The sequence below is a fragment of the Salmo trutta genome, chromosome 33 (genome assembly GCF_901001165.1).
Source record: "Salmo trutta chromosome 33, fSalTru1.1, whole genome shotgun sequence".
NCBI classification, from domain to species: domain Eukaryota; kingdom Metazoa; phylum Chordata; class Actinopteri; order Salmoniformes; family Salmonidae; genus Salmo; species Salmo trutta.
In genome coordinates, this window is record NC_042989.1 from 527,292 (window position 1) to 629,058 (window position 101,767).

Genomic DNA, 101,767 nt, shown 5'->3' on the forward strand with positions numbered 1-101,767 from the left:
GCGGCCATTCAAGTTATGTCGATATAGGACTCGTTTTACTGTGAATATAGATACTTTTGTACCTGTTTCCTCCAGCATCTTCACAAGGTCCTTCGCTGTTGTTCTGGGATTGATTTGCACTTTTCGCAACAAAATGCGATCATCTCTAGGAGACAGAACGCGTCCCCTTCCTGAGCAGTATGACGGCTGCTTGGTCCCATGGTGTTTATACTTGCATTCTATTGTTTTTACAGATGAATGTGGTACCTTCAGGCATTTGGAAATTGCTCCCAAGGATGAGCCAGACTTGTGGAGGCCTACAATTTTTTTTCTGAGGTCTTGGCTGATTTCTTTTGATTTTCCCATGATGTCAAGCAGAGGCACTGAGTTTTAAGGTATGCCTTGAAATACATTCACAGGTACACCTCCAACTGAATCAAATGATGTCAATTAGCCTATCAGAAGCTTCTTCTGAATTATAAGTGAAATAATCTGTCTGTAAACAATTGTTGGAAAAATGATTTGTGTCATGCACAAAGTAGATGTCCTAACCGACTTGCCAAAACTATAGTTTGTTAACAAGAAATTTGTGGAGTGGTGGAAAAACGAGTTTTAATGACTCCAAGTGTATGTAAACTTCTGACTTCAACTGTAGTTAATGTACTCATGGTCTCTGGTCCGTGTTACTAGAATCAATCTAAACATTTGATAAAATTACTTTCAGGTCTCTATTCAATCCGCATCGCGGATGTTCAGCTTTACAGCGTGACTGAAATTTAAAGGTAATGTTCCCACTTTAGCAGATACTGCATTCACGGTAAACACTGAATATGTCGGCTCAATCGGAAATTACCTTTACATTTCTATTGCGGAATCTGTAACACTCCCTGTTGTCAGATTGAATCCTTAACTAAGTATTTTTCATGTTTTTATTCCCATTTTCATGAGACATGGCAGACCTTTTGAGACTGTCAAAAAATTGTGACACAGACAGCGTATTAAGAACATTCTCGAATTCCTTGATGGTGACATAAGGGCATTTTATCTCGTTCTATTATGTTCTTTGCTTCCTGTTTTATTCACAGGGTCATCCCGCTCTACCTCATACTCCCTTTGTGTTGTGTTCTCTCTCAACTTTCACCTTGACAGGGCTTGTGTGTCTGTGTATGCGTGTGTGTGTGTGTGCACGCGCATGCATGTGTGTGTGTGTGAGTGAGGATGAAGTGAAATGGTTCATTTCAAGTAGTGTGTGGTTCATACATCCCACACACACTATTGACCGGTTTCTATTGATGGAAGTCAATACAGGCGACTAAAAGCCTTTCCATCAGTGGGGGCAGGGCCGTAACCAGGGCTTGAGTTTTAGTGAGGTCCAGAAGCCCCCCCCCCCCTAATTATTTGGATAACAGCAAAAACAAGCAAACTGAGATTCATTCACCTCAGTTCGAGCTACAAACACCTATTAACTATACGCTGAGTGTACAACACATTAGGAACAACTGCTCTTTCCATGACATAGACTGACTGGGTAAATCCAGATGAAAGCTATGATCCCTTATTGATATCACTTGTTAAATCCAGTTAAATCAGTCTGGATGAAGGGGAGGAGATGGGTTAAAGAAGGATTTTCAGCCTTGAGACAATTGAGACATGGATTGTGTATGTGGTTTTTTTTAGGGGGGGGGTGCAACTCAATATTAGGAAGGTGTTCCTAATCTAATTGTAATATTATACAAATGATTCACATCAGCAAGAAAATGAACTGTATTGTTTGCATTTCGGTTGCATTTTAATGTAGGCCTATAAGGAAGATGGGGCATGTGGAGATGTTCATATTGAAACATATCTTATTTTTTTAAGTTCCTAACTTGTTTGATTAGATGAGAACAGATTTTCTTAGTGGACCCCACATAGGGCCCCAACCCCAAGTTTGGGAGCCACTGTCCTAACCTCTCTTTCGCTGTCTCCTCTTTTTCCTCCTGCATGCATTGCAGCCTGTCAGCATCGTCTCTTGTTGCCTACTTGAGCCAACTGCGAGCTGGGGTAGTTAATTTCACGTCTCAGGCCCTTGGCCTGTGCCGCGAGAGAGCGGAGTTAGCCCTTTGAGAGAGTTGAAAATGTGCTGCTAAAAAGGCAAATCCGGGAGACGCAGGCGAACATAATGAACAACACTGTTTATGATTCCACTCGTTCGCAAAGAGGGAGGTACGATTAGAACTGTCCGATCAAGAATATAGCCTAAGCGTTCTGAGCTTTGATCAACGCTGGGGGCAATATTTAGATTTAAAAAAAAAAAATTATAATGAAAACATTCTAACCTCATTTTCATTATCTTCATCATAATACCAATGTCTACATACTGTATGTGAAAACGGCGCATTTCTACGTTTTGTAGAAAACAATATAAAGTTAAAAGGTTATATCAGATGACATCAAAAGTTAAAACATTTTAAAAACAGTGATTTTCAAAAACTATTAGATTTGCAGTGACATGGGGAGCAACTAGAAACTCATTACAGGATTTGAAAATCACAGTTTTTCTTATTTTTAAATCTTACCCTGTGATGTCACAGAGAATACTTTTTTAGGACCTTATCTTTTTAACCACATACACACTGTTTTCACATACCTAAACACTGGTTTGGTGCTGGAGATAATGAATATGAGGTTGAAAAGTGGCGTCAATTCTCTGTATGAGTGTGGTAAAGGTTGTAAGAATGCGGTAATTTCTGTTTGAGTGCGGTAAAGAGTGTGCAAGTCTCTGGTGTCGCTGTGAATGCTATAGAATGCTAGAATGCCATGAAGGCCTACCTTTAACTTGGCAAAAGCCAGGCATCCTATTGATTGAACCAACTGCTGTGAAAAGACTATCGAGGAATAGCATCATATTCAATAGACTTCCTGAAATGGAACAAAAAGGATGAGTGTGTCCTGGCCATATAAGGGTGACACAAGAGGAAAGAAGAGGAGTCATCCTAGTAATTCATGAATCATCACACAAATAATTTGACTCAGGAACCAAGTGCTAACTGGTTCGATTACTCATTTTCTCTGTTGGTGGTCGATAAAGCCTATGCCCCAGTGCCTAATTAATTGATCATTTTGTACTACATGAAGAGATTTATTACTCTATTTGGACTTTATGGTGAATCTCATCAAATATTAAATTGCTGTTTCATAGGAGTAGTAGTGTCGCTAAATTACCTGAAGACTGATTTTCTTTATCTCTCTCACACACACGGACACACACACACGCTAAATCCAATTAGGTCTCATTGGAATATTGAGTATTTTGGATAAATGTAATGGTTTCACTTAAATGATGTCAAGATGTCATCGTCTGCTTAATAGGCAAGACCTGTTAAACATGGACATGACATCAGCTCATTAATGACAACAAAGGAGGGGCACTTAGGGTGCATTCGTAAATTCACTCAGGCGATCTATTCCAATTTCAGAGCACAGAATAACTGATGAATTTATGAACGCTCAACACCTGTTGAATATGGCAGGTGTCAGTAAACATTGGCAAAGAAGTGTAATTAAATTGTTGCCAGCAGCACAGTTACAGTCACCAGCGCTCTGGATAACATGAAAACAGCCTAACCAGCAAAATGGTCAAAGTGAGGTGTTCTATCATTTGTGTCTAGAAGTAACTAGCAAGCTAGCTTTTTTTATTTAATTAGGAACAAATTCTTGTTTCCAATGACAGCCTAGGAACAGTGGGTTAACTGCCTTGTTCAGAGGCAGAACAACAATTTTTCATCTTGTCAGCTCAGGGATTTGATATAGCAACCTTCTGGTTACTGGCCCAACACTCTAACCACCTGCCGATCAAATGCTTGACTGCAGTTGTGAGGTCAGAATGCTCAGAACGCTCGGATCAACCCAAGTCCTTGGCCACAGCGTCCAGTGTGCGCTCTGAACACTTCGAGAGCGAAACGCTCTGAATTTACAACGACAATCTCACAACGCTCTGAATTTATGAACGCCCAGAGCGCACGCTGAGCGCTCTCTGACACTCCAGAATGAATTTACAAACGCACCCTTAGTTATTGGGTGGCAGGTAGCCTAGTGGTTAGAGCGTTGGGCCAATAACCGAAATGTTGCTAGATCGAATCCCTGAGCTGACAAGGTAATCTGTTGTTCTGCCCCTGAATAAGGCAGTTAACCCACTGTTCTCCGGTAGGCTGTCATCGTAAATAAGAATTTGTTCTTAACTGATTTGCCTAAAAGGGATTAGTCCCTTTAAATCCAGCCTTCAAATGCTTCTTTTGATATCTGATACCACAGGTTTTCTAGAGACAATCAGTGGGGAAACTGGGAAGGGCATATGGAATACATAGGATATCATAAGGTGAATGCACCAATTTGTAAGTTGTTCTGGATAAGAGCGTCTGCTAAATGACGTAAATGTAAATGTAACATAGCCTTCCTGCAGTGCCAGATGGACAGTTTTGGGACTTTTCTATTGATTCCATTGCAAGAGGTAAATTCAATCAAATTATTTATAATGTTTTCAAATAGTATTTGAACCCATGTATGTGTAGAATCACAGTCAAAATAACCTGTGTTTTTACATGGAGCAACTTGAAGATACCCTGGAAGCAGACCAACCTGTCGGAAGACTCATATTGATTATCCAATCAATAAATCATGTGCTCGATGCGATCTAAAAGCCAGGCCGTTTCCTCTCTAACAAGGTTGAATGGATTAACAGACAGAGGCTATTATTGTCACCTAATTATATCGAGGAAGTTGTTAATGTGTGGGGAGGCCTACCATCAGGGATGACAGTCAATGTAAAGACAGTAATAGCTACATTGTTTTTACTTATGACCACACAAATAGGCCTATAAACAATGGAGTAGGTTAAGTAAGCCTTATATTTTGGGTTATAATAGGATAAGAGACAGTTGTGATAAGCTCATGAGGCATTTATAAGTTATATTCTTCAAGATTCAATGGGTGTCACAATGACCATTGAACAGATTCCCTCCCAGATCCCAGATTTGTCACGTCCTGACCCTTGTAAGATGTCATTTTCTATAGTAGAGTAGGTCAGGGCGTGACAGGGGGTGTTTTGGGTGGTTTTCTATGTTTTCTATTTCTATGTTTAAGTTCTAGTTTTTCTATTTCTATGTTGTTGTTTTTTGGTTGATCTCCAATTGGAGGCAGCTGGTCCTCGTTGCCTCTAATTGGAGATCATATTTAAGTAGGGTTTTTTTTCCACCTGTGTTTGTGGGCAGTTGATTTCTGTTTAGTTGTGTTCTGTGTTGACTTTATACCTGACAGAACTGTTAGCTGATCATTTTTCTCTTTGTTATTTTCTTTAGTGTTCTGAGTTTAATAAAAGTAATTATGAGCACTCAACACGCTGCGCCTTGGTCCCCTCTATACGACAGTCGTTACAGAACTGCCCACCACCAAGGGACCAAGCAGCATGATATGGACCTATGGACATTTGAGGAGATAAGGAGGAGTATATCTAGGGCTTTGGAGGATTTAGGGTCAGGAGAAGAGCGCCTCCCAGGGAAACAGGTGGAGGCAGCAAGAGCGCAACAACAAGGGAAGCACGAGAGGCAGCCCCACATGGGTAGTTTGGTGGGGTCAGGGGTGAGACCTGAGCCAACTCCCCGTGCTTATCGTGGTGAGCATGTGCCTGCTTCTCGCACTCTCCCTCCAGTGTGCCTCCATAGCCCAGTACGTCCTGTCCCTGCTCCTCGCACTCTCCCTCCAGTGCGCCTCCATAGCCCAGTACGCCCTGTGCCAGTTCTGCGCACACGGTCTCTAGTGTGTCTACCCAGTCCGGTGAGACCTATTCCAGCTCCACGAAAGAAGCCTCCAGTGATGATCTATGGTCTGAAGCCTGTAGAGATGATCCATGGCACGAAGCCTCCGGTGATGATCCATGGCCCGGAGCCTGTAGGGATAATCCATGGCAAGAAGCCTGTAGGGATGATCCATGGCCCGGACTTTTGGACCTTGTTGTGTGCGGCGGTCCTTTGTTGGCAAATTTTGTCATCAAAGAAAAGGATTTACAATTCCGAGTTGGATGACCATTCAAAACATATTTTCCCAGTCTTGTTGAATTTATGATTTGCAACTTGTTGTGTAATGTTTATGTCCAATGACCGATGAGCACCGATACATTTTATTTATATTTTCTCTTTATTATTTCTCTTCATATGACAAAGATTAAAAAGGATTTGCCAGTAAACTTTTTAATTTTTTTATTTTATTTCACCTTTATTTAACCAGGTAGACTAGTTGAGAACAAGTTCTCATTTACAACTGCGACCTGGCCAAGATAAAGCAAAGCAGTGTGGCACCGACAACAACACAGAGTTACACATGGAATAAACAATAAACAAGCCAATAACACAATAAACAAGTCAATGACACAGTAGAAAAAAAAGAAAGTCTCTATACAGTGTGTGCAAAAGGCATGAGGAGGTAGGCAATAAATAGGTCATAGTAGCGAAGTATTACAATTTAGCAGATTAACACTGGAGTGATAAATGAGCAGATGATGATGTGCAAGTAGAGATACTGATGTGCAAGTAGAGATACTGGTGTGCAAAAGAGAAGAAAAGTAAATAAAAACAGTATGGGGATGAGGTAGGTAGATTGGGTGGGCTATTTACAGATGGACGATGTACAGCTGCAGCGATCAGTTAGCTGCTCAGATAGCTGATGTTTAAAGTTAGTGAGGGAAATAAAAGTATTTTGCAATTCGTTCCAGTCACTGGCAGCAGAGAACTGGAAGGAAAGGCGGCCAAATGAGGTGTTGGCTTTGGGGATGATCAGTGAGATATACCTGCTGGAACGTGTGCTACGGGTGGGTGTTGTTATCGTGACCAGTGAACTGAGATAAGGCGGAGCTTTACCTAGCATAGACTTATAGATGACCTGGAGCCAGTGGGTCTGGCGACGAATATGTAGCGAGGGCCAGCCGACTAGAGCATACAGGTCGCAGTGGTGGATGGTATAAGGTGATTTGGTAACAAAATGGATGGCACTGTGATAGACTGCATCCAGTTTGCTGAGTAGAGTATTGGAAGCTATTTTGTAGATGACATTGCCGAAGTCGAGGATCGGCAGGATAGTCAGTTTTACTAGGGTAAGTTTGGCGGCGTGAGTGAAAGAGGCTTTGTTGCGAAATAGAAAGCCGATTCTAGATTTGATTTTGGAATGGAGATGTTTAATATGAGTCTGGAAGGAGAGTTTACAGTCTAGCCAGACACCTATGTATTTATAGTTGTCCACATATTCTAGGTCAGAACCGTCCAGGGTGGGGATGCTAGTTGGGCGGGTGCGGGCAGCGAACGGTTGAAAAGCATGCATTTGGTTTCACTAGCGTTTAAGAGCAGTTGGAGGCCACGGAAGGAGTGTTGTATGGCATTGAAGCTCGTTTGGAGGTTAGTTAGCACAGTGTCCAAGGAAGGGCCAGAAGTATACAGAATGGTGTCGTCTGCATAGAGGTGGATCAGGGAATCGCCCGCAGCAAGAGCGACATCATTGATATATACAGAGAAAACAGTCAGCCCGAGAATTGAACCCTGTGGTACCCCCACAGAGACTGCCAGAGGTCCAGTCTTGATTCACGATGATGATTGCTAGCTAAGATTGTGGAAGTAAGACGTTGCCATGATCAGTCCAATCAAAGCTACTGTACATATAAGGTGATTTAACTTCATTTCTGTGGCCAATGACCTTGCACCTTCTTGGATGTCTAGCCTTACAGTACTTAAGGACAGAAGCTAGGCAATTGCGCAATGTCCCCATGAGTGACAGAATACTGAGCCAATCACGGAGAAATGCTCGTTTTTTCTGCTGGCCCGCCCTACCACCACAGAAAGCACTGAGCTAGGCTGAAACACCTGCATTTTGGAGCTGTGTTACTCAAGAAAATAAAAAAGAGACCATGGTTGTATGCGATTTTATTAACTCAATTATATATAGTTTTTTTTACATTGTTTGAAAACTGACACATATTAATGCCAAAAAACATGCAAGCCCCCCCAATTGTATTTATATATATATATATATATATATTTTTTTTTTGTTGCTCTGCCCTACCTGCCCTGAATGACAGGTCGCCACTGTGCACACAGGCTCTGTTTGCTGAAATAAATAGGCTTGATGAATACAATTCTATGCAAAATTATATCCAAAAAATATATAATCCGAGGTGTTGGGTATGAAATATACTGTACGTCTATCATAATAGTTTTAATAAAACAATAGGCCTAGTCTTTTGGTTGTGAGACTTTATGATTTGCGCTGTAGCCATTACATGCCTGCGAGGCTACTGAGGAAAGGATGCAGCATTCTCACTCACACATCCATCTCCAACAAATGAGGAAACGATCAAATCCCAAGAGGATTTGTCTATAAAGAGCACGGAACTAGTCTACACACTGGAGATGGGGTCTGGACAGAGGACCGAACGCTCGTTCCTCATCTCAAATGGAGAGATTATAATATAATTTGGAAACATTTATGTTGACTCTCTAAAACGACTTTGAAAGGTAAGACAGTCTCTAGACAAACGTAATCAACAGTTAAACGATTTAGAAGATTAGGAAATAAAAAAAAGTGTAGGCTACTCGCTATTGAATGTTCTTTAAAAATATATTAAATTAGGTTTTAATTGGGCTTCTGTTTTGTGTCTATATCTCTTTTCAGAAAAAAATACTTTGGTATCTACGGATGCATATTTAAACATTGTAGAACTGTATAGTAAGTGTACTTTTATATAATTGGTTGGATATCATTCTGTGGGGCACTCTCAAACATCATGAATTGTCTTGCCTCTGAAATTACACTGCCTTTGTCCAGTCCTCCTACATGCCAGGACATGTTTTAGTGAAAAGGCAAGCAGTCTATAACAATACCAATAGTAGGTTTATTTGAGGGTCTGCTCTTCTTATAAACTGTTTATAAACCAGGATTTAAGATGGCTGTTGGTAAATCATGATACAATTTGTGCATATATTTCTAACATTAAACACATTTGTACATTATCAATAGGACCTGTACAACAGGCTTTATATAATTAAGTGGTTAATAAATTATGTCATAATGTGTATAAGTAGTTTATAAAGATGATTCATTGATTTCTGTTGTCATTTCTCATAAACCAGTGATATGGGCTTTTTACTGGAACTCTCCTTGTCAGAGGTTAGCCTACTATAAAGGAAGTCCACAATTGGTGATAAAATCGATTTAAAAAATAACACAGTACACTAACAGGTTTCTCCATTAGGCTACAGGACCAGTTTGTCATGACTCACCAGTGATTATGTTAATTTACGCTTTAGTGTTGTTTTTTGGGAACTGTATTTCCATATAGCTAGGGCTGACACTGAGGACTTGTGAAGAGCAGATTTAACCTCTACGGGATGGTTGAGCTAACGTGCGCTAATGTGATTAGCATGATGTTGTAAGTAACAAGAATGTTTCCCTGGACATAGACATGTCTTATATGGGCAGAAAGCTTAAATTCTTGTTACTCTAACTGCACTTTCCAATTTACAGTATTACAGTGAAAAAATACCATGCTATTGTTTGAGGAGAGTGCACAACAACAAAAAATGTATATTTTTATTTAACTAGGCAAGTCAGTTTACAATTACATTACATTTTAGTCATTTAGCAGACACTCTTATCCAGAGCGACTTACATTTCATTTCATGCATTTTTTATTTTTTTTGTACTGGCCCCCCGTGGGAATCAAACCCGCAATCCTGGCGTTGCAAACACCATGCTCTACCAACTGAGCCACAGTTAAGAACAAATTCTTCTTTACAATGACGGCCTAGGAACAGTGGGTTAACTGCCTTGTTCGGGGCAGAATGACAGATTTTTACCTTGTTGGCTTGGGGATTCAATCTAGCAACCTTTTGGTTACTAACCCAACACTCTAACCACATGGCTACCCACCACCCCAGTTATCGTGTCAACTGGTTTGATACATTCACCTCTGAAGGTAAATAATGTACTTACATTCAGTAATCTTGCTCTGATTTGTCATCCTGGGGGTCCCAGAGATAAAATGTAGCATAGTTTTGTTTGTTAAAAATCTATTTTTATATTCAAATGTTGTAACTGGGTTCTACAGTTTTAACCCCTGCTGTGTCTGCCCCCCCATCTAGATGTGTAAAGGTTAGTGTCTTTTCTGTAGGGAAGCACATTTTCCATCATTTATGACATTCCTGGGAGTGTGTAAACTTAAATGTTTTATTAGCATACATATTGTGTATGTTCTCTATAGTTATGTACTTGAAAATGTATCAACATTTTGAACAGTAATGCAATGGTTCATTGGATCCGTCTAAAACGTTGTACATACACTGCTGCCATCTAGTGGCCAAAATCTAAATTGCGCTTAGACTCCGAAGTGATATAGTGGCCTTGCTCTTGTATTTCAAAGATTATGATATTTTTTTATTTTTTTGAAAAAGCATGTTTTTTTCCTTTGTATTATCTTTCACCAGATCTAATGTGTTATATTCTCCTACATTAATTTCACATTTCCACAAACTTCAAAGTGATTCCTTTCAAATGGTATCTTGAATATGCATATCCTTGCTTCAGGTCCTGAGCTACAGGCAGTTCGATTTGGGTATGTCATTTTAGGCGAAAATTGAAAAAAGTGTCCGATCCAAGGTTTTAACAACCTCTGCATCATTAGGACAGTTCTTTGTGAGAAGGTGCTAACAATGGAGGTTGTTAACCCATGTTCACAGTTAGCCATTGCTATGTAAATGAAAGCTGAAAAGTACCAGTGGCCTGAGCTTGGTCCCAAGTTAGAGCAGGTCATCCGGAGCCATCACCCAGTGAGACACAGGTTCTGGACCTGTGTAGATGGAAACAGAGAAGTCTGAGCTTTTTGGGTAAAACACTGGGCTAAGTTCTCAATGGAAATACACCATAACATTATTAGCCCACTTAATCAATCAACTTTGTTTCCATGTCATTTAAACAAAAAAGTTATATTTGATGATGTTGAATCAACATGGAAAACTGATTTGCAAAAAGTCATCAACGTAAGGGAATTTAGTTTTCTTTTAACCCAACTTTTAACCTAAACCCAATGAAAAGGTGACATATTTAGTTGATTTTGTGTTGAATTCACATTAGTTGACAACTCAACCAAAATTAAATCAAAACTAGACGATTAAATTACATCTGTGCCCAGTGGGAGCCTAGTATTAGCCTATTAGTATTAGCCTACCTGTGTGGAATCTGAGCTTTGCCTATCTAAACTAACATGATATGCCATCAACTCGTACTATTTGAAATTTTATTTCAAAGCTTTTGTTGATAACAATCCCATTGATTTATCTGTGATTGTTACTTAATCCAAACATTTACTTGTTTATCTCTGTCCATTGATGTAGCACAGAGCTGTATGAAGAGGAGGGAGGACCATGTCTGAGAAGAAATCCCAGAGTTCAGACACCCGTTCCAAATGTAGCATCCGTAGCTGGAGTGCAGACAGCTACGTGTGGAGCAGCAAGAAACGCTCCCGGAGTTCCCGGAACAACCCTGGCCTTTGGGGTCTGGAGGGGGAGGGGCCGATGGATGAGCAGGGGGTGCGTTCCACCTCGTGTCCGTGGCGACAGCGAGAGAGGAAGTGTAGCTGCACCGTCTTGGGGGAAATCGACACGGACGTCCCCTGTCGAAAAGCCCTTTCTCGACGCTCCCTCCGGCAGAAGTTCCAGGATGCGGTGGGTCAGTGTTTCCCTCTCCGCAACGGCCACCACCACCATCACCACCACGGCCACCCAATAGGGGCCTCCAGGGGGGCTTTCTCTGTGCTCCTCTGGTCCAAGCGCAAGATCCATGTCTCGGAGCTCATGCAGGACAAGTGTCCCTTCTCACCCAAGTCGGAGCTGGCCCACTGCTGGCACCTCATCAAGAAGCACGCCACCCACCCCAGCACCATCGTGGGTCTAGAGACTGCCCAAGCTGCTCAGGCTTCCCAGGCTGCCAGCAAAGAACAATTCCCTTCCACGTCTCCGCCTTCGATGCCTCTTTCCTGGGAGGGCATCTGCTCAAGTAGGCCCCTGAGCCTTGAGGACTGGGACCCGTCCTGTCCACAAGGTGGAGCAGCCCATGGTGACAGCCATACCGACTACATCCTTGTCCCGGACCTCCTCCAGATCAACAACAGCCCGTGTTACTGGGGCGTGCTTGACCGCTTCGAAGCCGAGGAGCTCCTGGAGGGCCAGCCAGAGGGCACCTTCCTCCTGCGCGACTCGGCCCAGGACGAATTCCTCTTCTCAGTCAGCTTCCGCCGCTACAGCCGCTCCCTCCATGCACGCATTGAGCAGAACGGCAAGCGCTTTAGCTTCGACGGACGCGACCCGTGCATGTACCGGGACCCGAGTGTCACGGGCCTGCTCCGGCACTACAGCGACCCGGCCACATGCCTTTTCTTCGAGCCCCTCCTTGCTCTCCCCCTGCCCCGGACTTTCCCCTTCACCCTGCAGCACCTGTGCCGAGCCGTGATTTGTAGCTGCACTACATACCAGGGCATTGAGATCCTTCCACTGCCCTATCAGCTCAGGGACTATCTTAGCCAGTACCACTACAAGTGCAATGGGGCTTGTGCAGTATAGAACAATTATAATTACTGACTATCATTATTGTTCCATGGGTTACTACTCTTCCATATTGACCATGGTTTATCAGTTTTCAGAGACTTGTGAAGAGCCTGACTGCAAGATGGGTGCTTTGTAGACTTTTTTATTTCCTTGTGGGAAAGTTTGATCGGACACACAAGAGACTTGAATGATGTGCCCGTTATGAGCTGTCAAAGTTTTGGCTGAACAAACTGGAAACAGGGACCAATAAAGGATTCTGTATGATACTGTAGTTTAGGGGAAAAGAGAGAGAGGGAGAGTGAGAGAGAAAGATACCCACTGGGCACAGATGTCAATTTTATGGCAATTCCACATTGGTTCAACATAATTTAGTTGAAATGACGTGGAAACAACATTGATTCAACCAGTGTGTGCCCAGTGGGGGAGGGAGAGTGAGATGATTTGAATGAATGTCACAGTGAATGATTGCAGTATTACAGAAGCTATGAGGAAGTGCGCATCTTGTTTAAAAACGATCTCATCTGGACAAATGTAACGTCCCAATACAATAATCATTGCCTCCCCTATTGCCCTCTTACAGTAACTAAATGAGCGATAACACTCAGAAACACTTTTAGTATGTACATTTACACATTTAATGCAATATGTGAGGACAGTTTAAAAGTGGTTACATGGCCGTCCAACACATAGTCCTTGTTTTTATACAGAACTTTTTCGGATGTTCAGTCTCGTAACTAGAGGATGCAGAGGGCTGCAGTCTTATCTGAGGCCACAAGATGGCAATATAAATGCACTATTCACACTCATGGTATGTTTACAGATGCATCACAAGTGGGTTTGTCTTGGTAGCCACAACATTTCATGTTTTTTTTCAGTCCAAGCAAAGTACATACAGTGCCTTCAGAAAGTATTCATACCCCTTGACTTTTTCTGCATTTTGTTGTGTTACAAAGTGGAATTAAAATGGATTTAATTCAAATGTATTTGTCAACGATCTACCCAAAATAATCTGTAATGTCAAAGTGGAAGAGAAATTATATATATTACCGTTCAAAAGTTTGGAGTCACTTAGAAATGTTCTTGTTTTTGAAAGAAAAGCACATTTTTTGTCCATTTAAATAACATCAAATTGATCAGAAATACAGTGTAGACACTGTTATTGTTGTAAATGACTATTGTAGCTGAAAACAGCAGATTTTTAATGGAATATCTACATAGGCATAGAGAGGCCCATTATCAGCAACCATCACTCCTGTGTTCCAATGGCACGTTGTGTTTGCTAATCCAAGTTTATCATTTTAAAAGGCTAATTGATCCTTAGAAAACTCTTTTGCAATTATGTTAGCACAGCTGAAAACTGTAGTTCTGATTAAAGAAGCAATAAAACTGGCCTTTAGACTAGTTGAGTTTCTGGAGCATCAGCATTTGTGGGTTCGATTACAGGCTCAAACTGGCTAGAAACAAATAACTTTCTTCTGAAACTCATCAGTCTATTATTGTTCTGAGAAATGAAGACTATTCTTCAACTGGCAGCTTCATTAAGTAGTACCAGCAAAACACCAGTCTCGACGTCAACAGTGAAGAGGCGACTCCAGGATGTTGGCCTTCAAAGAAGAGTTGCAATGAAAAAGCCATATCTCAGACTGGCCAATAAAAATAAAAGATTAAGATTGGCAAAAGATTACAGACACTGGACAGAGGAAGACTGGGAAAAAAAGTGTTATGGACAGACAAATCTAAGTTTGAGGTGTTTGGATCACAAAGAAGAACATTTGTGAGAAGCAGAAAAAATGAAAAGATGCTGGAGGAGTGCTTGACGCCATCTGTCAAGCATGGTGGAGGCAATGTGATGGTCTGGGGGTGCTTTGGTGGTGGTAAAGTGGGAGATTTGTACTTGAAGAAGGAGAGCTATCACTCCATTTTGCAACTCCATGCCATACCCTGTGGACGGCTCTTAATTGGAGCCAATTTCCTCCTACAACAGGACAATAACCCAAAGCACAGCTCCAAACTATGCAAGAACTATTTAGGGGAAGAAGCAGTCAGCTGGTATTCTGTCTATAATGGAGTGGCCAGCACAGTCACCGGATCTCAACCCTATCGAGCTGTTGTGGGAGCAGCTTGACCGTATGGTACGTAAGAAGTGCCCATCAAGCCAATTCAATTTGTGGGAGATGCTTCACGAAGCATGGGGTGAAATCTCTTCAGATTACCTCAACAAATTGACAACTAGAATGCCAAAGGTCTGCAAGGCTGTAATTGCTGAAAAATGAGGATTCTTTGACGAAAGCAAAGTTTGAAGGACACAATTCATTTCATGTATGGTTTCAAGGAAAACAAGGACATCTCTAAGTGACCCCAAACCTTTGAACGGTAGTGTATATATATTTTTTATTAATGGAAAATAAAACACTATATCTTGATTAGATAAGTATTCACCCTCTGAGTCAATATATGTTAGAATCACCTTTAGCAGCGATTACAGCTGTGAGTCTTTCTGGGTAAGTCTCTAAGAGCTTTGGACACCTTGATTGTACAATATTTATCAATTAACCTTTAAAACCTTCATCAAGCTCTGTCAAGTAGGTTGTTGATCATTGCTAGACAGACATTTTCAAGTCTTGCCATAGATTTTCAGGCCACTCAGAAGCAACTCCAGTGTATAGCCTTGTGTTTTAGGTTATTGTCCTGCTGAAAGTTGAATTTGTCTCCCAGTGTCTGTTGGAAAGCAGACTGAACCAGGATTTCCTCTAGCCACTACACAACAAAACACTAAACATTAATACATTTTTTCATGACATTTTTTCTCCCCAATTTCGTGGTATCCAATTGTAGTGACTGTCTTGTCTCATCGCTTCAACTCCTGCACGGACTCAGGAGAGGCGAAGGCCGAGAGCCGTGCGTCCTCCGAAACACAACCCAACCAAGCCGCACTGCTTCTTGACACAATGCCCACTTAACCCGGAAAACAGCCGCACCAATGGGTCGGAGGAAACTCCGTACACCTGGCGACCTGTTCAGCGTGCACTGTGCCCGGGCCATCACAGGAGTCGCAAGTGCGTGATGGGACAATGACATCCCTGCAGGCCAAACCCTCCCCTAACCTGGACGACGCTGGGTCAATTGTGCGCTGCCCCATGGGTCTCCCGGTTGCGGCTGGCTGCGACAGAGCCTGGACTCTAACCCAGAATCTCTAGTGGCACAGCTAGCACTGCGATGCTGTGCCTTAGACCACTGCGCCACTCGGGAGGCCCTTAAATGTATTTTTATCCTAAAAAACTCCCCTAGTCCTTGCCGATGACAAGCATACCCTTAACATGATGCAGCCACCACCCTTCTTGAAATATGAAGAGTGGTACATAGTGATGTTTTGTGTTAGATTTGCTCCAAACGTAATGCTTTGTATTCAGGACAAAAAGTGTATTTCTTTGCAGAATGTTTTGTTGTTTTACTTTAGTGCCTTATTGCAAACAGGATACATGTTTTGGAATATTTTTTATTCTGTACAGGCTTCCTTCTTTTCAAGCTGTCATTTATGTTAGTATTGTGGAGTAACTTCAATGTTGTTGATCTATCCTCAGTTATCTCCTACCACAGCCATTCAACTCTGTAACTGTTTTAAAGTCACCATTGGCCTCATGGTGAAATCCCTGAGCGGTTTACTTTCTCTCCAGCAACTGAGTTAGAAAGGACGCCTATATCTTTGGATGGTGTATTGATACACCATCCAATGTGTAATTAATAACTTCACCATGCTCAAAGCGATATTCATTGTCTGCTTTTTAAACAGGATCGGTGTCCCCCCAACAGGACGGTTAAGCTAACGTAGGCTAATGTGATTACCATGAGGTTGTAAGTAACATGAAAAATTCCCAGGACATAGACATATCTGAAATGGGCAGAAAGCTTAAATTCTTGTTAATCTAACTGCACTGTCCAATTTACAGTAGCTATTACAGTGAAAGAATATCATGCTATTGTTTGAGGAGAGTGCCCAATTATGAATATGAAAATGTATTAATAAACCATTAAGGCACATTTGGGCAGTCTTGATACAATATTTTGAACAGATATGCAATGGTTCATTGGATCAGTCAAAACATTTGCACATACACTCCTGCTATCTAGTGGCAAAAATCTAAATTGTGCTCGGGCTAGAATACTACATTATGGCCTTTCTCTTGCATTTCAAAGATGACGCTACAAAAAAAGCATGTTTTCTTCTTTGTATTATCTTTTACTATATCTAATGTGTTATATTCTCCTACATTAATTTCACATTTCCACAAACTTCAAAGTGTTTCCTTTCAAATGGTATCAAGAATATGCATATCCTTGCTTCAGGTCCTGAGCTACAGGCAGTTAGATTTGGGTATGTCATTTTAGGTGAAATTTGAAAAAAAAGTGGCAGATCCATCTACCAATAAGTGCCCTTCTCGACTGAGGGACTGTACAGATAATTTCCTGTGTAGGGTACAGAGATAATGTCCAATAATGTTTGTACCATGTTTTTTGCTGCTGTCATGTTGTGTTGCTACCATGTTGTGTTGTCATGTGTTGCTGCCTTGCTATGTTGTTGTCTTAGGTCTCTCTTTATGTAGTGTTGTGTGTTCTCTCTTGTCGCGATGTGTGTTTTGTCCTATAGTTATATGTTATTTTTGTAATTTTATTTTGCCTTTTGTTAGGCCGTCAATGTAAATAAGAATTTGTCCTTAACTGACTTGCCTAGTTAAACAAAGGTTTAAAAATAAATAAAAATAATAATAATTAGGTAGTCATTAAAAAATCATGTTAAACACTATTATTGCACAAAGAATCCATGCAACTTATTATGTGACTTTTTACTCCCGAACTTATTTAAGCTTGCCATAACAAAAGGGTTGAATATACACTGCTCAAAAATATTAAGGGAACACTAAAATAACACATCCTAGATCTGAATGAATGAAGTAATCTTATTAAATACTTTTTTCTTTACATAGTTGAATGTGCTGACAACAAAATCACACAAAAATAATCAATGGAAATCCAATTTATCAACCCATGGAGGTCTGGATTTGGAGTCACACTCAAAATTAAAGTGGAAAACCATACTACAGGCTGATCCAACTTTGATGTAATGTCCTTAAAACAAGTCAAAATGAGGCTCAGTAGTGTGTGTGGCCTCCATGTGCCTGTATGACCTCCCTACAACGCCTGGGCATGCTCCTGATGAGGTGGCGGATGCTCTCCTGAGGGATCTCCTCCCAGACCTGGACTAAAGCATCCGCCAATCCTGGACAGTCTGTGGTGCAACGTGGCGTTGGTGGATGGAGCGAGACATGATGTCCCAGATGTGCTCAATTGGATTCAGGTCTGGGGAACGGGCGGGCCAGTCCATAGCATCAATGCCTTCCTCTTGCAGGAACTGCTGACACACTCCAGCCACATGAGGTCTAGCATTGTCTTGCATTAGGAGGAACCCAGGGCCAACCGCACCAGCATATGGTCTCACAAGGGGTCTGAGGATCTCATCTCGGTACCTAATGGCAGTCAGGCTACCTCTGGCGAGCACATGGAGGGCTGTGCGGACCCCCAAAGAAATGCCACCCCACACCATGACTGACCCACCGCCAAACCGGTCATGCTGGAGGATGTTGCAGGCAGCAGAATGTTCTCCATGGCGTCTCCAGACTGTCACGTCTTTCACGTGCTCAGTGTGAACCTGCTTTCATCTGTGAAGAGCACAGGGCGCCAGTGGCAAATTTGCCAATCTTGGTGTTCTCTGGCAAATGCCAAACATCCTGCACGGTGTTGGGCTGTAAGCACAACCCCCACCTGTGGATGTCGAGCCCTCATACCACCCTCATGGAGTCTGTTTCTGACCGTTTGAGCAGACACATGCACATTTGTGGCCTGCTGGAGGTCATTTTGCAGGGCTCTGGCAGTGCTCCTCCTGCTCCTCCTTGCACAAAGGTGGAGGTAGCGGTCCTGCTGCTGGGTTGTTGCCCTCCTACGGCCTCCTCCACGTCTCCTGATGTACTGGCCTGTCTCCTGGTAGCGCCTCCATGCTCTGGACACTACGCTGACAGACACAGCAAACCTTCTTGCCACAGCTCGCATTGATGTGCCATCCTGGATGAGCTGCACTACCTGAGCCACTTGTGTGGGTTGTAGACTTCGTCTTATGCTACCACTAGAGTGAAAGCACCGCCAGCATTCAAAAGTGACCAAAACATCAGCCAGGAAGCATAGGAACTGAGAAGTGGTCTGTGGTTACCACCTGCAGAACCACTCCTTTATTGGGGGTGTCTTGCTAATTGCCTATAATTTCCACCTGTTGTCTATTCCATTTGCACAACAGCATGTGAAATTTATTGTCAATCAGTGTTGCTTCCTAAGTGGACAGTTTGATTTCACAGAAGTGTGATTGACTTGGAGTTACATTGTGTTGTTTAAGTGTTCCCTTTATTTTTTGAGCAGTATATATCCAATATATATCAATATATATCAATATCCATTGACTCAAGACATTTGAGCTTTTCATTTTTTAAATACATAATTCCACTTCGACATTATGGGGTATTGTGTGTCGATCAGTGGCACAAAGCCTCAATATAACCCATTTCAAATTCAGGCTGTAACACAATAAAATGTGGAAAAAGTCAAGGGGTGTGAATACTTTCTGAAGGCACTGTAAAATGGATACTGTTTCATGTTAGCACTTTCTAGAGAGGCCAGATACCTCATTATTCTGATATATTGAATTATGGTCTTCTTAATATTGTTTCTTCAAAATGCTCAAATTCTCAACCACCCAAACAACCTTTAATAACATTCATTCCAATTTCCCTACATGGATACTATAGGCTACCTCCAAATACAACCAATAAATGCTCCATTGTCATACCTCTTTTCTGTGACATTATTTTCTATGCAGAACAGACGGTCAAGAAATATATATCTTATATTCGACTGACTATCTTTGTTTTCTAATAGAGAACCTGTTATCGCATCAACAAAGCAAATATCCTTGCTCTAGTAGAAAAGCACTGCTCACATTACACTTAACCATGCCCTTACCGCTGATCTGTAAAATAACTTAATAGTATGGTAATATTTGCCTTTCAAATGTGGGAAAACAATTCAAAATGCTCTCTGCAAAGAGCACCTTTGAATGTTATTGCTTTCCAAAGAGTGGGAGAAATAAGAAATAGAAGGCACTTTCTTCCTCTCTATGCAAGACTAATTCAGATTTTGAAGTCATTTGTTAATTTACAAGTAATTTATTTTACACACTCTTAATTTTTGCTATCTGGCGTTTAGATTGATCCTCACCACCTTCTCAAAGCGCATTGGAGAAGAAAGTGCGAGGGGAGGGACCCAATATGGTTGAAAAAGGGGTGAGGAGATAGGATGCGAGAAATCATGGAAAGACACATTGAAATTCAGTCAGGGGCAGCGTCCCTATTCTCCTCCCTTATCCATAAGCACAATTCCCATCATGGATTTAACAATGGTGGAAGCTCCCTCCCGGCAAGGATAACACCAATCCATGCTTTTAAACCTGAGCATTTTCCTTCCTCTTCAGCAACTGAGTTAGGAAGGACGCCTGTATATTTGTAGTGACTGGGTGTATTGGTACACCATCTAAAGTGTAATTAATAACTTCACCATGCTCAAAGGGATATTCAGTGTCTACTTTTTAAAATGTTTTAACCATCTACCAATAGAAAATCATGGAAAGACACATTTAAATTCAGTCATGGGCAGCATCCCTATTCTCCTCCCTTATCCATAAGCACAATTCCCATCATGGATTTAACAATGGCAAAAGCTCCCCCCCCCCGGCAATGATAACACCGATACATTGCTTTTAAACCTGAAGTGTGGAGAATCGTGACACAGACAATGTGTCTAGATAATGAGGAAAATAAATATGGTTTCTCAATGGACAGAGGCAGGAGCCATACTTTTATTGATCTGCCCATACCACAGAAATGAAATATGAATGTGTCTCAGATTATCCAGTTATCATTGCAGTCAGACCCCATCCAGAGCTTAACATTGTAACACTGTATGAGGTATCTTATTATATACAGAATTCATTAAATCACAGACGATTCTGTGATGGGATTGTATGTCTTTGGTTTAGGCTCATTTGCAGTAATCAGTCAACATGAGCACACACGTTGCACAGGTTACACACACACAGACACCCACACACATACTCACACACACACAGGCTTTATTGGAGACTATTGGATTTCATTGCAGTAATATTTAGAAACAGCTGTCTGCAGCAGCCTATTTCCTGTTGTGCTTATGAAATTACTCTAGCGAGACCTCTCAGCCAATAGAAAGTATACCAAGATCAGATCGTCTGGGCCACATGGGTTTGGAAAGAGAGGACAGGTACTCACCAGTGGAGGCTGCTGGGGGGAGGATGGCTCATAATAATGTCTGGAACTGCGCCAATTGAATGGCGTCAAACCATGGGGTTGATGTATTTAATACTGTTCCACCAATTCCGCTCCAGCCATTACCACGAGCCAGTCCTCCCCAATTAAGGTGCTGTGGTCCTGTGGTACTCACATATTGTTGTTTGATACAAATTTCGTTGCCCAGTCTTCTGTGTATACAATACTTTTTTGTATAATTTTAACTCTTGACAATGATGTGAATAAACATACAACTCTTTGAAAATGAATGCAAGGATCTTAGCCTATACAGGAAGTTAGATTGAGAGGTTGAATTAGTTTTGAGCAGAATGAAATTATGGATGATTTGATTGAAATTCATTTATAATTTATATTTGAAAACATACAAAGTCGCATATCTACTGCCTGACTACATGACAAAGTGAGGTAGATGGATTTTTGCTGGGGCTCGTCTTTTTTGGGCACATGGGAGGAGAAAAGGAGGAGTCGAGGGAGTGGTGATTCTTGACGTCGCTGGCGGGAACTCTGAAGCTCTTCTGGTTCCTTGTTTTCAACAGCGCGGGATTTTCTGCAGTCACATAAAGAGGATTCTATACAGTAAGTTTGGTTTTATGATCCCTGTTTCACTAATCTCCTGTAACGTGATATATTAAAAGAGAAGATTTCAAACGTTTTGAATGATTACGTGATTTTGTCATGTGTTTTTTTTTTAGCCAGTTAGCTATTTTGAGCTGTTATTCTACCCCAGTTAGCTAACGCTAGCTAGTTATGTGGTTCAAACGTCCTCGTACATATGACACAATAGAATACATTTTCAAAGGAAGTGAATTGCACGAATAGACTGGCTGCAAAAGTAGTTAACAAACTAGATCACTTGACTAAGTCATAGATAGTGAAATGCAATGTTCGTTATTAAATAAGATGAACGATACTGTAACTGTGTTATTGATCCACAATTGGAAATTTGATTGCAGTTGCGTATAGTAGGTAGGTAGCTAGCTAATAGTAGTGAATCAAACGGGTACCAAGGCAGCCAATAACCTTAGCTATACGACAGTGGACATAGGCCTAACAGTAGACAGCAATAAAATAAACAGCACATCAATACTGTTTAGTGAAGTGGAACTCGAGAAGAAGAATTCAAGTATGTTAGCTAGTTCATGTGTATGTACAACATAAATGGGAACATGTCATGCCACTTCCACATTTGCATCACCTCTCATTCTCTGACAATGCTATCATTTCAGTAGAGCAATGCCCTGTGAAAGAAAGCCAATGCGCTACGGCCACTCGGAGGGACACACAGATGTTTGCTTCGATGACACTGGAAAGTAAGTATAACTGAACCAGCCACGACAGCTGGAACATATTCACTACCAGCGTAACCTCCCGCCCATAAAGTAGCAGCTGAACATGTCTCATCTGATATTTTGGTTAAAAGACTTGTCACAAAACATGAAATTAAGCAATATGCCACATTACTTATTACTTATACATTTTTTGTTTTTAAAACATGGTCAAAACATGGTCATCAGGCAAAAAAAATATTTTGCTGGTAAAAAAATCTGAGTGGCTGGTAGATTTTTCCATCTACTTGTACCTGCCACAGTGGCTGGTTGACCAAAAAGTAAATGTTAGGCCCTGGTCATCAAATAGGCATAAAATAAATGTAAAATACACAACTGAAATATTTGTTTAAAGTAATGTGAATTGATTTTGATTTATAAGTGATACGCACTAATGGCAGTCACTACCATCATGGGACTTTTATTTATTGTTTTATGCTGTGATGGAGCGTTCAACCCATCATGCATTTAATGTTTAAAAAATAATAATTGAAACCATTACTTTTTTATAATCGAACTGACCTCAAAAAGCACTAATCTCTCAGCACTAATACATATTGTCCAGGTAGTAATATAAGTATAGAGGCAGTCGCTGAAATTATTCTTGCCTGACATTCTCTCAGGTATATAGTCACTTGTGGAAGTGATGGGGATGTGAGAATATGGGAGAGTCTGGATGACGACGATCCCAAGTCCATCAACGTGGGGGAGAAGGCCTATTCTTTAGCCTTGAAGGTGAGTCTCATACCAGTCTGCCATTGACAAAGTAACCAATGTGTTGCACAGCAAATATGCAATAAGCCTACTCAATGTGGTTGCCAATGAGGTACTCCAGAGACATGGCTGTAGACTCTTAGACCCCATAGGAGTCTACAGCCATATTACAGGTCTACCAATGTGGTTGATGTCAATTCTATAACACTTCTTATTTTTATTATCTTCCTGGGGTCTACAAGAAACACACAACATGACGAGTAAGAACACACTTATACACCATTTAGACAAGGACAGTCACAGAAATGTAAAATATAACAATATACAAACAATACAACAAAAATAATACAAACAATATATGTGTTTGTGTTTCCCCTCACTGTCCCTGCTGTTCCATGAGATTTTTTAATCTGTTTTTTTAAAGATAATTTTGCTGTTTGCTTGAGTAATTTGAGATGGGAGTTCCATGCAATCATGGCTAGGGCTGTTGCAGTCATGAAATTTTGTCAGCTAGTGATTGTCAAACAAATAACTGGCGGTCTCACGGTAATTGACGTTAATTAACATTAACATAAGCACGTTTAGCATCTCCTGGCTTCCACGCATAGCCTACAAGCCACTTATGCAGTCCTTTGGAACATCTACATTTTTAAAAGTCGAATAAATCCATTTAATATAGCCTACCCCATCACAATAAATCCATTACTTATTTTAGACAGGTCTAAAGAAACATGATATGAAGAAAAGTCTATTTCAGAGGAACAGAAAAGCATACTCTGCGTTGTCCTTATGTAGGCCCTGATATGGCTATGCCATATGGCTGTGGGCTACACTAGTTCATTTAGCAGAAAAGATTTGCTCAGAATTCTGTGGCATTATTATTTCTTTTAACCCTTTTTTCTCCCAATTTCAATTACGATCTTGTCTCATTGCTGCAACTCCCCAAGAGGCTCGGGAGAGGGGAAGGTCGAGTAATGCATCGTCCGAAACATGACCCGCCAAACCGCGCACTTTAATGCCCGCTTAACCTGGAAGCCAGCTGCACCAATGTGTCGGAGGAAACACCGTTCAACTGACGACCAAAGTCAGCCTGCAGGCGCCTGGCCCGCCACAAGGAGTCACTAGAGCACGATGAGCCAAATAAATCCTCCCCGGCCAAACCCTCCCCTAACCCGGACGACACGAGGCCAATTGTGCGCCGCCCTATGGGACTCCCGGTCACGGCCGGTTGTGACACAGCCTGGGATCAAACCCAGGTCTGTAGTGACGCCTCAAGCACTGCGATGCTTGAGGTGCTGCGCCACTCGGGAGGCCCTGAGGCATTGTTTTGAAAAATATTTTATAGTATGAAGAATACAATTGAACACAACTTCATAAATATTCTGTTTTGAACGTTTTAACAAAGAAACTGGTCCTCCTATATTCTTAATTTAGAGTTATTTATGCCATGTGATACAAACTTTGGGCTATATGTTTAGATTTTTTTATACATTCTAAGGCTACCTGATGGGACTCTAATGATTTTGAAAAAGCCTCAAGTTGCACACACTTCATCACTCTCTCATTCACAATTTGACAAGCACTTGATAATATTCTCACCAGGCCTCAAATTTCCATGTGGCATCCCCCTTGTGTGGGTGTAATGCCCCCTAAAAAATCCATGCCTTTTGCGGCCAAAGGGGCCATTGTGTCCTAGGGCTGAATATAATAATTATAATTATTATATGAATATTATAATTATAATTGCCGTGCTCCGAAGCACATCTCACTCACTCTTAGATGTAGCCGATGCCCGTCACGTGATCGGGTCCTTCTCAAAGGCATTTCAGTTAAGAAGTAGGCTACAAGTGAATGAAGAGAGACACATCGGGACGCAACTGTGTGCATCCCTCTAATCAAATTCCGAGGCGCATATTAAAGATGTCAGAACTGTCCACATTTAGCCTACTTTTCGTCAGCCAACAGGATGAGTAGGCCTAATGAACAGTAAAAGCACTAGCCTATGTCAATGTACTAGCCGCCATAGTACAAAAGTTGACCAATTCTGTTGATGATGCAACATATCAGAATGTTTAGCTTAATGTTGATAAACTAAACTCAGCAAAAAGAGAAACGTCCTCTCACTGTCAACTGCGTTTATTTTCAGCAAACTTAACATGTGTAAATATTTGTATGAACATAACAAGATTCAACAACTGAGACATAAACTCAACAAGTTCCACAGACATGTGACTAACAGAAATTGAATAATGTGTCCCTGAACAAAGGGGGGGTCAAAATCAAAGTAACTGTATCTGGTGTCAGTATCTGGTGTGGCCACCAGCTGCATTAAGTACTGCAGCGCATCTCCTCCTCATGGACTGCACCAGATTTTCCAGTTCTTGCTGTGAGATGTTACCCCACTCTTCCACCAAGGCACCTTCAAGTTCCCAGGCATTTCTGTGGGGAATGGCCCTAGCTCTCACCCTCCGATCCAACAGGTCCCAGACGTGCTCAATGGGATTGTGATCCGGGCTCTTTGCTGACCATGGCAGAACACTGACATTCCTGTCTTGCAGGAAATCACGCACAGAACGAGCAGTATGGCTGGTGGTATTGTCATGCTGTAGGGTCATGTCAGGATTAGCCTGCAGGAAGGGTACCACATGAGGGAGGAGGATGTCTTCCCTGTATCGCACAGTGTTGAGGAAATAGAGCTGCTGCACGGGAGCTTGGTCTTAATGAGTCGATGATAAGACGTTGGAAACAGCAGCGTGAGGAATTGACTCAGTGCAAAAAGACAACTAAAGCTTACTGCTAATTTTTTATTTTTTGTTACAAGCCGTGTTTCGTTAAAGCCTATTTATTTTTGTTACAAGCCGTGTTTCGTTAAAGCCTGTGTAAAGTTAATTTGTTTCAATGTACCGGTAGGCACCTGCGGCTTAAAGACATGTGCGGCTTATTTATGTTCAAAATAATATATATTTTTTAAATTCAGTGGGTGCGGCTTATATTCAGGTGCGCTTAATAGTCCGGAAATTACGGTAGTTGTTTATGGTTCATTGAACAAGCATGGGAAACAGTGTTTAAACCCTTTACAATGAAGATCTGTGAAGTTAATTCGTAAAAATCCAAATATCTTTGAAAGATTGTCCTGAGAAAGGGACGTTTCTCTTTTTGCTGAGTTTATTAGGCTATTTCTCCACATTATAAGCGCAGCAAAGCGCACACAGCATTAGGCTATACGTGCGCATTTTCCAAATGCTATCAAATAGCGGGAAAACACTTCTCAAAAGTGACTACAAATGCAGCTATGCATGTAATGGTTTATTACAAAGGTGCATTGTTATAGTGAAAATGGTCTTCCTCAAACTTGAAACTCACGTGTAGCCTATGTATGCCAGTTAGACTCTACACCAGTTATAACGCGGATTAATGTGCTCAGTTGTAAGATGTTATTTGGCCACCAGTTGGGATACAAACCTTATCAAAATAGGCTAGGCTACATGAGGTGTGCGACTATAATTTGAAGTTGCAAAGAAAAAAAGGCATTTACTGTTTCTTCCCTTACTGCACAAGCTGGGCATCATTCACAAGTGATAGGCTAATACTGTCACCTATAAGACTGTTATTAATTTAATGTTTAATTTACATATACTAAATAATATGTGGTGAAATTGGTTTTGATTTAGAATGGACCATTATCATGCACCTGTCTCAGAACAGTGGCATGGGAAGAAAATATGTCATCTATGCACTGAAATAGCGAATTGAGGACACTTTTCCCGTAGTTCATTTTCATGCCAGCCTGGTAGGCTATATGCCTGTTGTAGGCCTAGTCTATAGAAAGCTGATGGGATCCTCGCTCTCATATATTTCCCCTCTATCACTCCAGTGCTTTACACTGGGAGGTAAATACAGATTTATGCAAATACTGTAATGTTGATGACTTAGTTCTTTCTTGTCAATTGTTTCTATGAAGTTGCCATTCAATTGCTCTGCCATTATTATTGTATGAGGTATTGTTGGTGGGGTTACCCCTGTGCTGTGACGTGTGTCTTATCTTTTCTCTCCTCTGGCAAACAGGCTACACTCTAGGCAGTCTCTTTTGCAGATTTGTGTGTCTGGTAGTGGTACTCCATCTAGCCTACTCTTTTCAATTTCGGCAGGGTTAATACCTGCCTGGCGCCCCAATTAAAAAAAAAAAAAAAATATATATATATATATATATTTACCCCTCTCTAATAATACCGCTACAATCCTCTCTAAGCTTTACAGGGATATGACTCTGAACGTATACAGCAACACCTCCCCATAGGCATTCCTGTTTTTTCTGTAGATGTTATATCCTTCTATTGCTACTGCTTTATAATCAAAGGAACTATCTAAGTGAGTTTCAGAGATGGCCGGTATATGAATGTTATCCGATGTTAGCAAGTTATTGATTTTCATGAACCTTGTTTCTAAGGTTACATACTTAGTCAAGTTGTACATACAGTATGGTAATATTCAAACAGTGCTATTGCTCGATATATCCTCTCTCCGTTACAAATCTAGGTTTATTTGTCATATTCATGGCATTCAGTGAGTGTACAATGAAATTCTTATATGGTTGTTATCTAACTTTGTCTTTTCTTCCCATAATATATAGAATGGGAAGCTGGTCACAGCAGCCTCCAACAACACAGTACAAATCCACACGTTCCCTGAGGGTGACCCAGATGGCATCCTCACCCGCTTTACCACCAACGCCACCCACGTCACCTACAACAGCAGCGGCTCCAGAGTCGCTGCCGGATCCAGGTACTGTAGACGGACACCCATAGAAATAGAATGACTAGAATATAATGTAATTTCTGTGTTACCACCCCTATGTGCAGAGCTCAGAGCAAATTGCTAGAAGCTGAATAAATTATATTCTGCATGTCATTATCCTCCTTTACAATCAGTTCGGCAATGCAGATATCTACGTTTATTTCCTTGTCATAAAAATGTGTTTCTGGTTTGATGGTTATACTAATGGTTATACTAATGATCCCAATGATCCCAACTTTTGACCAAATAGACACGAAACAGCTTTCAATTCCTTTCTGATTAGTCTAAGACTGTAAGTCAATAGCTGCTTGCTGTACGCATTGATTCTCTAAACAGGTGTATCACAGAAATGAAGACTCTGCCCATATCTCTGGATTGATTAGGCCATTTTCACGTGGCTAATATCCGTTTGAATATTGACTTTATCAATACAGGCATCTGAGGCCTGTTGAGGGTTACAGATGTAGGATCTTAATTTGAGCCAGTTTGCTACAGCAGGAAAATGTGAATTATTATGTGGAATATCGTTAATGGCCATTTTTGTAGGGGATGATCAATCAAGTCTGAAATTTTAAAGTGAAAATGATATATTTTAGAAGTGTTTTTAAGTCTTGAGTACATTACAAGTTTGCATTTCCTGCTGTGCAATAGGGTGATCAAATTAAGATATGGCATCTGTATGATATCCACCACTGATTTGAGGAAATTAGTTTCTTGCGTCTATTTCTTTATGCATATCTAACTGATCTAGATATGTAATACTGTATGTGTTTGATACAAAGTAAAAGTTGGAAGCAGAGCACTTACTACTCAATTTATTGTTTGCATGATTTATTCATCCATTCCTTAATTCATTCCTTCAATCATTTTATTTCCTCACTCATTCACTCACTCCCCAGAGATGAGATTTTTCTTGACTAATCAAGAATTCTTGCTTTAATGAAATTATCCATTCATATATTATTAAATCTGACATACCCCTAGCCCAAACAATGATTTTCTTTATTACCTCTGTTCTGATCACATCCCTTGTGTGTTCGTGCTCCTCCCTCAGTGACTTCATGGTGAAGGTAGTGGAGATGTCCGACAGCAGTCAGCAGAAGACCCTGCGGGGACACAGTGCCCCCGTCCTCAGTGTCACCTTTGACCCCAAGGATGAGTTCCTGGTAGGAATCATCTACAACGTTACCCTTACCACCACTAATTTTACAGATTTTGACATGATATTTAATTAGCTAGATACTGTTATTGTGCATTGGGAATAGACTAGAATGCTTTATTCTTACAAGAAAAAAGTATTTGTCAAACCTTTCTCTTCTCAGGCCTCTGCTAGCTGTGATGGATCTGTAGCTGTGTGGAAGATTGAGGAACAGGTAACAAGTCATCACCCCACCTCGTATTCTGCTCTTCTGTTTAGCTCATTGTCATTGAAATCCTTGGGCGGGCCGCCTAAGGGTTTTTTCCGGATGCCTACATCCAAACTGTAAAAAATATATGTATACAGTACCAATCTATTTTATACATTGTTGAATAATAGTGAAGACATCAACACTATGAAATAACACATATGGAATCATGTAGTAACTAAAATAGTTAAACAAATTAAAATATTTTTACATTTGAGATTCTTCAAAGTAGCCACCCTTTACATTGATGACAGCTTTGCACAGTCTTGGCATTCTCTCAACCAGCTTCACCTAGAATGCTTTTCCAACAGTCTTGAATGAGTTCCTACATATGCTGATCCCTTGTTGGCTGCTTTTCCTTCACTCTGCAGTCCAACTCATCCCAAACAAACCATCTCAATTGGGGAGGTCGGGTCATCTAATGCAGCACTCCATCACTCTCCTTCTTGGTCAAATAGCCCTTACACAGCCTGGAGGTGTGTTGGGTCATTGTCCTGTTGAAAAACAAATGTTAGTCCTACTAAGTGCAAACCAGATGGGATGGTGTATCTCTGCAGAATGCTGTGGTAGCCATGCTGGTTAATAAGTCTGCCTTGAATTCTAAATAAATCACGGACAGTGTCACCAGCAAAGCACCATCACACCACCTCCTCCATGCTTCACATGCAGCGATCATCCGTTCATCTACTCTGCGTCTCACAAAGACACAGCGGTTAAAACCAAACATTTCAAATTTGGACTCATTAGACCAAATGACAGATTTCCACTGATCTAATCAGGCCCAAGCAAGTCTCATCTTCTTATTGGTGTCCTTTAGTAGTGGTTTCTTTGCAGCAAGTGGACCATGAAGGCCTGATTTCACGCAGTCTCCTCTGAACAGTTGATGTTGAGATGTGTCTTACTTGAACTCTGAAGCATTTATTTGGGCTGCAATTTCTGAGGCTGGTAACTCAAATTAACTTATCCTCTACAGCAGAGATAACTCTGGGTCTTCCTTTCCTGTGGCGGTCCTCATGAGAGCCAGTTTCATCATAGCGCTTGATGGTTTTTGCAACTGCTCTTGAATAAACTTTCAAAGTGTTAAAGTAATGATGGACTTTTGTTTATCTTAGCTTATTTGAGCTGTTCTTGCCATAATATGGACTTGGTCTTTTACCCAATAGTACTATCTTCTGAATACCACCCCTACCTTGTCACAACATAACTTATTGGCTCAAACGCATTAAGAATGAAAGAAATTCCACAAATGAACTTTTAACAAGGCAAACCTGTTAATTGAAATGCATTCCAGGTGACTACCTCATGAAGGTGGTTAAGAGAATGCTAAGAGTGGGTAAAGCTGTCAAGGCATAGGGTGGCTACTGTGAAGAATCTCAACTATAACATATATTGTTTCTGCTCTTGCTCTATCAACTGCCATTTGAAAGTATATTTAAAAATTATATCTGGGTCGTTTAACACTAAAGCATTTTGCAATGTTAAATGAAAATGTGTCTGTCTTATTGGACAAGTCCAGGTAGTCCCTCCCCAGTTTCAGGCAGTTTTCTTGCCTAATGTAGTCCCGTGGTAGAGCATGGTGTTTGCAACGCCAGGGTTGTGGGTTCGATTCCCACGGGGGACCAGTACGGAGAAAAAATGTATGAAATGTATGCATTCACTACTGTAATTCGCTCTGGATAAGAGCGTCTGCTAAATGACTCAAATGTAAATGTAATGAACATGGCAGTGTTGTTGCATTAGAGCAGGGTTTCCCAAACTCGGTCCTGGGGCTCCTTCTGGGTGCACGTTTTGGTTTTTGCCCTAGCACTACACACATTATACAAATATTCAACTTATCAAGCTTTGATTATTTGAATCAGCTGTGTAATGCTAGAGGAAAAACCAAAACCTTCAGGGACCGAGTTTGGGAAACCCTGCGTTGGAGTGATCTGAGAAACTCTGCTTTGGATTCATTCAGACTCAGGTGACCAGCTGGCCGCTGCTGCAGAAGTCCAATGATGTCATCAATGCCAAGTCCCTGTGCCGACTGGCCTGGCAGCCCAAGGCCGCTAAGGTACTAACTCACTTACCTCTACTTTTTAGGTTATAGACTGTTAAAAAGAAAAATGCTATTTCAACCTCTTTGCAATAAGGAATTGAGACCCAAAGCTCAAGAGAAGTTTCAAGTGTGTATCACCAAGGATACAGTCAGCTGAGTGCATACATTTAGAAAGTTCACAACACATTTTATACTCTTCCCTTGTAGGCGTCACCTCCCCAGCTATACATTTTATGACCCCAATGAGTTTCCCTCCTTTCCCATGTGCAATCTCCATGGTCCTCTTGTTTAGCTAGATGTCAGAATCACACCCCGACCATCCTTGGCCTGACCCTTCTCTCTGATCCTAGGCAATTTCCTCTTATCTGATTACGTCAACCTTTCTAAATACACACAGTTTCAAGTGCATCTGCGCTCTCTGTTCAGTGCGCTCTCTGCTTAGCAGCGGTCTCTGCTCAGTTTGGCAGATGCGTGAGGATGAGATGCCCGTGTGCTGATCTTTTTTCTGCAGTTTACTTGAAGATCACTCCGCGACACACATGATGCAGCGCTGTCGTTCAAGCCACTGACTTTTTATTCCCACTCGCCATCACTCACCGCTGTCATGAAATGGACTCATGCTAGCCACAAGTTCTGACTGAGCTCAATTGTCATGAAACGCGCATACAGCGATAAGTTTGTCTTTCATACAAACTTAGAACGAGGTGTGCCCACAATGTATTTTGTGCGGAGAAGTGCTTTGTAATGAGTCTCTCATAACGAACAAATTAATAAGTAATCAATAAAACGACAAACATCCACAGCATGATGGTAAACCCAGGGAGTTCTTTCAAAACAGGGCAGAATGCTTCAGGAAACAGTGCTCTGACAGTGGAAAAGTCAGCTAGCAAGGAATTGTCATTTTATAACGGATGATGATAAGCAGAAATGAGGGAGTACTAACTAACTCTCATTATAGTAGATGTGAGTTTCTCTTTCAAACAATCCTCTGGCCTTGTACACAGGTAATAGCTAACATTCACTAAGCAAGCTATCTACTGATAGTGCAACCCTAGTAACAGTACAGATGCAGATTAAAAATTATCAGGCCTACAGTACATTTTACTGTAGAAATTATTGTTGAAAACTAGTCTAGGTTGGAGCTGTTGCTGTTTTAAAATACAATAATAATTGTAATTCTTAACTGGAATAAACTGATTGAAGCAAGATGCTTTTTGAGGCGAACACACTCACACAGTTCTGGGTTGTTCATCTACAGCAGGAAGTGGTCTCCTGCCTGACTGAGAAAGCAGTAGATGTTCTGGTCCAGTTTGGAACCACATACCTATGTGAGTCAGGGCTCTCAACTCTGGCGTACTTAAAAAAACAAACTGTTTCTGTACAAGGCTGAGCATGACCTCAGTGTTGCACAGTCAAAAACAGAGCCCAGAATTGACATGCTCTCATTAGGAATGTGTGTGTGTTTTCTGGTCTACATCTGTGTGATGTGATAAATCACTTTATTCCTGTTCAGATTGTAAATTATTTATTGTATTGAAACAGCAACAGTTCCAACCTAGACAGATATGACAGAGTGTTTTTAACGGGGGAAAATAAACATTTATATGGATATTTAATTTCATTGTTATTTGTTTTTGTCTATACTGATATTTATGTATAGTTGCATATTTTCCTAAGCTTGGGTCTCAGGAAAACACAGAATTTCTAATTTGGGTCCCAGGCTGAAAAAGTTTAAGAACCCCTGTTTTAAGGTGACCTATAGTTTTCACCTGTTCAGTACCTCTTTCATGTATTCAGTACTTCTTCTATGCACCATTATTATTTACTCAGGTTAGACTCATGGAGAGAGGATCCTGATCCACTTAGTGACACTTAACCCATTAAGTCAGAGCACCCAGTGGTTTCCATAGTGTGTGTGTGTGTGTGTGTGTGTGTGTGTGTGTGTGTGTGTGTGTGTGTGTGTGTGTGTGTGTGTGTGTCTAGCTCCTGGCTGTTCCCGTGGAGACAACGGTGCAGCTGTACCAGAGAGACTCCTGGGCCCACGTGAGCACACTCTCCGATGACCTTGGCACACAGGTGAGGTCAATGGGTAAAGTGGACACCTGGGGGGCATGTTCAGTAAGGTTACAAAAGGGTTTGAAACGGAAAACAAAATGAAGCGTTCTTCATGGACGGCCTAGTCTGTTTCACAATGTTTTCTCCTCTACCTATTAAACACCACCATGCACGGCTCCACGGTAAGCCTGGGCGATATGGGCAAAAAAATCATATCCTGATTTGTATTTATTGGCGATTCACAATATATCTAGATTTTGAAAACATATTTTTTTCCTCTAAGCTTTGTTGTACAATTTTAAAGGTCAAATAAACTTCATTTCAAATGGACAGCAATAATCTAATGAATTCAGGGCTAGTGAAATGATATGCTTTTTTGCAATCTGTCGATGAGTACGGTTACATGCACACAATGCGGTTATTGTGGATAGAATAGATGAATATATTAGTTTGATCAAAACGTTTACATGCTTTGTAAGAATAACTATTTCCCCTATATTCCTAATTACATGGACACATCTGAAATCATGCTACCTGATGGCACTCTGATAAATGCAGAAAATCACCAATCAAAATAAATGTTCTACCGTGTTATTTTTGGGAAGCATATTTGAGTTTGGTCATATAAAGTTGATGTAAAACTTACTTTCTAGACTCATGCATTCAGTTGTTCCTAACTCACTTCACTCGGGCTATAGAGGGAGTTTCGCACGGCTGGTGCTAGCACATTTGGTCTGCACATACACAGCTGGAGTGACGCTTTGGGTGTTTACATGTGCTACTAATTTGAAAGATTACTCAGAAAACCAGGTGTTTTAATCGGTGTGTGCTTGATTTGAAAAAACCTGACCCAACTATTCTCCTGCTCCTGCTGGCTTTTGCAGATTCTGCCACTACTCTCCTGAAGTTGCCGGTAATAGGTCGGCAACCTTTCTCATGTGGAATGCCAATTTATCTTACCATTTCTACGTACCAATCTGCATGCCAGTTATGGTTTTCATATGCAAATGTTAGTGAAACAGTTTCATGTCTTCATGTCTCAAAATCATTATCATGTGGTTAATCAAAATTCTATCCAAATCTAAATGAAAATTATAAAAGCCTAAAAAGGAACTTCTATTGCCATTGCCAACTATGTAAAAATAGCCTACATAAAGCCAACAAATAAAAACATTGCAGCATGCAGGTAGAAAACATATTGATACAAATAAATATCCTATAAATCACATTGGCTACACATGGCCTGTCTGCAACGAACTTGAAACATTGTATAAACAATTTAACTTAGGTCTGGCCCAAAGGTTGTGCTAGCCAACTTCCAACATTGTATAAAATATTCTAGGCTCTCAGTTTCCTGAGCCAGTGAGCTCGGGACAGACACAGCTGTAGGCTATTTGCGCAAGGGATGAGAAGCAGTGGTTATCTTGGGCACGAGCTCACCGGAGCTGAGTTCCGGCACCTCAAATGTTCTGCTGCTTGAGCTCCTGTTCTTCTTATAGAATATTAGCTAACAAGTATTGTGGAGCTCCTGGACCTAAATATAAACAGTAGCAGCACCCAAAATGAGTACCGGAGCCTATTTCAGTCCAAGTCAAGAACTGATAAGAAGTAATCAGGTAGGCCTATTTCATGATGTTTCAATTGGATCAGAGCATGACATCTTTCCATTTCACGCAGACTGGTTATCGAAAGGGAGAGAGCTGGAAAGATTGATCAAATACATTGAGGAAGTATTGTAATTCTCAATGGATGTAAAAACAGACTTTGTTTTCTTTCTGTTTGAGGGGAAGAAAACATTACTTTGAGAAGCTCCACAGGTCATTAACCTTTCTGGCGCAGGCATTCCGCTAGCGACCAACCTTGACAACATCCGGTGAAATTGCAGAACGCCAAATTCAAAATACAGAAATAGTCATAATAAACATTCATAAAAATACAAGTGTTATACATCGGCTTAAAGATTATCTTCTTGTGAATCCAGCCGCTTCGTCAGATTTCAAAAAGGCTTTACAGCGAAAGCATGCCATGTGATTATCTGAGGGCAGCGCCCCGCTTACAAAAGCATATTTTCCAACCAAGTAGAGGAGTCACGAAAGTCAGAAATAGCGATAAAATTCATCACTTACCTTTGAAGATCTTCATCTGGCTGCAGTCACAAGAGTCCCAGGTACACAATAAATGTTTGTTTTGTACAATAAAGTCCCTCTTTATATCCCAAAAACTCAGTTTTGTTGGCGTGTTTTGTTCAGTAATCCACTGGCTCAAAGGCGGTCAAAACATGCAGACGAATACATCCTAATAGTACTGATAAAGTTCGTCGAAACATGTCAAACAATGTTTATAATTAATCCTCAGGTTGTCAATTGTCTAAATAATCGATAATATTTCAACCGGACAATAGCGTATTCAATAGAAAGGAAAAACAACGAAGGGCGTGCACTCGGTCACGCACGCAAACCAGCACTGCATGATTCTACAGTCCACTGACAGAAAGGTCTGATTCTTCTTAATTTTTCAGAAAGCAAGCCTGAAACAATGTCTAAAGACTGTTGACATCTAGTGGAAGCCATAGGAACGGCAATGTGGGTCCTAACCCATTAGATACTCTATAGGCATTAAATTGAAAATACCCACATCAAAAAAATCCCACTTCCTGGATGGATTTTCCTCAGGTTTTTGCCTGCCATATCAGTTCTGTTATACTCACAGACATTATTTTAACAGTTCTGGAAACTTTAGAGTTTTCTATCCAAATCAACCAATTATATGCATATCCTAGCTTCTGGGCCTGAGTAACAGGGAGTTTACTTTGGGCATGGTTCTCATTCAGACGTCGAAATACTGCCCCCAAGCCATAAGAAGTTATGGTGGTGCGTTAAGCCACTCAGAAATACTATCAGATCCCCAAATTGGCACATTTTATATGCCTACATTTGTGCGCAGGCCAGGTAGCCTATAGGCCTACTTCTATGCGTGTCCTTACTCAACGTTGCCAGGAGCGCTCCAAACAAAGGACGGATGACTAAATTGACAAAACTCGTAAATGGAATGGTTGTGCACTCTGCAAACAATGTGTCCTGTCTGACATTGAGGGGAGACTGGAATAATAATATTGAATGCATTCAAATAAATTACCGTAACAAACAGACTAGAAATTATAGGAATTAATGGTAAATGTATTACTGGTAATGAATGTAATGTATTGGTATGTAATGGGGAATTGATATACACTAACAATCAAACGCAAACAATTCACGCAATTGTTATGAAACAATGAATGTGCATTCTGGAGAGGGAAGTGCATTGTGCATCTGGACGCTTGGTCAATCCGACGTCTGCGTTGGCCATGCAGTATTTATGGTGATACAGCCTCCGCAGAAGTCAGGGCATTCATACTTATTGCGCTTCACAGAGCAGTGCAGAGCTGTTGTCAAGGAAGTGAGTTTCTGTTTAAACAGCATGTAGAACCCCCACCTATATTCAACAAATCATGTCAATACGGAGCTATACAGAGCCTTCTGCATTGTTACAAAATTTGGGAGGCGCATGGCGTTGCGGTACGGAGCTCGATTTGGCCTCTACGTGCCTCTGGAGGCTCTGCGATTGCTTCACACCCTCCATATGGAGCCTTGTGGTGGTTCATTTCTGTGTTATCAAATGAGGAGAGACAAACTTATCACACAAGTCAGAGTTATACCTAAACTAAATCTTTAATAATAAGAGCTTTGCAATAGCAATGAGTTTCAACGATTCACCATTTCTAATGATCTGTTGAGAGTGGCAACACAATGGCTACTGAGATCTTTTATAGCAAAGATCCACCCCCTAGTCGACATAACAAACCACAGATATTAGGAACAGTTCACAAAGTGAGACTTTATAAATGAGAAAGGAGTATCCCGTAGCCAGATAGCATTCGCTATAAATTATCGCTCAGTTTGGCCCCTAAGACGAGGTTGCTATCTTGTTCCTGTTACTCTTAGCACAAAAACACCAACTCATCCAATGGCATAAATCAATTGTCAACTCTAGACACTACCACACACCTCCCCCAAGGCCAAAGGAGGGAGTGACTGGCGCACAGACATTGTGGAAACCAGTAATTGGTTCCCCATTAATCACACCATCCCATCACATGGTTTAACAGATACATTCACATATGAAGACAATGTTCCCTCCTGTCCTCTTCCCTTTCTGATATTCTGCATAGCACCAGGGACATGTAAAAGACAAGCCTGACCTCTCCCCTTTCTGGGCCCCAGCTGAGGGAAGAAGTGCAACTGCCAACACCAGAGTCCGAAGGGATACATTCTAATAACAAGTATATCACATAAGCATATTATGCAGATAAGACATGATAAATCAGGGCACTTTCCTAATGAAAACCCAATTCTCTCAATTGGAAGCTAAAATTACATTTAATCTCCTAACAAACAATTTCAATATCAAACATTTCAATTGCATAACAATTCCATGTGACTATGGTAACTAGAGGGTGTATACTTTCCCAGGTACAGTTTATGTCGTCCTGTCATCAGTCATAATGTCTCAGATGACAACCGAACTGACATCCACACTCATCAAGTTCCAAAACATATCTCCAACTGGTTTTATCACCAAAACATGGTTCCCTTTCCCCATTTGTTTGATGTTCCCAGACTCTCTATATTTAACAAAGGCTATTCAACAGTCCTTCAGTAGGGTCAGAAAGAGAGGGGAAGGGAGAAAGGTATTTATGGGGGGGTCATAAACCTTACCCACAGGCCAACATCATGACAAGTGTTTTTCATTATTTTTACTATTTTATACATTGTAGAATAATAGTGAAGACATGAAAATGATGAAATAACACATATGAAAACATGCAGTAACCAAAAAAGTGTTAAAATAATTGAATTATATTTTAATATTTCAGATTCTTCAAAGTAGCCACCCTTTGCCTGATGGCAGCTTTACACAGTCTTGGCATTCTCTCAACCAGTTTCATGAGGTAGTCACTTGGAATGCTTTACCAACAGTCTTGAAGGAGTTCTCACATATGCTGAGCACTTGTTAGCTGCTTTTCCAAACCATCTCAATTGGGTTAAGGTCGGGTGATTGTGGAGGCCAGGTCACCTGATGCAGCACTCATCACTCTCCTTCTTGGTCAAATAGCCCTTACACAGCTTGGAGGTGTGTTTTACGTCATTGTCCTGTTGAAAACAAATGATTCTCCCACTAAGTGCAAACCAGATGGGATGGCGTATTGCTGTAGAATCACTGACAGTGTCACCAGCAAAGCACCATCACACCTCCATGCTTCACGGTGGGAAACATACATTCGGAGATCATCCGTTCACCTTCTCTGCATCTCACAAAGACACGGCGGTTGGAACCAATAATCTTCAATTTGGACTCATTAGACAAAAAGACCGATTTCCACCGGTCTAATGTCCATTGCTCATGTTTCTTGTCCCAAGCAAGTCTCTTCTTAGAAGAAGAAGTCTCTTCTTCTTTAGTAGTGGTTTCTTTGCAGCAATTGGACCATGAAGGCCTGATTTCACACAGTCTCCTCTGAACAGTTGATGTTGAGATGTGTCTGTTACTTGAACTGTGAAGCATTTATTTGGGCTGCAATTTCTGAGGCTGGTAACTCTAGTGAACTTATCCTCTGCAGCAGAGGTAACTCTGGGTCTTCCTTTCCTGTGGCGGTCCTCATGTCTTGAAGTAATGATTTACTTTCGTTTCTCTTTGCTTATTTGAGCTGTTCTTGCGATAATATGGACTTGGTCTTTTACCAAATAGGGCTATCTTCTGTATACCATCCCTACCTTGTCACAACATAACTGATTGTCTGAAACCTACGAAGGAGGAAATAAATTCCACAAATTAACTTTTAACAAGGCACACCTGCTGGTTAAGAGAATGCCAAGAGTGTGCAAAGCAAAGGGTAGCTACTTTGAAGAATCTCAAATATAAAATATATTTTGACTTGTTTATCACTTTTTTTTGGTTACTACATGATTCCAAATGTGTTATTTCAAAGTTTGGATGTCTTCACTATTGTTCAACAATGTAGAAAATAGTAAAAATAAAGAAAAACCCTTGAATGAGTAGGTGCGTCCAAACTTTTGTGTATGTGTCTGTTACTGCTCGACTAAAACAATCTCGGTCGACCAACAGCCTAACGCCAAACAATTGACCAGTCGACTAATTGGGGTTAGCCCTACACTCCACCAACCTACAGGAACACCATAACCTGAACCATTGATTTTTAACTTAATGCAAGTTTGGCATGAAACATATTGTAGGTTTGTTTATCCATAGCACTATTTGAACTGTAACTTTATTTCACAGCAGTTATTGGAAACTGAGGTGTTATTTCATTAGAAAAGCATTGCACGCTCTATAAACCACCTCACCCACACTTCACTTGGTATACATTGGTAACGATATGGAAAATGGTCTGTTGCTCCCATGTAAAAGGGTGGTTTTCCATCTTTAATGAGTAATTTTCTCACCTCCACCTCCTCTCTCCATCTTTCTCCATTCCTTGCTCCTTCCACCAGGCAATAAACGTTGTGGCATGGTCGCCCTGTGGGAAGTTCTTGGCTGCAGGGAGCATCGGGGGTTTGCTAACGGTCTGGGACGTGGAGAGCAAGCTGTGTGTGGAAAGGTATGAGACAGAATCACACTGAAACTCCTAGAAAGCAATATTCGATTCGCTCAATTGATTTAGTTTTATATTTCAACTCGACTGACTGTGTTCTCCTTGCTTTGGTGAAGCATTTGAGTGGAACTGTGCAGAGCTGGGTTCAATATAAGTTCAATAGTCATTTAAAAAAAACTTGATTGGGTTTGACTGATCTTGCCTGGCACAATGGAATAGTCCCAATTTAGAAATGCAAATTTGGGTTCATTTTGGTGCCGACTAACCGGTCAACAAACGGTTAACTTTTTCCAAACAGTAATATTACGTGCATGCATGCATACAAGGAAAATACATTTTTTATTAAGAGTTTAAAGTGGAACTGACAGTTACGCAACATGTAACGTGTTGGTCCCATGTCCCTGAAATGTTCCATTTTTGTGTACACATTTGTTTACAGTGCATTCGGAAAGTGTTCAGGCCCCTTGACTTTTTCCACGTTTTGCTACATTACAGCCTTATTCTAAAGTGGATAAAATAGTTTTTCCCCCTCATCAATCTACACACAATACCCCATAATGACAAAGCAAAAACAGGTTTTTAGACATTTTAATACATTTGCAAATATAAAAAAACATATCACATTTACATAAGTATTCAGACCCTTTACTCAGTACTTTGTTTAAGCACCTTTGGCAGCAATTACAGATTCAAGTGTTCTTGGGTATGACGCTGCAAGCTTGGCACACCTGTATTTAGGGAGTTTCTCACATTCTTCTCTGCAGATCCTCTCAAGCTCTGTCAGGTTGGATGGGGAGAATCGCTGCACAGCAATTTTCAGGTCTCTCCAGCGATGTTCGATCGAGTTCAAGTCCGGGCTCGAGCTGGCCCACTCAAGGACATTCAGAGACTTGTCCCGAAGCCACTCCTGTGTTGTCTTGGCTCTGTGCTTAGGGTTGTTGTCCTGTTGGAAAGTGAACCTTTGCCCCAGTCTGAGGTCCTGAGCGCTCTGGAGCAGGTTTTCATCAAGGATCTCTCTGTACTTTGCTCCATTTGTCTTTCCCTCGATCCTGACTAGTCTCCCAGTCCCTGCTGATGAAAAACATCCCCACAGCATGATGCTGCCACCACCATGCTTCACTGTAGGGGTGGTGGCAGGTTTCTTCCAGACGTGATGCTTGGCATTTAGGCCAAATAGTTTCATCTTGGTTTCATCAGACCAGAGAATCCTGTTTCTCGTGGTCTGAGAGTCTTTAGGTGCCTTTTGGCAAATTCCAAGCGGGCTGTTGTGCCTTTTACTGAGGAGTGGCTTCCATCTGGCCACTGTACCATAAATACCTGATTGGTGGAGTGCTGCAGAGATGGTTGTCCTTCTGGAAGGTTTTCCCTTCTCCACAGAGGAGCTCTGGAGCTCTGTCAGTGTGACCATCAGGTTTTTGGTCACATTCCTGACCAAGGCCCTTTAATATCGAGAAGCTGATTAAACAGTGTGATCTTTACACAGGTGCACCTTGTGCTGTGAACAATAAAAGGCCACTCTAATATGTGCAGTTTTGTCACACAACACAATGCCACAGATGTCTCAGGTTTTGAGGGAGCGTGCAATTGACATGCTGACTGCAGGAATGTCCACCAGAGATGTTGCCAGAGATTTGAATGTTCATTCCTCTACCAACGTAATTTTAGAGAATTTGGCAGTACATCCAACCAGCCTCACAACCGCAGACCACATGTAATCACGCCAGCCCAGGACCTCCACATCTGGCTTCTTCACCTGCGGGATCATCTGAGACCAGCTACCCAGACAGCTGATGAAACTGAGAATTTCTGTCTGTAATAAAGCTTTTTTGTGTGGAAAAACTCATTCTGATTGGTTGGGCCTGGCTCCCCAGTAGGTGGTATAAATGAGTCAAGAGTTGAGTCATCTACTTTATGAAATTACAGTCTGATGCGCTCCAATCTTTGAATTCAACTTCAATTGCGCTGCTTTCGTGTGTGCCGTTTACAGCGTGCAGCAGAGGAAAAGTGTACAGACAAATGCCACAGTTTAAGCTATGCTACTAAAATGTTGCTTTGGTTTTTTAAAGTGTGACAATGAACAACCAGAAAACAAAACCTGCAACAAAACACCATGCAAAGAAGAAACATGTAGGCCTATTACAGCAATGTTTGCAGTAGCCTAGGCTGGCTGCTCAACTGCAATACATTTTGAGCAGTGGAAGCTGCTGAGGGGAGAATTGCTCATAATAAAGCTGGAATGGAATGGTATCGAAAACATGGTTTTCATGTGTTTGATACCATTCCATAAACTCCATTCCGTCCTTATGAGCCGTTCTCCCCTCAGCAGCCTTCACTGATTTTGAGTGCACCGTACAGCAATGCTGCGTTCAACCGAACCGGTGATCCATGCAATGCAAAAAAAATGCTAAATATGTTTAAATGTTTCAACAACCTATAGCTACGTTTTTGTTATTTGGAGTTATAAAATTACTTTTTGATTATGGTAGAAGCATATTATACAAATCTGCAAATATTTTCTCCTTTTGTTTTAATATGTTAATTCTACATACAGCATCCTGTGGGCATTATAAAGGGCCATATTTTTTTGTAATTAAACAATGGCCAGTTTGCATGTTTTTTCCTAGGCTATGTCTGGTTCACGAATTCATTGCGCTTTTTCTATATGGCCCTTGCGCTGATTTTAAGTTTGACACACATAGGCTAGCATATCTATTTATGTAGCTATTTATTTAGCAAGCTAAAAAACATGGAAGTCTTGTCATTGGACGAGTGGGTGAGTGACCGACTTTTCCCCCTCATATCGTTTTTAGGTGGCTACAGCTAGAGATGCAGTTGTCATTTCATTTTTTTGCTAGCAAGAAATGTGACTCAATTTGCTAGCTAGCTATGCTGAACTTGAACAACTGTTATCTACAGTTAGCTTATCTCGTAGTTGTCAATCAAATGTATTTGGCATCGATCAAATGGGTGGGCCGTCAAGTTCCCATTACAGCTGTCCAAACGGGCAATCTGCAGAAGACGAGCAGGCTACTATTCCCCATCGTTTATCAGTGCAATTTTGACGGCCAACTAGCTGAGAAAGTTTTGAAAGGGTTTATCTAATGTTCCCTCCTGTTCACGGGTCTGCATAGACTCCAGTCCTGGACAAGATGTTTTATTTACTGCAATATCTATTAATTGTCCAAACGCACGGTCACTATCCCGATTTTTCATATTGCTATAGAATTTTCACAAATGCCTTTACTATATGTTATTCTCAAACAGTCTATGAATTTATGGGAACATGAAAATTACCATATATCTAAGTGCTCACTTGTCAGATAATGTGATTCTTCCAGGGGGTAAGTATGAACATATTTTAATAATATTTCATGTTGCTAAAACTCTGTTCCACTTTTAATAGGCTTGCTATTGTTGCATGTCTCTATTGTCTTACAGTCAAAAGGTTATAGCCAATTATTGAACATTCTCCTGTAATAAAGCAGCTATTGTTGCACAATGGGCAATGACTGGCCTGTTAAAAGCACGTTTCACTCCAGTACCAGCTTTTTGAAGAGGTGCTCTTGTGCTGTCTGACCGGTGATGGGCTATTCCACTCCTCAAACTAGGTTCTCTGTATGCTGTGCGCGTGTGATAAATAAGATACATGACAACTAACAAAAATACACAAGTGCCAATTGAATTATGCAAATTATCTATAGACCGATAAGCATTATCGGTCAAATGTATTTTCTTATTTTAAAGGTTTACCGTTAACATCCCTAGTACAAATCGCGCTCCCCCCACACCACACATCTGACACTCCAGGTAGAACTAAATCCGATGCTCAAGTATTAGAAAGTTGAATCCACTGACATGGATTTTTTTGTCCATTCGGTAGGCAGACTCATGAGAAGGGCTACACTGTGTGTGGACTAGCTTGGCATCCCTCGGGTGGTCAAATAGCCTACACCGACACAGAGGGCTGTCTTGGCGTGCTGGATGGGCTCTCTTCTTCATCCTCTTCTTCCTCCACTGCGGCTGCAAAGAGTACCAAGGTGAGTCTCTGGTCTTACATGGAGGCTTCTCTATCCCACACAAATGTGCCACTGCTAACTCACTTCTAACCAATATTGGGATCGGTACACTTTAATACTGTCTGTTTGTTTGCAGAATTGACCCCAAACATGGTCTTCTTGGACCAGTTCATGTTGTGCTCGATCTGCTTAGTCTACAGAGCTAGGGTCAACGTTGATGCTATTAGTATTTGCCATGTTTCTTTGCTTCGTTCACCTCTATTTTAATAGAGATCTTGAGGTCCATTCCACAGTTTTATGTTATTTTTAAACCGTGATTGAACCAGGTTAGTAAGTCATTGAGAACAGGTAGTCTTTCCCAATAACATGCTGACTTTGGGAATGAGCTTTATTCTACTCTAGCAGGCTCCAGCCAGCTACGACGACCTTTTCGACGACGATGACGACGACAGACCCATGGACGAGGGTATCGGCGAGGGCACCCGTTCACCTGCCAAGAACCCCGGGGACGAGGACGATGACGACGACCTCATGCCTGCGACAGGGCGAGCACGGAACAGGAGTGCCTTCCTCGACGACGAGAACTCACTAGGTGAGAAAGCGATGTGCATCGTACATAGCTGATCAAACGTACATAGCATAACAAACTGTACAAGGCTATAAACAAGCAGCAAACCCTACACCCGGAGGCTACCTTTCTGGTTGCCGGCGATTTTAATTTGATGCCCAACTTCCATCAACACATCTCCAATGCCGCTAGGGGTGATAGTCCTAGACCACTGCTAGTCTACCCACAAGCAAGCATACAAGGCCCTCCCTCGTTTGCCATTTGGCAAATCGGATCATGACTCCGTACTCTTGCTTCCTGTTTACAAGCAGAAGCTGAAACAGAAAGTACCCGCGATTCGCTCTGTTGAGAAATGGTCACCAGAATCAGAGGTTATGCTACAGGACTGCTTTGCTATGTTTCACCTCCATCACCGGCTTCATTCGAAAAAATGCATCGGCAAAGTTGTACCCACGGTGAGGGTTCCCGCCTTTCCCATTCAAAAGCCCTAGATTAACACTGAGGTTGGCGCTAAACTAAAGGGCAGGGCTACCGCACACAGAGCACACTGATGCTACGATCGTAGACAGGAATAAGTACAAGAAGGCCTGCTATGACCTCCACAGAGTCATCAAATGAGCAAAAGGACCAAAAGAACAATTATAGGAATAAGGTGGAATCATATTACACAGGCTCCGACACCCATCGCATGTGGCAGGGGCTACAGTCCATTACAGATTACAAAGGATTATTTATTAATTTAACATTTTCTTTAACCCGGAAGAGCTCATTGAGCGTCCTGGCCAAGATAGGCAGCACCAAGTCATTACACAATTAGACAGACATGGAAAAACTACAAGTAATCTAGTTAAAAACATAGAAATCGCAGAAGTGTAACAGCAACACAAAACAGCAAATGAAAACATTGACAGGTCAAGGAATCAGCCTCAAAATCCTTTGTCAATGATTTTAGTTCTTCAAGTTTAAAACTATTTTGTAAGACGTTTCAAGCCGATTGTGCAGAGTACATAAAAGCCCTTTTACCAAATTAATTTAGGACATTTGGAACAGTAAGCAGGATAAGGTCCTGCAATCAGAGTACCCACCACATTTCTGAAGAAAAAAAAATACCCAAATTAAAATGGTAGTAAACACAAAATGGCTTTGTAAATAAATGTATACCAGTGACTAGAGAAGGCCAGCCAACAAGGATCCATTTTCAGTTTGAATTATATCTTAGCCCAAACAATTCATCAAGGCTGACCTGACTCCGTTCCAGTGGTATATACAGTGCAGTAGAGCGTAAGGGTTTTACAGTTTTAAAATAAATCTCAATGCGCCATGGTAAAGGGTGTCAATTGATCTCAAACACTGAGCAACAAAATATCACCATAGTCTAGTATAGGCATAAATGTAGCTGATACTAGCCTCCTGACTTCAAAAGGAAAAACAGGCCTTATTCCTAAAATAAAATCCCTACTATAGCTTAAATTTGTTTGTAATTTGTTGAATATGCAATTTAAAAGAGGCCGTCATCAATTAAAATTCAAAGATATTTATGAGGTTACAGCCTCAGTCTCATTGCCCTGACAGGTAGTAATAGGTGAAAGGTCTTTTTCTTGCTTTAGAAAAAAACATTTAGTTTTTTGTGGATAAGCTTCAATTGACACAAGGTATGTTGAACAGTACAAAAAGCAGTTTGCAAGTTCTGATAAGCTTTTGTGAGAGACGAGGCACAACAATAAATAACAGTATCAGCATAAAAGTAGGCTTGCGCATTTTGTCAATTTGTCAAAATGATTTATATAAATAGTGAATAAGAGGGGACCAAGTACAAAGCCCTGGGGCACAGCATTAGACAATTTAACAGAAATAAGCCCATCAAATTGAGTGCACTATCAGATAGTTAGCAAACCATGCAACTGCATGCTTAGAAAGACCTACGCTTGACAATCTCTGCCTCAGTATAGCATGATCAACTGTATCAAAAGCCTTAGAGATCAATAAAAAGTGAGACACAGTGCCTCTCTGTGGTGGTTAATTTCTTTACTATCAAATGAGGAGAGACAAACATATCACACAAGTCAGAGTCATATTTCAACTCAGTCTTTATTCACTTATTAATAAGGGAGCAGGTCAATACAACATACACAAAATGAATCGATTGAGTGATGGCAGGTTGACGAGTCACCCTCAGGTGATTCGTTAAGAGCCCAGAGACAAAGGTACAAATGTATTTTATAGCAAAGATACACCCCCTTCAGTCTACATGACGAACAACAGATGTATGGAATGAGTCACAAGGTTAAGATTTGTTCTCATTGTGTAGAAACCAGAGTCTGGCCCTGGGGTCATCTCTCCCTGGTACCATATAGAACAGAAACATTAACTCATGCTCTGGAATGTGGTATCACCCAAAGACATCGTAAATCTGTCGGTGTTAAATCTGAGGCCCACTTTCAGTTCACACAGACACAATAGAGTTACAAGAACCCTCTATTGAAGCTGTTGAACAGCTTCTATCCCCAAGTAACCCGACTGAAAAATAGTTAACAAAATAGCAACACGTACAGAGTTTACTTCGTATCTTCATTGACCTTTTATTTCAATATTTGCACTCTATTTTCTTGTCTCTATTCACACTCACAGGTCCCTACACACTCACACACACTGTCAATCCAGCACACAAACACTCACTCCATCATTTGCTCACTCACACATAATATGCACATTTATACTGACTCTACACTTTTGCACACCCGCTCACATGCAAGCTGCTGCTACTCTGTTTCTCTTATATCCTGTTTCCTAGTCCCCTTAACCCTATACATATCTACCTCGTCATTAAATAAAGGTGAAATAAAATAAAATAAAAATCACTCCAGTATCACCGCACATGTAAATATGGTATTGGAACCTAATTTAAATATTTCCTCTATATAGTGCGCTTACTTTATGTATTTCATATTTCTTATGTTTTTTTTCTAGTAATACATTGTTATTGCATTGTTGGGTTTTGAGTTGGCAAGAAAGGCATATTCACTGTACTTGTGCATGTGACATTGAAACTATCCCATGAGGGCTTTGCCATAGAATTTAAAGATGGAATCCGCATTAGTGGAAATGGTACCACTGTTTGCCCCCAGCACTTTTGTTATTGTTTTGTTGACGAAACTGATTTGAGCAGCAGGGTAAAAATATTGCAGTACATATTCTGTTGTTCTAATGCAGTGCAATGATGTCTTAGGGGGAAGGAAAATGTGTTTGTTGTTTGCATTAACTTATTTTTGTTGTTGTAATATCCCAAACGGACGTGGCAGTTTCACCATTAAGGATTCCAGCTTTAATTGTGGGAAAGTCACTGAAACGATACATCGCATCAATTTTACCAAAGTAGTCTTGAATCTTATTAACAAGTACATACATTTCTCTTTCCTTGTCATCCTAATTCAAGACTGGGATCCCTTAAACATTTGAGCATCACTGAGCTGTATTGCATGTGATCCCATTTACCACAGACACAGGCTCGCTCAAACAGGGGCTGGATAAGTTTGTTGATGATGATGATGCGGGCAGCGCCATAGTGCCCCCCGCTGCCGTGGCTGCTCCCCTCCGGCCCGTCTATGACGGGCCAATGCCCACCCCACCACAGAAGGCCTTCCAGCCAGGCTCCACCCCGGCACACCTCATGCACCGCTTCATGGTGAGAGCCAGCCCACACAACTCAGGCTTTACTCTTGCCTGAAAAGTTTATATTAATGATGTTCCAGGTTGTATTATTTTAAAAGTTGATGGTTTTGTATAAATATAGGAAATAATACGTTTCATGAATTGTCTAGAGATGTACTTACATGCCCTATTAAAGGGACATTGCAATCCAAAGATCAACTTGTTTGTCGGATAGTTTCAGTCCTCAAAAGTAGTCGAAGTGAGTTATCCACAAAGCCGTCTAACCCAGAGATAATTTTTCTGTACTCCTTCTGTCAGATGTGGAACTCGGTGGGAATCGTGCGCGGCTACAATGACGACCAGGACAACGCCATTGATGTGGAGTTCCACGACACAGCTGTGCACCATGCCATGCATCTCACCAACTCCCTGGGCCACACCGTTGCAGACCTCTCCCAGGAGGCCGTGCTGCTTGCCTGCCCCGGCACCGACGAGCTCGCCAGGTAGACTACATATCTAAAGGCCGCTACACACTTCAAACAGACAGAGCATCTTTTTCACATGTATTTCTACGTACTTTTGTGTGGCTCACATTTTAGAACGGACTGTATACGACGTTCTGTTTGCGTGAAGTTTTTAATGGCCTTAACTGGGACATTTAGATATTAGCTATTCATGTTTCTGGGGATATTTTCCCACATGAGCCTTGCCTGAGTTTTATTAGCCAAACTGGTTCTCGACCAACTTTGCATCTTGAAGGATTAAAAAGGGAAATCAATTTTGATGTTCCCAATTCTATCGTGAAAGATCCCTTCCTATTGGCACCACAATCTAGCGAAGACACTGAAATTGATTACCTGTTTTTTTCAATCGGAACCTAAGCCGCTTCACTGTATCTCTCTCTCCCCTCCCTTCTTCCCCTCCACAGTAAGCTCCAGTGCCTTCACTTCTCATCGTGGGACACCAACAAGGAGTGGATGGTGGATCTGCCCAAGGGGGAGGACGTGCGGGCCCTATGCCTGGGCCAGGGCTGGGCGGCGGCTGCCACCAGTGCCCTCATGCTGCGGCTCTTCTCCATCGGAGGGGTGCAGAGGGAGCTGTTCAGCCTGCCCGGACCCGTGGTCTGCATGGCTGGGCACGGGGAGCAACTGCTCATCGTCTACCACCGAGGTAGGACACGTGTGCATGTGTGCTGTCACACACAGACGGACCTACACACAAACTAATGCACAGAGAAAACGAGCATCAGATGCTAAACAGAGTCCCACTCCTCTTAGAAGCATAATGACGGGTAATGATGTTCAATGTAGCTCTACTTCTGAGAAGGCGTATCTAACCGCTATTGTGTTTGTCTGTCCTCAGGCACAGGGTTTGACGGAGAACAGGCCCTAGGGGTCCAGCTGCTGCAGTTTGGACACAAAAGACGGCAGGTTATCCACGGGGAGCCCCTCCCCCTCTCCCGCAAATCTCACCTATCATGGTTAGGCTTCACAGCCGAGGGTGAGTCAGGCCATGCCTCCTCTCAAATGCTGGCTGCTGTTGGGGTGTGTTCAGTAGACACCAAACGGGAGACTCTTTGAAAAGTGATGTGCAAAAGATTGTAGAATGAAGTTGACTCTGTACATTGACCTAAGATCAGTTTGGCATTTTCCACACTGATGGTTAAGGTAAGGATTAGGGCTTAATATTTTCCCAGAAGTCTACATATTTTCCTTCCCGAGAAAATTGCAACAATTGGAGTAATATCCCAGTATTCCTGTTCAAACCAGAAATGCTTTTAAAAGCAAATAATACCAGCAAAGAAAATCGGACATAATTATACCACTGTAAATGGAGAAATATGGACAGGAATCTGGTTTATGGTTTCTTGTTGTATTTGTCACAATTTAATCAACTCAAAGTTCTGTCAAAGTCAACACACAATTTGTTGATGTAGCCTAGTTTAAATGTAGACCTAAAATATTATGAGGTTATTAGCCTACAGCCTAGTGAAAATTACATTTGTTTTAGCTTACCTTTGGCTGAAAGAAGTCAGCCAGCTTGTTGGCCCTTTTCTCTCCCCTTGCACCTGGCTATCAGGGGGATTTCGGAAGGTTGTGGCTGTTTTTACTTTACCGCTTATTGTGGTGACTTTGTCACGGGGCACATCCGATTCTCCGCTAAACAAACCGACAAGCAAATAGGCCTGGTAGCGGAGATATAGCACCATGGATAGCACCGCGGTTGATCAAGTCCCCGGGAATCTGGTGAGTCAAGCCTGTGCCCTACTTTTAATTATTGTCCCATGATGTTTCAAATGTCTATTTCCTCAAGCGTGTCTGTGGACACAATGTACAGCCATTTTGTTAACAGCGAGTAGCTGCAGTTTACATTTTGATCCTCTGCCAGTTCCACAAAGATAGTTTGGAGATTTGTGAATGTGACATGGAGGTTGCCTACAGTAAATGCGTTGAGAGGTCGCGTGTAGCCTATATGATGGTCAGCAATGCAGTTTATAGAAGTCATGCAAGTAAGTTTTCTATTAGGGACTTTACGTTGAGTAGGCAAAATATGGTAGGTGGCTGACGTTGTGATGACTGGTCTAATGTAGGCTATGAATGAAGCCAGAATTGATATGCCTGGTTCATGCATGCAGCTATTCACACATGCATATTTTGTATTTTTGCGTCAGTTTTTCAATGATGGGTAGGCTACTTCGTTTTATAGAGGATCATCAAATTAATATGAGCAGCTAAGAAATATAAGAACACTTATTTCACTCCACTCATCAACCACTTTTTGAGGAGCATGCTCTCGCTGTGCGACAGGTGACGTTTTGCCCAAACTCTCTATGCCACGGGCTCTCCAACCCTGAACCAATAGCATGGCCTAGGACTAAACGTTCTCTCCTAGACTCATGGATAGACATTTTGGAACGTAGCATAAGGCAAACAGTCCATCCAGTATGCTTAATAATACAGTCAACAATCAAAGGCTAGGCCAATTATTTATCAAAGACATCATAAATCTGTTTTGTTTTTCTACCATGCATAATATGCGGGAGTCTATGTACTGTATAACAGCTCAATCATCATTTTAATTCAGATAATTGTTTCGGCCTTGGGCTCATCCTAACCAACTTGCCCTCTAAATACATCTCTGCTGTTTTCAACCAAGATCTCAGCGATCACTGCCTCATTGCCTGCATCCGTAATGGGTCAACGGTCAAACGACCTCTACTCATCACTGTCAAACGCTCCCTGAAACACTTCAGCGAGCAGGCCTTTCTAATCGACCTGGCCCGGGTATCCTGGAAGGATATTGACCTCATCCCTTCAGTAGAGGATGCCTGGTTATTTTTTTTTTTAAATGACTTCCTCACCATCTTAAATAAGCATGCCCCATTCAAGAAATGTAGAACCAGGAACAGATATAGCCCTTGGTTCTCTCCAGACCTGACTGCCCTTAACCAACACAAAACATCCTGTGGTGTTCTGCATTAGCATCGAACAGCCCCCGTGATATGAACTTTTCAGGGAAGATAGAAACCAATAAACACAGGCAATTAGAAATGCCAAGGCTAGCTTTTTCAAGCCGAAATGTACTTCCTGCAAAGAAACTCAAAAAAGTTCTGGGACACTGTAAAGTCCTTGGAGAATAAGAGCACCACCTCCCAGCTGCCCACTGCACTGAGGATAGGAAACTCTGTCACCACCGATAAATCTACTATAATTGAGAATTTTAATAAGCATTTTTCTATGGCTGGCCATGCTTTCCACCTGGTTACCCCTACCCCGGTCAACAGCACTGCACCCCCCACAGCAACTCGCCCAAGCCTTCCCCATTTCTCCTTCTCCCAAATCCAGTCAGCTGATGTTCTGAAAGAGCTGCAAAATCTGGACCCCTACAAATCAGCCGGGCTAGACAATCTGGACCCTTTCTTTCTAAAATTATCTGCTGAAATTGTTGCAACCCCTATTACTAGCCTGTTCAACCTCTCTTTCGTGTCATCTGAGATTCCCAAAGATTGGAAAGCAGCTCCGGTCATCCCCCTCTTCAAAGGGGGGGACACTCTTGACCCAAACTGCTACAGACCTATATCTATCCTACCCTGCCTTTCTAAAGTCTTCGAAAGCCAAGTCAACAAACAGATTACCGACCATTTCGAATCCCACCGCACCTTCTCCGCTATGCAATCTGGGTTCAGAGCTGGTCATGGGTGCACCTCAGCCACACTCAAGGTCCTAAACGATATCTTAACCGCCATCGATGATAACAATACTGTGCAGCCGTATTCATTGACCTGGCCAAGGCTCTTAAATACAAGTAAAACTAAATGCATGCTCTTCAACCGATCGCTGCCTGCACCTGCCCGCCCGTCCAGCATCACTACTCTGGACGGTTCTGACTTAGAATATGTGGACAACTACAAATACCTAGGTGTCTGGTTAGACTGTAAACTCTCCTTCCAGACTCACATCAAACATCTCCAATCCAAAGTTAAATCTAGAATTGGCTTCCTATTTCGCAACACAGCATCCTTCACTCATGCTGCCAAACATACCCTCGTAAAACTGACCATCCTACCGATCCTCGACTTCTGCAATGTTATTTACAAAATAGCCTCCAATACCCTTCTCAATAAATTGGATGCAGTCTATCACAGTGCCATCTGTTTTGTCACCAAAGCCCCATACACTACCCACCACTGCGACCTGTACGCTCTCGTTGGCTGGCCCTCGCTTCATACTCGTCGCCAAACCCAGTGGCTCCAGGTCATCTACAAGACCCTGCTAGGTAAAGTTCCCCCTTATCACCAGCTCGCTGGTCACCATAGCAGCACCCACCTGTAGCACGCGCTACAGCAGGTATAACTCTCTGGTCAACCCCAAAGCCAATTCCTCCTTTGGCCGCCTCTGCTGCCAATGACTGGAACGAACTACAGAAATCTCTGAAACTGGAAACACTTATCTCCCTCACTAGCTTTAAGCACCAGCTGTCAGAGCAGCTCACAGATTACTGCACCTGTACATAGCCCATCTATAATTTAGCCCAAACAACTACCGTTATTTCCGGACTATTAAGCTCACCTGAATATAAGCTGCACCCACTGAATTAAAAAAACAAATATTATTTTGAACATAAATTAGCCGCACATGTCTATAAGCCGCAGGTGCCTACCGGTACATTGAAACAAATTAACTTTACACAGGCTTTAACGAAACACGGCTTGTAACAAAAATAAATAGGCTTTAACAAAACACGGCTTGTAACAAAAATAAATAGGCTTTAACGAAACACGGCTTGTAACAAAAAATCTAAAATTAGCAGTAAGCTTTAGTTGTCTTTTTGCACTGAGTCAATTCCTCACGCTGCTGTTTCCAACATCTTATCATTGACTCATTAACACCAAGCTCCCGTGCAGCAGCTCTATTTCCTTTTCCAACAGCCAGATCAATCGCCTTTAACTTGAAAGCTGCATCATATGCATTTCTCCGTGTCTTTGCCATGATGAGGGTGACAAAATGACTACCGTAATTAGAATGATGGGAAGTTTGAGAGCGCTCGATTTAATCTAAACAGTAAACTAAAAAGTTGTTTGACCGTAACCCGTTCGGCAATTTTATTGGTCTAATGAAAGCTTCATGCCGCTAAAAAACTGAGCACGTCACAGAATGTGTTTTTTTGGAGGAGAAAAAATTTGAAAGCGGGAAAAATCCATATATTAGCTGCGTCATTGTTTAAGCCGCGAGGTTCAAAGCCTGGGAAAAAAGTTGCGGCTTATATTCCGGAATTTACGCTTCCGGAATTTACGGTACCTCTTCCCCCACTGTATTTATTTATTTATTTTGCTCCTTTGCACCCCATTATTTCTATTTCTACTTTGCACTTTCTTCCACTGCAAATCTACTATTCCAGTGTTTTACTTGCTATATTGTATTTAAAAATCAAATCAAATGTAATTGTTACATTCACATGGTTAGCAGATGTTAATGCAAGTGTAGCGAAATGCTTGTGCTTCTAGTTCTGACCATGCAGTTATATCTAACAAGTAATCTACCAATTCCTCAACAACTACCTTGTACACAAGTGTAAAGGAATGAATACGAATAAGTACATAAAAATAAATGAGTGATGGCCGAACGGCATAGGCAAGATGCAGTAGATGGTATAGAGTACAGTATATACATATGAGATGAGTAATGTAGGTTCTGAAAACATTATATAAAGTGGCATTGTTTAAAGTGGCTAGTGATACATCTAATTACATCAAGATGGCTAGATGCAGTAGATGGTATGGCGTACAGTATATACATATGAGATGAATAATGTAGGTTATGTAAACATTATCTAATATAAATAATATAAAGTGGCAAGTGATAAATTGATTACATCGATTTTGCCATTATTAAAGTGGGTGGAGTTGAGTCAGTATGTTGGCAGCAGCCACTCAATGTTAGTGATGGCTGTTTAACAGTCTGATGGCCTTGAGATATAAGCTGTTTTTCAGTCTCTCGGTTCCAGCTTTGATGCACCTGTACTGACCTCGCCTTCTGGATGATAGCGGGGTGAACAGGCAGTGGCTCGGGTGGTTGCTGTCCTTGATGATCTTTTTGGCCTTCCTGTGACATCGGGTGGTGTAGGTGTCCTGGAGGGCAGGTAGTTTGCACCCGGTGATGCGTTGTGCAGACCTCACTACCCTCTGGAGAGCCTTCCGGTTATGGGCGGAGCAGCTGCCGTACCAGGCGGTGATACAGCCGACAGGATGCTCTCGATTGTGCATCTGTAAAGGTTTGTGAGTGTTTTTGGTGACAAGCCGAATTTCTTCAGCCTCCTGAGGTTGAAGAGGCGCTGCTGCGCCTTCTTCACCACGCTGTCTGTGTGGGTGGACCATTTCAATTTGTCCGTGATGTGTACGCCGAGGAACTTAAAACTCTGCACCCTCTCCACTACTGTCCCGTCAATGTAGATAGTGGGCTGCTCCCTCTGCTGTTTCCTGAAGTCCACAATCATCTCTTTTGTTTTGTTGACATTGAGTGCGAGGTTATTTTCCTGACACCACACTCCGAGGGCCCTCACTTCCTCCCTGTAGGCCGTCTCGTTGTTGTTGGTAATCAAGCCTACCACTGTAGTGTCGTCTGCAAACTTGATGATTGAGTTGGATGCGTGCATGGCCACGCAGTCGTGGGTGAACAGGGAGTACAGAAGAGGGCTGAGAATGCACCCTTGTGGGGACCCAGGGTCTCGAGCTTAATGACGAGTTTGGAGGGTACTATGGTGTTAAATGCTGAGCTGTAATCGATGAACAGCATTCTTACATAGGTATTCCTCTTGTCCAGATGGGTTAGGGCAGTGTGCAGTGTGATGGCGATTGCTTTGTCTGTGGACCTTTTGGGTCGGTAAGCAAATTGGAATGGGTCTAGGGTGTCAGGTAGGCTGGAGGTGATATGGTCCTTGACTAGTCTCTCAAAGCACTTCATGATGACGGAAGTGAGTGCTACAGGGCGGTAGTCATTTAGCTCAGTTACCTTAGCTTTCTTGGGAACAGGAACAATTGTGGCCCTCTTGAAGCATGACAGCAGACTGAGATAAGGATTGATTGAATATGTCTGTAAACACACCAGCCAGCTGGTCTGCGCATGCTCTGAGGAAGCGTCTGGGCCTGCAGCCTTGCGAGGGTTAACACGTTTAAATGTTTTGTTCACGTTGGCTGCAGTGAAGGAGAGCCCACAGGTTTTGGTAGCGGGCCGTGTTCGTGGCACTGTATTGTCCTCAAAGCGAGCAAAAAACTTGTTTAGTCTGTCTGGGAGCAAGGCATTGTGATCCGCGACGGGGCTGGTTTTTCTTTTGTAGTCTGTGATTGACTGTAGACCCTGCCGCATACCTCTCGTGTCTGAGCCGTTGAATTGCGACTCCACTTTGTCTCTGTACTGACGCTTAGCTTGTTTGATTGCCTTGCGAAGGGTGCTACACTGTTTATATTTACTTCGCCACCATGGCCTTTTTTTGCCTTTACCTCCCTTATCTCACCTCATTTGCTCGCTTTGTATATAGACTTATTTTTCTACTATGTTATTGACTGTATGTTTGTTTTACTCCATGTGTAACTCTGTGTTGTTGTATGTGTCAAACTGCTTTGCTTTATCTTGGCCAGGTCGGAATTGTAAATGAGAACTTGTTCTCAACTAGCCTACCTGGTTAAATAAAGGTGAAATAAATAAATAAAAATAAAAAATAAGCCTATGTGTATGCATACTGTAAGCTCTAATATGCATATGGGTGTTTTGAATTAATCAACACCTTAGAAAGCTGTCCATTTCATTGTGTTAGGCTTTGAAACATCTACAATGACCATGTTTTACACTCCATTTCAACCTGCTGTTGAACTGAGTCGTTTGCAAGTTGGGTATTACCAAAGACGAAGCATGTCCATGACTCATGACTGCCGTTGTGGCGGGAATACAATCACCACAACAGCCCTAGGCACAGATCTAGGATCAGCCTGCTCTCCCCAGAGCCTTACCTTAACCATCAGTGGGGAAAACACCAAACTGATCAGTGTACAGAGCCAACTTCATTCTACAATCTCTTGCACATCACTTATTCATCACTTGTTTTCCAGGAACCCCATGCTTCATCGACTCTGAGGGCGTGGTGCGCCTGCTAAACCGCTCCTTGGGAAACATGTGGACACCTGTGTGTAACACCAGGGACAACTGCAAGGGCAAGTCAGACCACTACTGGGTGGTGGGAGTGCATGAGAACCCCCAGCAGCTCAGGTAAAGCGGTTGTTTCTCTTTGCTTATTTGAGCTGTTCTTGCTATAATATGGACTTGGTCTTTTACCAAATAGGACTATCTTCTGTATACCACCCCTACCTTGTGACAGTACAACTGATTGATTGGCTCAGACGCATTAAGAAGGGAAGAAATTCCACAAATGAACTTTTTAACCAGACACACCTGTTAATTAAAATGCATTCCAGGTGACTTCCTCATGCACCTGGTTGAGACAATGCCAAGAGTGTTCAAAGCTCTCAAGGCAAAGGGTGGCTACTTTGAAGAATATAATATATATTTTGATTTGTTTAGCACATTTTTGGTTACTACGTGATCGAATATGTGTTTCATAGTTTTGATGTCTTCACTATTATTCTACAATGTAGAAAATAATACAAATCAAGAAAAACCCTTGAATGATTAGGTGTGTCCAAACTTTTGACTAGTACTGTACGTGTGCCAGGGGCAGCGGCTTAGACTGGTAGACCACCCACGTTGTTTTCTTTTCTACCTGGTAGCTAATTAATCAATTTATGTCACTGATTGCCCTGATGAGATGGAGAGAGAATGAAAAACAGCAGGACTCTGGCCCTCGAAGACCCGGTAATAGGAAATGAAGAGGTTGTGTTAATTCTATAATTAATCCATCTCGTCATCTTCTTTCCTCCAGGTGTATCCCATGTAAAGGGTCCCGGTATCCCCCCACGTTGCCCAGGCCTGCTGTGGCCGTCCTTCCCTTCAAGCTGCCTCTCTGTCAGACCACTACAGAGAAGGGCCAGATGGAGGTCAGTAAGGCTGAGGGCCAGATGGGAGGTCAGTAAGGCTGAGGGCCAGATGGGAGGTCAGTAAGGCTGAGGGCCAGATGGGAGGTCAGTAAGGCTGAGGGCCAGATGGGAGGTCAGTAAGGCCAACATTTACAGTCCATGCTATGCTATTCCAGTCAGCTCAGCCTTTGGAGAGACACTGCCTACCTAGAGCTTTATAGTTGATCTATTGGGTTGTTTGAGTGTCAATGCTTGAGCTACCATTGCAGCTATTTAGAACCTGCAAATAGCCTTTAAACAGAAATGTCCTTGAATATTTCTTTGATATATGACCCTGTATACATACACTTATGGGTAACTGATAAAATAAAGGAAACACCAACGTAGTGTCTTATTGGGCGTTGGGCCACCACGAGCCACCAGAACTAGTTCAATGCACCTTGGTATAGAGTACAAGTGTCTGGAACTCTATTGGAGGGATGCGACACCATTCTTACTTGTGAAATTCCATCATTTTGTGTGTTGTTGATGGTGGTGGAAAACGCTGTCTCAGGGACCACTCCAGAATCTCCTGTAAGTGTTCTATTGGGTTGAGATCTGGTTACTGAGATGGCCAAGGCATATTGTTTACATTGTTTTCGTGCGCATCAAACCATTCCTTACCCCGTGGATGGGGGCATTGTCATCCTGGAAGAGACCACTCCAATCAGGATATAAAATGATTCACCATAGGTTGAAGATGATCACTCAGAATGTGTATTTATTGGTGTTTACCTTGCCCTCTTAAGGGGTTGAGTGGACCTAAACCATGCCAGGGAAATGCAACCCACACCATAAGAGCTGCCAGAACCTTCATTTACTCAAGTGTTTCCTTTATTTTGGTAGGTACCTGTACATAGGCCCTACAGATGGGAAAGCCCCACTCACTGTTTCTGTCCCTCTCTCTCCTTCCAGGAGCAGTACTGGCGCTCGGTGCTCCTCCACAACCACTACGGCTTCCTGTCGTCCAGCGGCTACGAGATAGACGAGGAAGGCCAGAGCCAGGCCCAGAAAGAACAGCAGGAGCTGCTCATGAAGATGTTTGCCGTGAGTACAGTAGCAGCAACTCATGGGTCCACCGAGCCTGGAAACCCTCCTTAGATCCATAGCCTAGTTTGGGATTAGAATTTGGAATTGTTTACATTTGGATATCTCATAAACCTTTCCAGAGCAACAGAATGTTGAATAATATCCAGTTTTGATTTATTTTGTTGGGACTTTGGGGGTTTGGTTCAGCACAAAATTACAGGCATATTCACAGGAAAGAATTATTGAAAATACTTTTCCTCAGCATTGGGTCCTCACATCAAAATAAGTCCTACACAGGCGTGCATGCAAGCAATGTCGAAAGGCTTTAATTTTGATGTGAGGCACAGTGATAAAGGTTCCAAATTAAAACCAACATTTTGGAATGCATACCAAATGTATGTGTTACCTTAGTAAAATATCTTGGTTAATTTACTGTATTAACTATGATTAGTTATCCATACATTGGGTGTTTTCAATCTGCAGCTGTCGTGTAAGCTGGAGAGGGAGTTCCGCTGCGTGGAGCTAGCCGAGCTGATGACCCAGAACGTAGTGACCCTGGCCATCCGCTACGCCTCGCGATCCCGCCGCATGGCCCTGGCCCAGCGCCTCAGCGATCTGGCTCTGGAGAAGGCCAATCAGCTGCAGGGGGAGGAGCCCCAGGATGAGGAAGAGGAGGAGCCACTCCAGTACACCAGACGGAACACTGGGTAAGTACATTTGTGTTTGTTTGTGTTATTGTATGTTTGAAAACATACATACCATATGTTGGTGATTGTCATACAATGAAAATGACAAAATAAAATGGTTGATAGAAGAAGTGATGATAAATCGAAATAATTTTTGGCTTTAAGATGATGTTGGGATGTGTTGGCTGAAACTGGCTTAGCAGTGTGTGAGGGTTGCATTGGTATCCTTGTTTGAACATAGGAACCAATACATTTAAGTGTGTACCTGGGCATGACCAACGGGTCATGTTCAGTAGGGCAAACTGTAGCGAAACGGAAAATGACAATCTGTTCTTACTGGGGAAATTCGTAAAGAAACTCAGTTTCACTTTGTTTAAAAATGTTTTCTCCCAACTTAACACTGCCCTAATAATTTGCATGAAGCACCAAAAATCTGTTCTGAGGCTAACATCAAATCAAAGTTTTTTTTGTCACGTGCGCTGAATGCAACAGGTGTAGACCTTACAGTGAAATGCTTACTTACAGGCTCTAACCAATAGTGCAAAAAAGGTATTTGGTGAACAATAGGTAGGTAAAGAAATAAAACAACAGTAAAAAGACAGGCTATATACAGTATCGCGGCTATAAAAGTAGCAAGGCTACATACAGACACCGGTTAGTCAGGCTGATTGAGGTAGTATGTAGATATGGTTAAAGTGACTATGCATATATGATGAACAGAGAGTAGCAGTAGCGTGACAATTTTTAGGGCCTTCCTCTGACACCGCCTGGTGTAGAGGTCCTGGATGGCAGGCAGCTTAGCCCCAGTGATGTACTGGGCCGTACGCACTACCCTCTGTAGTGCCTTGCGGTCAGAGGCCGAGCAGTTGCTGTACCAGGCAGGGATGCAACCAGTCAGGATGCTCTCGATGTTGCAGCTGTAGAACCTTTTGAGGATCTCAGGACCCATGCCAAATCTTTTTAGTTTCCTGAGGGGGAATAGGCTTTGTCGTGCCCTCATTACGACTGTCTTGGTGTGTTTGGACCATTCTAGTTTGTTGTTGATGTGGACACCAAGGAACTTGAAGCTCTCAACCTGCTCCACTACAGCCCCGTCAATGAGAATGGGTGCGTGCTTTGTCCTCCTTTTCCTGTAGTCCACAATAATCTCCTTAGTCTTGGTTACGTTGAGGGATAGGTTGTTATTCTGGCACCACCCAGCCAGGTCTTTGACTTCCTCCCTATAGGCTGTCTTGTCGTTTTCGGTGATCAGGCCTACCACTGTTGTGTTGTCTGCAAACTTAATGATGGTGTTGGAGTCGTGCCTGGCCATGCAGTCGTGGGTGAACAGGGAGTACTGGAGGGGACTCCAATTTGTAAGTCGCTCTGGATAAGAGCGTCTGCTAAATGACTTAAATGTAAAATGGGACTGAGCACGCACCCCTGGGGAGCTCCAGTGTTGAGGATCAGCGTGGCAGATGTGTTGCCACCTACCCTCACCTCCTGGGGGCGGCCCGCCAGGAAGTCCAGGATCCAGTTGCAGAGGGAGGTGTTTAGTCCCAGAATCCTTAGCTTAGTGATGAGCTTTGAGGGTACTATGGTGATGAACGCTGAGCTGTAGTTAATGAATAGCATTCTCACGTAAGTGTTCCTTTTGTCCAGTTGGGAAAGGGCAGTGTGGAGTGCAATAGAGATTGTATCATCTGTGGATCTGTTTGGGCGGTATGCAAATTGGAGTGGGTCTAGGGTTTCTGGGATAATGGTGTTGATGTGAGCCATGACCGACCTTTCAAAGCACTTCATGGCTACAGACATGAGCGCTACGGGTCTGTAGTCATTTAGGCAGGTTGCCTTTGTGTTCTTGGGCACAGGGACTGTGGTGGTCTGCTTGAAACATGTTTGTATTACAGACTTAATCAGGGACATGTTGAAAATGTCAGTGAAGACACCTGCCAGTTGGTCAGCACATGCCCGGAGCATACGTCCTGGTAATGTCCTGGTAATCCATCTGGCCCTGCAGCCTTGTGTATATTGACCTGTTTAAAGGTCTTACTCACGTCGGCTGCTCTCATGCATGCCTCAGTGTTGCTTGCCTCGAAACGAGCATAGAAGTGATTTAGCTCGTCTTGTAGGCTTGTGTCACTGGGCAGCTTGCGGCTGTGCTTCCCTTTGTAGTCTGTAATAGTTTGCAAGCCCTGCCACATAAGACGAGTGTCGGAGCCGGCGTAGTATGATTCAATCTTAGCCCTGTATTGACGCTTTGCCTGTTTGATGGTTCGTCGCAGGACATAGCAGGATTTCTTGTAAGCTTCCGGGTTAGAGTGATCGCTGTCCTGATATCCAGAAGCTCTTTTTTGCCGTAAGATACGGCGCAGAAACATTATGTACAAAATAAGTTACAAATAACGCGAAAAAAACCCACACAATAGCACAATTGGAAGGAGCCGTAAAACTGCTGCCATTTCTTCCGGTGCCATTTGTATGAGTTGAGATCAAATTCTGTGTAGATAAGGAATTATGTTGGGATTCATGATAATATGTTTGTTATTCCAGGTACGACCAGAGCAGCAGTGAGATGGGTGCGGATCGCCAACACAGCAGCCACAGACAAGCACAGGAGGAAGAGGTGGATGAAGAGGAGGGTCAGGATGAACATATGGATGAAGGGGATGTAGCAGAGAGCAAAAGACAAGGTAAGTCGAGGGAATCCCTCTCCATTTCCTCTCCCACCCCTCCCATCTCCTGCATGTCAAAACAATCAACATCCTTCACAGTTTCTTCCATTTGCAGACCTGCCAACCTGAACGCATTTTGCGTACCATGCATGCAATTTGAGGTCAAAGTACATGGATACGAAAAACTACCTCAAAATACGCGACAAATAGGCTTCTAGTTGACACATTGTGGTTTTTGACTGAACTGTCTGAAGTTGGCGCTGAGCCAATCAGAGGACAAAAAATCTCTAGCTCTCCACTCCTGCTCGCCCCACGTAGTCGTAGTACTGTTTTCCTCCCTCAAGCTGGATTGCAGCGCACCACTTTGTCCGTTAACACCCCTGATGTGAGGAAAAAGGGTAGGGAAAATGGAGAACAAACTGTTTGCCAAATACATTTTCCAAAATTGTATGTGTTAAGCACAACCACTATTTCCTAGTTGTCTCCTTAGCTAAGGCATCATTACTACGACGGTAGTTAGCCACAGCGTTTGGTCAACTATAACTAAGCAACACTTTCTTGCCTGCACATGATTAGAGCTACGCAACGGTAGTAGTCGCGAGCGCATTGACAGGAAACATTTGCGGTGGATGCCTGGATGGAAACAGACATGGCGAAGAGAGTTGTCCCGCTAATACAGTCCTTCACAGAAAGTTATGTTAGACTGTTAAAGGTTAGGCAGAGTGCATCGGAGGAGGACTCTATTGCATTGACAGGCACGAGTGATAAAAGATATTGCTGCGTGTGCACATTTGGTCATGTTCTTCGCTAGTTAGTGATTGCTTGCTACAAGAGCAGAAAACGTGTAGGCATACATTTTCTAGACCTCTTTGAAAAACGAGTCAGGTAAAGAGCTTTTTAAAAGGGGCAGTGTTGTATTTTGAGACGGGCTTGAATAGGCTAAGAAGCCAATAGGCAGAGGGTACCATACATTTTTGTCTGATTCTTTGTAATAATAATGGTATGGGAATAAAAATGTGGTCTCTTGCATCTAACAATACAACATTTTCAGTCACCTCTGTCTGAAGGACAAGTGACTGAACAGGTTATATCAGGGCCGCATTCCTGCGGATTTCTGTGGGACCTGCGGGTCCCAACAGGGATCATTGCAGTACGGTCTGCATTTTTCCTGCAGCAGGTGGGCGCAGGCAGTCACACAGACACTTTCAGATGAAAATATTTTAGTTGTCCTGCACATTATTTGGAAACGGTCATCTTTCTCCTTTGTACGTCAGGCTACCTATTGTATTAAAAGCACATCTTTGTCGTATTATTCACACACACACTCAGAAATCTGCTGTTTCAACTTCAGTATCCCACCTCTCCTCTCCTAGTTAGCATCTTTCCAAGGAAATTAACTTAAATATGATTAAACTATAGTTTATTACAGTGTCTTAAAATAAATATAGATAATGGAAATAAGTGGAGGCCACTCAACCAATGTGAGTCGAGGTACAATCAAAAAATTCGATCATCATTGAAAAGGAAAAGGCACGACTTGCGCACAGGCTACCATGGTGAGCAAGCATTGCAGCCTTTCATTTAAAACAATGTATGATTACCCGTTTACTTGTCTCTGAATGCAAATCTTCCTACTAAAAGGTAGGCTATTTCCTATATGCAAAATGTAGCTCAAGAGAAAGTGCAAGTGCCCGCTTTCAGCATTCTTGCTGCTTCAAGTTCAGTTGCCACACGTGCGAGATCAGGTGTACGTGTGGTCTCAATTAAATAGAGTAGGCTATAGCCTATGCGTGTGTGGAGAAGCACGGGGAAGTTATCTTTCCAAGGAAATGTTCTTCCTAAATATTATTTAGGCTATAGTTCACTACATTGTCTAGAAATAAATTTTGATCACCCATATTTGTCTTGTCTGAATATTATTATAATTAAAATGTTTAACCCTTATTTTACCAGGTAAGTTGACTGAGAACACATTCTCATTTGCAGCAATGACCCGGGGAATAGTTACATGGGAGATGAGGGTGGATGAATGAGCCAATTTGAAACTTAAAGGTAAGCTATAAAACGTAGCTCAAGAGAAAGTGTAATTCTCTCCAACTCTGCTCTCTTTAAACTACGTCTAGCATATTGGCTGATATAGCCCAGGAATACCGATAGCCTAATATAATGGGCCATGTGAGAATCTCTGGTAATTGAACCTATTTCTTAGGTTATTATTACGCATTTTGATATTGCCTATAGGATGCAATATTGTTGGGACCATGGATGGCAGGTGAGTTGCGTCACATATGTGTAAAGTGCGGTATGAAAAGCTGCGCTTGCGGGTGGGATGAGGAAATCAGTCCATCGCAGACCTCTACCCTGCAATATCAAGCCCTGCATAACGTTTTTAGAAGTCTCATGGAATGTAGACCTACATTGAACACCACACATTGGCTGCTATTGTAGGCAGTATCTTGGCTATAATAGCTATTTTATTAGCCATTTGTTTTTGGACTAAGGATTACACACCTGTGTACATTTAAACATATTTCTAGTTAGCTACTGAAGAGCAGCAAATTATCAAGTACCCACAACACTCTATAGCCTACCATTTCTACTAAGTCAGTGTTCTGCCAACAGCATTATTAGGCAAAAAAAGGTGCATTTGTCTGATTACATTTTTTTACCAGGAAGGGCTCATTGAGATTTGAAATCTCTTTTTCAAGAGCGTCCTGGCCAAGATACGCTGCACCAAGTCATTACAAAATTACAGGCAAACAACATGAAAAACTACAGGTAATCTACCGGTAATAAAAACCATAGAATTTACAAGAGTATAACAAAATCATAAAACAGAAAATTAAAAACATTGACAGGTCAGGGAATCAGTCTCAAGATCATTCATCAGTGATTTAAAAATACCAATTGGGACAAGTTCTTCCAGTTTAAAAGTATTTTGTAAGGCGTTCCAAGACGATGGAGCAGATTACATAAAAGCCCTTTTACCAAATTCAGTTCGGACATTTGGAACAGCTAGCAGGATAAAGTCCAGCGAACGAAGAGAGTACCCACCACATTTCTGAACAATAAAAACGCCCAAATAAAAAGGTAGTAAACCCAAAATGGCTTTGTAAATAAAAGTATACCAGCGACTGAGCCTACGAGTGACTAGAGAAGGCCAGCCAACCCTGGTATACAAAGTGCAGTGGTGCGTAAGGGTTTTGCAGTTTAAAATAAATCTCAGTGCCATGGTAAAGGGTGTCAATTGATCTCAAAAACTGAGCGGAAGCATTCATATATAAAATATCCCCATAGTCTAGTAAAGGCATAAATGTAGCTGATGCTAGCCTCCTGGCTTCAAAAGAAAAACAGGCCTTATTCCTAAAATAAAATCCCAATTTCAGCTTCAATCTTTTTGTAAGTTGTTGAATATGCAATTTAAAAGAGATGCCGTCGTCAATTAAAATTGATATGAGGTTAGTCTCAATCTCATTGCCCTGACAGGTACAGTGAGGGAAAAAAGTATTTGATCCCCTGCTGATTTTGTGCGTTTGCCCACTGACAAAGAAATTATCAGTCTATAATTTTTTTCCTTCACCTTTATTTAACCAGGTAGGCAAGTTGAGAACAAGTTCTCATTTACAATTGCGACCTGGCCAAGATAAAGCAAAGCAGTTCGACACATACAACAATACAGAGTTACACATGGAGTAAAACAAACATACAGTCAATAATACAGTAGAAAAATAAGTCTATATACAATGTGAGCAAATGAGGTGAGATAAGGGAGGTAAAGGCAAAAAAGGCCATGGTGGCAAAGTAAATACAATATAGCAAGTAAAACACTGGAATGGTAGATTTGCAGTGGAAGAAAGTGCAAAGTAGAAATAGAAATAATGGGGTGCAAAGGAGCAAAATAAATAAATACAGTAGGGGAAGAGGTAGTTGTATGGGCTAAATTATAGATGGGCTATGTATAGGTGCAATAATCTGTGAGCTGTGACAGCTGGTGCTTAAAGCTAGTGAGGGAGATAAGTGTTTCCAGTTTCAGAGATTTTTGTAGTTCGTTCCAGTCATTGGCAGCAGAGAACTGGAAGGAGAGACGGCCAAAGGAGGAATTGGCTTTGGGGGTGACCAGAGAGATATACCTGCTGGAGCGCATGCTACAGGTGGGTGCTGCTATGGTGACCAGTGAGCGGAGATAAGGGGGGACTTTACCTAGCAGGGTCTTGTAGGTGACCTGGAGCCAGTGGGTTTGGCGCCGAGTATGAAGCGAGGGCCAGCCAACGAGAGCGTACAGGTCGCAGAGGTGGGTAGTATATGGGGCTTTGGTGACTAAACGGATGGCACTGTGATAGACTGTATCCAGTTTATTGAGTAGGGTATTAGAGGCTATTTTGTAAATGACATCGCCGAGGTCGAGGATTGGTAGTATGGTCAGTTTTACGAGGGTATGTTTGGCAGCATGAGTGAAGGATGCTTTGTTGCGAAATAGGAAGCCAATTCTAGATTTAACTTTGGATTGGAGATGTTTGATGTGAGTCTGGAAGGAGAGCTTACAGTCTAACCAGACACCTAGGTATTTGTAGTTGTCCACATATTCTAAGTCAGAACCGTCCAGAGTAGTGATGCTGGACGGGCGGGCAGGTGCAGGCAGCGACCGGTTGAAGAGCATGCATTTAGTTTTACTTGTATTTAAGAGCAGTTGGAGGCCACGGAAGGAGAGTTGTATGGCATTGAAGCTCGTCTGGAGGGTGAACAGTGAGAGACAGAATAACAACAAAAAAGTCCAGAAAAACACACGTCAAAAATGTTATAAAATTATTTGCATGTTAATGAGGGAAATAAGTATTTGACCCCTCTGCAAAACATGACTTAGTACTTGGTGGCAAAACCCTTGTTGGCAATCAGAGGTCAGACGTTTCTTGTAGTTGGCCACCAGGTTTGCACACATCTCAGGAGGGATTTTGTCCCACTCCTCTTTGCGGATCTTTTCCAAGTCATTAAGGTTTCGAGGCTGACGTTTGCCAACTCGAACCTTCAGCTCCCTCCACAGATTTTCTATGGGATTAAGGTCTGGAGACTGGCTAGGCCACTCCAGGACCTTAATGTGCTTCTTCTTGAGCCACTCCTTTGTTGCCTTGGCCGTGTGTTTTGGGTCATTGTCATGCTAGAATACCCATCCACGACCCATTTTCAATGCCCTGGCTGAGGGAAGGAGGTTCTCACCCAAGATTTGACGGTACATGGCCCCGTCCATCGTCCCTTTGATGCGGGGAAGTTGTCCTGTCCCCTTAGCAGAAAAACACCCCCAAAGCATAATGTTTCCACCTCCATGTTTGACGGTGGGGATGGTTTTCTTGGGGTCATAGGCAGTATTCCTCCTCCTCAATACACGGCGAGTTGAGTTGATGCCAAAGAGCTCCATTTTGGGTCTCATCTGACCACAACACTTTCACCCAGTTGTCCTCTGAATCATTCAAATGTTCATTGGCAAACTTCAGACAGGCATGTATATGTGCTTTCTTGAGCAGGGGGACCTTGCGGGTGCTGCAGGATTTCAGTCCTTCACGGCGTAGTGTGTTACCAATTGTTTTCTTGGTGACTATGGTCCCAGCTGCCTTGAGATCATTGACAAGATCCTCCCGTGTAGTTCTGGGCTGATTCCTCACCGTTCTCATGATCATTGCAACTCCACGAGTTGAGATCTTGCTTGGAGCCCCAGGCCGAGGGAGATTGACCGTTCTTTTGTGTTTCTTCCATTTGCGAATAATCGCACCAACTGTTGTCACCTTCTCACCAAGCTGCTTGACGATGGTCTTGTAGCCCATCCCAGCCTTGTGTAGGTCTACAATCTTGTCCCTGACATCCTTGGAGAGCTCTTTGGTGTTGGCCATGGTAGAGAGTTTGGAATCTGATTAATTGCTTCTGTGGACAGGTGTCTTTTATACAGGTAACGAGCTGAGATTAGGAGCACACTCTTAAAGGGAGTGCTCCTAATCTCAGCTTGTTACCTGGGAGCCAGAAATCTTTCTGATTGAGAAGGGGTCAAATACTTATTTCCCTCATTAAAATGCAAATCAATTTATAACATTTTTGACATGCATTTTTCTGGATTCTTTTGTTGTTATTCTGTCTCACTGTTAAAATAAACCTACCATTAAAATTATACTGATAATTTCTTTGTCAGTGGGCAAATGTACAAAATCAGCAGGGGATCAAATACTTTTTTCCCTCACTGTAATAGTAGGTGAAAGGTTCAATCTATTTCTTGATTTAGAAAACACCATTAGTTTAGTTTTGTCTGTATTGAGGATAATCTTCAATGGACACAAGGTATGTTGAACAGTATAAAAAGCAGTCTGCAAGTTCTGGAAAACATTTGTAAGGGATGAGGCACAACAGTAAATAACAGTATCATCAGCATAAAAATGAGCAGTGGGTGTCGCACACGTTTTGTCAGTGGTGCCGCACTGAAGTGGTACTCATAAAAATGATTCAAGGTTCGCAGGTCTGCATTGCGTGTTTAAGCACAACACAATTTAAGGCAGTAAACTTCAGGCTTGTTTACATAGAGTTTAGGTGCATTGTTGTATAAAAATCTCTGTTGACTCGTCTTTACCCTGTAGGTCTAAATCCCTTCGCTAAAGGGACTGCTGCATCACCTGAGAAACCTTCTCCCAAACCTGGTGAGCACACACATTAATGGAATGTCATTCAGTTCTCCTGGATACACTAGTCAATGGTCTACTGCCATCCTTATTAATCTAAAATCAAGTGTTTCCAATAGGTACATAAACACATAGTTGTATGCTACACGCACTCTTAAGTCTGTCGCAGCCCATCTAGACACTTTTCAGTTTAAATGTTGGGGCTTCCAGGAAGTCCCTTTGGGGTGCACTGAACCTTGCCTAAGACTAAACCTAAGGGAAGCGATTGTTAACACCAAGAATATACTTGGCAATGACTGTTGTTATACGTGACATTATCACACGTTGTTAAACATTAGCCTTCTTTCTTTCCTTCCTTGCAGTAAGCAAAGAAGGACGTGTGAACCCTTTCAAGGTAAGTCACTTATGCTTTTGGGGCGGGTTAAACCAATATCGAGAGAGACCCTTTACTAGAAAGGAAGTGTCCTTTTCTTGCTTAAAAGTATCTATTGAATGTGGGAGTTCTGGCTAAATACCTAACACGTCACCCATCATACTTGGGTTTTGACCTCAGGTGAGCAGCGGGTTAGGGAGGCCGGGTTTGGCGGGGGGTCAGCACAGGGTGACAAACGTCCTGGACAGCATGATGTCGTCCAGCAGGAAGCCCACTGCTCTACTGAGCAGCTCCGGCTCCACGGGGAAACTGAATAAAACACCTGTCCTCAAGCCTCTGGCTCCCAGACCAAAGACCAAGGTACAACACAATAGTCAGATAGAAGCTTAAGAAATGTTAGGATAGTGAATGATCAAATACCACCAACCTTTTGGTTGTGTGGGAATAAATGGATCCGAATCTGAATAAATGGTTCTGAGTATGACGGTGTTTACATGTTTGACAGTGTTGACATAAACATTACGGTGCAATGCATTGGACTGCTGGTGACTTAAACACGCTGTTGTCTTCTGCAGACCCAGTCTACACTGCTGCACATGAACGCTCCCAAAGCAGCCAATAAGAAAGCAGCGGAGGAGCGGGAGCTGGCAGTGTGTAGTCTGAAACAGACAGAGGCACCGCCTCCAGCCTCACCAGCAGAAAATGTTGAGAACAAGAAGTGAGTAATGAGTACTGTTCACAATCACCGGAGAAGATGAATGAAAATTATAACGGGGGGGAAAGAAAGTCTTCTTTCCATTATTATTCATTTTTAAGCAGTAGGGCAGTTCCACTCCTTGAATTATTTTGCTTTATTGAAGAGATTAGTAAAGTGTTGAAAAGATGGGGTGAGTCAAAGGACAGTGGGCCAGATTCGAACTTATGCACTCTGGCTTACATGTGTCCAGCGGCTGTAACCGCTGGACCACACAGGCCACCTTCATTCCATTCTAAATGAAGCGACGGCGCTCCGTTTGCGTCGCTCTACGTAGTTCGTGTTACTTTTGTGCGTAGAGTGTATTGAGCCCATAACGGAGACTTGTGTAGAGTGAATGAGACAGTAGGTGTAAGACAGAAAATGTAATGTGTGTATGTCAGGCCCAAGACGGGCTTCCAGCTGTGGCTGGAGGAGAATAGGAGGATCATCCTGGCTGACAACCCAGATCTGGAGGAGACGGATGTCATCAAGGAGGCCATGGGCCGCTTCAGGACCCTGTCTGCAGATGACCGGCTGGTAAGACACCTTACACAAGTGTGTGTGCTTCCTTAATTAACACGTGGTGCTATGACACTTTGTCTGTGAGAGAGATTATTTATCTACTTGATTAATGTGGTGTATTCAAACAACCTGGTTCTAATCAAGTGTTCAGTAACACCTCTGCTCGCGTACAAGAAAATTCCTCCAGACTCATTATGTGATGGCGGAGCGTCAACTTTTAGCAAGACATGACCCAAAACACACTGTTGAAAACATATGAATTAAAATACACCCAAATCTTTAGTGACATTCTGTTTTTGTGCTTAATATTCAATATTTGATCTCAAATCGAAATTGCTGGAGTATAGAGACCATCTTTTTTTTACTGCCCAAATACTTAACAAGCACACTCTAAAAGCGATGAAAGCATCTTTATCCCACAACAAAGACCCCTTATTCCCATGTGACAAGGCAGAAATGCCCCTTTAGATACCTCTTATTTATCAAACACATACAGTTAATCCAAATTCCCCCTGTATCTATTGAAGACTCCTCTCATCTCACACACACACACACACACACACACACACACTTTTGCCCTCAATTCGTTGGGGCATGGACTCTACAAGGTGTCGAAAGCGTTCCACAGGAATGCTGGCCCATGTTGACTCCAATGGACCACTGGTATGTCAAGTTGGCTGGATGTCCTTTTGGTGGTGAACCATTATTAATACACACGGGAAACTGTTGCATGTGAAAAACCCAGCAGCGTTGCAGTTCTTGACATACTCATTCCGGTGTGCCTGGCACCTACTACCATTCCACGTTCAAAGTCACTTAAATCTTTTGTCTTGCCCGTTCACCCTCTGAATAGCACACATACACAATCCATGTCTCAATTGTCTCTGCCCCTTCATCTACACCACGTGTCAAACTCATTCCATAGAGGGCCGAGTCTCTGCTGGTTTTTGTTCCACCCTTGTACTTGATTGTTGAATTAAGGTCACTAATTAGTAAGGAACTCCTCTCACCTGGTTGTCTAGGTCTAAATTGAAAGGAAAAAACAAAAACATTGCTAGAAGGATGGAAGCTGCTTAACCGGCTCAAGAGTGGCGCAGGGGTCTAAGGCACGTCACTACAGACCCTGTTTCGAGCCATGGTTCTGTATCACAACCGGCCGTGATCGGGATTCCCATAGGGCGGTGCACAATTGGCCCAGCGTCGTCTGGGTTAGGGGAGGGTTTGGCCGGGGTAGGCCGTCATTGTAAATAAGAATTTGTTCTTAACTGACTTGCCTAGTTAAAAAAAAATGTAAATGGTGTTGTACAGGTTTTACATTTTTTACTGCAGCATGTACAGTATTGAGATTCCTCAAATATAATTGAAATATTTTTCCAAAAGACCATACCATTAAATAAAGTCTTTAAGACAACCTGTGAAATTGGTGTGGTTTTATATTGTAAATGTAGAATTGCCTGGAAGGTGATGGAATGAAAGAACCCTCTTGTCGCTGTCAGTGGTCCTCACCGAAAGCCCTCCATTAACGCGTTGGAATGAGTGATAATTACCATTCCCAGGCTAACGCTCCCTTAACCCCAGGCTGTATACAGACTTATGCCCATCTGTGTTGGTGTGGGCTTATACAAAGCATATGAAACAATGCTAGAATCTGTTGGCTTGGAACCGAATACCTAAATGGTTAGGTTACATTCCAGACTGTGGTTTAACAACTGGTGTGACCAGGGTTTTGGTGATGATTTGAGCAGTCCATTATTAAAGTCGATCAGAAAGGGGTTAATGTTTATAGTTGGAGACCTCAGTAACGCTGACTACCGGTGCTATTTTAGTTGGTATTGTTAGGAAGCTGTGATGCTCCTCTTTTCTACATCTAAAACTCGAATGAGTTGTCGATCTACCTGACGGACCGCCACCAGGTGGTAAGGCAACAACACGTCTGCCACGCTGATCCTCAACACTGGAGCCCCTCAGGGGGTGTGTACTTAGCCCCCTCCTGTACTCCCTGTTCACCCACGACTGCGTGGCCAAACACGACTCCAACACCATCATAGGCCTGATCACTGACAACGATGTGACAGCCTATAGGGAGGAGGTCCGAGACCTGGCAGTGTGGTGCCAGGACAACAACCTCCCCCTCAATGTGAGCAAGACAAAGGAGCTGATCGTGGACCACAGGAAAAGGAGGGCCGAACAGGCCCCCCATAAACATCGACGGGGCTGTAGTGGAGCGGGTCGAGAGTTTCAAGCTCCTTGGCGTCCACATTGGGGCGGCAGGGTAGCCTAGTGGTTAGAGTGTTGGACTAGTAATCGAAAGATTGCAAGTTCAAATCACCGAGCTGACAAGGTACAAATCTGTCGTTCTGCCCCCAAAGGCAGTTAACCCACTGTTCCTAGGCCGTCATTGAAAATAAGAATTTGTTCTTAACTGACCTGCCTAGTTAAATAAAGGTAAAATAAAAAATAAACATCAGTAACGAACTATCATGGTCGAAACACACCAAGACAATCGTGAAGAGGCGACTGAAAAGATATGGCATGGGTCCCCAAATCCTCAAATTATACAGCTGCACCATCGAGAGCATCCTGACCGGTTGCATCACTGCCTGGTATGGCAACTGCTCGGCATCTGACGCAAGGCGCTACAGAGGGTAGTGCGTACGGCCCAGTACATCACTGGGGCCATGCTTCCTGCCATCCAGGACCTATATAATAGGCGGTGTCAGAGGAAAGCCCAAAACATTGTCAGACTCCGGTCACCCAAGTCATAGACTGTTCTCTCTGCTACCGCACGGCAAACGGTACCGGAGCGCCAAGTCTAGGACCAAAAGGCTCCTTAACAGCTTCTACCCCCAAGCCACAAGACTGCTGAACAATTAATCAAATGGCACTGCTGCTGCTACTCGCTGTTTATTATCTATGCATAGTCACTTCACCCCTACCTACATGTACAAATGACATTGACTAACCTGTACCCCTGCACATTGACTCGGTACCCCCTGTATATAGCCTCGTTATTGTTATTTCATTGTGTTACTTTTTATAATTTTTTTACTTTAGTTTGTTTGGTAAATATTTTCTTAACTCTTCTTGAACTGCACTGTTGGTTAAGGGCTTGTAAGTAAGCATTTCACGGTAAGGTCTACACCTGTTGTATTCGGCGCATGTGACAAATAAAGTTTTATTTGATTTGCTACCTCATTGTGCGAGGTCTTGGTTCGAATGTAATTCACTAGGATATATTTTGGGGTAGATCTGACTGGCTTTTGCTCAGTTTTGTGCTCAATTTGGACTCTGACCTGCACACCTGCCCTCTCCTCTCTAAAAGACAGACAGGTTTTCAATATAATCAGATTTGAAGGGTCACTGTCATGGGTGGACATATTTAGGCAGGTGCTTGGGCACCTGTAGCCATCCCGACCTCCCCTCGCCCCCGTGCACATATCTAGCCCTCTTTTAAACCCCAGTCTATTCTATAGTGCTATTACTTGCCTTTTACCTTTGTGATAGAGTAACCTGCAAAAACACACACTGCATTTGTATCTGTGTTCCCCTGTGTTGAGGACCTGTTTGTGACCCTGCACACACCAAGCCACTCAGAGGAGGGATGGATGACACTCCACATAGCCTAAAGGAGGGGAAAAGGGGATCGGAGAGGGATGGAGGCTTTATATGCCTGTTGCTTGGAAACCCAGTGTGTCTGTGGGTAGTGGGCACAGTGTATTGATCTTATGGTAATGATTCCTAAAGGGTGTGTGTTGGTGTGTATGGTTGTAAATTAGCCAGTAAATATACAGCAGGCGACCAGGGGCACATTTAAGGCTTGTATTTACTATTCAGTGAGTCGGGAGTGAAGAATAGGAGTGGGAGGTTGTGAGAACGCGGAGAGTGGGCCTGCCTGCCGCCACGCGCTCCGCTTCATGACTCATCACGGCTCCATTTACGTCTAGGTCTGCGTTCCAAATGGCACCCTATTCCCTATATAGTGCACACTGCGCTCTGCTCAAAAGTATTACACTATATAGGGAATAGGGTGCCATTTGGGATGCTGCCCAGGCCTTTTGTCTCTTCCCAGAGAGAAACACAAGGAGAAAAGGCTGCCGGGCTGCTGAACAAGAAGTGTCCCTGTCTGCCAGTAGAGTTTACACATAACAGGATGCAATTTAAAACTGCATGCCTGAGTCGCGGACCATGTGTGTGTTCGTGTGCTTTGTTGTCAAGCTGTGTATGATACAAAATGTCACATTCGAATTCGGTTTGCAATTGAATTCCAATTGAAGACTCTTGTGAAGAGAAATATTGACAATTTCTATTACATCTATTATGATTTTCAGACTGTTTTCTCTTTTTTTGTTCAGTCCTGGACAGAGCGGGCAAAGGGACAGTCTGGAGACGTGGCGGATATGAAAAAACGAAAGAGAGGAGAAGAAGAGAGCAGGGGAGACGAGAACGGACAGAGTGATGCAGACGAGACCAGTGCCAAAAAGAAAAAGCCCTTAGACACCTCAGCCAAGCTCTCAGCATTTGCCTTCAACAAAAATTAAACATAAGATCACATCCTGGACCAATTTTTTTTTTTTTTTTTTAATATAAATTTGGCTCCATATGTCTGTTTAGTTAGGGTTATAGGTCACAACTAAATATTATATAATGCTCATTTGTGGATTGGTGCTGATTGTGAGACCTTTTAGATTTATTTTTGTATAACATTTCATCAGAATATGGAGTCTGTCTCAGGTTTCCAGACAGTTTCATTAGCACTGTTTGGTATGCTTGTGATGCAGACCTTGTCGATAAATAATTTCTTTTCCGATATGTAACTAGGGGTTAGAGGAATTTCATAGATGGCATCAAAGCGAAATATCCTGAGCACTTGAAATAGCTGTGGCAAATATAGAACATGAAGAGAGCAACTGATAAGGGCGCACGCAAATGTTATTCTGTTCAGCATCATAATTTAGATTTGTCCTTTTCACCAATTTCCTCTTAGCTTGTATTGTTTTTAAAACAATATAGTATTTTTTTTTTTTTTATTGTACTGTATCTGACTTTTGAATAAAAATAAATATTTTCCATCCATCCAGTCTTTAATTTAAAAAAAAATACATTTTTTTTTATAGAAGAACATACAAATAAGCACAACTGTAGCACAGTTTGGTCTGCTACTGTATCTGTTTCATTAAGGAAACTGACACCTGTTTAAAAATACCGTAACACATTTTCTTTGACATGTTGAGACTGAATAGACCTATAACAATCACTAGTTGTGATTGTGAATATAACGGTAACAATTTACTTGAAGGGGGTATACATAAGGCATTTATAAAACAAGTCAAAACAGACCTTGGAGTGTTGCAGTGTCATTAATAACCATAACACATTCAACATTGATAATGAGTTGAAGTTATTTATCCATTGTAGGCTACAACAGATGTGTTACCCTGTGTTTTGTTAGAGTGCAATAACTAAATTGTGGTAGCCTGTGATTCACTGTGATTTCCTAACTATTTTTATTTAAAAAAAAAGAAAAACTATTGAGGAAAAACACTGAAATATAGAAGTGGTGTAAAGTACTTAAGTAAAAATACTTTAAAGTACTGAAGTTGTTTTTGGGGTATCTGTACTTTACCATTTATATTTTTGACTATTTTTACTTCACTACATTCCTAAAGAAAATAATGTACTTTTTACACCCCAAAGTACTCGTTACATTTTGAATGCTTAGAAGGACAGGAAAAGTGTCCAATTCACACACTTATCAAGAGAACGTCCCTGGTCATCTCAACTGCCTCTGATATGGTGTACTCACTAAACACAAATGCTTTGTTTTTAAAGGATGTTGGAGTGTGCCCCTGGCCAACCATGAATAAAAAAGCAAGAACATGGTGCCATCTGGTTGGCTTAATAAGGAATTTGAAATAATTTATACTTTTACTTTTGATACTTAAGTATATTTAAAACCAAATGCTTTCAGACTTTTACTTGAGTAATTTTCTATTAAGGCCTCTTTACTTTTTCTCAAGTATGACAATTGCTTACTTTTTCCACCACTGGAAATATACACCTTTTCCAAAGATTGACATATGAATCAACTCAAGTAATCTTAAATCTACTTTTGACATTGTTTATTAAATGAATACATGATGGCATATTACGTAGTAGATTCCCTGAATAGTGTATATCCTCCAAGTGAACTACCTGTGGCATATTCGGATCCATACAGAATTTGAGTGTTCTGGATAGCCTGCTTTTTCATTTGCTACATACTTCAGTCTAATTGGTGACAGATGTTCATGCGAATATTCTAAATTCTGCATAAAAACATGCGTTTTCCCACCAGAGATGTTTTTGCATCAAATTGACCACTAAAAGATCACCTTGTCAACATTTGGAAAGTTTACTGACAAATATTCTGTTAACATCAGGCCTTTTATTACATTTTTTTTTATCTGACATGTACTTTACTAGCATAAAAAGGTTGGATGGAAACCTTGTTAGAGACTGCCATAATTGAAGTGACCTCAAAATGAGAGGCATTGGCCAAAACAGTCATCAGTGATTGGATCATCCCTAACCAATCAGAGTACCAAAGCCAATGACGAATTTTCAAAACGCCCAACCCATTGGTTTCTGGAACCAATCAGACGGTCTAGAAGAGATTTTCATTCTCAAAACCATCAGGGAGGTACTTAGAGCCAGACTCATTCCAGAGAACATCCGTGGGCGAGGAGAACATTGGCTTACATACAACTGACAGAACGTGACGTACACAAAATGCTCGCCCAATAGAAATGCACGAGGATTATATCGCTTATAAAGCCATGGGGTACCAACGTCTGAGAGTGCTTCATGTACTTTGATACATTCAGGTGACGGCAGTGTACTCTGCAGGTGGTGCGTTCAGAAACAAAGCTGCGTCCATTAAGCGAACACACTGGAAAGCGCATCCTCCATTAGTGAAAAGACCTTACGTCAATTCTGAACTATGGAGCGCTCAAAACAGTGTCACGACAATGAAGCTGACAGTAAACCGACAACGAACGAAAGTTCTATAAACGGACACTTAGTAAAAAAAGACAACCGGATCTTGGTAGGCCTATCTCAAGGGACAGGGACGGCGGGTGAGGCGAGTTCGCAAACAGGGTCCTCAGTGGTAGAGGTCTGGAAGCATGAGCGCACCCGAAGTATGGAAGACAACGAGATGAACTTGCCTAGTCTTGCGGCTGCCTACACCACTATTCTCCGGGGGCTCGGGGAGGACCCGCAAAGACAGGGACTTCTAAAAACTCCGTGGAGAGCCGCGACAGCCATGCAGTTCTTCACCAAGGGCTACCAGGAGAAAATCATAGGTGAGTCAGTCGGAATGCCCTTTTTCCCAAGTTGTCAACACTTTCCTATGTTGTAAAAAAGAAAGTGACATGGATAACCTTAAAACTAAGCCTTTTAATTTACCTGAAATATAGACATTTAGATGTAATTTACTTAGGCTACTGAACTCCAATCAAGAAATCTGTTTTGGGAGGAGAAATATGCAATTTATCTTGCTGATATAATATATACTGTACCAGTCAAAAGTTTGGACATACCTACTCATTCAAGGGTGTTTTTTAATTTTTACTGTTTTCTACATTGAGGAATAAGTGAAGACATCAAAACTATGAAATAACACATGGAATCATGTAGTAACCAAAAAAGTGTTAAACATATCAAAATATATTTTATATTTGAGTATCTTCAAAGTGGCCACCCTTTGCCTTGATGACAGCTTTGCACACTCTTGGCATTCTCTCAACCAGCTTCACCTGGAATGATTTTCCAACACTCTTGAAGGAGTTTCCACATATGCTGAGCACTTGTTGGCTGCTTTTCCTTCACTCCGTGGTCCAATTCATCCCAAACCATCTCAATTGGGTTGTGGTCGGGTGATTGTGGAGGCCAGGTAATCTGATGCGGCACTCAATTACTCATCTTCTTGATCAAGTAGCCCTTACACAGCCTGGAAGTGTGTTGGGTCATTGTCCTGTGGAAAAACAAATGAAAGTCCCACTAAGCGCAAACCAGATGGACAAAAACCCTTGAATGAGTAGGTGTCCAAACTTTTGACTGATACTGTATATATACACACTTCTTACGTCCTTAGCCTATGGTCAGGTATTTCAGAAGATGCTTAGTTGCACATTCAATTAACTTAATTGTTTTTTTGTAAAACAATGTTCAGTGTAAGAGCTACAGATTCTTATTTAGAGCTGTGCAGTACAACATTTGAAATCATTATTGGCATTGGAGACAGGATTCACTCAAATGACCATAGTATGTGATTTAGAGCAGTTGAGTACAAAATAGTACATCAAGAAAGAAGGCTGCACAATCTCTGTTCAGTGTACATTCATAGACAAGTAACCTTACAATAAATATGTTTCTAATATTCTCAGTTGATGCACTTTTCCCCTCATCGGTCTGTGAAATCCCGCTTTCTACACAATACCTCTATCTCTGTCCATCCTTACGAAACGGTTCACGTGCATATCCAGGCTCAACAAGTCCCCTGGTCATCCTTACCAGACTTTATTGGTTCTGTTCTCCACGGTTGGGACTGTTTTAGTGGTGGAGCTGCCCCTCGCAGTATTATTACCCACCCACCAAAAACCCATCTGGAGTTGGTTTCGCGGGGAGCACTTTGAGGTTCTGTGTAATATGTTTGAAAAGACACATGGAGAATGTGTTAGTGACACTCATCCTCCCTAGCTGAAAAACATGCATCTTGGATAACTTGAGAATGCTTGGACCTTGTCTGGTCTATATGGTCTCAATGCTCTTTCCCCCCTGTTTGAGGTGTTGTGGGAGTGGTATGGAAATGTGAGGGGCCAAACCAAACAGTAAATCCAGCAAAAAATGAAGAGTCACGATGAATCACGAATGTGTGTGTGTTCAGGAGCACTGAAGCAAGTGGTATTCTCTCCCTTTTTGGATTGGCTCTTATTCTGCACCACCACTTTGTTTAAATGTGTAATGTCATTGAGTTGAAGTTTTCGAAGAGCTGAATAACTTCTATGGCCAGTTTCACAAACCCAGATGAAGCCTGGATGAAAAACAAAGGAGAATCTTCATTCAAAGTGCTTTTTAGTCCAGTAATAGGTTTAATCAGATTGCGGAAAAACCGCAATAGGTGTCATATTCGTCACAGGGAGCCTGTGGATATATGGATATACACTACAAAAGTATGTGGACACCCCCTTCAAATGAGTGGATTTGGCTGTTTCACCCATACCCGTTGCTGACAGGTGTATGACATCGAGCACACAGCCATGCAATGTCCATAGACAAACATTGGCAGTAGAATGGCCGTACTGAAGAGCTGAGTGCCACCTTTCCAACAAGTCAGGTTATCAAATTTCTTCCCTGCTAAAGCTGCCATGGTCAACTGAAAGTGCTGCTATTGTGAAGTGGAAACTTCTAGGAGCAACAACAGCTCAGTCGCAAAGTCGTAGGCCCACACAAGCTCACAGAACGGAACCTCAGAGTGCTGTAGCGTGTAAAAATCGTCAGTCCACGGTTGCAACACTCACTACCGAGTTCCAAACTGCCTCTGGAAGCAACGTCAGCACAATAACTGTTTGTCGGGAGCTTCATGAAATGGGTTGAGCAGTGGAGATGTGTTCTCTGGAGTGATGAATCACACTTCACCATCTGGCAGTCCGACGGACAAATCTGGGTTTGGCAGATGCCAGGAGAACGCTACCTGCCCCAATGCATAGTGCCAACTGTAAAATTTGGTGGAGGAGGAATAATGGTCTGGGGCTGTTTTTCATGGTTTGGGCTAGGCCCCTTAGTTTCTGTGATGGGAAATATTAATGCCACAGCATACAATGACATTCTAGACGATTCTGTGCTTCCAACTTTGTGGCAACAGTTTGGGTAAGGCCCTTTCATGTTTCAGCATTATAATGCCCCCATGCACAAGGTGAGGTCCATACAGAAATGGTTTGTTGAGATCGGTGTGGAAGAACTTGACTGGCCTGCACAGAGCCCTGACCTCAACCCCATCGAACACCTTTGGGTTGAATTGTCGACGGCGAGCCAGGCCCAATCACCCAACACCAGTGCCCGACCTCACTAATGTTCTTGTGGCTGAATGAAAGCAAGTCCTCGCAGCAATGTTACAACATCTAGTGGAAAGCCTTCCCAGAAGAGTGGAGGCTGTTATAGCAGCAAAGGGGGACCAACTTCATATTAATGCCCAGGATTTTGGAATGAGATGTTCGACGAGCAGGTGTCCACATACTTTTGTGTATTTGTGAGTGTGAGACTGTGGTTGCTTGCACATGCCATGTGTGTTTCGTGTGTCTGTTTGTGTGAGCAAATAAGTGACTCGTTTTATGAGTGCCCAGGGCGTACAGGATGTCAGTGTGAATAATGCAGGGCTGAACTGGTCGGTCTTACTTTATAGGGTCTTCTAACTCCAACAGTGGACAATCTCTCACTCATCCACACACGCACTTAGTTTCTACACATTCTCAGTCACAGAATTTCCATTAAAATCCCTCGATGCTGACCCAGACTTTGTCATTTCTGTGTGCTAATAAAAATAATGACTCGTGTTTGTTACGCAAGACGGCATGTGTTTAAAAAAAAAAAAAAAAGGTTCGTAGTGGAATGGAAATCTAGCCCTTTGAGGCTCACTGTCCTTATTATTTTAATATAGTGCATTATAACATTTTGTTCATAGGGAATTATGACTAGGCTGTATAATTCCTTATCTAGTTGCTTATTAATTGCTTATCTAGATGCTTATGAGCAGTTATTAGCACCTATGTCATGCATTATTATATATTGTGCATATAATGCATTATGAAGAGGGTATTCATAGGAAGTGTTACTTTTCATTTTTCGGTATGATGATATGAAGAGGGTTCATGTTACTTCTCATTTATGCATTATGCTATGTGCTTATTATGCATTAGGGAGAAGGTATTCATAGGAAGAGATGCCATTCATGTTTATGTATGATGCTATCAACACATGAGATTCCAAGAAAAGCCTGAATGGCATATCCTTCATAACTGCATTTGAAGGCAGTAAGCAATATGTATACGTCACTTTCGAGCGAATCACTTTTGTCAAGTCGTTGACCATCGTTGGTCACCGCCTTTCAAAGTGTTGCTTTATAGGTATAAAATTGTCAGACTTGCAGTTTTTGATGAAGTCTCCTTCGAGTTGGTGCAGTTGCTTCTCACCAAGTGCACCATGCAGCCATCACCTGCATTGTGGGATGCACTATTTGTCAACCAATCATTAAGGTATTTCTTTCTCATTTAGGTGTTGATGCGAAGGGGCAGGGGGAGGACAGCACTGCTACAGGGGATTGAGAGAAAGGTAGTGGGGGAGGAAGGGAGAGAGGAGAGAGAGAGAGAAAAGGGGAGAGGGGGATAGAGAAAGCAGGTTGGCCACCAGTGCTCTCAACCCCTAACAATTTGTAATGTAGCCATAGTGACTGTGTGTGGTTTTTGTCTGAGATGAGTTGATGCTGATTTGATTTCCTGTTCTTTTGCTGTGTGTGTGTGGTGGGGGTGTTTGTAGAGAACCAGACTGGTGAGGGGCAACTGCTCTCTGAACATCTGCTGCCCTCAGGTTGGTGAGAGGAACTGGGGACGGTGCTCAATTCATCAGTAGAGCTTTACTGGAAAAACACACTGGGCTGGGAGAGAGACATTTGGAGTACTGCTTGAGTGGAAAACCCAAACAGTAGCACCGTTCCTTTAAGCACTGTCAAATATTATCATCGATGGACAGATAACAATGTTTAGAATGACTTTATTTTAACCTACTGAACGTGTCAGAGAGCAGTGAATCTATTGAAGACCGTTACCTCCTACTCTTCAACTTCAATTGTCAATAAAGAAATCATAATATTCTAACAGTGATTTGAAATCGGCATTTGTTCATTTTGTTTTAACCAGTCTAGTGAAACTGCACTTGATATTCTAATAATTCTTATCCTATACATCAGCCATACTCAACTGACGGACCGTGGTCTAAATCCTGACCCAGAGCAGGGTCAATACAGACTGCAGGTCCCAAAATAATCATTAAAAAATAAAATGTTTAAAAAATAATATATTTGTTTTATCAGGAATTCAGTCAAATCTCATTTAATTTGTCACATGCGCCGAATACAAAGGGTGTAGACTTCACTATGAAATGCTTGCTTATGAGCCCTTCCCATGGATGCAAAGCAATGTTTTTAATTTCCTGGCAGCCTATCTACTGAGGTTGGGTTGGAGGGGGAGGTAAAGTTTCCATGGTAACATGGAGTGAGCAGACGGTCTGACTTGTTGCTTTAGGGTCCTGCCTTGTTGTGGTTTTGCAACTTGTCTGTGATAATTATTATAAAAAGAAAAATAGTAACATGAGGAATAAAGTACACAAGAATGAAGCTATATACAGGGAGTATCAGTACCAGATCAATGTATGAGGTATTTGAGGTAGATATGTACATGAAGGCAGGGTAAAGTGACTAGGTATTAGGATAGATGATGATATAATAATAATAAATAAACTGAGTAGCAGCATGTGTGTGTGTGTGGTATTTTGGGTGAGAGTGTCAGCGTGGTGTGTGTGTGTGTGTGTACACTGTATAGAATCTGCAAGATTGGGTCAATGCAGATAGTCCGGCTAACCATTTAATTAACTATTTAGCAGTCCTATGGCTATTTAGCAGTCTTATGGCTTGGGTGTAAAAGCTGTCTCGGAGCATGTTGGTCCAAGAGCTGATGCTACTGTCCAGGAAACGGTACCAGAGCAGAGTGCGCAGTCTGTGGTTTGGGTGGCTGGAGTCTTCGGCAATTCTTCGGGCCTTCCTCTGACACCACCAGATATAGAGGTCCTTGGCGGCAGGGAGCTTGGCCCCCGTGATGTACTGGGTTGTCCACAACACCCTCTGTAGCGCTTTGCGGTCGAGGGTGGTGCATTTGCCATACCAAGCAGTGATGCAGCCAGTCAAGATGCTCTCGATGGTGCAGCTGTAGAACTTTTCTTTCAGCCTCCTGAGGGAGAAGACTGTGTGGGGGTGTATGGACCATTTTTAAGTCCTTAGTGATGTGGACTTTCTCATAGTAATTGAGTACCCCTGTGATACATTAACATTTTGCTAATTTAGCAGAGTGACAATCAGCATATAGGCCTAAACATGCATTTTCTGACTTTTAACAAACACTATGGCCTATGATGAAACTATTACTGTTGTTGTTAGTTTAGCCTGTGATCTCATTGCCATAGCGCCCAAACCGGCTGCTGCTTGTACAGACAAGTGGCAAAACCACAACAACAAGGCAGGACCCTAAAAGCAACAAGTCAGACAGTCCACTCACTCACCATGTTACCATGGAAACTTTACCTCCCATTCCAACCCAACCTCTGTAGATAGGCGGCCAGGAAATTAAAAACCTCCGTCATGGAGAAGCATCGCAACAAACAGATAAAAACCCATGGATTTATTTGAACAATTATATGAGCTCCGCTAGGAGAGAAAATGAAATAAAATGACAAACAGGAAGAGCGGTAGGGCTATATGGGAGTCGAGATGTAATTACAATGTTTGCCAGATAAAAACAGCAGGCTTATGGAATGGAGGTAGAGTGAATGATTAGGTTGCCGAGGGCTGTCTGGTCTCGTCTGTTGTGCGTCTTGTTAAGTGTCTCGGAGCTGTATGGCGTCGACTCGATGGGCCTCGCACTCATCCGTCTCACTCACTCTTTTTCTCTTTGCTTCCGCAGACGTGCTGAACGACGCAATCTTTGACGAGGACCACGACGAGATGGTGATCGTAAAGGACATTGACATGTTCTCCATGTGCGAGCACCACCTGGTGCCCATCTTTGGAAGGGTAACCTATTTGCACCCCAGACCCACACCAGTCCACGATTCACAATCTCCAATTATGGGGAATCTCTTCTAGGTTGGATCCTGCAATAAATCAACACAATAAAAAATAAAGGTTTATACACGTTTAACTCAGCGAAAGTGCTTCTCAGGCAATCTTGTTCACAACAAGGAGTAGACCTACTTTCTATATTACCTTGGCTTGCATGGTTGATTTTTATACATTTATACATTTTTATACAATTGTGTGCAAGGTTGAAGTTGTAGGCCTAATTCTGTGGCTGAGGTGATGCCACAATTTGAAATAAAATTAGTAGGCTACTGTACTCTCACGCCTAATACCCCACTGCTAAACACCCCAAATAAGTGCCCCATATAGAAACATCCTCAGGGGCACTGATAAGGCCTTTGTCCACTGAGCCTGTAATTGAGCCCAGCTGTGATTAAACTACTGGTAAGGAAAAATGGCCACTGGCACTGACCAAGGCAGCATTCCAAATGGCACCGTATTCCCTGTATAGTACACTGCTTGTACTATATTGGCAATAGGATGCCATTTGGAATGCAACCCAAATCAACTGAAATCCTGTCAGTGGGGATTCAAGTGAGACACGGTTGCCTTTTGTAAATTCTCCTGTTTTGACATTTTAGTACTGTAGACCTAGCATCCTCCCCTCTATTCTCCCCTCATCTTACCCTGCAGGTATTTGCCATTTAAGACCAAAGAGGGAGGCCATTGATCCTTTCATATCCTTTTCACGATAGCAAGTGTTATGCACTCTCTCTGGACACATACACACAATGGTTGTTTTTGTCTTTGTGGTGTGTGTTTGTTTGTCAGTGGCTGGCTGTCAGGCCACATTACTCCCGTTCACCTTATTCCCCCACTGATAGCTCCCTGTTGTCATCACAAGTGCCAGTCACCTCTTATCCACACACTTATATATTTCTCCGCATCTATCTGAGCCGATCGCTGAGCGCTACAATGACTCACCAATTTCTGCCCGTAAGGTCAGGGCTAGATTTTTCTTTTTTTTTTTTTTTTTTTTAGTGTGTCCAGTCAGTTGTCTTTTAACGCTTTTAGTGTCTCTTATCACCTCACAACAAGGTGGTATTTGTTTTCGTTGAGCTATGCTGTTAGGCCTACTTTTACACCACATACCTTTTGAAAAACCATGATGCCCATTATCTGAACCCCACTTTTAATCAAACGTGAATCCCTTTTTTTTTTTCCAAAGTGAATTGAGTTTCTTATTTTTCTTCATTTTTTTTATACACCCTGTTCAGAAATGCATTTTTATCACAACATAGCAAAGAGGGAGAAAAGAGGAGGGGAAATCCTTGCATTCATGCCCTTTCTCTCTGCCCGTTTCAGCACATTGCTGCTGACATTTGAGTGGAGGGTGGGTGGGGAATGGGTGGAGAGGGGTCATTTAGCCTTCCAGTCATATGCAGTAGCAGGCTCACCAGCTGGATGGGGAGTAGAGTCTAGAGCTCAATCCTCTTCAGGGCTTTCATCTGCTGCTTATTTATCCTTACCTCCCCTTCACTTCTCCGATGGCCTTTAGATAAATGTTGCTTTTGTCTTTGCTTCTTATGATTCATATCTTTCCCACGCAGCAGCCCATCAAGGTGGAATGGAAAGCAAATGTTCAGCTTGCCTTCATAACGTGATGAGAACTTGTTGAGGAGAAATGTTTTCGCTCACTTAGCTAATGCCTAGGCTTTAGCTCAGCGGGCTAACAGTCTTATTATACACAAAAGACATGGGGTGGAATCCATTGAGTCATATCCAGCCCACTTCAAACACTGAGATATATACTGTACATTATCATGCCAGTTGGGTCTGTTTGGCAGTGCAGAATTTGGGACAACATGATTTACTGTCTGTTGTGAATATGCTATAATGCGGAACTTTGCCATCATTTAATGGCAGAATTGGTCTCTCTTCTCTCCCCCAGGTCCATATAGGCTACCTCCCCAATAAGAGGGTGCTGGGCCTCAGCAAGCTGGCCAGGTAAGGGTATGGAAAGTGTAATGGTGTATTTGCTATTGTGATATGAGAGAAATGTAATGGATGTCGCAAAAAGCTTAATTTTTCGATTGCAGTAAAATTATTTTGAACAAAGGGGATAGTGTACAAAAGACTTGCCTTAACAGCCTTCTTCAGTGTGGATATTGTTAGCTATTGAAGTTCTTGCCGGTATACCAGGGAACCGCACCAAGGTATGGAATTCCTATGACAAAAAATTTTAACAGTAGGGTTGGATATTGGGAAATTGGAGGGATTGGGATTACCTAGACTCAATCCATGTGTGCAGTATTATATACGAATATGTAATCTGTTCCTAGACAGTCCTTCAGGCAATACAGTACAATATTGTCACCTATTAAATAATAGGAACTACAAAACGGTGATGAACTAAGAGGCTGACTCATGTTGTAGCCCAGAGAGCTGGACCTGGGTTTAGTAGGTTAGCTATACATTAGCTTCTACAGTGTAGCGTTCGTGTAGCATAGCTTTAGCATAGCGGTAGAGTTTGCTGTGAGGCTGTTTAGGTGGAGAGGCCACTCAGGGTGGAACCTAAAGCTGATTAGGAGTGTGTATGTGACGAGAGGATTCTGATCCCATCTGACCCCAATACCTGAGGCTTAGCCCCTTTCACTAATACATACTCTTACTTCCATTCCCCACCCATGTGGCCATGGTGTCTATGCCACACGCAGCTACGCAGGCACACACATACATACGCTCATACACCAGTGCTCACCATACAAAACACAATACCAGCAATACTTTTATTTTTGAAAGAGTTACTTTTGTTTTGGAGAGTACACTTCAGGTAATTGCGCTGGCATGTGTAGCGGTAAAAACTGTTTTACGGGCTCCTGAACAAAAATATTGTGCTAATCTTTTTTTTGTACATAATGTTTCTGCCATTGTTTCCTATGACCGAAAAGAGCTTCTGGACTTCAGAAATGTGATCACTAACCTCCGATTTGGATGAAGAATTTTACTTCAATGACCTACTTCTCAACCAGGACCAGGCCCTAATCCCAGACACTCAAAAGAGGAAAAAACGTTCCCTATAGAGGCCGACGTGGGGGCACTCTGATGAAACCACAGCAGAGAGTGAATAAACCACCCCTACCATCTGTTCTATCTGCGAATCACTGTAGAACAAACTAGACGAGCTCTGTTTGAAACTATCCTATCAACGGGACCTGAAGAACTGTGGCTGAACGAGGACATGGTTATTATAAAGCTAGCTAGTTTTTCTATGCATCGGCAAGACACTCAAGGGTGGGGTGTGTGTCTTTTTAGTTCTATTTTTTTTTGTGATATCCAATTACAATCTTGTCTCATCACTGCAACTCCCCAACGGGCTGTTAACAAAAGCTGGTTCGTGATCTCTAATATTAAGGAGTTAGAATAACTCATGATAAGCTGTAGACCATACTATTACCCAGAGTTTATTTATATTTTTCGTAGCTGTCTATTTACCACCACAAACAGATGCTAGCACTAAGACCGCACTCAACGAGCTATATAGTCAACAAGAAAATGCTCATCCAGAGGCAGCGCTCCTCGTGGCCGGTTATTTTAATGCAGGAAAACTCAAATCCATTTTACTTAATTTCTACCATCATGTCGCCTGTGCAACTAGAGGGGGGGAAAAAAACTCCAGATCACCTTTACTCCACAAACAGAGACTCATACAAAACTCGCCCTCCATTTGACCATAACTCTATCATCCTGATTTCTGCTTACAAGCAAAAACTCAAAGGCAGTACAAGTGACACGCTCAATTTGGAAGTGGTCCGATTAGGTGGGTGCTAAGCTTCAGGACTGTTTTGCTTGCACAGACTGGAATATGTTCTGGGATTCATCCGACGGCATTGAGGAGTGCGCCACATCAGTCACTGGCTACATTAATAAGGGCATCGACGATGTCGTCCCCACAATGACAATACGTACATACCCCAACCAGAAGCCATGCATTTCAGGCAACATCCGCACTGAGCTAAAGGCTAGAGCTGCCGCTTTCAAGGAGTGGGACACTAACACGGACACTTATAAGAAATCCCACTACGCCCACCGACCAACCATCAAACAGGCAAAGCGTCAATACACGACTAAGATTAAATCCTACAATACTGGCTCTGACGCTCGTCTGATGTGGCAGGGCTCGCAAACTATCACGGATTACTAAGGGAAACCCAGCCATGCGCTGCACAATGACACAAGCCTACCAGACGAGCTAAATGCCTTCTATGCTCGCTTTGAGGCAAGCAACACTGAACCATGCGTGAGAGCACCACCTGTTACGGACGACTGTGTGATCACGCTCACCGCAGCCGACGTGAGTAAGACTTAACCTGTTTAACATTCTCAAGGCTGCAGACGGATTACCAGGACGCGTACACGGAGCATGCACTGATCAGCTGACAAGTGGCTAAACTGACATTTTCAACCTCTCCCTAACTCCGTCTGTAATACCCACATGTTTCAAGCAGACCACCATAGTGCCTGTGCCCAAGAACGCCAAGGTAACCTGTCTAAATAACTATCGCCCCATAGCATTATCGCTCCATACCATTAAATACTTTGAAAGGCTGGTCATGGCTCACATCAGCAACATCATCCAAGACCAATTTCTGAAAATGTTAAATAGTGAAACATTAGTCTTAAAATCTTTTTAGATAAATTATTTGGTGACGTGAATATGTTTAGTATAATTTTATTAAAACACACTGTTTTGCAATGAAGGTCTACAGTAGCCTCAACAGTACTCTCTGGGTGTAGCTGGAGGACAGCTCGTTTCTGTCCTGCTCTGGGTAGATTGACTTCAATACAAAACCTAGGAGGCTCATGGTTCTCACTCCATTCCATAGCCTTACACAGTAATTATGACAACTTCTGGAGGATGTTCTCCAACCTATCAGAGCTCTTGCAGCATGGACATGACATGTTGTCCACCCTATCAAAGGATCAGAGAATGAATCCAGTACTGAAAGCATAAGCAACAGCTAGCTAGCACTGCAGTGCATAACATGTGTTGAGTAGTTGACACAAAGAGAGAGAAAGACAATAGTTGAACAGTTTTAAACAAATTTAAGGAGAAGCGAGAGCAAGAGAGCTAGCTATAGTTCATAGCATTTTTCACTTAGATGCACTATGAAGTAATGTCTCTGCCTTTTCCTGGTTGCTAAAATTCTAATTAACACTTTACTTGACACCGAGTCGTTATTATTATTTTTTATTATTATTTAACTAGGCAAGTCAGTTAAGAACAAATTCTTATTTACAATGACGGCCTACCCCGGTCAAACCCTCCCCTATCACGGGCGATGCTGGGCCAATTGTGAGCCACCCTATGGGACTCCCGATCACAGCCGGTTGTGATACAACCCGGGATCGAACCGGGGTCTATAGTGACACCTCTAGCACTGCAATGCAGTGCCTTAGACCACTGTGCCACTCGGGAGTCATAACCATGTCATAACAGCTGACAACTTGTCATAACCTGTCATAATATGGTCATACCACTCTCATGACCCACATTTTGCGTTATTGTATGGCTGGTTATGACGCCCACATAAGTGTCAAAACCCACATTTATAAAAAAATAATAATAATCCCTGCCAAGAACTTTCCTTTCGTTTCTTAAATCCTTTATTTTCTGCATTTTTTTAAATAACTTGTAGAAAATACACTTTATGACACTGTCATGAAGCATTATGACCATCCTGTGTCACTTTACTTGGACTAAGAAAATACACTATGACACTGCATTATAACCATCATCATATAAGCCAGATACCCTCCTTTTGACTGATATAAGGGCGCCTTGTCTTGCTGCTGAAATCTGCTCCTGCATTCATCCCAGTCATCAGCAACAGAGCATTAGGGTACAGTAGGTGCATGTCTGACATCAATGTGTGCGCAATTGCAATTACTTTCGGTGTTCGAAAGTAAAAGACACAAACAAAACTTCAGAACGGGAAGCAATAGAAATAGCGCTCATAGAACAGATCTACCCTTTCTTAGACTTGCTTTCAATGATAATGACAGATCTATACTGGGCAAAAATATAAATGCAACATGTAATGTTGGTTCCATGTTTCATGAGCTGAAATAAGCGATCCCAGAAATGTTCCATACGCACAAAAAGCTTATTTCTCTCATTTTGCGCACAAATATGTTTACATCCCTGTTATTTCTACTTGGCCAAGATAATCCATCCACCTGACAGGTGTGGCATATCAAGAAGCTGATTAAACAGCGTGAAAATGCTGAGGACAATAAAAGGCCACTCTAAAATGTACTGTTTTGTCACACAACACAATGCCACAGATGTCTCAAGTTTTGAGGGAGTGTGCAATTGTCATGCTCACTGCAGGAATGCACATCAGAGCTGTTACCAGAGAATTACATGTTAATTTGTCTATCATGAGTCGCCTCCAACATAGTTTTAGAGAATTTGGCAGTACATCCAATGGGCCTCACAACCGTTGACCACAAGTAACCACGCCAGATCCTGCTTCACCTAAGGGATCGTCTGAGACCAGCCACCTGGTCAGCTGATGAAACTGTAGGTTTACACAAACTTTCAGAAACCATCTCAGGGAAGGTAATCTGCGTGCTTGTCCTCACCAGCGTCTTGACCTGACTGCAGTTTAGCTTCGTAACCGAATTCGATGGGCACTCGCACGCTGGAGAAGTGTGCTCTTCATGGATGAATCCCAGTTTCAACTGTACCGGGCAGATGTGTCATCATGCGGGCGAGTGGTTTGCTGATGTCAATCCTGTGAACAGAGTGCCACATGGTGGGGTTATGGTATGGGCAGGCATAAACTACGGACAATGAACACAATTGCATTTTATCGATGGCAATTTGAATGCGCAGAGAAACCGTGACGAGATCCTGAGTCCCATTGTCGTGCCATTCATCCGCCGCCATCTGTACACCAATTCCTGGAAGCTAAAAATGTCCCAGTTCTTCCATGGCCTGCATACTCACCAGACATGAGCATATTTTGGGATGCTCTGGATTGACGTGTACGACAGCGTGTTCCAGTTCCCGCCAATATCCAGCAATTTAACGTAGCCATTGAAGAGAAGTGGGACAACATTTCAAGGGACACAATCAACAGCCTGATCAACTCTATGTGAAGGAGATGTCGCGCTGCATGAGGCAAATGGTGGTCACACCAGAAACTGACTGGTTTTCTCATCCACGCCCCTACTTTATTTTTTAAGTATCTGTGACCAACTGATGCATATCTGTATTTCCGGTAATGTGAAATCCATAGATTAGGGCCTAATAAAAATGTAAATTGACTGATTTTCCTTTTATATGAACTAAGTAATTCAGCGTTAATATTTTTGTTCAGTGAATAACACACACTTCTATGTGAATTTGGTTGGGTCGCCCAAAAAGTTTTATATATTGCAGCTGCATTCGCTAGCTAAGTAACGTTAGCTATCAAATTTCGCTTGCTCAAACAGATAGTGATGCCTTGTTAGCTAGCTGCCTATGACTATCCAACACTGGAACTCTTCCAAGTCGAGGTAAGCTTTTTGTTCTATTAATTTATAGCAACCCGGGCTCGCCAGTGTAACTGCTTGCTGTACACTGTACTGCATGATTGTAGCGGGTTTACTAACACGTTAGTTCTAGTAGATACAGTTGAAGTCGGAAGTTTACATACACCTTAGCTAAATACATTTAAACTCAGTTTCACAATTCCTGACATTTAATCCTAGTATAAATTCCCTGTCTTAGGTCAGTTAGGATCACCACTTTATTTTAACAATGTGAAATGTCAGAACAATAGTAGAGAATGTTTTATTTCTTTCATCACATTCCCAGTGGGTCAGAAGTTTACATACACTCAATTAGTTTTTGGTAGCGTTGCCTTTAAATTGTTTAACTTGGGTCAAATGTTTAGGGTAGCCTTCCACAAGCTTCCCACAATGAGTTGGGTGAATTTTGGCCCATTCCTCCTGACAGAGCTGGTGTAACTGAGTCAGGTTTCTAGGCCTCCTTGCTCGCACATGCTTTTTCAGTTCTGCCCACAAATTTTCTATGGGATTGAGGTCAGGGCTTTATGATGGCCAGTCCAATACCTTGCTTTTGTTGTCCTTAAGCCATTTTGCCACAACTTTGGAAGTATGCTTGGGGTCATTGTTCATTTGGAAGACCCATTTGCGACCAAGCTGTAACTTCCTGACTGATGTCTTGAGATGTTGCTTCAGTGTATCCACATAATTTTCCCGCCTCATGATACCATCTATTTTGTGAAGTGCACCAGCCCCTCCTGCAGCAAAGCACCCCACAACATGATACTGCCACCCCCGTGCTTCACGGTTTTGATGGTGTTCTTCGGCTTGCAACCCTCCCCATTTTTCCTCCAAACATAACGATGGTCATTATGGCCAAACAGTTCTATTTTTGTTTCATCACACCAGATGACATTTCTCCAAAAAGTACGATCTTTGTCCCCATGTGCAGTTGCAAACCGTAGTCTGGCTTTTTTATGGCGGTTTTGGAGCGGTGGCTTCTTCCTTGCTGAGAGGCCGTTCAGGTTAAGACTCGTTTTACTGTGGATATAGTTCATTTTATACCTCTTTCCTCCAGCACCTTCACAAGGTCCTTTGCTGTTGTTCTGGGATTGATTTGCACTTTTCGCACCAAAGTATGCTCATCTCTAGGAGACAGAACACGTCTCCTTCCTGAGCGGTATGACAGCTGCGTGGTCCCATGGTGTTTATACTTGCGTACTATTGTTTGTGCAGATGAATGTGGTACCTTCAGGCGTTTGGAAATTGCTCCCAAGGATGAACTAGACTTGTGGAGGTCTACCATTTTTTTTCGGAGGTCTTGGCTGATTTCTTTTGATTTTCCCATGATGTCAAGCAAAGAGGCACTGACTTTGAAGGTGGACCTTGAAATACATCCACAGGTACACCTCCAATTGACTCAAATGATGTCAATCAGAAGCTTCTAAAGCCATGACATAGTTTTCTGGAATTTTTCAAGCTGTTTAAAGGCACAGTCAACTTAGTGTATGTACATTTCTGACCCACTGGAATTGTGATACAGTGAAATTATCTGTCTGTAAACAATTGTTGAAAAAATGACTTGTGTCATGCACAAAGTAGATGTCCTAACCGACTTGCCAAAACTATAGTTTGTTAACAAGAAATTTGTGGAGTGGTTGAAAAAATTAGTTTTAATGACTCCAACCTAAGTGTATGCAAACTTCTGACTTCAACTGTATGTTGACTATGATGTTAGCTAATATGGTGAGAACGATTTAGCGGTTATGGCATGAAGGTTTGGCTTAGTGTTTTTTTTTTTGGGGGGGGGGTCACAGACTAGCGAATAGATGTGAGAAGGAATTATACGACGAGCAAAGTGATCATACTGTTTGTATGTGGCAGCTATTAAAGTATACTATTAGGGGTATATTCTTTTGAAAAACGTTTCTTAAATGGAAGCGAACGAAACGGCGATAAACACAACTGAATTTTCATCTGTTTGGACTAATGATTACACCCTAGATCAGCTAAATGCAGGTGAGTTTGTGCAAGGCATTTTTGAATATGTCGCTGTATGTCACCTTGATCACTAAAAGATTTTCTCTCGACCAGTGCACCTACGTTGTAAACTGTTATTTGTAAGCTAGGTTGTAGCAACCTCATGATGGGTATAGGGAAAATTCAAGTATTATGTAGCATAAACCTATCGCTGTTACATTGAGCTGTGTGAATGGAATATGAATCAGTCATCCAATATGCTGTAATAGAAATAAGGCCAGGTAAAAAACTTTTTTTTATTTATTGTTAAGGTCTTAGCTTAGGTGTTAGAAAGGCCCAAAAAATGGTCAGACTCCAGCCACCCAAGCCACAAACTGTTCTTACCAATGCACTAAGTCTGGAACCAACAGGAACCTGAACCGTTTCTACCCCCAAGCAATAAGACTTCTAAACAAGACTGCTAAATAGCTAAACAAATGGCTCCCTGGACTGCCTACATTGACCCTTTTTTGCATGAACTCCCTTTTGCACTTTATTCCATTCCAGACATTCCAATGAGCCCATCCTCCTATAGTCCCCCCCCCCCACCAGCCTCCACTGACTCACACATACTTACACTGACACCCAAACACATACACTACCGTTCAGAAGTTTGGGGTCACTTAGAAATGTCTTTGCCCATTTTAAAATAACATCAAATTGATCAGAAATACAGTGTAGACATTGTTAATGTTGTAAATGACTATTGTAGCTGGAAACAGCTGGTTTTTAATGGGATATCTACATTGGCGTACAGAGGCCCATTATGAGCAACCATCACACCTGTGTTCCAATGGCACATTGTTAGCTAATTCAAGTTTAGAATTTTAAAAGGCTAATTGATCATTAAAAAAACCTTTTGCAAATTATGTTAGCACAACTGAAAAATGTAGTTCTGATTTAAAGAAGCAATAAAACTGGGCTTCTTTTAGACTAGTTGAGTATCTCGAGCATCAGCATTTGGGGGTTCGATTACAGGCTCAAAATGGCCAGAAACAAAGAACTTTCTTCTGAAATTCTTGTTCTGAGAAATTAAGGCTACGAGAAATTGCCAAGAAACTGAAGATCTCGTACAACGCTGTGTACTACTCCCTCCACAGAACAGCGCAAACTGGCTCTAACCAGAATAGAATGAGGAGTGGGAGGCCCCGGTTCACAACTGAGCAAGAGGACAAGTACATTAGTGTGTCTAGTTTGAGAAAGACGCCTCACAAGTCCTCAACTGGCAGCTTCATTAAATAGTACCCGCAAAACACCAGTCTCAACGTCAACAGTGAAGAGGCGACTCCAGGATGCTGGCCTTTTGCACATTCACCCTCTGAATGGCATGCATGCGTACATACACAATCCATGTCTCAAGGCTTAAAAATCCTTCTTTAACCTGTCTCCCCCCCTTCATCTGCACTGTTTGAAGTCAATTTAACAAGTGACATCAATAAGGGATCCTAGCTTTCACCGGGTCAGTCTGGAATGGAAAGATTGTGTTCCTAACGTTTTGTACACTCAGTCTATAGCCATGTTGTTTTTATTCGTTATTCACTGTATTTATTCCTCGTGTGGCTATATTTTTATAAAAAATATCTTTAACTCTGCATTGTTGGATATGGACCTGCAAGAAAGCATGTCACCTGTTAGTCTACACCTGTTGTCTATGAAGCATGTGACGTATACAATTTTATAAGAATTGAGCTCTGAAAGGCGTTGCACCCAAAACCTCCAAAATGTGCTTCATTGAGATGGATGCAACAGTTTTATTCCTTCATGTCGACGCATCCGGCCATTTTGAAAGTCTTCGTAATCCACTTGTTCTGTGGCATTTTGCTGAGCCAAGTGATAGGAGAGGTCATGTTTGTAAAAGAGCATTGGATCAAAGGGGAAGGGATATCAGGCTATGATGAGGCTAGCGTGATCCACTGCTCTGCTACTCAGATTGACTCACTGGAGGTTGGAACTTGCAACTGGTTGTCAGTGTAACTGCCACAGAATACCACACACACTCCTAGAAAAGCACCAGAATTTGATCTCTTTTCTTGCTGAGAATTTTCCTGCACAGCAGGAAATTAAAACTTGTAGTCTATTCAAGGTTTAAAAAGGCTTCTAAAGTTTAATTTCTACTTTAAAATGTCAGACTTGATTTCCTCATACGAAAAATGTATCAACCGCTACAAAAAAATGTAAATTATCATTCACATTTCCTGCTGTAGTAAACTGGCTAAAATTAAGTTCCTACATCTGTATGCACAGTGGCTTCAGAAAGTATTCACACCCCTTGACTTATTCCACATTTTGTTGTTACAGCCTGAATTTAACTTTTATTACATTTAGTAAAAAATAAAATTACATTAATTAAAAATGAAAAGCTGAAATGTCTTGTCAACTATTTAACCCCTTTATGGCAAGCCTAAATAAGTTCAGGAGAAAAAATGTGCTTAACAAGTCACTTTTTTTTATACCTTTTATTAAACTAGGCAAGTCAGTTAAGAACAAATTATTATTTACAATGACGGCGTACCCCGGCCAAACCCAGACGACGCTAGGCCAATTGTCCGCCTCCCTATTTGACTCCCAATCACGGCCGGATGTGATACAGCCGACGCATAATAAATTACTTGGATTGACGCTGTGTGAAATAAGTGTTTAACCTCACCATGATTTTTGAATAACTACCTCATCTCTGTTCCCCACACATACAATTATCTGAAAAGGTCCCTCAGTTGATCAGTGAATTTCAAACACACATTCAACCTAAAAGACCACGAAGGTTTTCCAATGCCTCACATATAAGGGCACCTATTGGTAGTTACAAAAATAAATAATTAATAGCAGACATTGAATATCCCTTTGTGCATGGTGATGTTGTTATCAATTACACTTTGGATGGGGTATCAATTCACCCAGTCACTACAAAGACACAGGCGTCTTTCCTAACTCCGTTGCCATAGAGGAAGATAGCTGTGTAACAGTATTTCTTCCGTTCCTCTCCTCGCGCCTACCTGGGCTTGAACCAGGGACCCTCTGCACACATCAACAACTGACACCCATGAAGCATCGTTACCTATCGCTCCACAAAAGCCGCAACCCTTGCAGGGCAAGGGAATCAACTACTTCAAGGTCTCAGAGCGAGTGACGTCACCGATTGAAACGCTACTAGCATGCACCCCGCTAACTAGCCAGCCATTTCACACCAGTTACTCACCCCCCTTTTGACCTCCTCCTTTTCCGCAGCAACCAGTGATCCGGGTCAACAGCATCAATGTAACAGTTTTGCTTCTGCCCCGAACCAGGGAACCTCTGCGCACACAGACAACAGTCACACTCGAAGCACCATTACCCATCGCGCCACAAAAGCCACGGCCCTTGCAGAGCAAGGGAAACAACTACTTCAAGGTCTCAGCAAGTGACGTCACTGATTTGAAACACTACTAGCGCGCACCCCGCTAACTAGCTAGCCACACTGGTTTACAACCGCTCAGGGATTTCACCATGAGGCCAATGGCGACTTTAAAACAGTTACAGCGTTTAATGGCTTTGATGGGAGAACTGAGGATGCATCAACAACATTGTAGTTACTCCACAATGCTAACATAATTGACAATGACCAGAAAGAAGTCTGGACATAATACACATTTTCCAAAGCGTGTCCTGTTTGCAACAAGGCACTAAAGAAATACTGCAAAACAATTGGCAAAGCAATTCACGTTTTGTCCTGAATACAAAGTGTTATGTTTGGGGCAAATCCAATATAACACATTACTGAGTACCACTCTCCATATTTTCAAGCATAGTGGTGGTTGCATCATGTTATGTGTATGCTTGTAATCTTTAAGGACTAAGGAGTTTTTCAGGATAAAAAAGAAACGGAATGGAGCTAAGCACAGGCTAAAACCTGGTTTTGTCTGCTTTCCACCAAACACTGGGAGATTAATTAATCTTTCAGCAGGACAATAACCTAAAACACAAGGCCAAACCTACACTGGAGTTGCTTACCAAGAGGATGGTGAACTTTACGTAGTGGCCAAATTAGTTGAATTAAATCTATGACAAAATCTGAAAACTGGTTGTCCATCAATGATCAACAACCAATGTGACAGAGCTTGAATAATTTTGAAAAGGAGAATGGGCAACTGTTGCACAATCCAGGTGTGGGAAGTTCTTAGACATAAAGACACAGCTGTAATCACTGCCAAAGGTGCCTCTACAAAGTATTGACTCAGGGGTGTGAATACTTATGAGATATTTCTGTATTTCATTTCTAATACATTTGCGAAAAAGATCTAAAAACATGTTTTCACTTTTACATTATGGGGTATTGTGTGTGTGTGTGTGTGTGTGTGTGTGTGTGTGTGTGTGTGTGTGTGTGTGTGTGTGTGTGTGTGTGTGTGTGTGTGTGTGTGTGTGTGTGTGTGTGTGTGTGTGTGTGTGTGTGTGTGTGTGGTTGAAGGGGGAAAAAATGTATTTATCCATTTTGAATTCAGGCTGTAACACATGTGGAATAAGTCAATGGGTACGAATACTTTCTGAAGGCACTATGTTGACTTGGGGCTTATTTAAACCAAAGACATTGCAGAATGTACACAATAAAAATAGCACTTTTTTACCCAATATTCATATTAAATCACAACATTTATGGGTCCTGAAGAAACACTAGCAGATAAATTCCTATTACTGATAGATGCATCCAAAGATCTCCCAAAGTTATTGTGTATGCAAAAATTATTTATAATCAATGCTGTGATGGATTTGATTGAGTCTGTTCTTTAAACACACAAATTACAACAGCTCTTAGAAACTTCAACCTGTCCGACCCAATACAAATCAAATTATTTGACCGACACTGTAAAATGTGACCTCTGTTGTGAAGAGCTCTCATGTCTCTTTCTAGTTTCCACTCTGTCCCTGAAGAATGTGTAATCTCTCTTTGACAATGTAAGCCTCTTTGCCTCACTGTAAATCTTACCACTTGGGTGTTCTCATGTAATGAAAGGTTTTTTTTTTCCCCCCCCAATGCCTTTTCCCCTAATCTCTCCCCAGGATTGTTGAAATCTACAGCCGTCGACTGCAAGGTATTTCCAGACATAACAATCAATTTATACTTTTGAGAGTTGATGGACAATAAAGTGAACTGCACCTAGAGTTTTTATTGTCTCAAAGACAATATTTGGGTATTATTATTTTTTTTAGGACTTTATCAAAGTTGCACTTTGTCATTCGTGTATACTTACACTGTAATTACTACAGTAACTTATTAATTGCATTAAAATTCAAATAGTGCATTTATTTTTATTCCCACATTGTTCTTTTTCGAGATGGTCAGTTGGTTGACAGCCTGGTAAGTGTTGTTACTTAGAACAAACGGTAACCTGCCATGAACCTGCCATGTCATGGTCGATCATGTCAGATATCATGTTTGACTTTGCACTCTGACTTGGACCGTGTTTATCTGTCTGTTCTCTTTCAGTTCAAGAGCGGTTGACCAAACAAATCGCTGTGGCGATCACTGAAGCTCTGCAGCCTGCCGGGGTGGGCGTCGTCATTGAGGCAACGTATGTCTCTTTCTCCCTTTCCCCTCACCACTGATATTAAGAGCCCCATACAAACAGACATTTAAAGATGCACTATGGAAAAATGTGGCTTGAATGTTAGCTGTATGGTGTATACACATTCATATTAACAAATCCTTAGTTTTAGGAAAACAATGTGCCCTTTCTCTTCCCAATGAGGTAGTTTCTGGACAATATCTGTCCATTTAAGGCGACCCTATTTGGTTCAAGTCTATCCACAGAGGCAAAAGTCCCTTATTGCCAATGCAGTAATGTCAGTCAAAACACAAACACACATAAATGAAACCAACTATATTGTGCAAGGTCATATCTGGACAATCTTCAATGCGTCACTAACAGGACATTTCTCATACACCTACAGCTGCAAGAAAAAGTATGTTAACCCTTTGAAATTACGTGGATTTCTGCATAAATTGGTTATCAAATTTGATCTGATCTAAATCACAACAATAGACCAACAGTGTGCTTAAGCTAATAACACACACATTATTGTATTTTTCTTGTCTATATTGAATACATCATTTAAACATTCACAGTGTAGGTTGGAAGAAGTATGTGAACCCCTAAGCTAATAACTTCTCCAAAAGCTAGTTGGAGTCAGGAGTCAGCTAACCTGGAGTCCAATCAATGAGACGAGACTGGAGATGTTGGTTAGAGCTGCTTTGCCCTATAAAAAAATCACAAAATTTGAGTTTGCTATTCACAGGAAGCATTGCCTGATGTGAACCATGCCTTGAACAAAAGAGATCACAGAAGACCTAAGATTAAGAATTGTTGACTTGCATAAAGCTAGAAAGCGTTACAAAAGTATCTCTAAAAGCCTTTATGTTCATCAGTCCACGGTAAGACAAATTGTCTAAAAAAGTCCTCCCATGAACACCATTGTTTAGTGTTTTACGTATCGTAGACTCGTCAACAGAGATGTTAGCATGTTCCAGAGATTTCTGTCAGTCTTTAGCTGATACTCTAGGATTCTTCTTAACCACATTGTGCATTCTGCGCTGTGCTCTTGCAGTCATCTTTCAGCAAAAGCACAGCGCAGAATACTCAATGTGGTTAAGAAGAATCCTAGAGTACCAGCTAAAGACTTACAGAAATCTCTGGAACATGCTAACATCTCTGTTGGCGAGTCTACGATACGTAAAACACTAAACAATGGTGTTCATGGGAGGACACCACGGAAGAAGCCACAGCTGTCAAGAAAACACATTGCTGCACATCTGAAGTTTGCAAAAGTGCACCTGGATGTTCCACAGTGCTACTGGCAACATTTTCTGTGGACAGATTCAACTAAAGTTGCATTGTTTGGAAGGAACACACAACACTGTGTGGAGAAAATCCAGGTATTTCCAAAGGGTTCACACTTTTTCTTGCCACTGTATAACGATGCATTTTGTCTCTCCTCCATTCTTCCTGCATAGTCACATGTGCATGGTGATGAGGGGGGTGCAGAAGATGAACAGCAAGACTGTGACCAGCACCATGCTGGGGGTGTTCCGGGAGGACCCCAAGACACGGGACGAGTTCCTCACCCTCATCAGGAGCTGAGAGGGACGACCGGCCCACAAACCTGCTGCACAGCCCAACTCAGATCCACGCTCCCTGTCGCCTGGTTGGAGCAGCAGCCGGCACACAGCAATTTCTGTACGAAGCCTACAGTCCGGGCTTGGTGGGTGTGTGTGCGTTGTGTGTGCGTTTTATTCCATCCCTCCACCCCCTTCCAAATCATCACATGGTCACATGACATAGCCGTGTGTGTACATGACAATCTTACTTAATGCTGTCTGCCAGGTGGAAGGCTTAACCTAAAAAAACACTGGCTCAATGATTAGTGTTTTATGGTTGCTTAATTTTGTCCTTTATTTTTTTATTTACTTTTAACCAAATTGAACTACCAATTACAGTAAAGATACTTACACCTACATAGAAACATCCTAATATTGAAAACAATTTATCAATCTTTTTTTACTTTGATCCTGATATATTTTTGCAATATATTTTTATCCATATAAGCTAGGACCATATGTCAGTTTTTGAATAAAACCCTATCTGTAAAGCTGAAGCATTATAGATTCCGCGATATAAATTTAAAGGTAATTTTGCGTTTGAGCCGACATACACTGAGTGTAAAAAAAAAAAAAAAAATTTTTAGAGCTGCTTTTTCCATGACAGACTGACCCGGTGAATCCAGTTAAGATATGATCTGTTATCGATGTCACTTGTTAAATCTACTTCAATCAGTGTGGATGAAGGGGAGAAGACCGGTTCAATAATTATTTTTAA

At 42.1% G+C, this 101,767-nt stretch overlaps 3 protein-coding genes across 5 annotated transcripts; all 3 read left to right on the forward strand.

Moving 5' to 3' along the window:
- Positions 1-8,379: 8,379 nt before the first annotated feature.
- socs4 (suppressor of cytokine signaling 4) lies at positions 8,380-12,611 on the forward strand. The gene is made up of 2 exons (XM_029729292.1): positions 8,380-8,513; positions 11,388-12,611. Exon 2 carries the CDS (start codon positions 11,418-11,420, stop codon positions 12,609-12,611), a length of 1,194 nt encoding a protein of 397 aa, XP_029585152.1. The 5' UTR covers positions 8,380-8,513; positions 11,388-11,417.
- Positions 12,612-21,518: 8,907 nt separating this feature from the next.
- wdhd1 (WD repeat and HMG-box DNA binding protein 1) lies at positions 21,519-75,801 on the forward strand. Of its 3 annotated transcripts, none has more exons than XM_029729343.1 (26): positions 21,519-21,613; positions 22,264-22,347; positions 22,986-23,097; positions 27,707-27,858; positions 28,925-29,036; positions 29,193-29,243; positions 31,234-31,329; positions 33,298-33,390; positions 39,918-40,024; positions 43,899-44,055; positions 44,437-44,626; positions 48,100-48,284; positions 48,569-48,753; positions 49,179-49,420; positions 49,613-49,750; positions 56,853-57,009; positions 57,680-57,794; positions 58,728-58,859; positions 59,325-59,548; positions 62,060-62,199; positions 68,793-68,852; positions 69,197-69,228; positions 69,388-69,567; positions 69,783-69,925; positions 70,345-70,480; positions 74,818-75,801. In XM_029729343.1, exons 2-26 carry the CDS (start codon positions 22,271-22,273, stop codon positions 75,001-75,003), a joined length of 3,402 nt encoding a protein of 1,133 aa, XP_029585203.1. In that variant the 5' UTR covers positions 21,519-21,613; positions 22,264-22,270; the 3' UTR covers positions 75,004-75,801. The 3 variants fall into 3 exon arrangements, with proteins under 3 accessions (XP_029585203.1, XP_029585205.1, XP_029585204.1); XM_029729345.1 differs by having other exon boundaries at positions 44,440-44,626; XM_029729344.1 differs by having other exon boundaries at positions 21,536-21,613; positions 22,267-22,347.
- Positions 75,802-77,253: 1,452 nt separating this feature from the next.
- LOC115172188 (GTP cyclohydrolase 1) lies at positions 77,254-101,546 on the forward strand. The gene is made up of 6 exons (XM_029729348.1): positions 77,254-77,808; positions 84,232-84,341; positions 86,299-86,354; positions 98,955-98,986; positions 99,382-99,466; positions 100,906-101,546. Exons 1-6 carry the CDS (start codon positions 77,445-77,447, stop codon positions 101,030-101,032), a joined length of 774 nt encoding a protein of 257 aa, XP_029585208.1. The 5' UTR covers positions 77,254-77,444; the 3' UTR covers positions 101,033-101,546.
- The last annotated feature ends 221 nt before the right edge of the window (positions 101,547-101,767 follow it).

Excerpts from the sequence above, each read along its gene's own strand:
- LOC115172188 (XM_029729348.1), top strand. The coding sequence starts at position 77,445 with ATGGAGCGCTCAAAACAGTGTCACGACAATGAAGCTGACAGTAAACCG. Across the intron at positions 84,342-86,298 it reads TGGTGCCCATCTTTGGAAGG|GTCCATATAGGCTACCTCCC; the intron begins GTAACCTATTTG and ends TCTCTCCCCCAG. Across the intron at positions 86,355-98,954 it reads GGCCTCAGCAAGCTGGCCAG|GATTGTTGAAATCTACAGCC; the intron begins GTAAGGGTATGG and ends ATCTCTCCCCAG.
- socs4 (XM_029729292.1), top strand. The coding sequence starts at position 11,418 with ATGTCTGAGAAGAAATCCCAGAGTTCAGACACCCGTTCCAAATGTAGC.
- wdhd1 (XM_029729343.1), top strand. The coding sequence starts at position 22,271 with ATGCCCTGTGAAAGAAAGCCAATGCGCTACGGCCACTCGGAGGGACAC. Across the intron at positions 49,751-56,852 it reads GTTAGGCTTCACAGCCGAGG|GAACCCCATGCTTCATCGAC; the intron begins GTGAGTCAGGCC and ends CTTGTTTTCCAG. Across the intron at positions 58,860-59,324 it reads TGCTCATGAAGATGTTTGCC|CTGTCGTGTAAGCTGGAGAG; the intron begins GTGAGTACAGTA and ends TTCAATCTGCAG.